Raw genomic sequence first — 144,179 nt, forward strand, 5'->3', positions numbered from 1 at the left:
ACAGTTTAGGGGAAAGGAGATAAGAATTTGAGATGCAGTAGTTTATAAGTGGTATATAAAGTCATGAGACTTCAGATCTCACTAAGGGAGTAAGTGTAGACAGAAAAGAGATGATGTCCAAGGACGAATCCCTGGGATACCCCCAGTTAGAGATCATGGAGACAAAAAGAAACCATCAAAGGAAGCTTAGAAAGGAGAGGCAGAGAGGTGAAAAAAAATGCTAGAAGAATCTGGTGTCTTGAAATCCTGGGGAACAAAAAGTTTCAAGAAGAAAAGGGTGCCAACTGTGTCAAATGCTGCTTATAGGTCAGATTCAGTGAAGACTAAGAATTGACTTGAGTTTAGCACTATGGATGTTGCTGGTGACCTTGAGAAGAAGTTTTAGAGGAGAGCTGGGAACATAAGCTTGACTGAAATGGGCTCCAGGGTGAGTGGATGGAGAGAATATAGAGTCAGTGAACAGAGACCTCTCTTGAGGAGTTGAGATGTAAAGAGAGGAATGAATATAAATGGTGCTCTAGTTGGAGAAGAGATGAGGTCAAGACAGGATTATGTCTCTCTTTCCTTTTTAAGATGGAAGAAGTATCAACTTATTTGTATGCTGATGGGAAGGACCCAGTGGAGAGGGAGAAGGCTGATGATGCAGGAGAAAAAGGGAAGGATTGCTGGAGTCATGTCCTTGAATAGACAAGAGTGGATTGGATATAGTACACAAGTGGAGGGGTTGGCCTTATCTAAAAAGACAGACCATAACATCATATTGACAGGAGAGTAAATAAAGTGTATAAACACAGCAACAGGCAGGTGGGTAGAGGCAGTGGTAAATGTTCTCTTTCAATTGCTTCTATTCACCAGTGAAGTAAGAAGCAAGGCCATTGGCTGATGGGGGAGGGGGAGGAGGTGTTAGAGGTTTAAGAAGAGGTGAGAAGGAACTAAATGGTTACATAGGGGAATGGGAAAATGGATTAGGGAAAGGTAGTATGATTGCTAGGAAGTGTTAAGGATCCACTTGAGATTAGAAATGGTAAATTTTAAGTGAGATTAGTCATCGTGCTTGTGCATTTTCTGTGTTCAACTGTCTGGGTGCAGGCATTGGGCACTGAGTGGGCAGAGAATTGATTCTAACTAGGAAATACAGCACTGTGAGAGAAGGTCAAGGGAGTTGATGACATAAGCAAAAAAGTGATTATTGTGTTTATCCACGGAATTTACACTGAATAAAGAGGGAAGAGTGGGTATGAAGGAGGTGATCAATAAACAGAGAATTCAGTCCTTTAAGTTAAGTTGTCCCATATCCTCAGGGCTAAAATTATTGTCCTCTAAGCAAAGGGGTCTTTGAAGGTATTACCTATCTATTTGTATAATAAGCATTTATTGAACACCTGCCATGAACTGTCCAGAGAGGATATCTGGTTACTTCCCTAGAAACTTTTAAAATATCAAGGATATAAGTTAGATCCAAAGCAGGAGGTGTCTTAGGTGATTAATGAGAACAGAGATTTACTTTATTGTCAATAAAACTTTTAAATAGATTGAAAGATACATACTTAATTGAAAAGTACATACCTGTATCAATCAAAATAGCTTAAGTCGAAAAGAATTTGTTCATGGACGTAATTGAAAAGTTTGCAGCATAATAATGGCTAATGTTTACTGAGGGCTTATCGTTAATGAGGATCTGTTCTAAGTGCACTGCATTTAATCTTATTAGCAGAGCCAGGATTTGAACTCAGGCAGTACGCTTCCAGACACTGCACTCCTAACCACTGTACTTTACTGTCTCTTGAAGAGATAGCTTCAGGCAAAGCTGTATCCAGGGATTCAAACATTATCACCAGGACTCAGTCTTTTCCTCCCACTCTGCTCACTTCTGTGGTGAATTAATTCACATGCCTGCTAGGTTCTCTCCACTCATGGTAGCTGCAGGCTTACACCATCCTTACATCCAGCATTTCCAGAAGAAAGTTATTTTCTCTTTCTGAAAGCACTAGACCTACATGGGTCTATACTTAGTGATATGACATAGATTCACAATATCGTTAAGTTAAAAAAAAAAAACAGCTTACAAAACAGTAGCTATGGGCTGGCCCATAAATAAACAAACAAATGCATTTATAATTGGAAGGATTTAAAAAAAATTAATGACAGTTGTTTCTGAATGTTATGATTTGGGAGACTTTTTGCTTCTCAGTATTTTCATTTGTTTCTCCATTGGAGAATGTATTATCTGTAGAATAAAAATGTTGAAAAGAAACAAAAAACGCAATATAAGCTGACAAATGTATCTCCCTAAATTGTTCTTTGTACCTAGGTAGATCTTCCACTTCTATACTACTAAAATCTATATCACAGGAAATTGATAAATTCAGGGTGACGACACCAGCAGTGACATTCTTATCGGCTTCCTTGTGGTTAAAGAGGGAGTATCAGGAGGTCAGCTCTACCATATTATTGTACAGGTGAACAGGCTTAGTATCTTCCCTGACATTACAAATAATTCACTTTGGAAAAATTCTGAAATGAAATATTAGTTCTTTTTTGGAAGCCCTGATGGGGTGATATTATTTAGTGGTCCATCAAGAAGAAGAAAGGAGATGGAGATATATGTATACGTATAGCTGATTCACTTTGTTGTACAGCAGAAACTAACACAACATTGTAAAGCAATTATACTCCAATAAAGATGTTAAAAAAAAAAGTTAACTTGCGATAGTGAAAAAAGAAAGAAGAAGAAGAAGAAAGGAGATAAAGAAACCAAGCGAGTCCCAAAGTGAATATGCAGCCCAAATTCCAAGTACCAGGCTGAGCTGGAACTAGCTGTTTAATCCCCACCACCAAGGAGTTTACAGTCTTATTACGAAGGCAAGATGGTAAGATAGGGTGGATATAAGACAATGTGGGTTAAATAATGCAGGATGGGAGGTGGGGCCGTGTAACAGCTCTGACCCAAAGGAACATTACGGGTAAAACTGATCGTCAATCACCCCATTCATGCTTTTTTGCACTAGTTTCCCCCTTCTTCACCCTGAAGTATCTGAGTGAGAACATGGACAAATCGACCTACTTGACACTGTTTCCTCATATTTAAAATAGGGATAGTAACAATCTGTGTCATGTTTATTGAGAGGATTAGATTAGTTAATGCATCTAAATGCTTTGCCCAGTGCCTGCTACTGAGTAAATGGCGCAGTAAGGAGTGCCTATTATTGTTATGATTGTTGTTGCCAATGGCAAAAGTAAACCGTCATGGAGAGTGACAAGAGGCCTGGAATCTAACAAAGTACTTATAATCAACCATGGTTCCTGGTCTTCTAGATTTGGTTCCCTTCTATAGGAAGTACCTGGTCCCTTGAACTTTTGCCCTCTGATTTTATCCAGAGAAGGGAGCATGTGTAAAGTCTTCTCTCACCCTCACTCCTAACTTCTTTCTTAAATGTGGAATATTCATTCACATCCTCTCAGCTCAGATGTGAATGTTGCATCTCACACAACCTGCAGACCATGAGACTTCATTTCCCAGCCTTTTGCCTCATAAGAACCACCCTCTTTGGAACATTTTTCTCACATTTTATAAAACTCGGCACTAGGGAAATTTTTGAAAATGACACTGAAATAAAACTGAATAATAAGACTTGATTGGGTCCAAAGACTTAAGGGAAAGAAAATGTCATTTTATAATTTCAAATTCAAGGAGGTCTTACACGCAAAGTATTAGAGTGGGAAGGAAGATTCAAGATACTGCAGATGCAAAAGAGAAAACAAAGACTCAGAAGGAAATGGATGAGAAAGAAATGGGTCTGTGGCTGCTATTCTGTTTACAAGCCCAGTTCTCCATTCTTCTCATTAAATTCAGGTATTACCTGGAAGTTCTTCTTCTGTGTGAATTAGTCCAAATTCTGCTTTTTGCTTATGTTAGCCAGAGTCAGTTTCTGTTGCCCGCAACTCAGTAACCCTTCCTGATTTACAAATAAAGAAAAAAAGGGGAGTTGCCGCAGCTGTTGGCTGAGCCGTGTGGCTGACAGGGTCTTGGTGCTCCAGCCGGGTGTCAGGCCTGTGCCTCTGAGGTGGGAGAGTCAAGTTCAGGACATTGGTCCACCAGAGACCTCCCAGCTCCATGTAATATCAAATGGCAAAAGCTCTCCCAGAGATCTCCATCTCAACGCTAAGACCCAGCTCCACTCAATGACCAACAAGTTACAGTGCTAGACACCCTATGCCAAACAACTAGCAAGACAGGAACACAACCCCACCCATTAGCAGAGAGGCTGCCTAAAATCATAATAAAGGCACAGACACCCCAAAACACACCACCGGACGTGGTCCTGCCCACCAGAAAGACAAGATCCAGCCTCATCCACCAGAACACAGGCACCAGTCTCCTCCACCAGGAAGCCTACATAACCCACTGAACCAACCTTAGCCACTGGGGGCAGACACCAAAAACAAGGGGAACTACGAACCTGCAGCCTGCGAAAAGGAGACCCCAAACACAGTAAGATAAGCAAAATGAGAAGACACAGAAATATGCAGCAGATAAAGGAGCAAGGTAAAAACCCACCAGACCAAACAAATGAAGAGGAAACAGGCAGTCTACCTGAAAAAGAATACAGAGTAATGATAGTAAAGATGATCCAAAATCTTGGAAACAGAATGGACAAAATGCAAGAAATGTTTAACAAGGACTTAGAGGAACTAAAGAGCAAAGAAACAGTGATGAACAACACAATAAATGAAATTAAAAATTCTCTAGAAAGAATCAATAGCAGAATAACTGAGGCAGAAGAACGGATAAGTGACCTGGAAGATAAAATAGTGGAAATAACTACCGCAGAGAAGAATAAAGGAAAAAGAATGAAAAGAATAGAGGACAGTCTCAGAGACCTCTGGGACAACATTAAATGCACCAACATTCAAATTATAGGGGTCCCAGAAGAAGAAGAGAAAAAAAAAAAAGGGACTTAGAAAATATTTGAACAGATTGTAGTTGAAAACTTCCCTAATATGGGAAAGGAAATAGTCAATCAAGTCCAGGAAGCACACAGAGTCCCATACAGGATAAATCCAAGGAGAAACACACCAAGACACATATTAATCAAACTATCAAAAATTAAATACAAGGAAACAATATCAAAAGCAGCAAGGGAAAAACAACAAATAACATACAAGGGAATCCCCATAAGGTTAACAGCTGATCTTTCAGCAGAAACTCTGCAAGCCAGGAGGGAGTGGCAGGACATATTTAAAGTGATGAAGGAGAAAAACCTGCAAGCAAGATTACTCTACCCAGCAAGGACCTCATTCAGATTTGACGGAGAAATTGAATCTTTACAGACAAGCAAAAGCTAAGAAAATACAGCACCACCAAACAAGCTTACAACAAATGCTAAAGGAAATTCTCTACTCAGGAAACACAAGAGAGGGAAAAGACCTACAATAACAAACCCAAATCAGTTAAGAAAATGGTAATAGGAACATACATATCAATGACTACCTTAAATGTAAATGGATTAAATGCTCCAAACAAAAGACATAGACTGGCTGAATGGATACAAAAACAAGACCCATATATATGCTGTCTACAAGAGACCCACTTAAGACCTAGAGACACAACAGACTGAAAGTAAGGGGATGGAAAAAGATATTCCATGCAAATGGAAATCAAAAGAAAGCTGGAGTAGCCAATTCTCATATCAGACAAAATAGACTTTAAAACAAAGACTATTACAAGAGACAAAGAAGGACACTACATAATGATCAAGGGATCAATCCAAGAAGAAGATATAACAATTGTAAATATTTATGTACCCAACATAGGAGCACCTCAATACATAGGCAAATGCTAAGAGCCATAAATGGGGAAATCGACAGTAACACATTCATAGTAGGGGACTTTAACACCCCACTTTCACCAATGGACAGATCATCCAAAATGAAAATAAATAAGGAAACACAAGCTCTAAATGATACATTAAACAAGATGGACTTAATTGATATTTATAGGACATTCCATCCAAAAACAACACAAAACAGTTTCTTCTCAAGTGCTCATGGAACATTCTCCAGGATAGATCATATCTTGGGTCACAAATCAAGCCTTGGTAAATTTAAGAAAATTGAAATCATATCAAGTATCTCTTCTGACCACAACGCTATGAGACTAGATATCAATTACAGGAAAAAAATCTGTAAAAAATAAAAACACATGGAGGCTAAACAATACACTACTTAATAACCAAGAGATCACTGAAGGAATCAAAGAGGAAATCAAAAAATACCTAGAAACAAATGACAATAAAAACACGACAACCCAAAACCTATGGGATGCAGTAAAAGCAGTTCTAAGAGGGAAGTTTATAGCAATACAATCGTACCTCAAGAAACAAGAAACATCTCAAATAAACAACCTAACTTTACACTTAAAGAAATTAGAGAAAGAAGAACAAAAAAACTCCAAAGTTAGCAGAAGGAAAGAAATCATAAAGATCAAATCAGAAATAAATGAAAAAAAATGAAGGAAACAATAGCAAAGATTAATAAAACTAAAAGCTTGTCCTTTGAGAAGATAAACAAAATTGATAAACCATTAGCCAGAGTCATCAAGAAAAAAGAGAGAAGACTCAAATCAATAGAATTAGAAATGAAAAAGGAGAAGTAACAACTGACACTGCAGAAATACAAAGGATCATGAGAGATTACTACAAGCAACTATATGCCAATAAAATGGACAATTTGGAAGAAATGGACAAATTCTTAGAAATGCACAACCTTCCAAGACTGAACCAGGAAGAAATAGAAAATATAAACAGACCAATCACAAGCACTGAAATTGAGACTGTGATTAAAAATCTTACAACAAACAAAAGCCCAGGACCAGATGGCTTCACAGGCGAATTCTATCAAACATTTAGAGAAGAGCTAACACCTATCCTTCTCAAACTCTTCCAAAATATAGCAGAGGGAGGAACACTCCCAAACTCATTCTACAAGGCCACCATCACCTTGATACCAAAACCAGACAAAGATGTCACCAAAAAAGAAAACTACAGACCAATATCACTGATGAACACAGATGCAAAAATCCTCAACAAAATACTAGCAAACAGAATCCAACAGTGCATTAAAAGGATCATACACCATGATCAAGTGGGGTTTATCCCAGGAGTGCAAGGATTCTTCAATATACACAAATCAATCAATGTGATACACCATATTAACAAACTGAAGAAGAAAAACCATATGATCATCTCAATAGATGCAGAAAAAGCCTTTGACAAAATTCAACACCCATTTATGATAAAAACCCTCCAGAAAGTAGGCATAGAGGGAACTTACCTCAACATAATAAAGGCCATATATGACAAACCCACAGCCAACATTGTTCTCAATGGTGAAAAATTGAAACCATTTCCTCTAAGATCAGGAACAAGACAAGGTTGTCCACTCTCACCACTATTATTCAACATAATTTTGGAAATTTTAGCTACAGCCATCAGTCAATAAAAAGAAATAGAAGGAATCCAAATCGGAAAAGAAGAAGTAAAGCTGTCACTGTTTGATACTATACATAGAGAATCCTAAAGATGCTACCAGAAAACTACTAGAGCTAATCAATGAATTTGGTAAAGTAGCAGGATACAAAATGCACAGAAATCTCTTGCATTCCTATACACTATCAATGAAAGATCAGAATGAGAAATTAAGGAAACAATCCCATTCACCATTGCAACAAAAAGAATAAAATACCTAAGAATAAACCTACCTAAGGAGGTAAAAGACCTGTACTCAGAAAACTATAAGACACTGATGAAAGAAATCAAAGGTGACACAAACAGATGGAGAGATATACCATGTTCTTGGATTGGAAGAATCAACATTGTGAAGATGACTCTACTACCCAAAGCAATCTACAGATTCAATGCAATCCCTATCAAACTACCAATGGAACCTAGGGGCAGAACAAGAATAAAGATGCAGACGTAGAGAATGGACTTGAGGACACAGGGAGGGGGAAGGGTAAGCTGGGACGAAGTGAGAGAGGGGCATGGTCTTATATACACTACCAAATGTAAAATAGGTAGCTAGCGAAGCAGCCGCATAGCACAGGGAGATCTGCTCGGTGCTTTGTGACCACATAGCGGGGTGGGATAGGGAGGGTGGGAGGGAGATGCAAGAAGGAGGAGATATGGGGATATATGTAGATCTGATTCACTTTGTTATAAAGCAGAAACTAACACACCATTGTAAAGCAATTATACTCCAATATAGATGTTAAAAAAAAAAAGGCAATTAAGAGTCAGAAGAAAACAAGACACAAAGAGGGCTAGAGAAGATGGAGACAGTAGTTGGATCCTATGACTGCCCAGATTTTGAAGGATTCCAGTCGTAGTCTGTGTATTTCCTTAAAAATAAGCCCCCACCCCACCTTCACCATTTTTTAAAATTAAAATGGTCCCTGTTCCCTGTAATTGAGGTGGCACCTGTTTTTTGTATTAATCAAGACTCTTTCTATTGCAAGTAACAGAAAGGTAACTAATCAGTTGGTGCAAAAAGTCCAGGGACCATGCTTCTGGCACGGCTAGATTCACATACCATCAGGAATCTGATTCTCCATCGTTCAGTCCGCTCTCCTTTGTGTCTGTTTCATTCTCCAGGGTTTCCCCTCTTGATGGCAGAGATGGCCATTGGAAGCTTCAGGCTTATTTTGTACTAGTTTATCATCTCAGAAGAAAAAGTTTCTCTTTCCAGTAGTTTCAACAAAAGTTCTGTGGTTGATGCTCCCTGGAAAGTGCTGAGTAGCTTTCAGTCACTGAAATGTGATTGGAAAATTGTGATTGACTGGGCTTGGTCATATGCCTGCCCTTGAACTAGGTGAACACACACCACATAGGAAAAGAATGAGGGGAAATGCTCTAAGAACGGTAGAGATTATGAATTGCCCTCCATAAGTTTTTGTCAAATTCTTTCTGGGTAACAAAACACCCACATATTAGCCAGGAATATAGCCACCCAGAATCAAGACTACATTTCAAAGGATCTCTTGAAGCTAGAAAGCCAGGTGACAATGTTCAGACCAACTGAATACAAGTGGAAGTGATGCAGGTCACTTCCTGGAAACATCCTCAAAGGAATATGTCATGATTTTCTGTCCTTTCTTCCTTACCTGTGTCCAGAATGTGGACAGGATGGCTGGAGCTGAATAAGTCATCTTGGACTTACATGGTGATTTGGGGCTGGAGGAAACACATGGTAGAGCCTGGGTCCTTAACACTGTGGAGCCACATCAGCACTGAATCATCTTTATCTTCTTTTATGTGATAGAAAAGTAAACATATGTCTTGTTTAACTAGAAAAGTAAACATATGTCTTGTTTAACTGAGTGTTATTTGACAAACCACACAACCCAACGTAATCCTACCAGAACCCCCCAAAGGAAAATCCTGGCATTCCTGGAAAAAATAGGGGGGCAGGGATGATGTGCTGGCATGTCCACTGTCTCACTCCCTGAAAAATTTTGTCTCAGTCACGGTCATTACTCTGCTTGGAAATTTGAAGAGGTAAATCTGCCTGGCTCTGATGTATCTGAATATCCAGAAATTTCAGCGCTTATGAATTCAAAGACAAAACTAATTTTAAAGTTGAGCCAAGCGCAGAATTATGAGAAATAACCATATCCATGTTTTATTTTCCCTAAAGACAAAAGCACTTGTCAGAGTGGATTAATCCACATTTAACCTTGTAACTTTAACAGTGAAATGTAGAAATAGCAGGCTCACAATGTGGAAAACTGTTGAGAATACATATTAGAACTTCTTTCAATAAATTTGTTTTGACATTTTTATTAAGAATTTGAGTGAGGAATTAATTAAATTGTAATCAAACACAGAGATGGGATGATGCCAATAGAACGGTTCATGCCTTGAATAATGGAATCAGAATTATGCAATGTCAGAACCCCAAGAGGTTTAAGTTTGTCATAACTCCCCATTGTACAGATGAGAAAACTGAGGCTCAGAGCTGTCAATCCATTGCCCAAGGTATACCTGGAATCTAGGGTAAAGCTGTTGGCATTCCTTCTTTCTACTTTTTCTTTTTGAATAAATGAAAGCTATGTCATGATTCAAGATTCAAGTAGACATTTTTTTTTAATGGAGTGAGATGATGAGATAAGATACAATTTAATCAGGTCAAATGTGTAAGGACCTACATGTTGGGTCCAAAAAAGCCCACTGTACAAGCACAGTATGGGGTAGATGTGCCTTAATCAGCAGCACTTGTAAGAAACACTTAGAGACATTACTTGGCTGAAGCTTGAGCTGTCAGCAGTGTGATGTAGCTACAAGAAAAAGATGATGGAGTCATGGGAGGCATTACTAGAAACAGAGTTTACGGAAGGGAGGGGAGAGTCCTGTTGAAATTTTCAGTCTGTTGAGCTTTTCAGTCTACAGTGGGGAATTCCTCATTCAGTCCCAGGTGTCAGACTTCAGGAGTGACATAGACAAATTAGTTCAGATCTAGGATGGAATTATGTGAGGAATGGTCAAAGGAACTTAGGAAACTGCAAAGCACTCTAACTAAGAGCTTGAATCTTGGAGTCCGACTGCCTGGGTTTCATCCCAGCTCATCCAATTACTATGTGTTCATTAAGCCTTAATCTCATTGTCTGTAAATTAGGAATTATAATAGTACCTGTCGCTGAAGATAAATGAGGTAGTGAATGCCAAGTGATCTGCATGTTACTGGCACAAAACAAGCACTCAATAAGTGTTAGGATTAAGGAAGCAACGTGATGTGAGGATAATGGTAACGATCCCATAGGTTGTGGTGAATATTAAATGAGCTAACACATGCCCAGCGCTTGAAACAAACTTCCTAGTTGTTATCATCTGTAGGAGAGGGATTGGCCTAAGGTTTCTAGGGATGGGTCTGGTTTGGGGACAGAATATTCCCTTAGCTTGGACTAAAGTCCACAGAGGCTGACCAGATTATTCCCCGAAGAAGGACCCTGAAAAAGGATGTTCAGTTTGGGGAGAGACAGGGGTGCAGTGAGGGTGGTGGTCACTCAGACATTTCATGGGGGTACTCACTTGGTGAACACCTGGACAGGATGACATGGCACTGTGGAGTGACAGCCCAGCTGCATTCTTGGCCATGGTCACTTAGGCACTGTTGAACAGTTCTGATCCGCTAGTGTGGTCACGCAGGGCAGTACTGGGGTTGGTCACTCAAGCCTGTTCTGGGCACGGTCACTGATAATTGTCCTGTGGGCAGTCTCTTAGGAGCCATTCGAGGAGGAACTGCTCCTGGATAAGTCCTCCGCGCCCTCTGTTTCCTCCTCCCAGTGCCACTGCGTGCAGAAGTTCTGGACCTTACGGACGCTGTGGGACCCTGGTCAGCTCCCCGGGGAGCAGCCCACCGCTAGAGGGCGGTGGCTGAGAGGGACCCGCCCTCGGGGAGTCCGCTCCTTTGGGGCTCGCTCTTCCGCCAAGCCCAAGGAGAGGTGGGGTGACAGTGGGTGGAGATGCACGCTTCATGGGTGTGAGAGCGAGCCGCCTGGGTGTGAGTCAGCGCGCGGGGGTCTAAGGAGCTCCACGGATAGTCACGGAATCTCACTCACGCTCGGCTCCTCCGCCCATCCCGTCTAGAGCGTGTGTCCCGGTCCTGCGCCTGCGTGCGCACACCGCACGATGTCCGATTCCGGGCTCTGGGTGTCCTTTGGGTGAAACGGGGGTGGGCGGAAGAGGGAGTGTCCCTGTGGGTGTTTCTGCGCCCAGGTTAGATTTCTCTCTCCCCTCCCCATGTGGGGTCTGGGGGTGTATCCCGCTCAGGTACGCGTGTACCTGTGTTTGTGCGTGCGTGCGTGTGGCAGTGTGGTGGGACCTGTTATCAGTGCAGGGTGCTTGCGTCTGTGCCCGGGTCTCTGTCTGGGTCTGGATGTTGGCGCAATCTCGAACCCCTGGGTGTCGGGAGGCCCTGGTGGCCGGGGTATCCAGCCTCCCGGAGGAGCAAATGCCTCGACACCTTCCCCTCACCACCCCAAGCTGGGAGCTGCCTACGTGGGCAGGGCCCGGGGTGGTGTGTCCCTGGGAGGGATAGAGAGGGGGGGCCAAGGGGCTGGCCGGGTCCCCGGGCGGGGCGCGGGCTCGGGGGACCCGCGCGGCTGACGTCAGGCGACTCCTTAAATAGAGCCGGCAGCGCGCTCGGCCCCGCATTTCTCGAGGAGCCGAAACGCGGCCGGCGGCCAGCGCCACCGTCCGGCCCGCCCGCCCGCACCGCCGCGCCGCCGCCGAGCGTTCGGGGCGCCGCGGCGCGAGGATCCGGGATGGGGCTTCGGGCGCTGGGCGCGCTTCTAACCCGGCGCACGTGAGAGCCGAGGAGCGCCGGGCGCCGCCCCGCTGCCCGGAGCCCCAGAGCCCAGGACGCGGGGATGTCGGAGGCGCCGCCGCCCGTTCCCCGAGGAGACGCCGCCTCCGGGATCCCCGGGCATGGTGCGCGCCCGGGCCGGCAGCTCCCAGAGAAGACGGCTCCCCCTATGCCCGACCCTCGTGGCCCGGGCCGCGCGGCTCGAGCCCTCTAGGCGGCCGCAGGGCCCCAGCCGCTCCGCCGCCGGCGCCCCCTCGGAAACCATGACCCCCGGAGCGGGCCCATGGAGCCATGGCCTATAGGGTCCTGGGCCGTGCGGGGCCACCTCAGCCGCGGAGGGCGCGCAGGCTGCTCTTCGCCTTCACGCTCTCGCTCTCCTGCACTTACCTGTGTTACAGCCTCCTGTGCTGCTGCGACGACCTCGGCCAGAGCCGCCTCCTCGGCGCGCCTCGCTGCCTCCGCGGCCCCAGCGCGGGCGGCCAGAAACTTCTCCAGAAGTCCCGGCCCTGCGATCTGCCGGGCCCGACGCCCAGCGAGCCCAGCGCTCCCAGCGCGCCCGCCGCTGCCGCGCCCGCCCTTCGCCTCTCCGGTTCCAACCACTCCGGCTCGCCAAAGCTGGGTACCAAGCGGCTGCCCCAAGCCCTCATTGTGGGCGTGAAGAAGGGGGGCACCCGCGCCGTGCTGGAGTTTATCCGCGTGCACCCGGATGTGCGGGCCTTGGGCACCGAGCCCCACTTCTTCGACAGGAACTACGGCCGCGGGCTGGACTGGTACAGGTAAGGAGGGGAGCCCCACTCAGCGCGCCCCGGCTCCAATCGGCTCCGTCCTCTGAGCCATCTCCTGCGCTTTCGCTTCCCCTTAACCCGGCTCGCTGAGTGGGCTCCGGCTGACACGTGAGGGGGTGGGGGAACTCTAGCAGAAGGATTTATCCAGAACTTCCCAGTGATTGTGCAGACGGGCCCCGGTTTCTTGAACGGCGAAGGACAGTTGGCTCTGGAATCGCCGGAAGGGAAGGGAGATCTCTGGCCTGACCTCGGGGCGAGTTGGAGGGCTGGCTCCGTGTCCAGCGTCTGGGGTAAAGCCGAGTGCCCAGGGAAGGGTCAGCCGGGACAGGTGCTGCCTGAACACAGCCCTGTCCTGAGTCTCGCCAGATCTTTCCTGGCATTTGACGGACCCAGAGAAGGGAAAGTCCGAGGAGGGCCCCCTCGCGGCAGGGCTCTGCGCTTGGGCGAGGTCCCCGGAGTTCAGGCCGAAGGACAGGGCATCCCCTGAGGTGTGGGCATGACAAAGGTCCCTTCCGCAGTCTCAGTCTGAGCTCCAGGTATTTGCTGCTGTATCTGGCCTGAGACTCCCAGTCACTCTGACCCTGAATTAGTGTTTTTGAATAGTGGAAAGGACCCTGGATGTGAGTCTTGGCGCTGCGCTTGGCTTGAGCAAATTCCTAAAATTCATTGAGCCTTGATTTTCTGGTCCATCACAAGGATCAGGAAAAGTCCCTGCCCTGTGTGCCTCTCAAGGCCTTTCTAAGCGCTCTAAAAGTGTCAAAGAGACACTTCGCACTGGTCAACGCTTCTAAACCAGCAGCCAGGGTGTGGAATTTGGAATATTTGTAGGCGCCTCAGATGAAGGCTGGCTAGGGTCATAGGGGCAACCAGTCATAGGCAGACTCCCACTGCACTGCCAGGGATGACAGTCACCCAAGCTGGTGGTGTCTGGGAATAGCCTGAAACTTCTGGAAGGTAGTAGCCTCCACTGTTCAATGCCCATTTCCCTCCCAAGCCCTGGATGGTGCTGAAGTGTAGGACTGGCCCACGTGTGGGCTGAGCAGGGCATCCCTGGGGGTGGTGTAATGTATGTGGTCCCCATAAAACCCGGGTCACAAATTTCTCACCATTTGCCTGACCCCTTGAAGACTTGCTAGAAATGTCTGCCTAGTAATGGAACTGGGGAGGGGTAACATGGTAGCTGACACAGTAGCTGAGGCTATTCTTTAAAAATTTTATTAAAGTAAACCCTCTAGGGAGTAGAAAGTCATAAGCATATTGGATAAACGACAACTTCATTAGAAGGAGGACCCCGCTGGGCTCATAATAAGGACCCTGGATTTGTAAGGATCGGGGCAACAGGGCCAACGTATCCCCTTTGCCAGGGAGCCCTGGCCTGCAGTGGTCATGGCTTATGGGACCAGGGATGGGACATGCCCCTTCCTCAGGAAGCAGACACACAGTCCATCTCCAGTGGAGTGCAGCAAGGGCACAGCTGGTCTGGGGGTGGCCCCAGCACCTTTATGCTGGCTCTATGGAATAGGGAGGGTGGCACAGAATGGCAGGTCTGGTGCTTTCCAAGCTGTGACCCCCCCCCCAGGCATCCCATCTGGGTGTACGAAGTATTTGAGGACAGCGTCTGAGCCAGACCGTGGGGTGAGAGAGGCGAACACATCTAACAGCAGAGCACGACATGGGTCAGCCCTGGCCATACTCTAATGCACGGCAGGGTTTCCTCGATGGAAAATCTAAAGATCATTATGAACCCCTTTGCCAAAGTGCAGTGCCTTTTAAGTGCCAACTAGCAGAATTGTGAGCATTGGCTTTTATTGCGCCCTCCACTAAACACCTATTCCCCGCACCCAGCCCCTGCACTCCCTCTTCTGTGCTCTGCCACCAAACACCATACCTCAGGCTTCCTTCTCGGAGCCTGTGTCATTCAGGGATGGCTGCTTTTTATTTTTAACCTTGGCATGTGTGATTCTAAGCCAGCTTAGCTGTGAACCTTAGAGATGGGAGCCGTGCCTTTTTTTTTTTTTTTTTTTTTTTTTTTTTTATATAGCACATTTGGATTCTGCTAAAATTCTCAACTGAGTCTTGGTAGGTTTTATTTAACATCAAGCATGCTGACAGCTCCACTTCTCTCTCTACTACCCCCCACTTCCCAGGGTCTGTCTTACCGTCCCTTTTTCCCTTTATATTTCCGAAAGAACATTTGGCCTGCAGGTCTGGTAGTAACAGCCCCATCCCCGTCACTTCCCCAGGAAGGCTAGGAGCCTCTAGCATCAGGAGGGGCTGTGTGATCTGTGCTTATTTGGGTTGCAAATCCACACCCCCGGAGCCCAGGGTTTTGGGTGTGGATGGTCATTTCTGCCTAAGGTAATACTGCCCCATTTGGATGCTGTTTCCATACTTTCCAGAACACTTCTCTGTATGTGTTTTACTCTTTATTATCACTCAAGTAATATGCATTAGTTGCAGAAGTGATGGGGATAGATGGTTTTCTTTAAAACCCATGCTCTCACTTTATTCCTGAATTCCATGACTTAGGACGGCAGGTGGTAAGATGCTTCTCTCTCTGCCTGTTGCCCTTATCATTTCACAGATGTGAAAACTGCAACCCAAAAAGAGAGCATCTGGAATGAGACCCAAAGCAAGCTGATGAAATTTAGGCCCAAAAGTCATTGGCATGCACTGTCCCACCAAGATTTACACATACACGCTGTGTGTGTGTGTGTGTGTGTGTGTGTGTGTGTGTGTGTGTGAGCTCATGCGTGTGTGCATTTCCAGCCAAGTACTCTAACCAGTGTTCTATACAGCTTGCCACCATAAAGCCAGTGTCCACTGGGTAGACATGGCCAAAGAGCCCTTGCACCTATTGTAGGGGACTGTGTTTTCCAAAGGTAGAGTTGCAGAGTTGCAGGCAGTGGATCTCATTATGATCTGCCCACCTTGAAGCCCCTGGGGATAACCTCCCAGGTCTGGAGGCCCCAGTCAGGCAGACAATGGAAGAATCAAAAGGAGAGACTTCTTCCTGTGAGTAAGTGGAGATAAACCAGGAGGTGACAAACGGTGCCTGAAGGCAAAATGAAACATCCAGAGAGGCACCATTGGCCAGAGACCAGGAGACAGAATCTGCACCTTCCTTACCCCCAGCCTGAATCCTCTCTTGGAACTAGCCCAGTTCAGGCCACCCTAGGAAGGCCCATCACTGAAGCTTACCTCACCTCTGTACCTGGCTAGCTTCCCCTCTCCCAACTTGCTCCACATACAGAAGGGTCCTGGCCTTAAGTTCTACTTTCAGCAGCTGGGTGTGCAGGGTGGGGTCGGCTAGCTGCTTGCACAGGGAGGCAGGGTGAGACCATGCTACCAAGGGACCCAGGATAGGACCTGCAGTCAGAAGGCAGGAGATAGTCCCCTATGCTGGGTAATTGGAAACAGAGTCCTGGCTTCCTCGTCATAGGATGGCGCCTGTGGTAACTATCACAGAAGGTTGTTTTGAAGAATGAATGAAACCCTGTATATGAAAGTGCCCTGGAAAATTCCCTGGTGTATAAAGATAAGACAGTAATGTTATCACTGTTACCACTATTACTACTACTACTTCACTAACACTCCTTTTACCACCATCAGTACTATTAGTATTAAAACTATCAGTTTCTTTCCCCACTGCTGTTACTGCATGGGGCTGAGGAATTAATTAATTGCTGGAAAAGTAGTTTCATGAACGCCTGGGAGGGGTCCTGGCCTTAAGTTCTGCTTTCAGCTCTGCTTTAATTGTCCTTTTTCCCCTCCCTTCCTTTCTTCTCTCCTTCCTCCTGCATTGGTAAAAAATCACTTCTCATTTCTGGGTGTCAGTTTGCTCACCTTTAAAATGAGAATGATATCTGACAATGTATGTGAAAATGCTTCTCCCAATCTAAGGTTATATTCGGGATGCAACAAAGGTTGAGTATGAGACAGAGTATTCAGAGCCTTCATCTTTCATAAAGAGACATAAGTTGTGCATTGTCCAGTAGTTTTTAAAGTCTTAGGGGAACCTGAATTTTGTGTAAAGTGTCCTCCGTTTTGCTAGTTTTCAGCGACTGAGGTTGGGGGGTGCCAGTGTGAAGACGAAGTGAATCTTCTCTAAATGCATTGAAATGCCAACAAGAGCAAGTTAATATGTGATAATTGACTCTGTGCTCTGGTGTCAAAATTGTGATAGATGAGCCTGTTCTGTAAATTTTAGACTCCACAAGTCTGCTTATTTATTTGTTCAGTGGCAGTGGTGTTCTGCGGATGGCGTAAGGCAAAGAAGACATAGCATTTGCCCTAGAGGCAATAGTCTAAGTGAGAAAGAGAATTAAAAGCACAGAATAAGGTCTATCACCCTATCCAGCTCATTTCAATCAAGAAATCAAATTTCAAGAACAAAGCCAAACTCTAGAAAGGCAAACTTTAAGAAGAAATAAAACCAAAGGCAGGAGGCAGGGGAAGTAATGAATGTGGAAGGCTTTACCACCTTTAACAAACTGATGGACACATGGCACAGATGGACCCGTGCTTGCCGTGTGCACAGATGTGTGTGCACGCACAGCTCACACGTGGGCACCCGCACACACAATTCCAGTGTCTGTGCAGACACGTCTTCATAAGGAGTTTTCCTGCTTCTGTCCAGGAGGATGTCACACAGGCTGATTAAATGGATCCGCTGAGTCCATAAATCCTCTGTCCGCCTTGTAGGTCTCTGTCAGCCTCGCAGCAGCTGGAGATATAGTAGTTAGATCCAGCACATGTACAGTTCTTGTCAGGCACCGAGGAACATTCAGGATGGGCAAGAAGGACTGTCATCGCTCAAGGAGGCTTTTTGAAGCCTGGCTTTGCTTCCCCCTAGAGCTGGGTGGGACAGTGGAAGAGCGTGGAATGAAGACTGGGCTTTCCCCAAGGCCTTTGGTATGTGGTTATTTAGGGGGGAAAGACCCGGACCAGCCCCAGTGCTATTCAACCGGCACACATTGTTACATCTGTTTTGGATGTTAAACTATTACATAGATTCTAAGAAGCACATTTTCTCTTTCACCTTTTAATATCTCTGAAATTAGGATGTGTCTAATGATTGATGGTGTCTTAAGTCCTTGAGATACGATGTTTCCATATTGGATGGAAACTCTCTCCCCCAGAGATGCCCTCTGCTCTGGAAACTCACTGGACCTTACAAACGGCCAGCAACTAGGTGGCAGATGCCCGGCCCAGCAGGGAGCCCGTAAGACCCTGCTTGTCTCTGCAGCCAGCAGGGGTCTCTTCTGATTGGTGAAGGAGCTGTACCCATTTTAGATTTTTGATTGTTACCCATGCCATTTCCTATCCTGAAATGAGGGGAAGTGTGGGTTGACAGCCACCACGAGACAACAAGGTGCTCTGGAGGTCATGTTCTTCACGGGCTGCTGTTCTGCCCAGATATTTGGAGTCATATCCCAAGAGTCCCTAACAGGTTCAGGGCATGCTTGATGCCCAACAGGTGCTGTTACCCGCAGGGCTTGCTTCTGTTCCATGCATCTGGCGTGCAGGACTGTAGAATAGTTTTCTTATCGTTGGTTAGACCTCCACGCATCATTCCTGAATGATTGAGAGACCGAGTGGGCGGGGCGAGGGCGGAAGCACACAGCTTCGAATTCAGATCGCCTGAAATGAGTGCCCTTGGAGGGCACGCCCTCGGCCGCGGGTCTGGGGCGGGTAGGTAAGCTCGCTGGCTGTGAGTCAGGCTGGAGGGCGTTTGCAAGGTCACGCAGTCTACCTAAACCTGTGGGACTCTCTCTCCCCTCCAGAACTAACCCCAGGGCGGGTTAGTCCATTTATTTGTCAAACGCCTACCATTTGCCGGAATCAGTGCCGGGCTGCTGTAGACCGGCTCTGCTGCCACTGTGTTCTCCTAGTGGGCTGCGCGGATGGGCTGTAGTCCATGGGCAGCTGGATGAGGTGGGTGAAAGCCACAGTGATGGAAATAACTTAGCATTTCAGAGGTAATTGCTGCCTGTCGAGCTCCACAGCTGGGCTGTTGGTCCGATGCTTCTCTCACGGGGCTTCCTCAGAGGATAACGGCATAGAGAGAGAGGGGGGCAAGGGGTTACTACTGAGCGTGTGCTTCCAAGGAACTTGGGCCAGATGGACTGGTTGGGTTACCTGGGGCTTGAGCATCACATGATTTCCCAGACACAAGTCCACTGGGCGTGGCTTCCCAAGCTCAGAAATCAGCGGCGTTCGTTGTGATTCCATCTCAGTGCTTGTGGCCGCCGGCTCCCATGAGTGAGAAACCCAGGGTGTCTGCTCTGGGTGGAGGCCCAAGGACCTCTCCCTGCTGTTCTCAGAGAGGCAGCATCACGCCCACATCTTCGGAGGGTAGCATTTTCCAGGCTTCAGTCATTTTTGTACCGCCTCATATTTGCCAAAACCTGGCATGACCTCTACTATTATTTTCTTAATAATTTGTATGTTTATGTTAACATTTTAAAATTATATTTTTTATAAAGAACTGGGTTGATTTTTCTGCAGTGTGTACATTTTAGAATAGATAGTATGTTCCCATAGTGCAGACTTCAAAAGTGACAAAGGATATTCAATGAAAACCATTCTGCTCCTTCCCACTCTGTCTCCACCACGCAGTTCCTCTTCCCAGCAGTCACGGGATCCGTTTTTGTGTATCCTTCTAGAGATGTGCTGTGCATTTGTAAACCTAACACCCATTATGCAAATGTAGTCAAAATACATATTTTTAGGGCTTCCCTGGTGGCGCAGTGGTTGAGAGTCCGCCTGTCGATTCAGGGGACATGGGTTCGTGCCCCGGTCCGGGAAGATCCCACATGCCGTGGAGCGGCTAGGCCCGTGAGCCATGGCCGCTGAGCCTGTGCGTCCGGAGCCTGTGCTCCGCAGCGGGAGAGGCCGCAGCAGTGAGAGGCCTGTGTACCGCAAAAAAAAACAAAAACAAAAACATATTTTTAGAAAACAACTTTATTTGAAAACCACCTTAAATGGAAAACCAGCATCACTTGCCATAATTAGAAAGTAATTGTAAAAATAAGTAGATTGAAAACAAACAGTGCTATTGAATTTTTGCTACTGAAAGTGGCTAGAATGTTCCAAGCTTATAACCTGCTCTATCTTTGTTTAAAAGAGGACGTCAGGGGATACTAAGAAGAGCAGTTAAAGAAATACTAATATCAATGTGAAACATTTCTCCTTAATGTAATCAGAAGGAATGAAAGTGAAGTGGAAAAGATAATAAATTTTCTCACCAGTAGGTCTAATGTAGTATCTAAAATTACTGAGATGAGCTATGCGACAACATCATAGGAAACACTACTAGTCTGCAGAAAATCCAGTGTAAGTAAATCCAGTGATGTGTCTAGCGTTCAGATTCCTTTGATGTGTTAATGATTGGAAGAGACAAGCCAAAGGAAAACTCAGCACAAGTATGAGCATTCAGAAAGTATTGGTGCTTGCAATATTTACAAAGTAGTCTAGCCTTCAGAAGAACAGGATTGCCTGAATAAAGGGTATAGCAGGTATTTAAAAGAAAAAAAAAATCCCACAAGTTTACTGTTGGTTTCATCACCGCTTTTGCTGGTGGAAAATCAGCGGTCTCCCCCATGGATATCGTATCTCCATAGGTCGTTACATACCTGCAGGCATCAGTGTTACAAAAGTCAAAAGTAAAGTTGTTTCCACTAGGGACTTGGCAACTTCTGTGAAAGGGGCTCAGAGCTTTTTTCTGTTTTTTGTTTTTAAAATTTTGAGGCTCATGTGAGAGAGGATGTCTTTTTGAAACCTCAGGATGCAAAGTCCTTTTTTTTTCCCCACTGAGATGCATGATGTGAAGCTTAAACATAACGGCAGGGCAGGGTGTCACTCTTGCTTTCTTACACAGTTTGATCTCACTGTATAAAGAGGGGAAGACAATGTCATATCTTTGTAAATAGTTTTTAGTTGCATAAAAGGAGCTCCGATGGGAAAAATTGTCCTTGGGACTTACCAAATGTTGTCAACAGAACCCATTTGGAGGGTGTCTGTGATAGCAGGGCTCCCCAAGCTTGCCTTCAGATGGGTAAGTAGTCATCAACCCTGATGAGGTGGTGGCTTCCTGCTCACTCAGGGCCCCGGGTCTTGGTGCTCACTGCAGGTAATGGAATCCCAGACCCACCCTAGGCCTGGTGGAAAAAAGAGCTGGCATTCAAGCAGTGCCTCAGGGAACACCGGAAAGAGGGAAGGAGGGCAGCCCTGAGTTCATGGATGAGATGAACTCAAAATAGAGATCAGAAGACCGTTTCAGCACAGTGATTAAAAGCTCGGGCTCTTGAATCAGAATGAACGAGTTGGAATCTTGTCAGTCCACCAACAAGTACCCCAGTTCTATCTGCACATGGGGACCAACCCTCTTGCCTACAGGTAGGACTGAACGAGTGATATCATGTAAAAGTGCTCAGAAAATTTCTAGCATGTGGAAGGTGTCCAACAAGTGTTGGCTGTCATTATCGGTCGTTGATTTTCTCGTCATTCCTTTATTGAGCTAAGTGCTAAGAACCTGAAGGTGAATAAGACACAGGTCCTGCTCCTGGGTTCCTCCCAGTTTGATGGGTTATGAAATGTTCATGGGAAGTTTTTACGCAAGTCAGAGCTGATGATAGGAACCATAACAGAGATGCAAGCAGAGCTATTGTAGCATGGCGGGGAGACAAAATCCGATTGGGGGAATTTGGGAAGGCTTTCTGGAAGAGATAGTATGTTATTTGGGTCTCAATGGGCAGAGGGGATTTTTGCAGGAGGCGGGTGAAAGGGGTGGCCCTAGAGGGATGTTGTTTCTAAATACATTCATTGCACAATTTCACTTCTGATTACAGTCAAATCAAAAAATAAAGTTTTTTCAAATCACTTTAGTTCTGCATGCATTTATTGACTACCTACTGTATGCCAGGCACTGTGTTAAGTCCTAGAAAAATTAAGATACAAAAGGACTCTCCTTTAAAGAATTGAAGGGGCAGACAAATCCAATAACAAGATATGCTGAGAGAGAAAATACTCCTGGCATATGGGGTCACAGGAGGGGCCCCCACTCAGGGTGGGTCAGAGAGACTTTCCAGGGAGCTGATGCCTAAGCTTTAGGACATGTGCAGTGGCTGTTTCCTCCGCCTGAATCACTCTTCCCCCAGAGCATCCCTAGATCTGGCTGCTTCTCATCGTGCAGGTTCCAGCTCACATGTCACCTTGAAGACGCCTTCCTTAGCTACCCAGTCTAAGCTGACTCACCTTCCTCATTACCCTCTATCTCTTGTCTCCCCCTTGGTTTATTTACTTTTTACTTCTTATTGCAATTTGAAATGTTCTTGTTCATTTTTCTTTTTACTCACCGTCTCCCCCACCAGACCGAAAACTCCGGGACAGGAGGGATCTTGTCTGTCTTGTGCATGGTTGTGTCCCCTGAGCTCAGAGTGGTGCCTGGCACACAGTAGGTGCTCAATAAATAGTCGTTGAGTGACTATGCTTAGGTGTACAGGATGACTAGGAATTGGTGAGTCTGTCCCAAGGCTACAGGCCGGCCCCAGCCTTTCATTAGGCTTTTCACACGTGGGTCTCGGGAGGCTGGGCGAGAGAGTGCAGGGTGCGGTGCTGGTGACTCAGCCACCACTTCAACAGATATTTAGTGAGCATCTGCTCCATGCCAGGTACTGTTATAGTCCCCGGGGAGAGAGCAGTTAAAAAAAAAAGCAGACAAAAATCCCTGCTCCTGTGGTGCTTACTTTCTATGGGGTGGGAAGGAGATGGTCAATAAAGAAGTAAGTAAATTATATCTATGTCCGATGGTGACAGGTGCTGTGGGAAAGCATAGGGAAGGAGGATGGAGAGAGCTCGGTGGGCAGGGAGGGGGGCACCGCGATTCTAGACGGGGTGTTTTCGGGAAGGCCTTACAGAGAAGGTGATGTTGGAGTAAAGACCTGAAGGAGGTGAAGGAGCAAAGCATGTGTGATCTGAGCGAAGAGCACTGTAGGCAGAGGGAAAAGAAATGCAGAGGCTCTGAGGACAGCAGGGTCTCTGGTGTGACTGAGGGAAATCTAGGGGCAAAATGGCTGGAGTGGCCACAGCAAGGAGGTGAGTTATGGGAAGTCAATTCAGAGAGGTGGCCAGGCCCCCATTCAGATCCATGAAGGGCATTGCAAGAATTTTTTTTTATGATTTATTACTTTTTTAAAAAGTCTATGCTGTGTCATGTACCAGTGAAAACTGAGAGATCCAAAATGTTCCCCTCTCACTTTTAGAGTTGAAGAAACTGGTCTTCCCAGAGACTCAAAGATTTGAACAAAGCCACCTGGCTGGGAAGCAGCAGAACTGGGACTTTTGTTTGTTTCAAACAAAATTAAGACCCGTAGTATAGATACATACAGAACGATTTTCAATCCTGCATTCTCTGCCTAATATTCCATCGTTAAGATGGTCCCACACCATTAAATATTTCCAAACCTTGATTTCAGTGTCTGGGTCTCATTCTATCATGTGGTCCCGTGGAGCGCTTACCCATTCCTCTCTTCTTGGACATTTAGTTGCTGATCCCCAATTTTTTTTTTTTTATTTAAGTAACTCTCCATTGCCTAGATCTCTAATTCTTTCTTTAGCATAGAGTCCTAGAAGTGAAATTACTAGGTCACAGTGAAGAACTTTTTTAAAGGCTCGAGATACATACTGCCAAAATGGTCTCCAAAACACTGCAAGCATTTTGGCTTCTCCTCTGAGCGAGTGGGGAGATATATTGGATGGTTTGGAGCTAAGCAGTCATACGATCTGACTTATATTTTGAAAGGATCTCTTGGGCTGCTTGACAGAAGCAGGGAAACTGATTAGGAGGCTTTTGCGGTGGTAACGGTGGAGGTGTGAGAGGTGGGCAGGTGCTGGGTACCTTCTGAAGGTACAGTTGCAGGTTTTGCGGATAGATTCATAGGGACCAGGTACGAGAGGGGAGTCAGGGAAGATGCTGGTGTGATGATGACATCTCTTAAGGGCTTGCTGTCTTTCAGACCCTTCCAAGTGACAGCAGGCTGGGGTCTGAACCTAACATTCTTCCCAATACAGCCCCTGGCTTGACGGGCCAAGCCTCTACCCGTAGGTCTCCTTGAACTAGCCAAAGAAAGGAATGTCACGTTCTACTGTAGCTTGGAGGCAGCAGGGCCCCCCCCACAAATTGGTGAGAGATGGCAGAGTCCCTCTTTCTGGAGGTCTTTGAGGCCCTTTTTATAAATGCAGTGTTCTTAGGTAACCTCTTGAGATTTTTGAAGATTGAATTAGCTTTGCTCCAACCCAGAAAAGGCACGTGTCACTCAGTGTGTGTATCACCCAGCTTCTCATTCTTGTCCCAGCCTCATAAATATGCCTGGCAAGGGAGCTGCCTTGATGGCATGCTAGATTTAGGGGGCTGACGTGTGGTTTCTTTCAAACAGAATCGAACACCATGATGCCTTCCCCCAAGGTAATCGGGATCTGAATCTCCCCACCTTCGCCAGAGCTGCTGGAGCATGAGGAAATGTCCTCTGCCTCGACAGCCTCTTTGCAGTGCATTTCTGCTTTGATGGTTTTAATGAAGGTATGAAATCATCCGACAGCTTTCATTTTGCTCAAGTGAGATGGCTTAAAGTGGAGGTAGCATTTCCCAGGATCGAGCCCCATTTTTAGAAGTGGCTGGTTAAACTCTCTACAGTTTATGGCCACTTCTGGCTGAAACAGTGTGGGATCTGAATTATTAATTCTGTGAGAAATGAGTTAAGTCACTGCAAAGCTCTGTGGTGGCAAAATCCCTACTACTTTGACGCCTCTTTCTCCTATTTTCTCTAGCACGAACATCCCCGTTAACCAGAAATTCTTGGGCAACTTGGCCAAATCTCTGTCTGACCGTCATTTTGTCAGGAGGGAAAGGATTTGACTTAATTCGATTGTTCTTTCCTACCAAGGATGACAAGGAGGAAATAGGCACAAAGACTCTGAGAGGTACTTATTTCAAAGCTATTTTTTATAGGTACTCAAACTTGGACATGATTCAAATGTCAACTGTGCAAGCAAGGTCATCTCTAAAACATGAACCTCTGAGCACCTCTACCCAGTCCAGGTGGCTGGTGCCCAGGGAAGTGTGTAGAAGGATGGAGAGCTCTGAGCTGCTCTGATTATGGCACTGGGAGCTGGGGGTGGTGACCCAGCTGCAGAGAGCTCCCATCCCCTGGAGAAGCAGTTTGGAGCAGTGATGGCATCGCAGACTCAACATCCTATAGGGACTCTGTGAGCATGTATGTGAAGAAATGAAATTGGCTGTGGGGCATTAAGGGGTGGGGGGACACTTGTCCCAGTAGTCAGTCCCTAACAGACTTTTCTTGCCATCCTATATTGCCAGAGCTTCTAGGTATTTTGTTTTTTTTTTTAGAAGAAAGCTTGAAATATGGCATTTTTAAAAAATGTGAACTCTCGATTTATAATTGTGTTTTACTGATTCACACCTTTTATAGAACCCTTGTGGACCGAACAGAACATGTTTGTGGGCTGGATGCTACCCATAAGCTGTCCTCTCATCACCCTGAGAGGGTGGGCCTTAGATGCAGGCTGTACGGCTTTCTAATCCTGCCTCTGCCACATAATAGTTGTGGGGTTAGCTGCTACCTTCTTAAGCTTTGGTTTCTCCTCTATAAGATGAGGATATCAAGCATCCCTACCTGCTAGGTTGTTGTAGTGATTCAATGTCATAAGTACGTGTTAGATCTTATTACTGTTGAGGGTCCCCCTTCCTGGATTGTGCTTGGAGGAGATATGACCATCACTAAGCTGATGGGAATGCCTGGAAGACAAAAGGCATAATGTGGATCTTTGTCAAGGTGAGGAAAGCTGGGACCTTATCTGTTGGGCCGATGGGGAGGAGAAGAATCTGGAGCCAGGATGACCCGAGGTTGGAGAAACCCATTTGGTTGTAGAACCAACCCCCAGGGAGGGAGCCAGCAATCCCCACTGCTTCTTATTGTCATTCTTGTACATGCTCACAGAGTCCCTGAGGATTTTGAGTTTGTGATGCCACCACTGCTCTAAACTGCTTCTCCAGGGGATAGAAATCCTCTGCAGCTTGGTCACTGTCCGCAGCCCATGGTACCACATTCAGAGCAGCTCAGAGCTCTCCATTCTTCTACACATTTCCTTTGGCTTGTGTGGAGATGCTCAGAGATTCATGTTTTAGAGATGACCTAGCTTGCACAGGATGTGAGAGCCTCTCTGATTGGGTGGTTTGGTGCAGATAGAAGTCCAACCTGGAGAGTGAGGTCTTGGTTGCAAGGAGAGGCTAAGGGATGGGCAGGGGTGGACCATAAAGATCATTCTGGAAAGACTTCTCTCCAGCCTGGTGGGCACCTGCAGAACGACAGGAGAACATTGGGATGGTGGTGCAGAGGAGACTGGAGGGAGAAGGGTATGATGGAGAAGAGAAGGCAGCCACCCCTCAGGAGGATGAACTGTGTCATTTCTGACACAATTCCCTTTAAAGCCAAGCAGAGCTTTGATGTGGAGAGAGCTCCACTGGGTTGGTTGAATGATGAGTATTGAGAGTCTGTGTGTGTGAACCATTGGTGGAAGAGCTAGGCAATCATCCAGGTTTGTCTTGCCTCTGGGGTAATCTGTCAACAAGCTTCTCCGATCACACAGTCAGCAAAGTTCTGTCTAAAATCTGACACATTGTTTCCCAATCTTCAGTCTTTCAGATGCCATCTACAAATACTTTTATAACCTTTACGTGGTGTTAAAGTCCACTCATAATTTTTGCTTTAACCTATTTACTTAAGCATGAAACTTTATATCACTATCTTAAATGAGAATCATCACTTGCCAGAAACAGGTCATAGAAACCAAGGCAGTAAAAACCAAATAATGCAATTAGACTCCAGCCGGATACTGTTGCCTGTGCCACATTCTGCCTGAGGCAGCCTCTTTTTTCTGTTAGAGAGAGAGATCAAACTGTGTTAGGGAGGGGCTTCCCTGGTGGTGCAGTTGTTGAGAGTCCGCCTGCCCCTGCAGGGGACGCAGGTTCGTGCCCCGGTCCGGGAAGATCCCACGTGCCGCGGAGCAGCTAGGCCCGTGAGCCATGGCCGCTGAGCCTGCGCGTCCGGAGGCTGTGCTACGCAATGGGAGAGGCCACAACAGTGAGAGGCCTGCATACCGCAAAAAAAAAAAATCTGTTAGGGAGGTGTTAACATCATAGCACCTAAGACTTTCTCCATGATGTAATCAGAAGATTTGAATAGAATGAAAAAGGAAAGATGATTATTTTGTAATGATGTGATTAGGTGGCATTTAAAGGCATGTCTACGTGCCCCCCAAATATTTTTTTAACCAGTAGTGGTACATATCTCACACTTTGGGAAATGCTGACCTACCCACCTGGATCCCTCTCGCTTTGATGTCACTGTATTATTTTATCATACTTGGTTGTCATGGTCCATCAGCAGCTTGGGAGGGACTGGCTGACATTACAAAGTCTGGGTGGTTAAAAAAACTGTGATTTCAATTTAAATTGCAAATTGATGGGGCATCATGGGAAAAGCAAATACAGACGTGAAGAACTGAAGGAAAAGATCCAGCTATATAGTATTTTTAGATCTTTTTCTCTGGACCGATTTTGTATAATTTTTTTCTGGACTCTGGGTTTGATAAGACCAATTACCTGAGGGCTACCCAAAGTTTCTTGACAATTCCAACCTAAATGGCCTATGTAAAATCTTTATTTACTGTTCCTTAAAGCAAACAAACAAACAACAAAAACTGTGACTTGGATGAAGCTCTAAGGCATTATGCCGAGTGAGAGAAAGGTTACGTACTGTATGGTTCCGTTTACATGACACTCTCAAACAGGCAAAACTAAAATGGTGGAGAAGAAATCAGTGCTTGCCAGGGTTTAAGGCAGGGGGAGGGTGTGAATATAAAGAGGCAGACGAGGGAATGTGCGGCAGGTGCGAGGTGGGGAGTGAAACCCTTCTGTGTCGTGATTGTCGTGGTGATCACATGAGTCTGTACATGTGTTAAAATTCATAGTGCTTAGCACTAATAAAAGTCTATTTTCCTGTGTAATACTTTTAAAGATAAAATTAAAAAGTAAAGCTTTATTTTTAAAATATCCATGATTGTAGAACTCGGCTACTGAAGGGCCATCTTATATCCCTAATTCTCTTTTTTTTTTTTTTGCGGTATGCGGGCCTCTCACTGTTGTGGCCTCTCCGGTTGCGGAGCACAGGCTCCGGACGTGCAGGCTCAGCGACCATGGCTCACGGGCCCAGCTGCTCCGTGGCATGTGGGATCCTCCCGGATCAGGGCACGAACCCACGTCCCCTGCATCGGCAGGCGGACTCTCAACCACTGCGCCACCAGGGAAGCCCCCTAATTCTTAATTATCAAAGCGAACCAGCTCCCATGTTTTTGGAGTTCACAAGCCTACCTTCCATCTTTGTTATGAGTCAGAATCAAGAATGTGGGTAGCCTTTAAATCTTCCCCACCCCACACCCACATTTCCGAACGATGCTGGGGTCTGATGCAAAGGTTGGGTTTCCATTGTGGTCTGGGGCCTTGGTGGCCAGTGCAGATGTCCAGCCAGGCCTCCACCTAAAGGTCTGAGGTCAGGACATGGAGGAGGCAGCAGTGCCAAATGCATCTCATAATCAGAGTGCCTGTTGCTGGATAAGAAGATTTGGCTGAGGTCCTGGGGAGAGTTGGCGGGGCATGTGCGATGGGGAAAACCACAGAGGAAGAGGTATCCAAGGATTTCCCCCTCAGAACAAACCCATTCACACTCTACCAACAGCAGGTCTGACCACCTGAGCACCAGAAGCCTAAGGACGGAGACAGAAGCCTCCCCTGCTCCCCACTCCCTCCGTCCCGAGCCAACTCAGCAGGGACAAAAAGCTTCCCTAGGCACCTTCTCCTGCCAGAGCACCCCCAGAGCTGGACTGGAGATGCCCACAGCTCCCTCCTCTCAGTACTTGGTGAAGAACCCATGCTTCCCAGAGCCCCACAAGACTTCACTCCTCAGCCACCACTATAGAAGGGCCAGCAATCGTGTTCTTTCTTTCCGTGCCATCTTAAATTAGACACAGAGACTGTGTGTACAATAGAGAGAGGCCATTAAAGTCTGACTGTACTGCCTGCACTTTATGTCCACAAGGCACCCACCCCAGCATCCTTTCACAGACCCCAGTTTTCCCTTGGGTTAGTTTGAACGGATTTCTTTTCATTAGGTGATGAAGACACAACTTGGGTGGTTACGCTGAAGTCACCTGGGTTGGAGGCAAAAATGTGAGTGTTGCCAGCCTGTGGGTTTTAATTGAATTCACGGAAGGAGCTGCAATAACTCAGGCTCCTGTACCGCTGGAGAGGGAGGTCACAAGGTGTGGCGTGACCAGGAAGTAAATGGACACAGTGATGGGGAGGGATAGAGACGGGCGGTCCGCACATAAACCACAGTGAAGCAAGGGGTAGGTGCACCAGATGTGTCTGAGGTGTCCATCCCTCCGACATCTCTTACTCTGTGCTGGCCCCTGCGGAAAAGATGGTTTGTATTTCCTAGCATTACCTTTTTCCCATGATTATTGGTCTATTTGGACTTTTCCATGGTCAGCTCTAGTTGTTCCTACTAACTTTTCCATGGTCAGCTCTCGTTGTTCCTACTAACCGATGATGGTCGGGCTTCCCTGGTGGCGCAGTGGTTGAGAGTCCGCCTGCCGATGCAGGGAACACAGGTTCGCGCCCCAGTCCGGGAAGATCCCACCTGCCGCGGAGCGGCTGGGCCCGTGAGCCATGGCCGCTGGGCCTGCACGTCCGGAGCCTGTGCTCCGCGACGGGAGAGGCCACAGTGGTGAGAGGCCCGCGTACCGCAAAAACAAACAAGCAAAAAAAACTGCACCTCTTAATTACTCAGGTAAGTGAAGAATTTCAAGATTGTAATTGTGCAATATGTGGAAAATAATGATAATGTGTACAATACTTAGAAACTAGTCAGATGTAGTCAAAGCTCTACTCCACAGCAGACAAGCTTCTTTATTAAATGAAGAAGATGAATTGACTAAGGACTCTACCCCCAAAGTTGGAAGAATGATAAAACAAATGTAAGGAAACAAGGAAGAAATCATTGGGAAAGATAAAAACAGGAAATGAATCTAGGAAAACAGTAATATTGGTTTAAACAAAAAACCCAAGAACTGATTCTCTGAAAAAAATCAATAAAATAGACAAACAGCTGTGGTATTTAATCAAGAACAAAAAAGAGCACAAACAGGCAAAATTAGGAGGAATGAGAAAAAGAGTAGAGCCAGAAGGTTTAAAAAAAATCTGCGGAGCGCTCAAGCATCTTTATAATGCTGATAAAGAACTAGATAAAATCGAATTCGTATTTAATCCTCATAAAACACTTAGTGCATCTTAAAGATACTTTTTCTCATGATTTTAAAAATAATTTTTAACATGACATCCTGAACTCACCTGGGTATCATTTCCCCCAAACTCTATCTGCTGATGAATCACAGAAGTGCTAGGTAAAGCGTAGATAATTGATAAAAGAGTTCAAGTGTAACAGCTAAAAACAAAAAGCTTACCTGCGAACTGTAGAAAGAGACATTGCCAGGGGCCAAGGAGGGTGAGAATGGAATGGTAAGTGACAGCTGCTGTTGCTGAGGGCTTTGTTTCTAAGTAATTATTATTAAATCATCTCATATAATGTATCTCAGTTCAAATATTACATTTGCTATTGTCCGTAAGCTTCATTACTGTATTCACAGCATAAGTCTGTGTTTACTGGTGCCGGTATTCACCTTCCTTCCTCCATTAATTTATACCTTTCTTTAGTTGTTTGTTTTTATTTATCTCTCAACCAGTTGGAGAACTTTTATCAATAACTTTTTTTTTAAGTTACTGTTTTAATTTGAGCCCTTTGGTAGGTTTAAGCATATCTTTCTGTTTTTCTCACACATGAACAATAATTTGGCTGAATTAAAATTTTTAGGGCAAAACCTTGAAAAAAGAAAACAAAAACCCTTCTGAAAACAGCGTTCTACTGTCCTGTGGCGTGTGTGTGTGCACGCGCGTGTGTGTGTGTGTGTGTGTGACAGAAGAGAAGTTTGATGTCAGCTGGATTCATCTTTTTCCTCTGCAGACAAACTGTTTCATTTTGTGTCATTGTTTTTTTCCCTGCCTGGATGCTTTGTGATTTTTCTCTACTGTTTAAGTTAAAACATTGAATCAGGTTATGTTTAGATGTGGTTCATGAATTTACCTCGCTACTTACTAGCACTTCTACTCTGATCAATAGCATTCATCTGGATTGTCCATTGAATTCTTAATAAACTTTACAGATTTGTCCTCTAAAAATCTTTTCTCTTCTATCACTTTTCTTTTGCCTCGGAATTCTATAAGTGTCTCCTGAGTTGTTTTATTCACTGATATGTAGTTTGAAATGTGGAGTCCCATCTCCATTTGTGGGTTTTACGTTATCAATCAGTTCTTCTTTTCCATGCAACCCTTACTGACTTCAGATTATTCCCTCTCTACAGTTGAATGGATGTAGTGTTTTCTGAGTCTTGTTGAGAATGCAGCTGTTTCTAATATTACTTTTGTTCCTTGTAGCGACTATCGTGCTTGAACGTTTACTCTTATTTCTCGCACTGATTTATGAGCTACAGTACTTTATTCTTCCATACATCTGGTGATCTTTTCTCTTTTCTCTACAGGAGTAGACAGTTGACCTATTTTGTAGATGATTCCCGGAAGTAGGAAGGATAGTGGATAGAGGGACAAGGGGAAGGGGGGAAAGTCAATTATGAATAGCTGGTTGGCACGGTGGTGACTTGGACTCAATTGTGCTGGGGAATCCAAGGAATTCTAAGGAATCATCTAGAAAGTGCCTCAGAATTGTCTCTCCAGATGAGAGCCATTGACTCTCATAGGAGAGCCAATAGAGACATAGGAGTTTCTCCAAGGGGTGTTTCCCTCCCTGTGCTTCTTTCTGGACTGTCCTGGGGGAGGGGAAAGTGAGCAGGGGTGCTGGCAGCGTTCACAGGAACTGTCCATCATAGCTGCCGCTGAAGTCCAAGGTGGGCTAAGGGGAGTGAAACAGGGCACAGAATGTATCTGTCACATAACATATCGTGCACTCTTTCTTGCCCATGAGCTCAAAAAGAAGTCAAGGTTAGGTTAGGGTTACTAACCAGCTGCTTACTCTTCCAAACTACTTTCTCTGGAAGCAGACACAGAGATCTCCCAAGGACCAGGAATCTACTTTGCTGCTCAGTAGTGATAGCTCAGCCGTGACTTTCAAGTCCTCCAGTTTTTTAGATTGAGCTTGGTCTAGACAGAGGGTCCCATCTTAGTCTCTCAGTCCCATCTTAGTCTCTTGCTAAAAGGTGCCTATCAGGCCTTTGTTTGCTTGGAATCCTTCAGACCAGGCCATCTCCTCCAGGAGGGTCCCTGAGGTGCAGCGCCAGGGCAGCCAGCCATTCCCAGGGCTCTGTGCTCCACTGTGTCCAGTCAGTGCTAACCTCGGGTGGCTGGGAGATAGCTGAGCCTTCCTAGACTAATGTCTCCAGCATGGGTCTCCCAGGGGAAGTATGTGATGCTCAGAGGTCCTGAGTCTTGAAGGAAGGAAAGCTTAGTCTAACAGTGGTGTCAGAAGAGCTCTGGTCTTGGGTTAGGAAACTCATGTTCCAGTTCCCACAAGTTCATCAACTTGCCTTTGCTCTTGGGTGGATGACTTGTGTACCCTTAGTGTCAGTGTTTTCATTTGTAGAATCAGGGAGTTAGACTAGGTTTGTGTAACCTGAGTGGAGAATGTGTCATAACTAGGTGGTTTGGGGTGATCCTTGAGGTGATTTGGGATGATGTATACTCATGTTACACACATCAAAGTTCATGGTGAAAACATGCCCTTTTCAATACCCATTCCTCATTCCAGTTGAGTCAAGGAGAAGATCTGCTTGGTGTTCATAGCTAACACTGCAATGCTACCTAGTTAGAGTTTAATCTTTTTTTCCTCTCTGTACTTATTTTTACGGTTACCTACCATTTGTGGCAAGAGATATGGTTTTCCGTTTATGGTTCTAACAAAGTTTTTTTAAAACTAAAAAAAATATGTTTATGTAAGCAAAAAAAAGTGAGTGGATTTTAAGGAGAAATAGAAAGTAAACAATAGCGCAAGAATATGGCCAGGATTGTGTGGGCTGTATCTGATTGACTGAATTTGGAGAAAATGGACTTAAAGCTCCTTTGTCTCACTCTAGAATCTCTTTGAGCAAAAATCCATCATGCAGTTGGGACTCAGGATGAAACATTCCATGGCCTGGGATTTTGAACGGTCCATGTTGGATTCCTTTGGAAGGTGTTTCCCAGCAGACCCACCAAGCACCACCCTTCAGATTCAATATCCTCTGCAACGTTGGATCAAAGAGGCTTTTTTGACAGTTGGTGGAGGCTCCTAACTCTTACAGCAGCTGCAGAATGAGTCCTTAAAAAGCATAAATAACAAATTGCCTCTTTGGTTGCTTTGACATCTTTGTTTAGGTCAATCCAGGTGTGTCGTAGCTGAATAGTTTGGGCCAGAGTCCTTGCTGGGGAGAAAATTGTTATGAAAAGCTATCGATTAGGTGTCCACAGCTGCTGAAACCCAGCAGTGGAGGCTCCTGGAGCTGCATTTATGAAAGGGCAGGGGTCATTGAGAAGTGCAAGAATGGGATTGAGAGAAGAGACAATTTGTTGAAAGGACCACAGCGTATGCAGGCAGGCGACCACTGCAAATCCAGTTCTTCCTCGCTCCAGGTGGCAGGGTGGGTGGTACAGGGTCTGCTAGGGCAGCGGTCCCCTACCTTTTTGGCACCAGGGACCAGTTTCATGGAAGACAATTTTTCCACAGACTGGGGGGCTGGGGATGGTAACGCGAGCGATGGGGAGCGGCAGATGAAGCTTCGCTCGCCTGCCTGACACTCACCTCCTGCTGTGTGGCACGGTTCCTAACAGGCTGCAGACCAGTACTGGTCCGCAGCCCGGGGGTTTGGGGACCCCTGTGCTAGGGTGTGTGCCCTACTGCCATTTGCAGCCTCGGAAAGATCCTGCCTTGCTCTCATTACCCTGGGACCCAGGTATAGTAATGCTGATCTACTGTTTTTACCACAGGGTCCCAGCGCTGCCCAGCCCCACCCGATGCTGCCCTTTACTGCCCAACTATGAACACCCAGCCCACACTTCCCTGCGCAACGCCAGCTGGCACTGTCACCCCATCTGTGAACTGCACTAAACTGTGATGATCACAGTGCATCCCTACATTGCCCTTAGCAACCCTGTGTAACACACTCCCTCACTACACTGAATGTCCTCAAACATCTGTGCATTACTGCAAAATGAAGCCCAACCTTGTCCCTGGCCATCTCCTCTGTGCCTGGCACCTAATAACATTGATACCTGTTTGTTGAATGAATCAACGAGGGTTTGTAGCACCTGAGCAGGGCAGGACTCAGCCTCACTCACAGGCACCCACTGAAACCACATTGCACTGCTGACTCCCAAGAGAATGAAAAGCTTCTCAGGAAATCTGGAAGGAGCTCTTGAAAACAACAAAATTGTAAGTAGCGAAGGAGGAGAGGTACAATGTTCCTTTCTGCCTATAGCTTTAGAATAGTTGTAATTGTGAATGGCCTGTCAATCACATTTGATAAGTTAAATCATACTTTAGAGCAGTGTTTTCTCAATGTTGTTTACTTCTTGACACAAAAGCTTTTGCATCGGTAACTTCTATAAGTTATGTGAAATCTTCTTTCCAGGGTAGAAGCCACTCCACTCTTTTTTTTCCAACTCAAGGTAGCATATTATATGCTTTTTTTGTTTTTAGATGACACACAGTTTTGTCCCCTTTCACCCAAAGATTCCAATATGCCCCATACCTATCCCTCCTGCTAGTTAGAATTAATGTCTTAGGTGCTTCTAACTTCATTTTGCTCATAAATGTCTCCAAGAACATGATGAAAACTATATTCCCATTCCCCTCAAATTTATAAATATGTACCTGCAACATTTTGCAGAATTCATCTTATTGCAATGGAAATTGGCTGCCTTCAAGTCCATGCACTATGAATGTGATGCTTGCAAAAAGCATCTTTTTACCTCAGCTTTTTAATGTAAAATAAATGGTCATTTTCTAGAAAAAAAATGCTCAAAGTTGTGCAGAATAAGACAAAAAGTAGCCTTTAACTTTACTCAAAAGGAAGTTTCAATGATGCTGCCACCAGCGTTTAGCTGGTACAAGAAGCTGAGATTGTGGTGCAGTGTGCATGTCATCTTTGACATCAAATCAATTATGACTTTTGGTTTTCATGGCGATGGGCACCTGACTTACAAAGGTAAATAGAAGCAAGTGAAATCAGAGATTCAGTGGGTTGCTTTGCCCAGTGAGAGTGGCCTGGTGTCAAGGAGCACATTTCCCCAAGACTCCTTAAGTTGCATTCATACCACATCATTTCCTTTGTACTCATGTCGGGGAGGTCATCTCTCTCTCAGTCTGCATATTCTTTGCTTGGCAAAGAAACTTTATGCTTTCAGAGATGTCGCCTGCTTTTGCAATTACCCAAAGGAGCTCACAAAATAGGAATTCTCTGATGGTGTCAGAGTGCATATAAGAGGTGAAAACGAGCTTCTGGCTGCCCTGGGAGGGAGCAGCGATTTTGTCCACCTGCAAGTCCAGAGAGAATGGCGCAGTTATCATTCCCCTCATGACCTGCCTCATGCTATTAGGAGAGACATCGGTGGTTCTGGAGTGGGTGACAATGTCCTACCGAGGCACGTCTTACATTTCTTCCACTGCCCCACACCATAAGCCACACTGACTCCTCTCCTTCAACTATTTTGGACGTTATCTGTAATACTCAGATGCTTTCAGGGGCTATCCTTATAATTTTAACTTCATAGTCTACAACCTGTCAATACTTTACCTTCTTCCCCCAAAATACAAGAACCTCAGCATACAAATCCCTATCACCAGCCCCCATCTACCGTGTTTTTGTCTAGGATTTTAGTTACACCTTGTTTTTACCAGCCCACATCCTATTATCATTATTACCTCCTTTTCTAAAAACAGGAAACTTCTCTGTAGATCTATCCAGAGGTTTCCTAATTCCTTTGGTCACCATTGCATCTTTCATCCACTTCCTCCTTCTACGTTCACTTGCTCTCTACTCAAGTATGCCCTTCGCTAGTTTTTACTAAATTCTGTCAATATCTTCTTTGTCTGAAAATGTCTCTATTTGCCTTCACTCTTGATTAATAGTTAACTCAGTACAGAATTCTAGGTTGGCAGTTATTCTCCCTCAGATCCTGCAAGATATAATTCCAGCATCTTCTGAACTTTTGTATCATTGTTGATGAATCTGCTCTGAATCAAATTGTGATTCCTTTATAGGCAAATATGTCTTTTATCTCTGGTTGCTTTTCACTATCTCTTTGATGTTCTGTAATTTCACTACAATGTATCTAAAGTATGGATTTGTTTTATTTTGATCCGAACATACTTTGTTTCCTAAATCTGAAGATTAATGCTTTCTATCAATTCTGGGAAATTCTCAGCCATCATCTCTGAGTATTTTCTTTCCCATTGTCTATTCTCCCTTCTTCCTCCTAGGTCCTCCTGTTAGACACATGTTGTACCTTCTAATGCATTTCTCTCATCTCTTAATATTCTCCCCTGTTTGCCTTCTTTAATCTCTCAGTGTCAAACTATAGAAAATTTCCTTTGTATTTTTTCATTTGTTGGAGAGTATTTGTTTTTAACAAGAGAAAGGCTCACTTTGGAAAGGTTAGAACTTTTACCAAAACTAGGATTTGCCTGGTTTTTCCCCCCTAATGGGCTATTCTTTTATTCATGTTTCTGGGGTTTTTTTAAATCTCTTTAATTATGTTCAACATATTTATTTCATAGTTTCTTTTAAATGGCTTTATTATCTCAAGTTCTTGGGAACACCCATTCCCTTTTTGTCATATCATCTTATTCTCCATTATGATGGATTATTTCCTGGAGTGTTTTCAATTTTTAAGTTTCAAGTTCATCCTAGTGGGGATTGTTTCTGCCATGTGAGTTCTAGGTGTCCTGGGTTGGAAGTGTTTCCACTGAGTGGCTTTGCATTTGCTTCTGCTGCACTGGGACAGCTTTTGTGTTAGTTTCTTGCTTTGGGACTCCTGCACCATGCTCAACACAAGCTCAAGGTTTCAGTTTTACAAGACTTAGTTTTTCCTCCCAGAACCCTGAATAAAGACAAAGTTCCTTACAGTTCCCCTGGGCCAGTGGGACAAATTTCTCTAGTCTTCCTTCCCAAAGATGACAACCCTTGCAAGTTTCACAGCTCTATACAGGGGTCTTGATTCCAGGTAACCACCTCCCGTGAGCTTAGGGTCACACCTTCAGTCCTTCTGAGGGCATAACAATTCCATCGACTCAGGCCTATATATGGTCTGTTATCTCTATGGCCACTGTGCCATCATTCTAACTATCAAAGTTCTCTTCATGTCTGCCATTCAGGGATTTCCCTTTCTTTTTTGTGAACTCAACTATGTATTTTTACTGTAATATTTTATCTAGAATTTCTATTGATAGGAGAGTCCATGTTAACTCAGGCTACTTTGCTACAGGGCCATATGATGTCTCTTTAATTATGGCTGTATTTGCTTAGCAATACGATCAGCAACTTAGTAGGATGTTGAAGTTAAGGATTTTGTTTGTTTATTTGTTTGTTTTTGTGGTACGCGGGCCTCTCACTGTTGTGGCCTCTCCCTTTGCGGAGCACAGGCTCCGGATGCGCAGGCTCAGCGGTCATGGCTCACAGGCCCAGCCGCTCCGCAGCATGTGGGATCCTCCCAGACCGGGGCACGAACCCGTGTCCCCTGCATCGGCAGGCGGACTCTCAACTACTGCGCCACCAGGGAAGCCCCCTAAGGCTTTTTGATAAAGCAAATTCAACTTTTGGTAAAGTTCCAGTCTTTTTTTTTTTTTTTTTTTTTTTTTTGATGTGGACCATTTTTAAAGCCTGTATTGAATTTGTTACAATATTGCTTCTGTTTTATGTTTTGGGTTTTTGGCCCCGAGGCATGTGGGATCTTAGCTCTCTGACTAGGGATCAAACCTGCACCCCCTGAACTAGAAGGCGAAGTCTTAACCACTGGACCGCCAGGGAAGCCCCCTCCAGTCTTCTCAAATTGAGTTTTCTTTTCTTTAACAAAAGATTTTTATTGTCTGATTTCATTCAGGGTGGTCAGGTGTAAACTGGTCCTTCAGCTTGGTTGCTGCGTTGAGCCAGGAGGTCCAGTCAGCCCTTGTTAACGTATTATTGGCGTTGGACAGTGATGCTCCCAATCTCATTGCAAACCCTTTTGTCTTCCCACCTTTAATGCCTCCCTTGTTATATGCTTGGTCTTACTCTGTACCCTCATGTAATCTTAGTAAGATCTTGGACCAAGTCACCTACTTGTTCCATCTCACCCACAGTGCCAAGCACATAGTAGGCAGTTTAAAAAAAACCTGTATGCTTTATATGAACTCATTTGTAATTGGAGATATTAAGATTAAAACAATCTGAGATATCATTTCACACCTATTAAACTAGCAAAAATTAGAAAAATGCTATGTGTCAGAGTAGATAAGAGGGTATGAGAGCTCTCGGGCACTGCTGGTGGGAAGGCAGACTGGTGTAATTCTGTACAGAGATCTGACCTGACTGTCAAATTAAACATATCAGAAACTCCAGAGTTCCACTCCTGGGCAGATAACCCAAAGACAGCCTCACAAATTTCCGTAAAAAGACACGTACAGGGAAAGATACTGCAGTGTAGTTATAGAGGTGGGGAGCTGGACCCAGTCTCCATCCCCAGGAAAGTCGGTGGACAGGGGTGGGGATGCACAGGTGGAGCCTCCTGCAGCCCTCAGCATCAGCAGATAGATGAACACGAAGCAACACAGATAGACCTTAAAGGTAGAGTGCCGGGCTTCCCTGGTGGCGCAGTGGTTGAGAGTCCGCCTGCCGATGCAGGGGACGCGGGTTCGTGCCCCGGTCTGGGAAGATCCCACATGCCACGGAGCGGCTGGGCCCGTGAGCCACGGCCGCTGAGCCTGTGCGTCCGGAGCCTGTGCTCCGCAACGGGAGAGGCCACAACAGTGAGAGGCCCACATACAGCAAAAAAAAAAAAAAAAAAAACGTAGAGCGTGGAGTGAACAATGCAGGAAAAGGAATGAGATATTCAGCGTAATACCATTTACGTAAATTTTTTTAAACCTACATGCCAAACAATATACATTTTATAAGAACATACTCAAGCAAAAAGATATCCAATAAATATATGAGAATGGATTGCCTGTGGGAGAGGGGAATGAAGAGAAAAGTGTGTACATTAATTAATAAATACGTAAGAAAGGGGCTGTCACAGACCAATGATGATGACAAGCCAGAGAGCAAGGAGTATGATTAACTCTCAACACATGGTGTTCAGAAGAATAAATAAGAAAGAAACATTTGTTCAGTTGGGAGTCTCATTTTCTCCTTGAATTCTTGCCTGATCAGGCCAGCCTTGTGTGTTTTCTAGAACCCTGTAATTATTATTTTAATGTGTGTCCTTTCCTTCCAGCTCACTGATAAGCTCTTTAATTGCAAGAGTTATGTCTTATTTGTTGTTACATGGCTGCAGCAAGATGTAGTTGAAAGAGGATGGATTTGCGGGCCAGATGAGCCTCTTCCACTGACTGTGTGACCTTGGGCAAGGTCATGTTATCTTTCTGGGCCTCAGTTTCCTCATTTGGAAAACAGGGGCGCAAAGAACTTTGAGGATTTTTACCAAGACGAAATGAGGAAATATGAACCATTGTCCCCAGTACAGTACCTGTAGTAGATATTCAGTAAATCCTAGCCTCCTCTCCTTGATTATATTTTCTATAGTCTCCAACATATCCTAGGTGTTCCAGCAAGATTTTTTGAACAGAAATGGACTGATGTTTACATAGACTGGAGCAGAAGATGGTGGCTTTAGGTGTAGCTAAAACAGAGCTTCTGCACAGCATTGTTTTAAAGCATCCAGATTGCTTCTGAGTGTGGTTGTGAAATATTCTCCTTGGAGCACCTTTAGAAAGGAAGTCTCTGCTTTCACACATGCCTCTGCCGTCCCACTTCCCGGCCCTGTTTCAGGCTCGAGGACTCTGTGACTTCTCACTCACCTTCCTCCCCACTGGTCCTGGGGAGAAGGACTCTTGTGTGTTCAAGCTGATTTCTCTCTCCCTTTTGTTCTCCGCTGTCTGTTAGAGAGACCATAACTTAACGCGAAGCTAGATGATTATCCCCACGCCTGCCACAGAGTCGAGAAACCCTGACACTCTACCGCGGACTGTGATGATTTTCCGAGGGCTTTAGATTGATTGCATTCATCTTAGCAGCAGGTTATACACGCTATAAAATTAGCCAGCTGCTTTCTAAAATCTTGTATTCAACCTGAAAGTCTTTAAAAGCGTTCCCATTTTGAACATTTTAAATCCAGCAGGTTTGGGACATTGCAGCTGACTCACTGTGATTTGTGTGGGTTTTTCTTACCCCTCTAGGCCTTGTTTTTCTCATCTAGGAAACGGGAATGATCTTCAGCAGGGTGTATTTAAACACCCAGAGTGTCGTGAAGCAAGCAACGAGCCCTAAATAGCAGGTTTAACAGAGACACTCTCACTTGCTGGTAGTTATCACTCCCCCACTCATGTTATTTCACCACTGCCAGCCAGCAGGAGCTCACAGACATATGCATTTACCTCTTTGAAATAATTGGGTCCTCTGTCTCTTTAAGATAAGCCAGCCCACTCAGATACTAAGACCATAAATTAAGAGGCGGAAAAAACCTTTTACTGAAATGTTTGCTGTATGGACATGTTACAGCTCAACTTCAGTATGTGGGAATAGCATCCATTTTATTGTCTAGCTCTCATTCTAACTCGATTTAGACAGAGTGAATAGGCTAGGTCATGCTGCATAACAAACAACCCCAACACATCATTAAGATTAGCAGAGCAAAGGTTTGTTTCTTGCTTATGCTACATGTCCTTCAAGTGTCAGCAGGGGACCTCTTCTTGTGGTCACTGAGGGACCCAGCTCATGGAGACCTCATCTCAACATGGGCTTCCAAGTAGTGGAAAGGGAATGTGGCAAATAATATGCACTGGCTCTTAACATTTCTGCCTGGAAGTAGCTTCAGGAAAGGCTTGATCCAGGGCACCAACAAGGCCGTTATGCTCTATCCTTTGGACCTGCTTCTTCTGGGTTATTTCTATCCTCAGGTTCTGGCAGTTCTAGGCTTCCCATCATCACAGCACCCATTTCAGCAAAAAAGACAGGGTTCCCTCAAATAGTTCCCACACAAACCCCGAAGTCCCTCTCTCTTCGTCCTGGATTGAGTAATATCGCCATCCTGAAGTGATAACCAAGGCTAGGGCAATACAATGCGTTATCAGCTTAGTGTAGTCATCTCCACTTTTAGGGCTGGGTATGGGAGTAATGTTGTTCCCATAAAATAAAATACAGGATACCCAGTTAAATTTAGATTTCAGGTAAACACAGAATTTTTTTTTAGTATAAGTAAATCCCAACTATTTCAGGAGACATACTTACACTAAAAAATTATTCATTGTTTATCTGAAATTCAAATTTAACTGGATATCCTGTTATGTTATTTGCTAAAACTGGCAACACCATATGGGAACCCCCTTCCCAAGCCAGTGGCTCCTTCAAAGCAAAGAGTGGATGCTGTATTGTCAGAATAAGAGACGACTTAGTGTCATCAACCACAAGTTGTTCACCATAATAACTGTGCTAGGGCTGAATGGTCGTGGTGCTTCTCTTAGATGTATATGTGTGATATATATGATAGAATATGTATGATATAGCTCTGAAATAATACCTTACAATGGCATGTGTAACAAACAACCCCACAACTTAGTCACTTAAACCAATAATTTGTTACTGTCTCTCATGGTTCCATGCAACGACTGGGCTCGTTGGAGCAGCTCTTACACAGCATCTCTCATGCGGTTGCGGTCAAACGTCAGCTGGGCCTGTTACCATCTGAAGGTTCTACTGGAATGAATGTCCCAGGTGGCTCACTTACATGGCTGGTAGTTGATGCTGGCTGTTGGCTGTGAGCTCAGCTGGTGTTGTCAACCAGAGTGATGATGTGTGGCCTCTCCACCTGGCTTGGGCTTCTAGAAGCATGGCAGCTGGGTTCTGAGAAGAAGCATCTCAAGGACAAGTGTTCCAAGAGGTCCAGGCAGAAGCTGCGGGACTTCTTATGACTTAGCTTCAGGAGTTCCAGAATTTCACTTTTGCTGGCTTCTGTTAGTCAAGCAAGTCCCTGAAGCTGGTCTAGATTCAAGGGCAGAAAGGAATTAGACCCCATCACTTGTGAGAGGAGACGCCATGTGTGTAAAGGGAGGGAAGGGATTGATGGAGTCATCTTGGAGACTGTCAACCACATGCATTTCATGTATGTTATGTAATTTAAGCCTTACATCGACCCTGCTGGGTAGAAACTGTTGTAGCCCCATCTTATAGACGAGGAAACCAAAGTCTCGGTGGAGTCAAAAGACTTGCCCCAAATCAAACAGCTACTAAGTGGCAAAACAAGGACTAGAACTCAGGTCTTCCAATTCCAAGTCAAAGTTATTTTTTTTCTCCATTGCAGCCCAGCTGTCTATTCTTTGGAGTGGGACCATTATTATACATGTATTTTAGAATAAAGATGAAAACCCATCCTCCTGAAGGAGGGTATAATCCATATTCCCCTGATTCATGGGAATTTTCCACTCCCCACTTGTTGTATTTCATTCCTGGGTCTCTCCTAGGATAACTTAAGATAAAAGGTAAAGAACTTATTAGACTAATATAATTTTCAGCCAATGGTGGTGTTGATGGCTGGGATAGTTTGGGTTATTATTCCATAAATAATCACTCTTGTCTCCCCTCCAGCAGTGTTGGGCTTGGCCATGTGACATGCTTTGCTCAAAGGGATGTTAGCTGATGTAACATGACCAAAGGTTTGAATGTGCTTGTGTCATTGGGCTTGCCCCCTTGTGCTTCTGTAACCACCACCTGGTCCTAGAAGGATGGAAGACACGTGGAACAGGCCTGGCCTCAACCAGAAGCTTAGGCCCAAGCCCAGGTGAGCCCAGCCCAAGCTCAGCCTGGACCAGTGGTTCTCAGCGGAAAGTGATTTTGCCCACCAGGTAACATGTGGCAATGCCTGGACACATTTTTGGTTGTCATGACTAAGGGGAAGGCGTGATGGGCATCTAGTGGGTAGAAGCCAGGGATACTGCTACACATCCTACAAATGTACAGGACAGCCCCCATGACAAAGAATTATCTGACCCAAAATGTTAGCAGTGCTGAGGTTGAGAAACCTTGGACTCCAGCCTACCTGTAGACACATGAACAGAAATAAGTGATTGTTCTTTGAAACCTCTGAGTTTGGAGGGAGGTTTTTAATGCAGAATTAGAGGTAATAAATGGCAGATAGGATGGCAAATAAGAGAAGCATGTTTTATGGGGCAAGCCCATGATTGGTTCCTCCCAGCTAAGCTTTGTAATCTCCCTGCTGGCTCTGTCCTCCAGGCATTTCCTCTGGCAAAGGGCAGCCCAGCACATCAGCTTGGATTCTTACTTCCTGGGGAAGGGGGACACCACCTTAAGCCCCAAAGATTCCTCCCTCAAGCTTCATATCGTCCTCTTTCTTGCCTCCTGAAGCCCTTAATGTCTCTCTGCCTCACAAGGTCTGCCCCTTCCCCTGTCTGTCACATTCAATTTGTCTGAAGAATTTTCTCCAGCTGGTTATTAATGCTTGTTTTCTCCTGCAGAAAAGCTCGCCTTTCCTCTCATCATTCCAGGCTAGACTCTCCAGTCCCGACGGCTACGTGCATTCAATGGTGACTCGTATCCCCAAGGATCTTAATTCATTCTGCACTTTTTCAGAAAAGATGAAAAGTGTTCCTTTTGGTCCTTTATAAAATCTCCACCTCCCTGAGGATGTTTTAATGTAGTCTTGGTTCTCAAACTGAGAAAAGAATCAGGTTCTGACTAATCTGCATAAAAGAAATGTGTATTATAACTGAATCACTTTGCTGTACGCCTGAAACTAACACAGCATTGTTAACCAATTATACTCCAGTGTAAAATTAAAAGTTAAAAAAATTATAGAAACATTTTTACCTACTGAATATGCAGTCCCGTTTCATACCAGCTCACCTTTCCTCATCCACTTGGAAGGATTTTTTTTTTGATTGCTGTAAAATTTACATACAGTGAAATGCACAAATCTGAAGGGTACAGCTTGATCAAATTTTACATCTGTATACACCCATGTAACCACTACCCAGATCAAGATCTAGAACATTCCATCACCTCAGAAAGTCCCCTTGTGCCCCTTTCCAGGCAATCACTACCCCCACAAAGGTCATCCACTATTCTGTCTTCTATCATCAAACGTTAATTTTGCCTGTTCTTGAACTTCATAGAGGTGAAATTATACAGTGTGTCATGCAGTATTTATTCATGTGTGTCTGGCTTCTTTCCATCCACGTAATGTTTTGAAACTCATCCATGTGGTTGAGTGTATTATTTAGAGGATGCTAAATGGCTTCTTCCACAGGGAAGAGGAAAGATTTGGTAACATTTCTACCACTGCTATTCCAGGAGTCCATGAATGGGTAAAAGAGAGGATCAGAGACTTTTTTTTTTAACATCTTTATTGGAGTATAATTGCTTTACAATGGTGTGTTAGTTTCTGCTTTATAACAAAGTGAATCAGTTATACATATACATATGTTCCCATATCTCTTCCCTCTTGCGTCTCCCTCCCTCCCACCCTCCCTATCCAACCCCTCTAGGTGGTCACAAAGCACCGAGCTGATCTCCCTGTGCTATGCGGCTGCTTCCCACTAGCTATCTATTTTACGTTTGGTAGTGTATATATGTCCACGCCACTCTCTCACTTTGTCCCAGCTTACCCTTCCTGCTCCCCATATCCTCAAGTCCATTCTCTAGCAGGTCTGTGTCTTTATTCCCATCTTGCCCCTAGGTTCTTCATGACCTCTTTTTTTTTTCTTAGATTCCATATATATGTGTTAGCGTACGGTATTTGTTTTTCTCTTTCTGACTTACTTCACTCTGTATGACAGACTCTAGGTCCATCCACCTCACTACAAATAACTCAATTTCGTTTCTTTTTATTGCTGAGTAATATTCCATTGTATGTATGTGCCACATCTTCTTTATCCATTCATCTGTTGATGGACACAGGTTGTTTCCATGTCCTGGCTATTGTAAATAGAGCAGCAATAAACATTTTGGTACGTGACTCTTTTTGAATTATGGTTTTCTCAGGGTATGTGCCCAGTAGTGGGACTGCTGGGTCATATGGTAGTTCTATTTTTAGTTTTTTAAGGAACCTCCATACTGTTCTCCATAGTGGCTGTATCAATTTACATTCCCACCAACAGTGCAAGAGTGTTCTCTTTTCTCCACACCCTCTCCAGCATTTATTGTTTGTAGATTTTTTGATGATGGCCATTCTGACCGGTGAGCGATGAGATCTCATTGTAGTTTTGATTTGTATTTCAGGATTAGAGACTTCTGAAGAGGATGGGCATCTAAGTCTTCCTCCCCTTCCCCCTCATGCCCATGACAAGGATCAACACAATAGGAGGAAAATCTGCATTTGTTTTATCTTTTTATAATTTTTATTTTTTATTGAAGTATAGTTGATTTACAGTGTTTCAGGTGTACAGCAACATGATTCAGTTATACATATACATATCTATTCTTTTTCAAATCTTTTCCATTATAGGTTATTACAAGATATTGAATATAGTTCCCTGTGCTCTACAGTAGGTCCTTTTTGTTTATCTGTTTTATATATACTAGTCTGTATCTGTTAATCCCAATGCATTAGTTTTAGATATTAAGAATAGCTTCACCTGTTTGGTAGAAACTTCAAGGATTTTCTACTAGATCGGTTACAGATAAGTCTGGTCTGAAGGTGCCTTGGAAGGCAGCCTCACTTTTCCCATCCTGAGAGGAAGGAAGAGGGCCTCGGGCGGGTGGAGATCCCTAAAGCAGAAGCCCATGTGCTGGCTGGGTTCCCTCCATACTGGAAGGCTGCCGTGCGCCGCAAAGCTCTATGGAAGGCATCTCTCTGGGGCTAGCATCTCCCTGGGGCTAGCGTTCTCCAAGGCTACCTGTCTGGTCGAACAAGAAGCCTAGCACCTTTATTGGTCTAAGCAGCTTGACTCTTCTTGAGTCAATTTTGGTAATTTATCTTTTCCTAGAAAATCATCCATTTCATCCAACTTTTCAGTTTATAAACGCAGACGCGCATGGTCTCACAATTGTATTTTGAATCAGCCAGTGGTTGGCTGGAATATTATTGCAATAGAATATGGCCATTGAACCTCTGAGCCTTCAACAGCTGAGAATAGCTTCCTTTTTGTGGCACATGAGGACAGCAGCTTGGCTGTGTGTTTAGAGACCTGGGGTTGCAGGCTTCCAGAACCCCCCAGACTCGACATTGTCTTCTGTTTGACGCTGCAGAGGTGAAGTCTGTGGCAAGGCTGACTCATCCTTTACAGGTTAGCTTTTCCCCTGAATACTTGTAGCTCTTTTCCTTGAAGTCAGAACTTTACCAGAATACACATCTAGGTTTTGGTGTCTTTTATGAATTTCTTTTCCTGATGTGATTTTTGCATTCTTTTGAAACACAGATTTGGTTTTTCTTCCATTCAAGAAACTTTTTTTCTCATATCGCACATTGCTTCTGTTACATTTGTTTTGGCGTCTTGGTCACAGATACAAGTTTTCCTGGTGCTGCCCCACACTGCCTGTCTTTAATATCTCCCATCTTCCACAATTTTCACCTCTGTTCTCTTCCTCTGAATCCTGGGGAACTTTTTCACACTTGCCATGTTGTCACTAAGTCGCTTTTCTGCATTGTTCATTTAGCTGTTACTGTATCAAATGCATTTAAAAACTTTTTAAATTTTATATTGGAGTATAGTTGATTCACAATGTGGCGTTAGTTTCAGGTGTATAGCAAAGTGATTTAGGTATACCTATTCATATACCTATTCTTTTTCAGATTCTTTTCCCATATAGGTTATTAAAGAGTATTGAGTATAGTTCCCTGTCTATACAGTAGGTCCTTGTTGATTATCTATTTTACATATAGTAGTGTGCACATGCCAATCTCAACCTCCCAGTTCATCCCTCCCCAGCCCCACCTTCCCCCTTTGGCAACCACCTGCCCACCCTCTAAGTCTGTGAGTTTGTTTCTGTTCTGTAAACAAGTTCACCTTCATCATTTTTTTAGTTTCCACATATAAGTGATATCATATGATATTTGTCTTTCTCTGTCTGACTTACTTCACTTAGTATGATAACCTGTAGGTCCATCCATGTTGCTGCAAATGGCATTATTTCATTCTTTTTTATGGCTGAGTAATATTCCATTGTATATATGTACCACATCTTCTTTATCCATTCATCTGTCGATAGACATTCATCAAATGCATTTTTAAATGGTTTAATTTCTTTCTGCCTCTAAACCAGAATCATTTTCATCTCTTTTTCTTTTCATCTCATCTATGTTTTTGTTTCATGGTGTCTGCATTTTCTTTAATTTTATTGAAAGCCCGAAGCAAATGCTATTGGAATTTACTTCTATTTCCTTCAGTAAACCATTTTCAAAAGTATAATTGTGCTCTGTCCATTTTATGATGCAGTTTTGAGGCCCCATACTTTTCCTTTTTATCATTTTTAATCGATGAGAGTTGCATCCAGCTCTGGCATTTCCTCCCAAGTAGAGGGCAGTGGATTCTCCTAATAATTTTCCCTCACATGGATCCTGAGCTGGAAGATTTTGCAAGTTCCTGGATTGAGCATCCTGGGAGGCAGAGAAGGAAGGTGAGGCCACAGACAGTCCCAGCCCTGGGCTATGCCTTCTCCACAACTGACCAGGCCAACATCACAGGTTTTGAACATTCCAGATGTCCAGACTTCTCAAAATCAGTAGGGGTCATGAGGCTCAGGACTCTTTTGTGTGCAGGTGACATTAAAACAAACGTAGGCTGCCTTGAGCAAAAGAGAACTTTTTATCTGATATAACTGAAAAGTTCAGGGGTCATTAGGTCCGGCTGGGTACAGGGGTATCAGAAGCAACACATCAAGTCTCTCTCTTTTCTCTGTTCTGTGTGTTGACTTCATTCTCAGGCTCCCTACAGTGGCATGATGCCCACCACAGCTTCAGCCCTCATATCCTCACAACTCCAAATACACCAGAAAGAATATTTTCTTCTTTCCCAGCATTCCCAGGAAAAGTCTGGTTGTAGACTCGTTGGCTCCAGTTGGATCACATGCCCATCTTTGAACCACTCATCACATCTAGGAGATGGGATATTCTGCCCAGTTTTGGCATGGGTCATAGTCCTACTTCTCAAGCAGGGTTTGGAATCTACCCCATCCAAATCCTAAAAGAGAAATGTTAGGGTACTATTACTATAAAAAGGATGAATGGATGGTAGTGACACAAACAATAGATGTCCACTGTAGAAACCTTCTCCACTTAATTCTGTGAAACCACTCTCCTTCCTCAGAGTGGTAAGTAGTGAATTGGCCCAGCAGGGATGCAATGTACAGTTGGGCAGGTCGTGCACTACACAGCCATGCCACATTTAAAGGGGCCCAAGTCACATCATAGACATTATAGATTTGTGTAAACTTTACAGTTTCCCAACAGATGGAAGTATCAGATGGGGCATATTTTACTAATTGCATAAAGGTGGCTTATAGGCTGATATCAAATGGCAGGCTTCTCGAGGTGTATTTTACTCAGTGGTTCCTTCTGCAATCTGTAATTGCTTTCCCTAAACTGCTAGTCCTGATGCAGTTTCTTCAACTTATTTTTGCATGTTTAAGTATGTAAATCCTCAATCCTGTGTCATTCCCCAGAAATAGAAATCCTATTGCTAATGTAGGATTATTCTTCTTTCCTGCCTCCATGGCTATAGCCCCAAAACATATACCTTCACTAAGAAACCAAAGCTTTCCCCATCTCTTACCTCTTAGGTTTTGAGCACTTCTGGTGGTAAAGAGTGGTAGGAAGTCCACTCTGGGGCAGGTGGAGTAGGCTCTGGAAGAGAAGGAGAGCTCCATGTCTGCTTCCATTTGGTAACTGATGTGTCATCCGTTGGTAGTGACCTGAAAGTGTCCCAGGAAGCAGCAATCCTGATTTTTCTCTGCCTTGGGCATGTCATGTCTCTCCTCTGGGCCTTTACATGAGGGAGCAGTGCTGGGTCATTTCTGAAGGTTTTTCCAGCTCTCAGCTGATGCCTAGAGGTGTCATTCAAATGTAAGAATAGAAACATTTCAACTGATGCTATGTAGTCTCAATAACAACACTTTATTCAACGCTAATATGTATGAGGCCCTGACCTAGGCGTTTTATACACACTGCATCATTTAACCCTTTCAACAACTCCACAGGTATATATTACTATCACCCCCATTTTATAAGTGAGGAAAGAAAGTGAGGCTCAGGGAGGCTGAATGACACCTGTTTGTATAATAAAAATTCAGTTAGCTCTCATACGCATGACTTTATGTGAGATTTCCTGAATATAGTGACAAAAATAACATTAATTTTAATGACTCAGATCTGTACAACAAAGGTGGATGGCCTGTGACATGGGTCAGACAGGGCTGCGTTCAGATTTGACCTTTGTTCTTCAATACCTCTTTGACCTCGAGCACGTATTTTCTCTTCTGTAAAGTGGAGATGATAACATTTGCCTCATGGTCAGGAGGATGAAATGAGTCGATATGACCACTTGGCAATGATATAAGCACTCAGGAAATGCTCCTCCTTGATTATTTACATTTATTTACTTGTTAACTTGGGTTTCCACAGTTGTAATTTTTCACGTGAGCCAACATGTACTCTTTCACAAGACATTTCTTGCGTCTTTCCTCACGTGTGTTATCCAACGATCATTTTCTTTCTTCAAGCCTTTGCGTGATTTCCCTTTAAGAAAGCCTTCTTGTTATTTCCACTGGAGCCTCTTGATGAGTATTTGAGATGATTTTAAAGCATAAACAGTGGAAAATGCATTAATATCATTTCCTTTCCAGCCCCACTTCAAAACGAAAGGAAAGTGTGTTTGGGGAAAAATTCACTTACAACTTTGGCCAGAAGCCCAAACTCTCAAAAGAGCTTGACAAACAGAGAAAAGTTTAACTCCCTCTAAATAAAATCCCCATGTCTCTGACTGCGCTGGGGAAAGCTCTTACAGTGACCCATTTGCTAATGAGAGCCTGGAAATCAATAATGGAATGTGAAAGACAATCTTCTAATCAATTTTTTTTTTCTGCTGGTTTAGATTAAAGCACAGAAAATGCCCAAATGTTCCATCTGCTTCCTCTAAGATTTCTGGTGGGCTGGAGCTCAATTATGGCTGCCTTATCCATTTTTAATAATCTACTTATGATTATGCAAACACAGGGTGTGCTTATACCCACATCAGCTTCTGTTTCAGAGCTTCCATTTCCATCCATAATTAATAAGCCACTCAGTGCATCGGAGGGGAGCTGAAGGAGAGATGTGAGGGGTTCTTAAGTAGGATAGCTTTTTCCGTTGTTGTTCATTCATTCATTTTACAAACCTTTCCTGACATCTCCAGCGTGCCGGGTGCAGTGCTAGACACAAAAGGTAAAAGAAGAACATGTGCTGAGGCCCTCTTGAGCAGCACATGGGCTGTCCAGGAGGATGTGTAAGCACATGCATTTGTGGTGTGGATGGTACTTGTTTTTAAACCAGAAAACTCACCCGCTGAGACAACAGAATTCTCTATGTTCTCAAATTATGAAGTATAGCATAAGTAGATTACTATATTATTACAAATATAATTCTAGGAAGACCTATTTTAGAATCAATTTCTTCTGATTGAGGGGGAGTGAGTTATTCTGGGGAGGTAGTCAATTTAGTAAGGAGGCTAGAGTAGTAAGAGCTTTAAAGATCCAGTCAGACAGCCTGGGTTCAAGTCCCTGCTTTGTACTGTATGACCTTAGACAAGTCCCTTCCCCTCTTTGAACCTGTTTCTGCATTGCAAAATGAGGGAAATGCCTCCCTTGCTGGGTGTCTCTGTGATGATGTACATGAATTCATTGGATATATTGCAAAGTGCTATATAATATAATATATACATATTATATATATAATAAAGAAAACACCAAATCTTGCTGACCAGAAATATGATAAAACCGCTCTGTCCTTGTTTTTTGATCTTGCCTCCCCACCCAATGATCCCAGTCAAATGTTACCCACACTCAGGAAAGACCCACGCCTCCACACTCGAGAACAGCACGAAGTATTTTGCCACACTCACGGTACACATTCTTGTTCGTGTTTGCAAACAATGCAAACGGCCTCTAATAATTCTTGGCACAAAGGGGATATTTGGGGAAAGATAGTGGGAACTCACAATTTGAAGAAGGCTGGATAACTGAATTTAGTACCTATTCTGTGATTCTTTGCTGAAAATGTAATTGAGTCAGTAATTTGCTACTCAGTCTCATGGTCGGTATTCCAACTGTCAGGTCTCCTGAGAGCCTTTCTGAGCTGTGCCTACCCTCCTGTCTCAAAGACTTCCTTGTTGGGCCAGAGTGGTCCTCTCCTGTCAGAGTTGGCGGAAGGTGGTTCTTATTTCAGAGGGGCCTGGACATGGGGTTGTGCTCTGGAATGTCACAGGGGAGCTGGAGGAGATGAGATCCTCAGACCAGCCTTGTCCTCTTTCTTAGGCAGGCACCTGTACCATTATCTGAATACGAATTAATTTTTAGTCCAGAGCTGTGGAGGGGGGCCTCCTTCCAGGAGTCATGGGTCAATGGAACTTAAAATAATAAAATACAAACCTCCTACCACGGCCTCCAAGATCTTGGCTATTGCCGACCTCTGTGGCCCCTGGCTCACCGCCCTCACTAGAGTCACAGGGGTCCTCTCCGTTTCCTGAACCCACTGAGCTACTTTCCTGCCTCAGGGCCTTTGCACTTGATTCCTAGAGAGAGCACTCTGCTCCCCAGTCCTGGCTGCCTCCCATCCTTCAAACGTGAGCCCAGTATATCCACTGTAGAGACCTTTCTTAGCTAAAGTAGCGTCTCCCATCCTGTGTATTTTCTTCATGACGTATTTCACTTGTTTAATGTCCACTGCTTGTCTCTCCACCCCACCTTGGGAATGTGAGCTCTGTGGGATGGTGGGGATCGGGGGAGTTCATTTACCAATGCCTAGCACAGCATCCTGCACTTAATAAATACTCAATAAACATTTGTCGAATGAATACGTGAGTGAATGCACCAAAAGGCCTACTAGGCATTCTTGTTTTAGGATCTAAAGGCAACTGGTGTGGCTGCGTGTCTCATTTGTGAGGCAGGATTCTCCTCAGTTTCTTTGAAGAGAGTCAGCAGCACCAGTTGCAAACTGGTGGAAGGTGGAGCGAGATGCAGCCTGTGGATTTGCTGAAGTGGTTTCATTGGCCTCCCACAGTGTTTTAAAGGCAAACTAACCAGGCACCTGTTATTCTTGCAGTCCCAGCTGTTTAGCATCACTTGTCTTACACCCTTCCCATCTCACACGTCTCTGTTCCCTGCCTGGCTCTGGCAGCATGTGAGCTTACCTACCCTAGACCGTTGGATCTTTCGGACTCAGATTGTTCAGACACCTTCTGTGGTTTCTACTGGCTGCCGGCGTGGATCAGAGTCCGTTCTCAGGAAGCTGGCTGGGGAACCAGTCATCTCACGTGTCTCTGATGTTCCCAGGCTCGGGGTGGGTAGCAAGCTATGCCTGCTGGCTTTCATCTTTCCAAAGGAGCTGAGCAAGGTTGACAGCCGAGAGGAAAAGAGTAAAGGTTTGGAACATCCCCTACGGGGATGAAGGAGGCAGCCCATGTGAGCAGGAAACAGGTTTGTTTTGTTCAATGTTAATGTCCTCTGCACCCGCACAGCTTGGAAAATAGTGGATGCTGAGGAAATACTTGAGTACAATTTTTTAAATGGCCCTGGCTAAGATGACCGTGCTTGCTTTTGAACTTACAGCATCCCCATTTATAGGTTTTATTACTTTCCCCATCAGCCTGGTAGGAAGAGCAGAGAAAGCAGATAGTGGTGATTTTGGTGTCCTGGGATGCCTTTAAAGATGCAGTGGGGCAAAAGTAATAGCGTGTGTGGGTAGCCCAATAAAAAATGCAACATGCCTGCCAAGGCCAGCATATCCTGAGAATTCCCTGGCACAAGCTTCCCACTGCCATCAACTTGAACTTGACGGGTAACAACTCACTTGGAGCAGAAGGCCCTTTGGTCCTCAAGATGAAGGTGTGTTGTCAAGCCTTCTGCAATGTATTAACCACCCATGCCCACCACTGGAATCCCAAGATCTCTGCACTGCCATTCAGCTTTGTCAACCACAGGTGCACTGTTTGCATCTCTGCCCCTACGTCCACTTCCAAGTCTCACACCTCCTTGAATGCCCAGCCCCCTTGGCTGTGGTGATTGGTTCATGGTACGAGCTGAACCATAGTGTCTGCGGCAGGACTTTCCTGCCAGAGTCATCAGGGCAACTTCCTTTTTCTACTGAAGTTACCGGGCTGATAGGATGCCTGCCCCTGGCATGTGGATAAAGCAGTGAGGGCGTTGGGACTGGGAGAGGCAGAGAGAGGCTGAGCTCTGGGGACACCCTCTGAACCCCCGGATCCGGTGGGGTCTGCATGCTTCCATTTTGTGGCAAAAATTCTCTCTCCATTCAAACCCTTTTTGTTTTGGTTTCTGTTTGCAACCCAAAGACTCCTTCCAACCTCTTAACAGTCATGGGTCCACCAGCTCCTGCAAATGGTTTTTTCTGCCCTGAGATCTTGCCAGCTTGACACCGGAGCTCTGCTTGGCACTCATGAGTGGCTCTCTGCCTCCTGACCTAGAACATTCTTGTGAATGTCCTCTCTCGTGGACATTCTGTGAATAGACACACTGGCCATGGATGCTCTCAGGGAAGCCACAAGTACAGTGTATTAGTTTCTTAAGGCTGCCGTAACAAATTACCACAAAGTCCTTGACTTAAAACAATGAGAGTTTATTCTCTCACATAGTGGAGGCCAGGGTCCAAAAATCAGGGCCAAAATCAAGGTGTTGGCAGGACCGTGCTCCTTCTAGAAGCTCTTGGGGAGGATCTGGTCCTGGCCTCTTCCAGCTTCTGGTGGCTGCCAGCATTCCTTGGCTAGTGGCCACATCACTCCAATCTTTAAATCTCTCTCTGATCTGTCTTCACACCACTTGCTTCTCTATGCGTGTCAGATCTTCCTCTGCTTCCCTCTTACAAAGAATACCTGTGATTTAATTTAGGGCCCACCCTGATAATTCACAAAAATCTCCCCAACTTAAGGTCCTTAACTTTATCGCATTTGCAAAGACTGCTTTTCTAAATGAGGTCACATTTACAGGTGCCAGGGGTTAGGCCCTTGTATCTCTGGGGCCATTATTCCACCAACTACACAAAGTCTTCCTAGTTGTGCTGTGCTGCAAGTGAAGCACTACAAGTTGCCCAGGACCTTACATAAGTTCTCCTGGGATTCCTGGTAACCCCACTAGTGCCCCCAGATGAGCAGATTCACGGTATGTGTTTGAGAATGATGTGCCTCCTGAATCCTGCCTTCTGGGATGTTACATCAGTAGATGTGATTGCTAGTTTGTCTCCACCTTAGGGCCATAAAGTTGTTCTTATTCTCATGGTGCTTATGAAAACAGCCATCTCACTCACTGGTGTCATTCCACACACAGGTCCCCTGACTCAATGGCCCTCTTCCTCTGAGAAGCACTCAAAATGTTCCGACCTTCCAGGCCAGGGCCCTTCTGAAGGACCCACGTCCTTAAGACCATCAACTCCTGCTACAACACCTCTGATCCAGCAAGTGTCCTTTACTCACAAGGCTTACACACAGGGGAGTGCCGAAAGTCCCATCCGTGAGGCAAAGATTCTGGCTGTTTTAGTACAATCCATAGTTCTCCAGGCCATCCAAGATGCTCAGTGGCAAATACCCACCACCCTTTCCTCTCATCCTCTGTAGCTCCCAGCACCCATGACAGCACTCCACCGTTCCTTCCTCTGTTGAGTTTGGCAGGGTTCCTCACTCCATCTGAAAGTCCCTAATCATGGCGCTCATGTGACCAGGTTTTAAGACTTTGTTAAATTAACATTTGCTAAGTGGAACAACAGGGTGTTGGATGGTGAGGAGGTTTAACAAAAGAGCACAAGAGAAACTGAAGTAGAGAGTTAATTACTCACCTGTCCTGGAGGAAGTACATGGCATATCTCGCAAGTACATGGCATATCTCGCAAGTACATGGCATATCTCGCAGGGCCACACAGGGAAGTCAAGGCAGGGGGCAGGCCGAAAGAGAGATAGAACCTGGGAAATAGGCCTTTATTAGGGTCTGTGTGTGGAGTGCTTTGGGGTTCCCGGGCTAAGGCCAGATTGGTCAATTTGAACCAGAAAGAGCAGGGTTTTGGAAAGCTCCATGGGGGTCTTATCTAAGGGGCACACAAGGGGAAGACCTTGGGAGGAGTGTGGGGCTTCTGGAAAAGTCATATCAGGAAGTTACATTTGCTTGTGACTCTGGGGGCTGTTACCTAGGGCATGTGCTTACATGCGGGGGCTAGTGTCAGCTTAATGCCTCCACAGCCCACTTGACCAAACAGAATGGATGCCAAGGCAGCAGTGCCAGGGAGTAGCTTAGATAAACTCTCACCACCACAGTAACTGCAAATGTATTGGACAAACATTCCTTTGGTAAGTTGGGTAGAAATTGAAGTCTCAAGGTAACATATAAACTTAAAAAGTAAGAATATAGAGGGACTGAAAGTCATCTGATCCACACTGTCCCTTCAGTCAAGGCCACACCAACATGACCAACATGCAGTTTCTCTGTTTCTGGAGGAGGTGTTGTGATGGATGTCTGACCCTCAGCGACCGTCTGAATCAAGTATCATCTGGTTGAAAATAGCAGAAACTTATTCAAATTAGGGAAAGCAGAAAAGGGGGGTTTATTATAAAGTTACAGGGATATTTCATGGAGCCAAGTATAGGAAATATGGCAGGACCTCATGAAGAACTGTAGCCAGGAGCCAAGGCAGTAATTACCTATTTGAGCAAATGGCAAATATTAACTAGTGTATCTGATTCTCAGTTCCAAGTTCACAAGATTGCTTGACTGCTGTAGCTTGAGCCAAGTGTCTACAGCTGCTCTGGTCCAGATTAGGAGGTCAGGCTACTCAGTACAAACAGAATGCAGGGGCCACTCCTGCGAGTGAAGGGGTCGCTTGCAGAAAGGGAGATGTAGACTGAGCAGACAGCCCTGGATACATATGACTGAATACCCACAAATCACACATTTACAACTTCTGCTAGGAGCATGGCCCTCAAGACACTTTAATTGATAAATAAACCCAAGTGCTGCTTTTTTGAAAATGCAAACTAGATCTCTGGATAGGTAAATCAAGGAGGGGGGGGGGCGGGAAGAAAACTTGAATGCACAATATTAGAAAGACAAAACAGCAGATTTAAAAATATATGTATTTCACTTATTAAAAGGGAAAACCTCATTTAAGCAGATGGTTTTCTACGGGAAAAAAAATGACTCAAGAAGATGTAGAAAAACTGAAAACATAGTAACAACCATGAACGTATTTGAAAATAATGTTCCCCCAAAAGCTGCTAGACCATGTATGCTAGTCCATGTATGAATTCAATCAAATCTTCAAGGAGCTTGATAATTTATGCTATTCCAGACATTAAAAAAACATACTTCCCTGTTTATTTTACTAGCAAGCAACTGTATTTCCCTGATACCAAATTCTGAACACTAATGCAGAAAACCTAATGATAAAGGAGCAAATAATATTCAGTTAAATTAACACAAAGAAATATATATTTAGAGAATTGGTGAGGGGGTATTTACTGTAGCCAAGTAGAATTTCTTCTAAGAATGCTAGGAATGGCTTGTTATTAGGGTGCTTAATAATATGAGTAAAGCATATAGTGGGTAAAAGGAAGGAAAAATTCACAATCAGTTGGATGGCTTTTAAATTAGGCATTGCTAGAAGTCAGCAGTCATTTCTGAAAACAAAATACTAAATTAGGACTAGTGGATAGTCTTTTTATTTATCTGACTAGCTTCCTACATTATGTTTAAGTGGCATTTAAAGCCCAGAACAACACCATTATGACTGCAGTTATTTAGTATTGTTCTGGAAGGTAGAGCCAATGCAACAAGACAAGAAAAAGGTGAAACTAGACACAGATTCTGAAAAGAAGTCACCCTTTTTCTTGATTAGCAGATGATGATATTGTCTGCCCACAAAACCAGATAATCAACTGACAGTTTAGGAACTAATAAAAGAGTTTAGCAGAGCTTGGCAGAGGGAATAATACCTACACACATACACACACACACACACACACACACAATAATCAGTTAAGAATATTGTGTATTGTTACAATATACAGGGAGGAGGGCTGTTTATGACAGAAATAAAATGCTAAATACTTAAATAAATGCCTAGAAAGAATGTGTATGAACTATAAAACTTTACTAGATAATGTAAACAAAGACCTGAATGAGTGGAGGGCATGGCATGTACCTGGATGTCAACTCTCCTCAAATTAATCTATTCCTTTCATTCACTTAAATGGAAACACCAATGAAAAGAAAGATCTTGACTTTTAAGGTTCATCTGGAGATCAGCGAGAACACTGGAGACGATTTTGAATTTGGAGAATATGATTATATTAAAACATAATGTAAGTTTATACTAATTAAAAGTATAGTACTTCTATAAGAAAGTTCAGTGGAGTAGAATAGAAAATTCATAAAATATTTGAGTTTGTTATATGATAATGTGGCACTTGAATCAGTGGGAAAGACTTATTTAAGAAATGGTATTGGGACAACTGGGTAGCCATTTGGAAAATAATTCTTCCCTCACATATATCAAAATGTCTCAACATGCTTGTTAAAAATAAAACCACTTTATAGCTATGGAGTGGTCAAAATTTTCTAAGCATGACACCAAGACAGAAAACATGTAGGAAAAGACTAAGAAATCGGACTACATAAAATTGTGAAAGCATTTTTACACCAAAAAAATTATAAAGGTGAAGCAGAAGTTCAAAATGGATAATGGTATATGCAACACAGACAGTCAAGCATTAACTGTTGTTAACTTGTAAAGATTTATAACATATAAATAAGAAGGAGACAGACACCCTAATAACGAACGGGGCAATGAGCGTGAAAAAGCAAATGTGGGAAGCAGAAATTCAAACGGACAATCCACAAAGGAAAGAAAAGCGCTCAACTCAGTAGTCATGAAAAAAATGAGGTAAAATAATGGCAGCATTTTTTCACTTATGAAATTGGAAAATGTGAAAATACCCTCTTGTAGTGCTATTATGAATGTCAATTGGTATAACTGTTCTGGAAGGAAATTTGACTGTTTGTTGGAAAGCCTTAGACTCAGTCACATTCAGACACTCTGCTTTTTAGAAAACAAGTTCAAGAAAATAAAGAGCAGATGTATATTTAGCTTCAAGGATGTTTAATATAGTTTCGTTTGAATATTTTAAAATGCAAACAAACAAATATCCAATATAAGAGATTGGTATGGAATACTATACAACTGTTTAAAGCAATGAAGTCCATAGTGTAAACTATTAACATGGAATATTATCCATTGTATATTAACAAGTTTTAGAAAGTTACAGAACATCACGTTCATTTAGTGTGATTCTGTTTAGCTTTTGAAAATACACGCACAAAATCATATAAATAGAAACATAAAAAGTCTGAAGAATATACAACACACTGTTAATAATGTATATTTGTATATGGTGGGATTACGCAGGATCTTTGTTTTTTCCTTTTTACTTATCTGATATGTTATTTCCATGTAAATCAGCCAGAGAATGCAAAGTCAGGAAATATTTGAAAGTCAGCAGCAGTTAAGTTTCAGATCCATTTCTGAGGGTGGGCCGTCCCCAGGACAGTTGTTAATCTAAAGATGAATTCATCCACAACTGTGCTCCATTTTATAATCCCGGCATTGATTTGTTTCTCTTTGAAGTTAATTTTGCTGCTGCAGCATCCTGAGGTCTCCTGAGCTGGGGGTGCCTGTTTAGCTAGCAGTCCTTTGTGTCCCTTGCTAGATTTATTCAGCAGTTTATCTGGTGCTTTTCCTAATTGAATAAAACCCATCATTTCATTTTTAAAATACATGAGTCCATTAGTGTCAGTAATTAGACATTAACAAATATGAAGATGGCCCATTAATGAAGCAGCAGTTTTAGGAGGCTCCACTGGTACAGTCTACAGGGGGAATCGCTTATAAATGCTGTCCCCTGAGGACTTCTGATGGACCTGTTTGTGATCATCTGAACAGCGGTGGGACCTACAATGAAATTAGCATTTCCCTGACAGGTATTCAACAGCGAGACCTGCCACTGTGATGTATGTTGTTGGAAGAGCAGAGGGAAGCCCAGTGAAGCTGGCGAAGGGGTTCTCTGTAAAACTAGCCCTCCGAGGCAGGGCTGATTCTGACTTTGCCTTCTGTTAGAGACCTCCCTCGTCAGCCTTGCTGGACAAATCTTTGAGGAGAAAGTCTTCCATCACATTCGGGAAGCAGCATGGTATTGTAAAGACATGGGTTAGCATCAGACAGCTGGGGGTTCCGCCCTGCCATTTTCTAGCTCTGCAGTCTACTCAGCCTAACCAAGACTCGGTTTCCTGATTCAAGATTACAGAGCAGGCCTAAGCTAAAACCTCAAGATCTTCAACCTTTTTAAAATTTAAGTCAGGGGAACAAAAGAAGCCCTTTTATACCAGATGTGGTCCAGCTCAGGGTGAAGGCAAAGCCTTAGAGTCTCAACCTTATTTGGGTTACTGACACTTTGAAAAAATGGGATAAAAATAGCTAACGTATATTGAATATTTACTATGAAGTGTTTTACAAATGTAGTCTTCAATTCTTAAAACACATAAGGTAGGCACAGTTATTAATATCCTTGAGTTTACAGGTGAGTATACTAAGGTTTAAAAGCTTGTGTAGGGTTACAGAGAGAGTAAGGTGCTCACGTGGAATTTGAGCTCAGGCCATTTGACTGCACAGGGCAGTTTATAATCCCTGGGATGTACTGTCATGTACTGACCCTCCCATATATATACAATACACAAAACAGCATTTTGCAGACAATTTCAGGGGACCCATGGGCCCCAGCGAAGCCCACCAGCAATGCCCAATAAGCTTATGGTGGCAGTAATAATCAAGAATTCGGGGATTTGACCAGTCTGCCCACTTCTTACCCTCTCTCGCCAAGCCAGCATCATCTCTTTTGTGAATGACTGTCAATAGCCTCCTAACTGATTCTTGCTTCTGCCCTTGCTTTCTTCTGTCCGCCTCCAGCACTGCAGCCTGTGGGATCTGCTAAAACATAGATGGATTAGATTACTCCTCTGCTTCTCATTTCATTCAGAATAAACATCGAAGTCCTTCTATGACCTCCCATGTCCCACACCCCAGCCTTTTCTGCTTTGTCCCTCTGACCTCCTCTCCTGCTATTCCGTTCTAGCAGCACGGCTTCCTCACTGTCCCTAGCATACACCAGGCACAGTGTCACCTCAGGGATCGTGCACCTGTGTTTGTACCACCTGGAATGCTTTCTCCTCCAAGAGCCTCGTGCCCCCTCCCTTACTTGCTATAAAATTCTGCCCAAACACCTCTTCTGAGTAAAGCCTTCCCCAGACACTCTTCGTAAAACTTTAATCCCCTTACTTTTCATCATCCCCGTCCCTGCTCTGTTTTCTTCTCCTTAGCACTTATGTTCTCTAATATGCTATCTATTTTGCTTATTCATCTTGTTTATTGTCCATCTCCCACAACACAATCTCCATGAAGGCAGGGGTTTTTGTCTCTTTCGTTCAGTCTACCTTTGGACTCTGGAACAGTGCCTCACACAGAGTAGATGCTCAATAAACATTTGATGAATGAATGAACCTGGTCCAATATCCTTCCACCCACAGGGGCCTGGGATTTAGAGGCAAAGTCTCCCAAGGAAGCCAGCAAGTCTCCTACATTGAGAGCAGCCGCTGTCAGCAACACCTCATGGGCTAGACACCTGTGTGGCTCAGACTCCGATGTTGGTAGGGAAAAGGATTCATTTTCAGAGCCAGGGTAGGCTCACCTGGGAGGTACAAACGATCCTGGAATAGGCCTGTGGGAACTGACCAGGCATATAAACATTTTGCTGGGTGCCAGTAGAACGATTACAGATGGTGCCTATTCTTCTCCAGACTGTGTGTTTATCGTTGATGGAAATAAGATCTGTATGCTGTTGTAGATACCCAAAGAGCCAGTAGCACAGCAGACTCTCTGAGATGAAGATTTCAGAATTTGGCTTGTAAATCCGCTCTCTACACAGAAATGGGACAGTCTTGGGATTTGTCAGCTGAGTATTAGGATGTCAAATGGCAGCCCTGGAGGTAAACCCAAGTGAAAGACTATTTAATAATCCACCCTTCACTTCTCTTATCGACCCTAAAGATGATTATTCCAGACTTATTTTCTAGGAGATAAATTCCCCCTTAAATTCATTCTGATTTTTATTGTCATTTACCCCGAGTTTGATCTCCTCTGCCAAATAGAGCAAATGCTGCTCTTGGGCAATATTTGGCTTAAAGAAGTTTTGTTTGGCTCACGTGGTATTTTGAGAAAAAAAAAATTTATTGGATGCCAACTTAAAAATAAAAACACATGAAAAAATTAAATTTCTGGCTTGCCTTGAAAAATGGGAAAATTGGGCAACAGTGCACCCATATTCCTGCCTGCTAACAATCATCTGGAAAGAAATAATTTCCTCTTTCGATGAAGTGTGTAGCCAAGGATTCCGCACCAGCCCCACCCAGCCCGTTGCATTCACCAGTTACCAGCCTGATCCACGGAAGTGCCTAAACTGGCAACTCTAGCACCGTCCACTAGGTGGTGGGCTGCTCCGTTGAGGACAGAGAAGGGGGCAGCTCTGGACCCCAGAATATAAGATTCTCCCAAACTTCATCCCAGAGAATCCAAAACATGGGCTTGTCAGGCAATCTGCTTCCCTGCCTGGGGCCCTAGTATTGGTTTCTAAACAGCAAAATGAGAAGGAGGTGGTTGTATAATGACTTCCAGGCTTTCAGCCACGAATATGGAACAATCTGGCTAAAATAAGCCCGTGAGGCAGAAGGCCTGGTGTCAAATCGACCACTCATCAGATGTGTGACCATGCACACGTTTCTTAAGCTGTCCATGCCTCAGTTTCCTCATCTGTTCCGTGATGGTAACAACAGTTCCTACCCCATTGGTTTAGAGTTGAGGATTAAATTCTTTATGGAAAGCACTCAGAAAAGGACCTGGCACATAAGCAGCGGTCAACAGGAGTTCGCTGGAATAGGAATCCTGTGGTAACATGAAAATACCTGAAGTTTGAATTAGCAGAGCAGATTTCAAACCCTGGCTCCTCCACTCCCGGGGAAAACAACGCCTCTTTTCTGAGCCTGGGCTTCAGAACCTGCGGAAGCAGAATCTATCTCGTAGGTTAAGCGGGGGCGAATGAAACCGAGAATGTTTAAAACACCAAGTTCAAAGCCTGGCACATGGTAGGCATTTAAATGTCCATTAAGTCTTATCTTACTTTAACGGCAAGTTTCTTGGACCATTTTCCCTTATGTCAACTTACATCCGCCTAAAACTTTTGGGGGACAGATAAACTAGACTGGGAAGGGAGGAAGCACTGGGAGATGGCTTTTTCTTTCTGATACAGGTCACTTTGAATTCATAATCACTCCCTTTTTCTTTAAATCTCTATAAATTGCCACCCTGGGATGTTCTAAACAGGTATGTCAGAGTCTAGCTGGATTAAGCTGTGTCTACTCTGGCGATCTCTGACAACACAAAATCCATGTGTTTCCGTTTGCTTTTGTTGCGTAACAAAGTACTCCAAAACGTCGTGACTTAACAGCCATTTATTAAGCTCAACAACTCTGCAGTTTGGCAATTTGGCCTGGGCTCACCTGAACAGTTCTTCTGGTCTGGGCCAGGCTCACCTGAACTTGACTGGACTCCCTCGTGCATCTGTGGCCAGCTAGTGGCCAGGCTGCCTGGTAGACAGTGTCTTGGTCCAGGATGCCTGAGATGATGGGAGCCCCACCTCCACACAGTCTCCCATCCCCCAGCAGGGGAGCCTGGGAGCTCTCCGTGGTGGCCACGGGGTTCCAGGAGCAGCAGGAGGGCAAGCCTCGATGCAACAGCGATTTTCACGTTTCTGCATGTTTCACATTTGCTGCTATCCTATTGGCCAAAGGAAGTCACGTGGCCAAGTTTAAAGTCATTGTGGGAGGGCTCTACCGAAGGGGGTTCGTACAGGAAGGGGAGTTGTTACCATTTTTGCAAACCATGACTGTGAGCCTACTTGGAAAACTACTCCCTTGACTTCTAACAAGTGGAAAATCTAGAAAGGGAGTATTCCTCCCTTACTTCCAGTTTCCACATTCTTGGACTTGCGGGGAATTTGTTCCTTGGCGGACGCACCAGCCAGCCTTCCAGCGGGGCCGGTACTCTGCTCCCCTCAAGCCTGGTTCACGGTGATACTCATTCAAGTCCCCCAACCCCTGCTGCCCTGCGTGGCCTGACTTGGCCAGAGTAGCTTGGGCGGCGGGCCCATGCGACCGTGAGTTTGTGCCTTTTGAATACCAAACTCTACCAAAGCCATATGCTGTCTGGGAAAAGGCATTATTCACTGTGAACGTCACTGCTGAGAACTGGCAGAGGCAGCTGCTGGGGCTGGAACCTGTCACAGTCGGAAAGAGCACTGAGACCTGCTGTACCCACAGGCCCCAGGAAGCTGAAGCAGCTGGACTAATGAAAGCTCTCCTGGTTCTCCTGAGATCCCTGGGTCCTACATCCTTAGGCCACTAGAACTAAAGGGGACTAGTGTTCTGAGCCCCTCAGGCACTCAGAAGATACTCAGCAGGGTTTACACCCCAGAACTTTGCCTGTATCTGGACAATCTGGGACCTGCCTGATCCTTGTACCCTGTGGGGAGGCAACATGGGCTACATCCCCCTGTGTGGCTCCCCGAGGGCTGGATGGATGCAGTGGGCAGGACTCTTACCTGTGGCTAAAGTAGGAAGGTCAATACCAGACACGAACAAGAAAGGGTGTCGGGAGCCAAGGCTGCAGAAACAGGCCCTAGTGGGACCATCATAACGGCAGCCAACACTGACAGAGCATTTGCTGTGTGCCAGGTACCATACTGAGCATGTACCCTGCAGGTGCTATTATTGTTATCACTATTTAAATAAGGGCAAACTGAGACCCCAGGAAATGCCATCACTGTACTGGCCCAGCCAGTGGTAAGTGGAAAGGATGATGATCAAGCCCTAGCCTGTCTGTCTGACCCTGGGGCCCATGCCCTTAACTGGCTACACCTGGATGCCAAAGACGGGGAGGAGTGGTTGGAATTGTGGGCTCAGAGGATGAAAGCAGAAAAGGGGGATGAGTGAACCCAGAAGGGTGGGACTTGGACCCTGGGGCCTTGGCATGAGTGTAGGTGTATGTTGGGGGTAAAATACAGCCTCTGTGGGGCAGTCTTCCAAGAGCACCCCCAGTTGGGTCTTGACTATAGATTCCCTGACAACTCAAGCCCAGGTCCTCTGCCTGAACCTGTGACTTCTAGCTTCTATAGACTTCCAAGACTTTATACCCTGTTGAAAGTTGGGGTGGAGAGGAGGGCAACACGTGAGATTGCATTCCTCTCTTCCCTTCCCAAGTTCAGGACCAGTTGTCAAGAGTCAGACAAATGGCGATCAAATGGTCAGCTCTGGGCTTCCCTGGTGGCACAGTGGTTGGGAGTCTGCCTGCCGATGCAGGGGATGCGGGTTCATAACCCAGTCCGGGAGGATCCCACATGCCGTGGAGCGGCTGGGCCCGTGAGCCATGGCCGCTGAGCCTGCGCGTCTGGAGCCTGTGCTCCGCAACAGGAGAGGCCACAACAGTGAGAGGCCCGCATACTGCAAAAAAAAAAAAAAAAAAAGGTCAGCTCTGTCACTGATGAAGATGGCTGAGAATGTGGTCCAAAGAGCCTGCCGATGGCCCTGCTGAGTTAGACTCACACCTGGTCACAGCAGAGCTGGGACTTTGGGCATCCCCCAGCGCTGTCCCTCAGCGTCGATGGACCAGAGGAGTGGGCACTGCCTTTTGGGGGGATAGCTGCTTCTGGCAGGGCTCTGGGAGGGTTGCTGACCACAGCATGGTTTGTTACTTCTTCCAAACTCACCAGCTAATCAGGGCAATGTGAGGAGTGACTGCAGGGTAGCGAGAGAGACCAGGAGTGTTATTCTAGCTGAAGACTTTCCACATGGTTCTAAGTGGGCAGGGAAATGGAGGTCCTTCTGACATACCCAGTTGGCCAGGTGACTCGGTGTACAGGGGAGGATGCATGTGCTTTTGTGCTGGGCTGGGAGAGTCTCACTCGGATAGAGGAGAGGAATCTGAGGGAACCCCAAGGTCCTGACTTACCCTGAGGACGGTGCAGGCCAGGTTGTTTCGATTTCATTCTAGACTCATCCCTGACCCCAAAGTGCCAGGCAATCAGATTGTCCTGCAGTGTCCATGAGATACAGTGTTTCACTCAACAGTTATTGAGCATCTGATGTGTGCGAGCCACTCCACACAGTAGATACAAGAGGCATAGGGCAGTCTCTGCTCTCAAGGAACCGTTGTCTAAACAAGTGCCGTGTAATTCGTGCAACAATACAGGTATAAACACGGTAGACAGGCAGCAGAGAGAAGCAAAGGATGAATTCTGTCTTGCATAGAGAGATTGCAAGGGGCTTCTCAGAGGTGGTGATGGTGACGCTGACTTCTGAGTAGGGTTTCACCCAGAAGGTAATGCTGGGATGCCCATTCTGGGCACAGATGTGTGAAACTGCAAAAAATGCCAGGGGAATCGTAAATCCTCCTGTATTTCCAGAGTCAAGGTGCATGAGGAGAGTATCTAAGAGACTGCACCATGTGCCAGGTCGTGAAAGGCTGAGTGCACCGTTGAAGTATATTTTGAATCTGTTGTATACATAACGATTTCTTAAACTTGTGTCATTTGTGTAGCCCCTTCATGATTTTCTTCATATCAGGTACTTGGGCTTTCTACTTAAATTATTTAGAAAGTAAACTTTTTATCACTGGTAAATGAAAAACTGGTATCTTTTGTCAAAGAAGTAAATACAACAAACACAAAATGATATTCTTCAATTCTGATTAGACACTGTCGCCTGCTGAAAGCTCAGAGCGTGAGAACTGATCTCTCTTTGTTAAAAATGGAGAATAACATGTTAGAGACACGCTAACACCGACTGAGACTTTGTCCTTGACTAAGCAGGAGAGAGTGGAAAGGTTAAACTTTTTGGTCTATGATTCAATGTTAATAAATGCTGAGCCCCAGGACCAACCAAATCACCCACCCTTATGGGAGACCCGTAAGACATGGAGAACCGCTGAAAGATATTAAGCAGGGGCATAACATGATCCAAACAACAGAAATAAGTAGATTATAGAGTATATTAGGAAGTGGTAAGTGAGGCAGAGAAAAATAAATCAAGACATGAGGGCAAGGAGTGCTGGGGGAGGGGTGTTGCAACTTTAAGTAGGGTGGTCAGGGATGTCTTCCTCCAGAAGGCGCATTGAGTACAGACTTGAAAAAGGTGAGGGAGGCGTAGAGCTCCAAGGGAAGAGCTTTCCATGCAGAGAACAGCACATGCAAAGGCCCTGAGGTGGGAGTGTGGCTGGCGTGTTCAACTGCAAAATGGCCAGTGAAGCTGGACTGGAGTGAGGAGGGGGGAAGTGGTGGGTGATGGACTCACAGAAGGAAGGGGGAGGTTGCAGAAGGTCTCCTGGCGTTTACCCAAAGCCCTATCTATATATTCCTGCCACAGTCTTTGGGGGGAATATGTGAAAAATTCGGTCAGCCATTGTGTGCTCTGTTCTCACGAGCTGAGCACCAGCCTTCATCAGCCAGTGCCAGGACCACCTATGCAGGGTACCTGGGCTCTGGCTACACACTCAGATTCTGCTTTCTGAGCAAATAACCAGTTTGACTGATTATTTCATTGGATTCCAACAGAATCCACCAAGAGGTTCAGCGTCTCATAGACTTAGGAGCCTTCCTCTGCTTAATCCCCTGCAGGGTGGGACTGTGACTTGGAGGGTTCTATCCTCGGAACTGTTACTGAGCTCCCCACGGGCAGGTAATTGAGCTCCTCGCGCGGAGGATGTTCTTGCCAGGCGTCCTACGCGTCCCGCACCATGTCCTTGGAAGGATGAAAGCAGATGATGGATGGAGGTGGGGGGTAGGGGCGGTTGGAGCACCCTCTGCAGTGTTGGTAGCCCAGCCGGGTATCCACCCCAGGGATCTGCCATTGAGTGCACATGGCCCTAGGAGCTGGCCCCATTTTACATGAGATTAGCTGTGTCCAAGGTGTGGCGAGGACCTTGGAGCTAATGATCTGAGCTTGTGGCAGCATTAATGTGGTTGCACACCCAGCAGGCATCACCATCCATCAGTCTGTCAGCCTCTCTGGGGGCCACTGGAGTGTAAATTAATCTGGAGGTAGCAACTCCACCGCCAAATCCTTTCTGCAAATATGTTTGAGTCTGAAATCTTTCCCTGGGCTCCCAGAGTGGGTAAGGCAGCCACTTTCTTCTTCTGCCACAAACGCCTGGGGATCTCCCATGGCCAAGGTTCCCAGGCAGGAGTCAGGGGCCGTTGGTCCGGGAGAGAGCCCCTGATTGCCAGCCGCGGACTGGGTGGGTCAGGGTGAGAGAGAACAAAGAACACCCTAGCCCCACAAAGCTCCAGACGGCATAGAGCTCCAAATTATTTAAGGACATTCTGCCAACCTAGATATGAAAGAGTAATCAAATGAATGCAGAAAGGCTCAAATTTACTGTCCCCTATCCTATCTCGATCTGTCTTCTTTCCAATAAAGGTGTGGGAAAAGTTTTGATATCAGAAAGTGTAGACAACGTCTATTGGTTTTGCTCCCCCAGCGTCCATTCCCCTCTTTGGCTGGTACTAGACCTTAATTTCACCTTGGGGAACCTCCTTTGTGCCATGTGGTCCTGGATGAGGAGTCTATAGACTACACCCTGTTCACGGAGGTGGGCACATGACCTAGGCTGGCCAGTCAGGGAACTCTATCCCTTGGCCATTGTGATTTGTTCAGGGATGGCATGTGACTCAAACTGAGCCAGTCAGAACTTCCCTAAGATATGATATATGGACTCCGGTAGAAATAAGTGTCTCTTTCTCTGGGACCTCAAGCTGTGCCAATGGACATCTTTGCCAGTCACATGGAAGGACCGGTCTGCAACATGAAGCCAGCATACCAAGGACAGCAGAGCCAAGTGATGGAGACAGAGAGCCCCAGTGACACATTTGAGCCCCTAGATCTGGATGCCCCTGAGGCTAGATGAATCACTGGGGTTCCAAAGTGTGTGTGGCAATAAATTCTCTTATTGTCTGAGCTGAGTTTCTGGCACTTGCAACCAAGGGATAGACCTCTGTTCAAATCCTAGCTCTGCCATCTACTAACTCTGTGATCTTGGGAAAGAATTTACCTCATCTACATTCACTTTACTTATCTGCAAGGTAGGAATAATAAAGCATGTCCCTGGGGGACATGTTGGGAGGGGCAACGTGAGTTTCCCTTAGGGCTGTTGGGAGGGGCAAACGTGAGCGCTCCTGCTTATTTCGTGGCATCAACAGGTGCTCAGTGCAGTTCTGGTTCCCTTCCTTCCCTGATGCTCTACCTCTTGGTGGGCAGTACAGACATCAGTGCTGTCAGGAGGGGATATACGGCGGGATCCACATGAACTCTGCAGGCTCTAAGGGCTGCTCTCAGGCACTGCTCTTGCACTATCTCTACCCCTTTCCTCTGTGTCCCTCAGTTACCAGCCCCCTCCATGTTCTAAAGAGGGTACCAGAATGCATGTCCAGCCATGTCAGAATGGAAAGTATCAAATCAAACCAAGCTGAAAGAAAGCAGAGCTTGCAGGAAGCCCACAGGAGTAGAAACAAAGGTTTACATAGGGGCAGCTGACTTCCATGGCAGAATCCTCACTGCTCACCAAAATGAGGACAGGAAGGTTCCAGTGACCTTGGGAAGCTGGAGAAGACACGTCATAGCATCTCAGAAAGTGACGCCTTAGGTTCTTGCCTTAATTTACTTATTTGCAAGACCTGCAATAGCAAGAACTGTGGGTCCTTTGCTTGCTTCTCTTCTCACCACATCATCTCAAATTCTTGGCATTTACTTGGTCCTTAATAAACATCTGGTAAAAGCAAGAACATGCCAGTGGCCTAAGGCACAGCTTGCAAACTGGCAGCCAGTAGGCTGTAGTGTCACGGAACGTATTTGATTTGGACCTAATCATGTTTTTAGTGGCTGTTGATGTTGTTTAAAAACACACGCCAAAATTTTATAATTGAGAACTTTCATATGAAAATCTTTATTTCTCATTTCACTTAAAAAATAGCATATGTGGGATTTCCAAGAAGAGTCTTGGGGATCAGTAAGGGAGGTGAACTCAGCTCCGTTAAGATTCCCAGACCGTAGCAACAATCCCGCCAACCATATGCTCCATTTGGGGCAAATTCAGGTCACTTTATAGCACTTGCAGAACATTATAAACTGCAAACAGACGCCAGTTTCCAAATATGTTGACCGTTTGTGCTTCCTTCTCTGAGAGTCACGGGATGAGAGAAAGTGACAGAAGAAGCCCAGGGAATGCTCTCCAGGCTCCCTGTGTCAGGCAAGTGTTGCCCAGATCTCAGCCCAGCAATGCAGAGGGGTTTTCATACCCTTTAAGAGGAAGCCAGATACATCGGAGAGGCCAGAGGAAACCAAAAAACCTGGTCCGATGGGCAAGAGTTGAAGGAAAAGGAGCACTTTTGCCAGGACCAGAGAGTTCTAAGATAGAAGTGTTTGCAAACTGCTCCACAGAAGAGCCGTTGATGGAAGGCCTGCCTGTGCTGTGGATAATGGAGGGGAAGTTCAAGGTATCATCATTAGCACAATCAAAAAAAAAAAATGAAGTGAGCTATCTTGAGAACTCACTAGAATGGCTGGAATAACCACTTAACTGGGTTTTTCCTCTTTTTGGCTTAAGGATAAAATATTAGATGGTAGTTGAACTGTATACTTCCCTTCTGTTGAGGTTTGAGGTTAGCAATTAATCACACCCCTCTTCACTTCCTGATTCTAAACGAAATTTAAGAAATAGTTGTAGGTGGAAATGAAGCTAGATTGGAGAATGCATCTTGAACACAAGACCAAAAGTAGGCATTCCACAAGTTCCCACCACCCCCTGAACCTGACTTTGGGCCAGCCTGCAGGAAAAGTTGGGGCACCCCACCAGCCAGCCACAGAGAGGTTCTGGGTCTGCCTCACCCTCTTTTGAGAAAAGCCAGAGGGTGGTTTCCAGACCTGTCTCCTGAAACCAGAACAGGTAGGACCTGCCCCAGGTGGGATAAGGGCTCCATTTCTAGGCAAGTCACAGAAACAGAGGAAGAGGGAGAAACACAGGGTCAGGAAAGAAGCTGAGCCTTGCTTGGCCCAAATATCACCATGTAATTAATTAATTCTGACATCTAACACCTACAAAGTGCTTTTTACATGTCAGGGACCATTCTAAGGGCTTCACGTGATCTATCTCGTATTATCTCATTTAATCCTTGCAACAACAATCCTCTGAAGTATTACTATTATTGTCTCCATTCTATAGATAACAAACCTGAGGAACAGAGGCGTTTCCTTGCCTGAGAACATACTAGTAAAAGGTTGAGCTGAGCTTCAAATCCAGGTTAATCTGACTCCTGCCAAGATAGAAGGAAATGAAGAAGCTTCATTCATGATGCTTCTCGGAGAGGATACAAGTGTTGGCAGGAGTCTCCCTGGCCCATTGGCCCAGGACTCTGTAATAGAAGGGACTTCATATCTTGTATCTCCTCCCTGGATGCCAGGTCCTGCAGTTTCACCCTCCAGGGCAGGCGATGGGTCAGACAGAGCTGAGTTCAAACCTCCACCACTTTCTAGCTGGATGACCTTGGGTAACTTCCCTAACCTCAGTTTTTCCATCTGTAAAATGGAGGGGGGAAAAATATCTACTGTCAGCTTTATCCCCTGTGAAAAATTAGGCAGGATCTGATTCCATCTAGACATCTACGTTGATTGTTATTCCTTTTTGCCAGATACATCTTCAGACCTAGACCATGGTGTTCTTCACTCTTATATGAAAACACACAACCACAGTACCAACCCCCTTCCCCCAGTTTTGCCTCTTTAACTTAAGGATCTGTGAGAGGTAGCTTGGAGGAAGAAAGCCTTCCCACCCTTGTTTTCCTAAACCTCAAATACAGGAGAATCCAGAGGCCAACCCAGTCCACAGTCTCTGAAGAGGGAATTGAGAGAAGCCAAGAAAACCCCAGAAAGAACAGAACATTTGAACTTGGGGCTCTTGCCCTCAAATGTCACTTCCTACCAGAGTGGCCTCATTGTATGTCCCTGTAGATTCCATTTTGTTCTAGATTTTTACCGGAGATGCTCCTCTACTGGGGATACAGTGGGGACCCTTCCCTAGAAGAACAGCACTGACCTAACCATGGTGTATCTGGAAGAGATGAGGTCTTGGGTACAACACCAAGTGGAAGGTCTGGTCCACAGTCTTGGGGTCAATACCGTCTGGTTGCCAAAAGCAGGGGACTCAGAGATTTCAATAGACCACCTCTGGCCCAGCCTGGCTCTCTCCCAGGGTCGGGTCATCAGAAATCAGCTGTTCTCTCATGTGGGGCTCCAGGCTCCCTCACACCCAAGACCGAGAGCTACATTTGCATCAATTACAGGGGTGCAGTTAACATACGATTATATTCTCAGGAAAGTAACCCTGGAGGTTCACTTGCTTCTCTGTCGAAAATCTTTCCAGACCACCACAGATCCCAGTTTATAGCTTGAGTTATTTACACAATTAAACCCAAAGCAGCCCAGTTTATGAATATGAGATGCCAAGTTTCCCTGCAAAACATAGCAAAGTAACAGATGTTTTAGAGCAATAAACAAACTGAAATATAGCTCTTCTCTCTCCCTCTCTCTGATACTGATGGGAAAACCTTTCCGGGAAAATACAACTTGGGGAGGGGAGCTGTAAGTTAAGGGTAGGTTCACATCACTCCCTCGGACATGGGGCCTGGATGGCCTGCCTTTGAGAAGCCACATTTGCCCCAAACCTTGGTAAAGAGGGCTCCTTGTATGAAGCCCAGGGTCACCACCAGCCTCCTGAAAAGTAGACAAAGTCATCACTACCAGTAAACCAGATGCATGGGAGAAACTTAGTAAACCTGATGGCGACTGGATTCTACCCCATTTCTCCCTCGGCTGGAACACCTTGCGGCAGGAGACAATTTGTACAACTTTAGGTCGTGGGCCTGATGCAGGTACTTTTATGCTGCCCAGAAAGTGACCTCTGCTTCATAGTTTTTTGTGGGGTTTTTTTTGCGGTACACGGGCCTCTCACTGTTGTGGCCTCTCCCGTTGCGGAGCACAGGCTCCGGACGCGCAGGCCCAGCGGCCATGGCTCACGGGCCCAGCCGCTCCGCGGCATGTGGGATCTTCCCGGACCGGGGCACGAACCCGCGTCCCCTGCATCGGCAGGCAGACTCGCAACGACTGCGCCACCAGGGAAGCCCCATAGATTTTTTTTAAAAAAGCAAAATCAAAAAAACAAATTCAAGAAGCCAAGGAGACATTTGCTCCACTCTCCTTCCCTGGATTACACCTCACATTTGAAAGATGTTACTATGGCCTTGATGCTACTGTTGAATTATGGATCCTACACTTCAGAGCCCCGAGCACTTCTGAGTGATTTGTGTGTGAGCCTTGAGGCCCCCTCTCTCCATCCTTCAGTGGCCACCTCAGACCTTTCCTTCTGTGTTCAGTCTTCTGCTCGCTCTTCCCAGCCCTGCAGCCGGTGACCTTGCTCCCTCAAATCCTTCCACGGATCACGTGCGGGGAACTGTGCTACCACATTATATACGCTTTCTTTAGCCCTCACAGGAACTCTGTGAGAGACTGTATCAGCCAGGGTTCTCCAGAGAAACAGAACCAATAAGACATATATAGATTATATATAAAAGGAGATTTATTATAGGAATTGTCTCACGTGGTTACAGAGTCTGAGAAGTCCCACCATCTGCTGTCTGCAAGCCGGAGGACAGAAGAGGTGGTGGAATTCAATCCAAGTCTGAAGGCCTAAGAACCAGGGGGGCCGCTGGTGTAAATCCCAGCCTGAGACCGAAGGTCTGAGAACCAGAAGCCCCGAAGTCCAAAGTCAGGAAAAGATGGGCATCCAGCTCCGGAAGAGACTGAATTCGCCCTTCCTCGCCTTTTTGTTCCAGCCGGGCCCTCAGTGGATGGGATGATGCCCTCGTACGCTGGGAGTAAAGAGAGGGCCACTCTCTCAGCTGAGTCTATTGATTCAAACGCTAATCTCCTCCAGAAACAAGCTCCCAGACGCATCAAGAAATCATGTTTTACGAGCTCTCTGGGCATCTCTTAGCCCAGTCAAGTTGACCCTTAACATTAGTGTTATAGTTGAAATTCTCCATTGTAGAAATGTATCACTTTCTCCCTTTCATATGTGTAGAAACTGACTCAGAGTTGAAGTGACTTGTTCAGTGTAAGTGGTGGAGACTGGATCAGAACTCAGGCCAGAGCTTTCACTGCACTGAAATCATTTCCTTGTGGAGTCATGTTTGACACATTCAGCAGGTTTTCACCACAACTAGGAGGTGGGATAAGACCTGAGATTTGGGGTATTACCCATAATATTGTTCTGGGATATAATGGACTTTTGACAAAAATATTTCTTTAAAAATAAAACAGACTAAAGAACTGCCTTTGGAGCAATGGCTATTATTTTTATTTTAACATCTTTATTGGCGTATAATTGCTTTACAATGGTGTGTTGGTTTCTGCTTTATAACAAAGTGAATCAGTTATACATATACATATGTTCCCATATCTCTTTCCTCTTGCGTCTCCCTCCCTCCCACCCTCCCTATCCCACCCCTCTAGGTGGTCACAAAGCACCGAGCTGATCTCCCTGTGCTATGCGGCTGCTTCCCACTAGCTATCTATTTTACATTTGGTAGTGTATATATGTCCATGCCACTCTCTCACTTTGTCCCAGCTTACCCTTCCCCATCCCCATATCCTCAAGTCCATTCTCTAGTAGGTCTGTGTCTTTATTCCTGTCCTGCCCCTAGGTTCTTCATGACCTCTTTTTTTTTTTTTTTAGATTCCATATATATGTGTTAGCATACGGTATTTGTTTTTCTCTTTCTGACTTACTTCACTCTGTATGACAGACTCTAGGTCCATCCACCTCACTACAAATAACTCAATTTCATTTCTTTTTATGGCTGAGTAATATTCCATTGTATATATGTGCCACATCTTCTGTATCCATTCATCTGTCGATGGACACTTAGGTTGCTTCTATGTCCTGGCTATTGTACATAGAGCTGCAATGGACATCTTGGTACATGACTCTTTGAATTATGGTTTTCTCAGGGTATATGCCCAGTAGTGGCATTGCTGGGTCGTATGTTAGTTCTAATTTTAGATTTTTAAGGAACCTCCACACTGTTCTCCATAATGGCTGTATCAATTTACATTCCCACCAACAGTGCAAGAGGGTTCCCTTTTTTCCACACCCTCTCCAGCATTTATTGTTTGTAGATATTTTGATGATGGCCATTCTGACAGGTGTGAGATGATATGTCATTGTAGCTTTGATATGCATTTCTCTAATGATTAATGCTGTTAAGCATTCTTTCATGTGTTTCTTGGCAATCTGTGTATCTTCTTTGGAGAAATGTCTATTTAGGTCTTCTGCCCATTTTTGGATTGAGTTGTTTGTTTTTTGATATTGAGCTGCATGAGCTGCTTGTAAATTTTGGAGATTGATCCTCTGTCAGTTGCTTCATTTGCAAATATTTTCTCCCATTCTGAGGGTTCTCTTTTAGTCTTGTTTATGGTTTCCTTTGGTGTGCAAAAGCTTTTAAGTTTCATTAGGTCCCATTTGTTTATTTTTGTTTTTTTTTCCATTTCTCTAGGAGGTGGGTTAAAAAGGATCTTGCTGAGATTTCTGTCATAGAGTGTTCTGCCTATGTTTTCCTCTAAGAGTTTGATGGTGTCTGGCCTTACATTTAGGTCTTTAATCCATTTTGAGTTTACTTTTGTGTATGGTGTTAGGGAGTGTTCTAATTTCATTCTTTTACATGTAGCTGTCCAGTTTTCCCAGCACCACTTACTGAAGAGGCTGTCTTTTCTCCATTGTATATTCTTGCCTCCTTTATCAAAGATAAGGTGACCATTTGTGTGTGGGTTTATCTCTGGGCTTTTTATCCTGTTCCAGTGATCTATATTTCTGTTTTCATGCCAGTACCATACGGTTTTATTACTGTAGCTTTGTAGTATAGTCTGATGTCAGGGAGCCTGATTCCTCCAGCTCCATTTTTCTTTCTCAAGATTGCTTTGGATATTCAGGGTCTTTTGCATTTCCATACAAATTGTGAAATTTTTTGTTCTAGTTCTGTGAAAAATGCCAGTGGTAGTTTGATAGGGATTGCATTGAATCTGTCGATTGCTTTGAGTAGTAGAGTCATTTTCACAATGTTGATTCTTCCAATCCAAGAACATGGTATATCTCTCCATCTGTTTGTATCATCTTTAATTTTTTTCATCAGTGTCTTATAGTTTTCTGCATACAGGTCTTTTGTTTCCTTAGGCAGGTTTATTCCTAGATATTTTATTCTTTTTGTTGCAATGGTAAATGCGAGTGTTTTCTTAATTTCACTTTCAGATTTTTCATCATTAGTGTATAGGAATGCAAGAGATTTCTGTGCATTACTTTTGTATCCTGATACTTTACCAAATTCATTGATTAGCTCTAGTAGTTTTCTGGTAGCATCCTTAGGATTCTCTATGTATAGTATCATGTCATCTGCAAACAGTGGCAGCTTTACTACTTCTTTTCTGATTTGGATTCCATTTATTTCTTTTTCTTCTCTGATGGCTGTGGCTAAAACTTCCAAAACTGTGCTGAATAATAGTGGTGAGAGTGGGCAACCTTGTCTTGTTCCTGATCTTAGAGGAAATGGTTTCAGTTTTTCACCATTGAGAACGATGTTGGCTGTGCGTTTGTCCTATATGGCCTTTATTACATTGATGAAAGTTCCCTCTATGCCTACTACTTTCTGGAGGGTTTTTATAATAAATGGGTGTTGAATTTTGTCAAAAGATTTCTCTGCATCTATTGAGATGATCATATGGTTTTTCTCCTTCAATTTGTTAATATGGTATATCACATTGATTGATTTGCGTATATTGAAGAATGCTTTCATTCCTGGGATAAAGCCGACTTGATCATGGTGTATGATCCTTTTAATGTGCTGTTGGATTCTGTTTGCTAGTATTTTGTTGAGGATTTTTGCATCTATGTTCATCAGTGATATTGGCCTGTAGTTTTCTTTCTTTGTGACATCTTTGTCTGGTTTTGGTATCAGGGTGTTGGTGGCCTCATAGAATGAGTTTGGGACTGTTCCTCCCTCTGCTATATTTTGGAAGAGTTTGAGAAGGATTGGTGTTAGCTCTTCTCTAAATGTTTGATAAAATTTGCCTATGAAGCCATCTGGTCCTGGGCTTTTGTTTGTTGTAAGATTTTAAATCACAGTCTCAATTTCAGTGCTTGTGATTGGTCTGTTTATATTTTCTATTTCTTCCTGGTTCAGTCTTGGAAGGTTGTGCTTTTCTAAGAATTTGTCCATTTCTTCCAAATTGTCCATTTTATTGGCATATAGTTGCTTGTAGTAATCTCTCATGATCCTTTGTATTTCTGCAGTGTCAGTTGTTACTTCTCCTTTTTCATTTCTAATTCTATTGATTTGAGTCTTCTCTCTTTTTTCTTGATGACTCTGGCTAATGGCTTATCAATTTTGTTTATCTTCTCAAAGGACAAGCTTTTAGTTTTATTGATCTTTGCTATTGTTTCCTTCATTTTTTTCCATTTATTTCTGATCTGATCTTTATGATTTCTTTCCTTCTGCTAACTTTGGAGTTTTTTTGTTCTTCTTTCTCTAATTTCTTTAGGTGTAAGGTTAGGTTGTTTATTTGAGATGTTTCTTGTTTCTTGAGGTACGATTGTATTGCTATAAACTTCCCTCTTAGAACTGCTTCTGCTGCATCCCATAGGTTTTGGGTCGTCGTGTTTTCATTGTCATTTGTTTCTAGGTATTTTTTGATTTCCGCTTTAATTCCTTCAGTGATCTCTTGGTTATTAAGTAGTGTATTATTTAGCCTCCATGTGTTTTTATTTTTTACAGATTTTTTCCCCTGTAATTGATATCTAGTCTCATAGCGTTGTGGTCAGAAAAGATATTTGATATGATTTCAATTTTCTTAAATTTACCAAGGCTTGATTTGTGACCCAAGATATGATCTATCCTGGAGAATGTTCCATGAGCACTTGAGAAGAAATGGTTTTGTGTTGTTTTTGGATGGAATATCCTATAAATATCAATTAAGTCCATCTTGTTTAATGTATCATTTAAAGCTTGTGTTTCCTTATATATTATCATTTTGGATGATCTGTCCATTGGTGAAAGTGGGGTGTTAATGTCCCCTACTATGATTGTGTTACTGTCGATTTCCCCATTTATGGCTCTTAGCATTTGCCTTATGTATTGAGGTGCTCCTATGTTGGGTGCATAAATATTTACAATTGTTATATCTTCTTCTTGGATTGATCCCTTGATCATTATGTAGTGTCCTTCTTTGTCTCTTGTAATAGTCTTTGTTTTAAAGTCTATTTTGTCTGAAATAAGAATTGCTACTCCAGCTTTCTTTTGATTTCCATTTGCATGGAATATCCTTTTCCATCCCCTTACTTTCAGTCTGTTGTGTCTCTAGGTCTGAAGTGGGTCTCTTGTAGACAGCATACATATGGGTCTTGTTTTTGTATCCATTCAGCCAGTCTATATTTTTTGTTTGGAGCATTTAATCCATTTACATTTAAGGTAGTCATTGATATGCATGCTCCTATTACCATTTTCTTAACTAATTTGGGTTTGTTATTGTAGGTCTTTTCCCTCTCTTGTGTTTCCTGACTAGAGAAGTTCCTTTAGCATTTGTTGTAAAGCTGGTTTGGTGGTGCTGAATTCTCTTAGCTTTTGCTTGTCTGTAAAGGTTTTAATTTCTCCATCAAATCTGAATGAGATCCTTGCTGGGTAGAGTAATCTTGCTTGTAGGTTTTTCTCCTTCATCACTTTAAATATGTCCTGCCACTCCCTCCTGGCTTGCAGAGTTTCTGCTGAAAGATCAGCTGTTAACCTTATGGGGATTCCCTTGTGTGTTATTTGTTGTTCTTCCCTTGCTGCTTTTGTTTTTTTTTTCTTTGTATTTAATTTTTGATAGTTTGATTAATATGTGTCTTGGCGTGTTTCTCCTTGGATTTATCCTGTATGGGACTCTCTGTGCTTCCTGGACTTGATTGACTATTTCCTTTCCCATATTAGGGAAGTTTTCAACTATAATCTCTTCCAATATTTTCTCAGTCCCTTTCTTTTTCTCTTCTTTTTCTGGGACCCCTATAATTCGAATGTTGGTATATTTAATGTTGTCCCCAAGGTCTCTGAGACTGTCCTCAATTCTTTTCATTCTTTTTTCTTTATTCTGCTCTGCGGTAGTTTTTTCCACTATCTTATCTTCCAGGTCACTTATCCGTTCTTCTGCCTCAGTTATTCTGCTATTGATCCCTTCTAGAGAATTTTTAATTTCATTTATTGTGTTGTTCATCACTGTTTGTTTGCCCTTTAGTTCTTCTCAGTCCTTGTTAAACGTTTCTTGTATTTTCTCCATTCTGTTTCCAAGATTTTGGATCATCTTTACTATCATTATTCTGAATTCTTTTTCAGGTAGAGTGTCTATTTCCCCTTCATTTGTTAGGTCTGGTGGGTTTTTATCTTGCTCCTACATCTGCTGTGTGTTTCTCTGTCTTCTCATTTTGCTTAACTTTCTGTGTTTGTGGTCTCCTTTTTGCAGGCTGCATGTTCGTAGTTCCCATTGTTTTTGGTGTTTGTCCCCAGTGGTTAAGGTTGGTTCAGTGGGATGTGTAGGCTTCCTGGTGGAGGGCACTAGTGCCTGTGTTCTGGTGGATGAGGCTGGATCTTGTCTTTCTGATGGCCAGGTCCACGTCTGGTGGTGTGTTTTGGGGTGTCTGTGGCCTGTTTATGATTTTAGGCAGCCTCTCTGTTAATGGGTGGGGTTGTGTTCCTGTCTTACTAGTTGTTTGGCATAGGGTGTCCAGCACTGTAGCTTGCTGGTCGTTGAATGGAGCTGGGTCTTGGCGTTGAGATGGAGATCTCTGGGAGATTTTCGCCATTTGATATTACGTGGAGCGGGGAGGTTTCTTGTGGACCAGTGTCCTGAACTTGGCTCTCCCACCTCAGAGGCACAACCCTGATGCCTGGCTGGAGCACCAAGAGCCTGTCATCCACACGGCTGTCCCATGGTCCCCAGGACTGTTGCAGCTTCAGCTGCTGAGGCCCATCCAGAGCCGGCAGCCTCAGTGAGGCCGCCCTCCCCTTGGGCTCCGGGGCAGTTCAGTGACAGTGGAGGGAAGAGACCCTGAGCCAGGAGTTCCAGCTCTGTGGAAACGCAGGCTCCATTCTGGGCGCAGGGGGTGGGACCGCCACAATGGCTATTCTTAGGTTTGATTCAGGATATAGCATTTAAATGGTGACTACCTTCTTCCATGTCAAGGTTCTTGATATAATAAGGACAAATCCACGTCTCCTCCACAACAATCTTGTACAATCAGAAAGAGAAAAAAAAATTCTGACATCTCTCCTTTGACCGCCTTGCTAATCAGAAAAGTACTTTTCACATAAGTGGTTGGAATTAAATAATAATTAGTTACATTTACATGACATCCCACCCCTTGAAAAATGTTGACATATGGGAGATACAATTAGATAATCACAGTAATAACCAGACTTTGGGTTTTTCTAAAAGGATTTTCTTCTTAAAGGAGCATTGCTTTTTTTTTTTTTTTCTTTGAAAACCAATGAAATGTTTTTGACCATGATGCAATCATACTTTTAAACTGTTTTCCTCGCATTTTCCTTTTTAGGATATTTGATAAGCAAATTATTTATAAACTTAACACAGAGGACAATGTGCATGTTCTCTGTGACTGCTTTTTCTGGTCATTCCAGGGCTCCTTAAAGAGAGCTCAGCTACATACATCTTTCTGCAGTAGGTGACTTCCCCATTGCCTGCATGAGGACATGATCCTTCCCTGGAATCTTCTAATGCAAAAGCACATATATCTTTGTTTTGTTATCATTTTTTGAGGCCTTGCTTAGCACCAGACATTGTGCAAAATACCTTTAATGCTCATCCATCTTCACCCTTAATTATTACAAGAATCCTATGAGGTAGGCACCATAATTGGCCCCATTTAACAGATGGAAAAACCTGAGGTTTACAGAGGTTAAATAACTTACCCATGATTTGTCAGTTAAGAGGTGATCAAGCAGAATTAAAAGCCATGTCAGACCAACTCCAGGGACTGTAGGTTTAACCACTAAGATATTGTGCCTTCCTAATGTTGAGGAGCTATCAAACTGACCTACTGCATGAGAAATGCCTTACAGTGGGTTAAATGAAGGTTAGACTTTGCAGTTCAACTCCCCCTGCAGTCAGCATCTTGCTGGAACCACTGGTGGGGAGAAGAAATTGCCTGTGTTTAACAGAAAAGGGCCAGGGTTTGCTGACATGTTTAGTTAATCCACATGGAGATGGCTGATGAGGATTCTGGTTAATTAGTTGTGGAATTTTAAAAAACGAGCAGATGTACCATGGTGAAATGCATTTTACTTCTTGAACCCTGGGGGAAAGCACTGGGTATGTTCTGTGGCTGTGTGTACTTACGTATCTTGATTGAACATTCAACAGCATGTTTTGCAAGGTTCAGGTATCCTGGCTTTGTTCCAACATGGATAATTACATTCTGCTTCAGCTCTGCCTACAGTCTCAAGCAGGTACAAGATTAATCATAATAGCCACAGCTAACAAGCGCCTACTATGCACCAGCCAACACATGGGGAGATTTCCATGCATCACCTCCAATCCTTTCCACAATCCTGCAGAGTAAGGTTTATTTTCTACCCTTTATTGGGGATACTGAGGCTCAGAGAGAGGACAGTTACTTGCCCAAGGCTGTACACAAATAAGTGGCAAAACAGAGACTCAAACTTAGACATGTCTGGCTCCAATGCCTGTATTTTTTCCCCTTCTGCATTCTTCATTTGAAGAAAAAATGCACTTGACAAAAAAGCCAAAGGATACACAAAGGATGTGTAATGAAAATGGAGTTTCCTCCCAGCCATTAGTCTCCTGGTTTCCCTTCCCAGAGGCCCACTCTACCATGCTCTTACGTAGCATCCAATATAACTATGCATGTACACTTCATTCTTTTCTTTGAAGTTGTGGTTATAAGTTGTTTGGCTGAAATGGACCATATCTCTGTACTGAAGTTTCCTATTTAGAATTTATAAATGCTTTGGGAGCAAAACTGGGAAGGATTTTGTATAAATATCAAATGAAGAACAGTCTGTTCTATCTACACATCTTTCAGGAAAAGTCATCAAGAACAGCAGGTCGTATATTTTTATACATAGTTGGGAGAAGTAGAGGAGACCAGAATATCCAGGGGTAACTGTGTCCTTGCTTTTGATATCCAAACACACACACACACACACACACACACACACACACACACACACACACACACAGAAGACCAGTTATCATGCGTAATATGGTATTTTCTAACTTCTTTTTTTCAAACTACCAGTTTAATACCAGCATTTTCCCGTATCTTAAACATTTTCTGAAAAGTTATTTATAATCACAGCTTAGCATTTCTCAAAATGCATATACATACCATCATTTAATCATTATAGTATTGTGTGTATTTAGGTTGTTTCTGTTAGTTCACCACTTTAAATAAAGAATACTGTGTTGAGCACCCTTATAACACATCTTTATACAAATATCTTAACATTTCAACAGGCTAAATTCTAACAAGAACCTTCCTTTAAATTGTTTTTTGAAGTGTAGTTTATTTACAATGTTGTGTTAATTTCTGCTGTACAGCAAAGTGACTCAGTTATACACATATATACATTCTTTTTTATATTCTTTTCCATTATGGTTTATCCCAGGATATTGAATACAGCTCCCTGTGCTATACAGTAGGACCTTGTTGGTTATCCATTCTATATGTAATAGTTTGCATCTACTACTTTCAACTTATTTGCAAACCTAGCATTGTATGAGAGTGCATATTTCTATGCACCAGGGATAACACTAAATAATAACTTTGTGATAGGTCAAAATGCTATCTTATTTGGATTGAATTTGTATTTCTTTGATATCTAATGAATTTTAATATTTTGCCAGTTTTATATCTTCTTTCAGGAATCGTTTATGTCTTTTCCTCAGTTTTCTGTTGGGGTGTCTTTCTTATTGATTTATAAAAACTCTAGTAAAGATACTAAATATTTGTCTATCATATCTGGAACACCATTTACTTTTTTGCATTGTATTTTCCCTTATGGTTACTTTTTTTGTCTTCCAAAACTTTAACTTTTTTTTTTTGGCCTCACCTCACGGCTTGTGGGATATTAGTTCCCCAACCAGGGATCGAACCCGGGGTCCCAGCAGTGAGATCCCTGAGTCCTAACCACTGGACCACCAAGGAATTCCCCAAAACTTTAGCTTTTAACTTCTTTCTTTCTTTCTTCTTTGATATCATGGTTATAAAGCCTTCCCAATTCTCAAGAATATATACATATTTACTGATATTTTAATCTCTTACCCCATTGTTTTCTTTTTAACATTGAAATGTTTCATTCAATTTGAATTAATATTGGTATAGATGTAAATGAGGAAATCTGACTACATTTTTCCCAGCTTAATCACCTAACTGTCCCAACAAAGTCCCAATAATGTGTAATTTCCCAACTGACTTGAAATACTACCTTTATCATGTGTTTTTTATGTAGCTGTGCTTATTTCTGATTTTGTATTCTGTTCTATAAATCCATTTGCCTGTTTCTGAGCCAGAACCACACTGTTTTAATTACTACAGCTTTATAATATATATTGTGTGACACTGTAGCTTCCTTCCCATGATTCTTCCTTCTAACACAATGCATTGGCTCTTATTTTTAATTTATTCATCCAAAAGAAACTTTATAAATGTAATGTCAAATTCAATTTTTAAAATCCTCTTGGGATTTGGATTGGTATTATATTTGATTTATAGATTAATTTGAGAAGTATAGATGTCTTTCTAATATTATGATTTCCCATCTCTCCATTTATTAAAGTTTTAATTGAACTGTCTATACAATATGGAACAATCTTAAATATCAATTGTGTTAGCAGGCATCTTTGTCTTGCCTGACTTTAATGAGACTCATAGCCTGGAGGTTACAGCACATACAACTAGAATCAAAACCCTTGGGTTTACATCCTGGCTTCACCAATTAGTACATTGGGTCTTTGGCAGATTATTCCTCTGCACCAAATTTCCTTATGTGAATACAAATACCTACCTAGTGATATTGTGGTGAGATTTAAATGAGATAATAGATATGAAAATACTTAGAACCATGCCTGCCACGCGGCTCTCAATAAAAGTAAGCTATTGAAGAGAACAGACTTGTGGTTGCCAAGGGGGAAGAGGATGGGGGAGGGAAGGATTGGGAGTTTGGGATTAGCAGATGCAAACTATTATATATAGGATGGATAAGCAGCAAGGTCCTATTGTATAGCACAGGGAGCTATATTCAATATCCTGTGATAAGCCATAATGGAAAAGAATATGAAAAAGAATACATATATGTATGTGTGTATAACTGAGTCACTTTGCAGAAATTAACACAACATTGTAAATCAACTATACTTCAATAAGAACTTTTTTTTTAAGTTAGCTACTGGCACTATTTCATCCTTCAATATACAAGTCCCTGTGGGTTTGAGATGGATATTCTTTTTCATGTTAAAGATGCAGCCTTCCTGGTTTCTTAAGGTAATTTTTTTCTTTATTAGTGATGGATGTTGAATTTACTAAGTGCCTTTTCAGAATCAGTTGAGAGGATCATTTTTCCTTTTGACCTATTTCTGCACTGAGTTATGATTCTGTATTACATGCAATGATATGGATCTCAATGGGATGTGGCAGCTTTTCTCTTAATAAATTGTGCTTTGGTAGATATTACTTGAAATCTTGACTGGTCAGTTTCTCTCAAGAGGGATCTTTCACTTGTCAGCTTGAGGTAGATAAGCTGCCTGCCAGCATTCTGGCAGGTGTCTCGCCCCCCTCTTCACCTTGGCCAGTGTCTGGGGGCTGCCTGTTTTAATAGCGCCACAAGACAATCTCCCCATCACTGCCCTACTAGGAAAAGTGGCTCCAGCCCGGCTGTAGGGCTGGGGGAAGCTCTGTAGGTCCAGCTGCTCGTGCTAGAGACCTGTAACACTGACTGTGCTTCTGCCCTCTCACCCCACCAGGGTCCCTGGTGCCTCCGATTCCAGAGCTATTGGAAGATTCCACTTTCTTCTCAATAGTGACACCCCCTCCTCTCTGCAGCCACTTAAGTTTCAGCTTTCTTTTCCAAGACCAATACCCCTCATAAGTCAGCCTCCCTTCTTCCAAAAGTAAGTCTCTCTTCCTTGTCTGCCACCAATTCTTCACCCATTCTCTTGATATTTTGACTTTATACCTTTTATCCATTCATTATCAACTTAGTGGTGACCAGAGAAGGAAGAGAGATGAACACCGTGATTCCCCCACGTTCTATGAACGCACTACCATGAATTGGGCCCTTTATCAATATTAACTGATGCCCTTTGTCTCATTTAATGTCTTTTGCATTGGATTCTACTTTTTCTGGTGTTAAGAACGTGACTCTAGCTTTCTTTAGACTGGCATTTTCCTGCTGCATCTGAACCCCTCCATTTTCATACAAAATGTTTCCACCCCTGTGTTCTGGGTGGTCTTATAAACACAAATATGACTGACTAGGTTTTATGTGAGAATGAGAAACTTTTATTGTTGTCATTTTTTTAAATTATGGGGTTTAGCCTATTTCCAGCGATTTTGAATATTAACACAGTCAATCCTACTTCTGCACTTCTGTCATCTTGCTCTACAATTTTGGCTCTTTTTTCGTTGCTTTCCTTTCCTGTCTCTTTTGTTATAGGAGCTGCATTTACTTTGCTTTTCTATTTTCCAGTGTTTTGAAGGATGCATGTCCTGTTTTTAATTCTTCATTGTATTTTTCTCTAATAGAGCAAATGAGTAGGAGGGACCTTCTGGTAAAGGATCTCCTGTGCTTTCCCTCTGCCCCTTCCCTCCCCCTCGTCCTCTATTGCCAATTTCTCAGTCTGTGTTAATTTACCCTGGGATCTTGAATTTGATTGATGAAATTATTAATGTTTTCACCTGTATTGGGGTATAAATTATTACTTTTTACATCTAATTTTTAAAGAAAACTATTGATATTAAGAGCTAAATGTATTAATTCTTTAGACTCTGTGCTGAGTTCAATCCCAGTCACTATCTTTTTATATTCAACTTCCCTTTCCCCAGTTCCTTCACACCATCACTCAGGTCACTGCTTTTATCTTCAGAAAACTTTTCGAAGAATGAGGTGGAATGCTTTTCAAGCTTATCTTACAGTGCTTTTCTTTTGGCTTCACAGGCAAATTGTCTAACTACTAAGTATTGGAAGTAACAATTCTTTTTTCTGCAAAACTCTATGAATGATGATTTGTGTTTTCTAGCATTTACTGCTGCTACAAAGTCCTTGTCTGGCTTGAATTTGTAGAAAAACTGTTTTGTTTGCTTTATCCATCCTGGGTATATATAATACTTACAAAATGTTTGCATTTTACGTATAAGGTTAAATGTTTGACCTGACGCATGTTTGTATAGATAGATGATGGATGGATGGATGGGTTCACTGATGTAAGTTTTATTTTGTTTGGACTACTCTGGCCTTTTGATCTGCCCACATTGCCATCTTTTATCTCTGGAAGTGTCTATTTAATGAAATCTTTGCCAATAGCTCTGTCCAATTTGTTTCAGGTTTCCTCTTCAGCAACATCGTAAACTATTCATTGCCTACGACTACTCTGTCTTCCATATCATCTTTTCTCCCAACAGTTCAATCTTGTGGCTTTTTACTTGAGAAGCCCAAGATCAGGCCCAAGTTTGCTCTGATTTTTATTTTCTACGTTGCTAGTTCCACTCTCGATTTCTGTCAGCGTAGTTTGCTAGTGCATTTTTAGATTCTCTACAGTACCGTCTTACCTCATCCATACCTGTTTTGTCTTACCCTATTGTTTTTCTCATTTCACCGTATGGTCTTTTCATCCAAGCGGGTACTCATCTCCTGAACTTCTGCTCAAATGTCCACTCTGGGGTTTCTTCGACCCCTCAATTCCCTCGTTACACTTGCTCTTCTTTTCTTCCACCCCAAATTGTAATTATATATTTGCTTATTTTTTGTTCATTACGTCCTCCACCAGACCAGAAGCTCCATGAGGGCAAGTGCTACATCTGTTTTACTTAGAGCCATGGCCTCGGCACCAGCAATGGCTGGTAAACAGTAGGTACTCAATAATTATCTGTTGAATGAGTCTATGTCTACATTACTCTGGCTTGGATTTCCTTTGGCCAAACTAACATTGTTTTGAGCCAGAGGTTCCCAAGCTTGAGTCATTATAAGGATCACCTTTTTTCCATATTCACGTACCATTTGTACTATTTACTTAGTATTTGTCTTTAGATCAAGTCACATTTTCTATGCTCACTGCATATTTAAGCCTCATCCTAAGCAGTAAAATCTGTTAAATATAGATGATCTTCTAGTTCTAATTTTCTAAAACGCATTAAAATAAACACAAAACTGTTTTAAAAAAAATGTAACTTTCATCCATGAATCACTTGCACACCAGAGATTATATGTGACTGCACTTTGGGAAACCCTTTCTAAAGAGCTCAGGCTGCTGCATTTTCTCAAGGCGCCCAGGTCTTCTTGCCTTTAGGCTTTGATTCTTCCCCTGTTATTCATTTGACCAGCATGAGTCATATGCTTTTTTGACTGCCTGTGGTGGTGTGGCCCAGTGACAAGGACTGAGACTCCACACTCAGCAAGGAAGACAGCATCCCTTCCTGATGGGGTTTGCAGACTAACTGGGGGAAAGGCAATAGATAAACAAACAGATATGCAAGAGATTTACAGGTTGTGCTCAGTGCGAGGAGGGAAATAAACCATGGGGTTTAGAGAGTGACATTTGAGAGTGGTGACATTTGAACAGAGACCTGAGGATGAGAAGGATTGAGCCATGGAAGAGTCAGGGGAGAGTGTTCTAGGCAGAAAGAGCAGAAAAGCCCCGGAGGCAGAAAAGGGTAGGACTGAAGGACCTGAGAGTGTCTGCTATCTCATCTTGCAAGGTGTCCTGAATGCCTTCCAGAACTGAAACGCAGAGCTGGACCATTCTACACCACAGCCTGGACAAGAATCCAGGTTTGCACAGTTTGGGTGAGACTTGGACCCTGTAGAAGTGCTGTTGACTCAGTAACCATACATGCAGCTTTGGCCTGGATGATATCTGAGCAGCTGACTCCCCAGTGTTTTGCTCAACAGCACTGCTCTCCTTACTCCCTGCATGATCAGAAAGCCAAGCCCTGCTCACCTTTGCAACCACTGGGCTTCGTGTATTCGGATACACCTGCCTCTTCGGGAGACAAAATGGAAAGAACTCCTGATGGTGGCTAACGTCTCCCAGGGAAGCGACGGAATTGTGGAGGACCAGGCAGGAGGTGTTGCCGCCACCAGCTGCAGTTGGATCACCTCCCACTAGGGGGCACCGTTATGCTGCAGGAAGCGGGGGCAGGCTTGTGGAGCTCAACCCTGCAAAATTTAGTAGCCATAGGGACTCTGGAGTGTGACATTGTAAAGCTTGGTATTAAAAAATAAGATGAACGCACTGATTCATCCAGTCTTTGGCTGGGGTACTTGCAGATACCTGGGATGCATTCAGATTTGGTGGGGCTGACAGGTCCTTAGCATGGATCCAGGCACAGGTGGAAGGTGGGCCTCCGTGGACACTGCAGGCAGGGAACACTGGGAGGTGAAGGGAGGTGGAGACGCACAGGCCTGGGGGACTAGCATCCGAAGGCCACCGGGTTGACCATCTCCGTCCTCGGCTGGTCAGTGTGGAAAAATTTATGTGTTTGGCAGCAGGATCATGAAGATGTTTCATGCTAACAGTTTCTCTATTCTCCACGGTGCGAGCTCATCTGCTGAGAGGGACAGAAAAGGGCTGGCTTTGATCATTTGCAGAGAATGGAAAAGGTCTGAGATAGTCATTGCGCAGAATGGGAGAGTGAGTTGGCCGGAGGAACGTGGTGGAATTTGCTGGCTGTGCTGAGGCCCCCTTTGTGTCAAGAATAAGGTATTTGTAATGCAGCCATCCTGCCAGTTTCAGACGTTCTCCAGCAGCACTTTCGCTTCTTCCCCTCCATCTGTTTTCACTTAGATTGATTTCAGGAGACTGCAAGGAGGATGAAGGTCCCCTAAGCCACCCCTTGGTACCACCCCTGGTAGCCTTGGGGCCACTTGGTGGAGCAAGCTGGCTCCGAATGGATGCTGGCAAGCAGAGTCTACCTAGAGAAAGATGCTGAGCTGCTCCTTGAGCTCCGACCATGAACGAGGATGCTGTGATGGGTCCTAAGCTGGCAGGGACCAATGTCAGAAGAGACTGGGTGAGAGGTTACCAGTTGGATTTGGTTATAGATTCGATGTGAGTGTTGCTGGGGCAACTGGTGGATGGTGGGGCCATTAAGTGAGACATAAAGAGATAAGTGGTAAGTGCGGGAAAAATAACTGAAATACGTATGGAGGAGGACTGGTAAGAGGGGCAAAAAGGAAACCAAGACCTTGTGTTCTTAAAGCCAAGAAAGAGCATATTCCTCAAGAAGCAGGGAGTGGGCTAATGCCTCAGATGCCACAGAAAGTTAAAACAAGGCCAGGACAGAATGGCACCGGCATTTATGGATGTGCTCAGAGAGAGCTGCTTTAAGGGGGTGAGGAGGAAGGAGGCAGATGTGACAAGTTGAGGATGAATGTGAGGTGAGAAAGTAGAACCATTGAACTTTTTTTTTTTTTTTTTTTTGCGGTACGCGGGCCTCTCACTGCCGTGACCTCTCCCATTGCGGAGCACAGGCTCCGGACGCGCAGGCTCAGGGGCCACGGCTCACGGGCCCAGCCGCTCCGCGGCATGTGGGATCTTCCCGGACCGGTGCACGAACCCGTGGCCCCTGCATCGGCAGGCAGACTCTCAACCACTGCGCCACCAGGGAAGCCCAGAACCATTGAGCTTTATTTCATGAACTTTGGGAAGAGATGGAGCTTAGATAGGGCTGTAGCAGGAGAGCATGAAGGGACAGATGATTGGCTTTTTGAAAATGAGAAAAACAAGCACTATGGCACAGTAACTATAGTTAATAATACTCTATAGCATATGCGGAAGCTGCTAAGAGAGTAGCTCTAACAAGTTCTTATCGCGAGGAAAAAAGGTAACTCTGTGTGTAAGTCTGTGTGGTGATGATGTCCAGTAGACTTATAATGGTGATGATTTCACAATATATATGTATGTTGAATCATTACATTGTACACCTGAAACTAATATAATGTTATATGTCTTTTAGATCTCAATTTTTAAAAATAACAATAAATGAAAGAACAAAAAAAAAAGAAAAGACTTAAACGAAAGTGGGAAAATTAAGTAGAGAAAGAGGAATCCATTCATGGCTGGGTACAGTGCTTTATGGCTTACATAGGCCCCTCATGTGTTCATACAGCTTAGACCTCACAGCAGCCAGGGGAAGCCCACCTTCTCATCATCCACCTGTTGCGCTGAGGAAACTACTGTGAAAGTCACAAGGCCAGGAAATGGAAAAGCTGGGCCTCCAATCTGGGTTTTCTGAATTCACATCATCTGCAGTTCGTCATCCAATATCCATTAGCCAATTCCATTTAGTGCATAAACATTCACTGACTATGCAATTCATGCCAGGCTGGCCAGGACCTGGCTACTCAACCTGTGGGCCATGGACCAGCCTGTCAGCCTCACTGCAGAGCCTGTTAGAAATGCAGAATCTCGGCCCCCTCCCTAGACGTATAGATTCAGAATCTGCCTTTCCACAAGTCCCCCAGGTGATACAAATGTGCCTCCAAGTGTGAGAAGGGCTGACTTAAGGGACCCACTCCCGGGGAAAAGGGAGGGTAGGCTTGGTGTGGGGAAGGAGCTAAGCCCAGACAGTGAGAGAAGGTGAGAGACCCAGAGTTACCCACACAAGGTGCCCTGCTAGTGTGACCATGGTCAGGCCAGACTAGCCTGATGGCACCTGAGAAACTGAGGTCCAGTTGCCCGGAAACTTATCAGAACTCTACGTGCAGCAGCAAAATCCATTCATTCAACGCCCACGGTCGCCCTTCCTCCTTTCCGAGCCAAGATTCTGGAGAGCAGAGCTGTGAATTCCCGGCCTTCCATATCTTTGCTTCTCACCCACACCCCAGCTCCTCCAGACACATTTCCTCCCCCTCACTCCTCAAAACTGTTTCCATGCAGGCTATCTTCTCCCTAAACAATATCAATGGAGATTTTTTAACATAGCTTTTTATTAGCTAGTTTTTTTTAACTACAAACAATGCATGCTCATGGCAAAGGAAAAGAAATCCAATGAGTGCAGAAAGATAAAGGTGGAAAAAAAGCCCATCCTATACCACGGGCCATCCAGGTCCCCCAAGGTGATCACTGCTAACAATTTACTGTGTATCTTTCTAGAGATGGTATATGCATATCCACACTGGCATCTGTGCGTATATTTTGTATGTAAATAGGTGCATATTGAACTCGCTGTTCTGCATCTTGCTTTTTTTTTCACTTAAGAATACATCTTGGACTCCTTTTTGTGTCAATATCTATAGAACCAGCTTATTTTTTTAACAGCCACAAAATAAGCTATTGTCTGTCTTTATTTAACCAGCTTCTTACCAAAAGACATGTAGGTTGTTCTGGTCTCTTTCCGCTACAGTGTTTCAGTCATTAGGTCAATGCCAGCTGCTGTAACAAACGCCAAGAGAAAAGTGTATGTCTTGCTCATGGTAGTCCAAGGGGGTTGTTTTCCCAGTTATAAGGGGTCTTCATGCCCCTTCTACATTTTGGACCTTCTAGTGCCTCAGAGTTCTCTGCATTTAGCTAGTAGATGGAAAAGAAAATGAAAAGGACACACCTACTTTGTAAGCACCTGGGTCTGGAGGTAACACACAGAACCAGTCACAGGGCCCCACCTGGATGCAGGGGATGCTGGGAAATGTAGTCCCTGGCTGGGCCACCGCCCTCTAGAGACAGAGCTACACTATGGAGTGAGGGGCAGGGATCTTTGGTGGATACCTCCCCATCTCTGCCACAAATACTGCAACAAACATTCTTGCACACAGGTCTTTACACACTTGCACAATTAAATTTCCAGAAGTGGAATTGCTGGGTTAAAGGTTATGTGTATTTTGCATTTGGGTAGATAATATCTAATTGTCTTCCTAAAGATGCATTGATTTACACTCCCTCCAACATTGGCAAGTACTCTTGCCAGCAATAACGGTTATAATTTTTTAAAGTATATTTTCCAGTCTTAGAGGTGAACAATATGATCTCATCTTAGTTTTAATTTGCATTTCTTTAATTTTAAGAGAGATGGAGTGTCTCTTCATGTATTTATTTCCCATAGGTAGCTCTTTTGCTATTAACTTTTCACAGCCTGTGTTCCTTTATTCTACCAGCTGGCTCTTTTTCTTATTAATTTGCAAGAACTTTGAAAAAATATATAAAACATATAAACACATATATAGATATTAAAAATATATGAAATCATCCTTTGTTTCCCTATCTTATATCTGCAAATATTTTTCCAGTGAGTCATTTTCCCTTTATTTTATTTATGGTATTTTTCCATCACAAAGACTTCCATTTTTTATGTATCTAACTTTTCAGTCTTTTCCTCCATGAGTTTTGTCTCATGCTTAGAAAGGCTGTCCTTGTGCCAAGATTAATTTTATATTCTCATGTTTTCTTCTAGTGTTAGAGTCACACTTGCTTGAATCCAGATTTTGCAACTTGCTGCATCGCTTTGGTGACTGACTTTAGTTCCCTGTGTCCCAGATTCCTCAGCCCATAAACAGGAATAGTGAGAGTGCCGGAAGTTAATGTGAAGGCTGAGGGCGGTGGTTCATACACAGAGCTGAGAACCGCATCTGGCCCTCGGTCACATCGAAGGCATCAATGACCCCGGCTCGATCAGCTCCGGCTGCTATAACAAAAATGCCATAGACCACGGAGCTTAAATGACAGAAAGCTATTTCTCACAGCCTGGGGGTTGGAAGTCCAAGATCAAGGTGCCAGACGATTTGGTTCCCAGTGAGGACTCACTTCCTGGTTTATGGACGGATGCCTTCTTACTGTGTCCTCACGTGGCAGAGAGGGAGAGATCATCTCTCCCATGTCTCTTCTTATAAGGGCACTAAGGCCTCCACGCTCAGGTCCTAATTACTCCCACAGGCCCCACCTCCAAATACCATCACACTGGGAGTTAGGGCATCAGCGTATGAATTTGGGCTGGGGATGGGGGGAACACAAACCTTCAGTCTGTAGCAGACTATGTGATGGCTGATGTATGCTGTGTGTATGCACCATAATAATTTAATATACGTTTACATTGTGAAATGATTTTCACAGTCAGGTTAATTAACGTATCTATCACCTCACATAGTTACCATTTTTGTATGTGTGTGGTGAGAACACTTTAGACCCACCCTTGTAACAGATTTCAAGTATACAACACAGTATTGTTACCTGTAGTCACCAGGCTATGCATTAGATCCCCAGAACTTATTCATCTTATAACTGAAAGTTTGTACCCTTTTTCCAACGTCTCCCCATTTCCCCACCCCACACCCCAGCCCCTGGCAACCACCATTCTACTCTCTGGTTCTATGAGTTCGACATACAGATTCCACCTCTAAGTGAAATCATGTAGTATTGGTATCTGTCTTTCTGTGCTTGGCTTATTTCACTCAGACATAAAAAAGGAAGGAACGCCTGCCATTTGTGACAACGTGGATGAACCCACAGGACATCATGCGAAGTGAAATAAGCCATGTGCCCATTTCTTCTGATTAGCAAGTGGCAGAACTCTAACTCAGGTCTCTTTGATTCCAAATCCTATACTCACAACCAGCTGCTAAAGTAGCCCACTGCCCTCCGAACATCTCTAGGATATATCAGGCAAGGAGGATCCATTTCTTTCTTTTTTTTTTTTTTTTTTTTTTTGGCGGTACGCGGGCCTCTCACTGTTGTGGCCTCTCCCGTTGCGGAGCACAGGCTCTGGACGCGCAGGCTCAGTGGCCATGGCTCACGGGCCCAACCGCTCCGCGGCATGTGGGATCCTCCCGGACCGGGGCATGAACCTGTGTCCCCTGCATCGGCAGGCGGACTCTCAACCACTGCGCCACCAGGGAAGCCCAGGAGGATCCCTTTCTTGTCTCCATCGGTCACATGGCAGGACTCAAGACAAATTCCATAATGCACAAAGTATAGGTGAAAGAATAGGTGTCAGTGGGGGGACTTCCCTGGTGGTCCAGTGATAAAGAACCCGCCTTACAATACAGGGGACGCGGGTTCGACCCCTGGTCAGGGAACTACGATCCCATATGTTGTAGGGCAACTAAGCCCACGCACCACAACTACTGAACTCGCACCCTTCAACTACAGAGCCTGCGTGCCACAAACTACAGAGCCTGCATGCCACAACTAGAGAGAAACTCGAGCCATGCAACGAAGAGCCCGCGTGCCACAACAAAAGATCCTGCATGCCGCAACTAAGACCCGACACAGCCAACAATAAAATAAATAAATAAATAATAAATCTCAAAAAAAAAAAAAATGAATAAGCATCACTGGGGAAACTTGCACTAGAAGAGGCAGGCAAGGGGTTACTCTGTCTTCTCACCATCACCCTGAGGGACATACCAGAGCCTGGACCAGCTGTGGGTTTATGCTCCAGCGAAGGGACTCTGCCCCGACACCTACATGAACTTCCCTTCTTATAGGGCAGGGGTGAGAACAGCCTTGTCAGCTGGGGGGACAATCAAACTACTAGGACACCAGGCAGGCTGGGCTGAGGGGCCAGCTGTGTACAGAAGTTATCTGGGAAAGCCAGCTGTCCAGCCCCTGGGGGCCTTGATGACTGTCAGAGACTGGGTTCAGGCATGGCCCCTCCTGGCAGAGGAGGAAGCCACCAGCCCTAGTGGGAAGCCAAGTTCAGTGCAGCCCCTTACACTGAGAAAAGGGAACCCCCTTACCCCTGGGGTTTACAAGACTGTTAACTCCTTGAGGACAGAGACTACACCATGCCTGTCTTTGTATCCTGGCATACAGCAGGTGCTCGATAAATCCTTGTCCAATGAATACATGAATGCATACCAAGCACAGGACAGGCCCTGTTGATAGAGATGTGACAGTGGTGGTCCCTGCCTTCCGTGACCTAACACTCTAGGGTGATGACAGATGCAGATAATGTGTAAAAAACGGGATGTGTCTGTAGTGACTACCATGGAATCACAAGGGTAACAAATTGCCTAACTCCTGGGAAGGGGGAAATAATAAGGGCACAATCAGGGAAGGCTCCCTGGTGGAGGTGATGATGAGCTAAGAGCTGAGAGATGAAGAAATTCTGCCTGATAGGCTACAGAGCCTTCCCCCAGAGGGCAAAACATGTCAGAGGTCCCTTAGCATGAAAAATGCAGTTTCGGGGGAGAACCCTGAATAGTCCAGTCTGGCCAGAGCCCAGGGTGGCTGTGGGCCAGATCAAGATGAGCCACATGAATCCTGTTTAAGCCTTTATCCTGTGAGCAGTGAAGAATTATTGATGGGTTTCAGGCTGGGACTCAGCAGTTTCCTCCTGTGTCACATCAACATAAGGATGTGGGGCTGTGGACTTGGAAGGAGGAGTTGCCGCGATGCTAGAGGGGCCTCATTTCTACGCTCACAGTGGCTGTGAGCTACGCTACACAGGCTGTGCCTGCGCTCAGCCAGCATGTAGCGGGTGAGCAGGTTTAGTTTAGTTTAGTTTTGTTTTGTTTTAACATCTTTATTGGAGTGTAATTGCTTTACAATGGTGTGTTAGTTTCTGCTGTATAACAAAGTGAATCAGCTATAAGTATACATATATCCCCATATCTCCTACCTCTTGCATCTCCCTCCCACCCTCCCTGTCCCACCCCTCTAGGTTTAGTGTTAAGAACGAGTTTCTTGCAAGAAAGCCTTTCCCCTCCTCTTTCCCTCCTAATTATCCCTCTGGAGACTGCAATTATTTTTTTTCAAGGAGCCTGGTTGCCCAGCTAGGAGCTAATACATCACTGAAGTCCCCCAGGCAGCCAGGCCTTTCAGAACACATACACAGAGGGTACAGATTGAGCAGGAAATGAAATCTTCCAGAGAACCCTATCAGTGATAATCAGGGGTGTACCGGCCCTGCTCAGAGGCCCCGCACAGCACGTCCCTCTGTGGACAGTGGAGACACAGAAGCTGTCTCTGTCCCACTGGGTGGGTCAGAAAATGCCATTTCCAGAGAGCCTCAAGCTGACAAGTGAGTGTTTGGATTTTGTGTGTGTGTGTCTTTTTCGGTAAGGGCCGCAGAAGTCTGTGATTTTTCCATTAGGGAGAAGATAAAATATGGACTTTTGTGCACACATCTCCACCGGCATACACAAATATGCTTCTTCCTCGTTGTTCCCAGACTTGGGAACCAAAACCTTGCCTTTCTATTTTTTCTCTTCAGCAAATATTGACTGTGCCCCTACTAAGTGCCAGCCATCTCCTAGGTGCTGAGAGCACAGCCATGAACAAGACACACACCAACACTCTTCTTCTGGAACTTCCAGTCTATGGCTCGGGGCAGGGGTGGGCAGAGACATCCGTCAGATAAATATATAACATCTCAGGTAGTAATGAGCGCCATCGTGTTACCTATGAGGGTGCCTTTTATTAAGGCTGTGCTTCCCAAGCTTCTCTGATCGTGAGTCCTGGGGCAGGGGGCTTGTTAAAAATGTAGGCTCCTGGGCTGTACCCCAAACCCACTGAAGCTGAATGTCCTGGGACTCTTTAAGGCGCACCCCCAGGGGATACTCCTGGGCTACCATATTGAAGGCTATGCGGCTAAAGGAACGTGCAGCCCCCAGCCATGGTTCTTAGCCCTGGGGGGCCCACTGGGATCATCTGAGGAGCTTTAAAGCTGCAGGTACCAAGGCCTCCGTGCCCACCCAGAGATTCTTATTTAATTAGTCTGGTGTGGGGTTATTTACATATTTCCAAAGCCCTCCAGGTGGTCCCAGAGTCCAGCTTGACTTCCCCGACTCCTCCTCTCCCAGCCACACTACAGATGACCACAGCCCTGTCCTCTTTCAACATTAGAGGGGGCCTTGGGCAAAGGACAGAGTGCAGATGGAAAAACAGAAATGGCACAAGATGTGTTCCTTTCAATCTCATTTTACCTTCATATATTGGGAGGTGGTTTTTTTTGTTTTTTTTTCTTAGCGGTACGCGGGCCTCTCACTGCTGTGGCCTCTCCCGTTGCGGAGCACAGGCTCCGGACGCGCAGGCTCAGCGGCCACGGCTCACGGGCCCAGCCGCTCCGCGGCAGGTGGGACCCTCCCGGACCGGGGCACGAACCCGCGTCCCCTAGCATTGGCAGGCGGACTTTCAACCGCTGCGCCACCAGGGAAGCCCTATTGGGAGGTTTTGATTGAAGCAGAGCTTGGATTCCCCTCAGCCTGTGAGCCTGAGCACATGTGGCCATGATGAAGTTTTTAAAATGGCACAGCGATCCCCTCGCCCCAGGACTATCTGCTGGAACTTTCCTCTGCCCAAGGCCAGAATGCCAAGAAAAGGCCAAGCTTCATAAGGTAAACACCGGTAACTTCCGAGGACTCGAGGTAACCTCTGAATAGGCACCTACCTTTGATACTGGATCTTTGATCAATTTATTGAGCACCTATGCCATGCCAGGTATTGTGCTAGGAAGGCAAAAACGAACGAGAAACACACCCAAGATGCTGATGACCTGTGGAAATAAATGGATGGATACCTAGTAAGTTCTACACAATGGGGTGAGGTCTTAGTAGTTGGATGCAGGAAGTGCCAAGAAATTACAAGAAAGGGTTCACAGAGGATATGACTTTCCTTTGGACTTGGAAAGATGAGTAGACATTTACCAGGGTGAAAGAGACAAGAGAGATGATCAAGAGTCTAAAAAAAAAAAAAACCCAGCAAGTGCAAAACATATGAAAGAGCAGGATGTGTTTGGGGAGTGGATTTTGTGTCCAGCATAGTATGAGCATCAGATTGCCAGGAGGTGGCAAGAGATAAATTCTGGAAAGGTAGGCAGCAGCCTTGAGTACCAGGTCAAGGAATGTGGGCTTTCTTCAAAAGAATAACTGATGGTTGACAAGATTGGATTTGCTTGAGAAGGAGTTCCCTGGTGGACACAGACTGCAGAATAAATTGAAAGGGAGACGAGAGCAGAAGCATGGAGGTCAGAGAAAAATCTGTGGTGTGTGAGTGCTGGGGGAGGGGGAGGGGGAAACTTGAGAACTTACAAGAACGACAGACATTAGATGTGAGAAGGGTCAAAAATGACTCTGACGTGTTTCTGCCTTGTGAGTGGATTCACAGTGATATCACCTACACAAACAGGCAAAAGAGAGAAGTAAGCTTGGAAGGAGAATGGGGAGTTCAGTTGTTGAGATGAGGTGTCCACTCCACAGACAGTTGGACGTTCCAGTCCCTAGTGTGGGAAAGTTGGAGCTGCAGTTACAGGCTTGTGAGGAGTCGACAGCTCCTGGGCAGTGCTAATGGCTGGGGAAGGCATGAGGTCATCCAGGAAGATGATGTAGAGTAAGAGAAGTGGGAGATAGACTCCTGGGAAGGTTCCCGGTGGTTTGGAGAGAGTTGAGAATGTGAAAAGGGATGAGGGCTTCATTGCATAACTGGATTAGGTTGTTGGCTTCGTGTAACCTCAGACATATTGCTGGAGACTTTACTTGTGCCATGGCTGTGGGAGACTTTGCAGATGTAGATGCAAAGAAGGTGCACCTGCCCTGCCTCATGGAGTTTATAATCAAGTAGGGGTGAGCGTAGCTTCCACAGAGAGGAAGCCAAGTTGTGTATGACACGTTGGAGTTCTTGGGTTGCAAACTACAGAAACGGACTCTAACTTAAAGTAGTCCAGAAACAAACAAATTAGAAGGATGTGCAGTAACTCACAGAATACAGAGGAGAGTGGGAAAAGCAGGTCTCAGGAAGGGCAAGAACCCAGAGAGCTGAAGGGATTTGGTAAAAGAAACCGATAGGGAGGCTCTTCCCTGCTCCTGTGTCTGGTTGGAAGATTCAGTCCACTTTCAGTCTTTATGATACATTTTTGTCTTTATGACACAATTGGCACTAATTAGCCTAACTTCAGTCCTGCACCCTCCCCTTGGCTAAGATTTTATCTAAAGCAGGAGTGGTGGTTCCTTAAAAAAATCTGGGAGCTGCTACCAGATGTGGTGGAAATTGTTGCTTAGCAGGTTAAAATAACAGATGGGAGGTAAGTCCAAATGATGAGTGTTAGACCATTCTTTCAGTAATTTTTGCAGAGCTACACAGAAAAGGACGCTGAAGCTTAAAAGGGTTACAGGGTGAGAGAAAAGTTCAGCTGTTTGTTAGCAGCTGGAAACAAATCAGCAAAATTTGAACAATGACATGAGGAGGAAAAATGAGCCTTACGGAAAAGCCTAATGGCCCCTTCCCACCACAGAGCAGGGAGGTGTGTGTCCAGATGGTCTCCTTGTACATTATCATCCCACAGGCCTCCTGTGCTCTATTCCAGTGACCGAATGAGAAATAAATATATAGGGGTGTCCTTTGGTGGGATAGATTGGAGTACACGTTTGACTCACGATGTGATGACCTTGGTGTCATGTTATTTACAGTCTGGTGTTTGTATCTTCCTTAGTATCTGTAATTTGGTTTTGTAGCTGATATGCCAATTAGGAATTAGAAGGGTGGAACTTCACTTCAGTGCACAGCTCGGGGAATGAAGGTCACTGGAATTGGTCAGAATTTCCCAAACTGGTAACAAAAAGGTGTGTCAATTGGTGCTCCTGGCAAAAGTTCACAGCTCCTTGGTCACATAAGCTTTGGAAATGCTGCACCTTCAATTCCTCTCTTGGATGTTCTTTAGTGTATTAAAGGATGTTGCAAAGAGGGACTTCCTTAATGGTCCAGTGGTAAAGCATCTGCCTTACAATTCAGGGCACTTGGGTTCGACCCCTGGTCAGGGAACTAAGATCCCACATGCCATGGGGCAACTAAGCCTGTGTGCCACAACTACAGAGCCCATGCGCCCTGTGCACCACAACTAGAGAGAAGCCCGCGTGCCACAACTAGAGAGAAGCCTGCGCACCGCAACAAAAGATCCCGCATGCCTCAGTGAAGATCCCGCGTGCTGCAACTAAGACCTGACGCGGCCAAAAATAAATAAAATAAATAATTAAATAATCAATAAATCTTTTTTAGAAAAGGATATTGTGAAGAAATCTGTTTCATGGCTTATCAGGTCAACTTTTTGTGTGCTGATATCAATAACCCCCATGAAGTTGGGAAAGTCCTTAAGTTTAAATGCACTGTCACATATATGTAATTTCATCTACTCTTGTCATAAAGGCCAAAACCTCATTACAATGTATGCCAAGGTCATAAAATATTACAGGCAGATGTCTAAGAAAATCCAGCCAAAGAATTCTATTCAAGTACACCTGTGATTATTTGCCAAGAATGATATCCAACTTAGAAAATGGCCTTCTCAGTATTAATAAATACTTTCAAAGTTTCAAGCCATGAGGGTGCATTATAGACTCTGGGCCTAGAAGCCAATTATCAGTCATATCAGTTTATCAGCTGCAAAGAGAATTTGAAGATTCAAGGGGATAATGGGTAGATTTGCAGGGAAGGCAAAGGTGAGCTCTTGCCTACCTTGTCTTCTGAGATTAGTGGGAGGGGTTCAGGATGGATAATAGTCACTTTCAAGGTGAAGGAGAGGAAGACTGAAGGAGTGGAGGGGTGGCAGCTTATCCTTTTCTAGAGTAGTGGGAGACTAGTTGTGTGTTAGGGTGGTTGAGTATGGTTGAGAGTTTATGGTGAGAATTTGGAACACTTACTAGGAGGAATGATGGGGGCACTGTAAAGACAAACATAAAAGATTATTGAGCAGTGTTGAGGGCTCAATTTAAGCTAGAATTAATAAATATATAAAGGAGAAGCAATCCTCTGTCAGGATCAGCAATTTTCTCTACTGCTGTTTGACGACACAAAGACGGAATTAGAAAGGATGAAAAGCTGGCAAGACGCATTATTAGAGATTGGAAGAGCAAGCATTACAAAGAAATTAATGTTGATGATGATGGCGATGGTGGTTAGGGTTAGGGTTAGGGTTAGATGTGAAGATGATGCTATTGAAATGATTGTTCACTGGGTCCAGAGAAGGTTTAGAAGAAAGTGAAATCAAGAATATCACAGATGAATCTGAAGATCGGGTATCAATACAATGAATCCAAAACCGTGGTAAAGGTAGAAAGAAAGAAGGTTGTAGTCTGTGTGTGTATCCTGTGGCCGCCATAACAAATGACCACAAAATGGATGTCTTAAAACAACGGAGATTTATTCTTTCACAGTTTTAGAGGCCAGAATTCTGAAACCAAACTGTCAGCAGGGTTGGTTTCTCCTGGAGGCTCTGAGGAAGAATCTGCTCCATGCTCCTCTCCTGGCTTCTGGTGGCTGCCAACTGTGCTTGTCATGTCTTCGCTTGTAGACATATCACTACATGCTCTGTCTTCATCATCACATTGCCTCCTTCTCTGTGTATCTCTTCTCTCCTTCTCTTCTTTTCTAAGGATATTCCTTACAAGGAACCCTAATCCAGGATGACCTCATCTTGAGATCCTTAACTTACTTCCATCTGCAAAGACTCTTTTTCCAAATAAGGTCACATTCATAGGTTCTGGGTGGAGGTATCTTCTGGAGGATCACCATTCAACCCACAACATCGTCCTAGAGTGGAATTTCAGTGTGAATCCTTTCAGAATTAGGGCAATTCCGAGGACAAGACCTATGGTATGGCCATGAGAAAGAGTTGCTAAAAGGAAGAGAAAAAGGAGATATTTGGTCAAAGAACTGTAAGACCAGATTACTGAAGAGAGATGACGATAGGGGCTGGGATGAAGAAGACCAGGTACCAGGCGCCTCTATTCCAGAGGACTGTGAAAATGCATTCTGTGGGCGTTGGGAAGCTGTAGTGTTAAGAGTGGGGGAAGGATGCTGTGTTGGTGGTTCTCACCCGTACCTTCACATTAGAATCATCTGAGGAGCTTCAGAAAGGAACCCACCCCCAAATATTTTTAATCAGTTGGTCTAGGATGCGGCTCGACATTTGTGGGGTTTTTTTTTTAACTTTCTTGGGTGATCTAATGAACAGCCAGGATTAAGAAAAACTGGTTAAGGGTAAAACACAACCTTCAGAAAGAAGTAGCAGACTTCCCTGGTGGCGCAGTGGTTAAGAATCCACCTGCCAATGCAGGGGACGCGGGTTTGATCCCTGGTTCGGGAAGATCCCACATGTCGCAGAGCAACTAAGCCCGCGCACCACAACTACTGAGCCTGTGCTCTAAGCCTGTGCTCTAGAGCCTGCGAGCCACAACTACTGAAGTCCGTGCACCTAGAGCCCGTGCTCTGCAACAAGAGAAGCCACCGCAATCAGAAGCCTGCGCACTGCAACTAGACAAAGCCCGCGCCCAGCAACGAAGACCCAACGCAGCCAAAAATAAAAACAAAATTTTTATTTTATTTAAGAAAACTGTAGCAACTGGGAGCCAGAGGTGTTCTCCTTCACAAGGGCCTGAAAGAGACACACCTGAGAAGGAGACATCAGCGTGTCCCACCATCCTCCCTTAAACCTTAAGCAAACCAGGAAATTAAAAAGTAAGGGAGCAAGAGGTTGCATTAGGGCTTCCGACTGAGGTCCCAACCAGCCTGCAGTTCTGTGCTTCTTCAGTCTTATACCAAGGAGCGAAAGACATCAGAACTCATTTCTAAAACACATGTTATTCCTACAAAGCATGCCTTTCCTCCCCCCAAAAGATTTTCTTAATATATTTAGAGAAGTATCTTTTGCCAGAACAATATTCGGTGGCTTCCTTTGTATTTTTTTAATATGTAATAAACACAATAAAAATTTCGAGCAGCGTAAAAGATTACACAATAAAAACTAATTCTCATTTATCCCCGACCTCCTGGCTCTGCTCCCATTCAAGTCCCCGCCCCAGAAGCAATTACTTTGATTGGTTTCTTGGTATCTTTCCTGAGATAAACAAGTTGTATCTTGCTTTTTTTCATTTAAGCACTAAATCTTGGAAATCATTCCATAAGAGTACACGCAGATCTACCGAACTCTATTAATCGGCTATTCCATCAATTTATTTATTTCACACTGATGGACATTTAGGTTGGTTCTTGTCTTAAAGCAAACTGTTAAAGACCTAAAAAACAAAGTCAACAAGAGTTAAAGTGGGTTCTTCATCAGATGAGAGCAGGTGAGCCTCAAAGGTCCCGTTGGTGAGGGGGCGGGTGCTTCACTAGCGAGCTGGGCGGAAGGAAGTGATCTCCAGGTCCCCAACAGAGCCCCGGCTGATCATGTGCGTTTCTGCCCCGCAGGAGCCTGATGCCCCGGACCCTCGAGAGCCAGATCACGCTGGAGAAGACCCCCAGCTATTTCGTCACTCAAGAGGCCCCTCGCCGGATATTCAACATGTCCCGAGACACCAAGCTGATAGTGGTCGTGCGGAACCCCGTGACCCGCGCCATCTCCGATTACACGCAGACGCTCTCCAAGAAGCCGGACATCCCCACCTTCGAGGGCCTCTCCTTCCGCAACCGCACCCTGGGCCTGGTGGATGTGTCCTGGAACGCCATCCGCATAGGCATGTACGCGCTGCACCTGGAGAGCTGGCTGCGCTACTTCCCGCTGGCCCAGATCCACTTCGTCAGCGGCGAGCGGCTCATCACTGACCCAGCCGGCGAGATGGGGCGGGTCCAGGACTTCCTGGGCATTAAGAGGCTCATCACGGACAAGCACTTCTACTTCAACAAGACCAAAGGATTCCCTTGCTTGAAAAAAACAGAATCGAGCCTCCTGCCTCGATGCCTGGGCAAATCGAAAGGCAGAACTCATGTACAGATCGATCCGGAAGTGATAGACCAGCTCCGGGAATTTTATAGACCTTATAATATTAAATTTTATGAAACTGTTGGGCAGGACTTCAGGTGGGAGTGAGCCATCGAGATGCCAGGGCTCTTCCACTTGTCTCTTCCGCGAGGTTTGCCCTGAGAGCCCTTGACCCTCTTCCCCCAGGGAACCCAGGCTCCAACCCCTGTTCCCATCTCGGATTTCATCATCCTGGAACCCAGGAGCCCAGCTAAGGCCAAGAGACCAGGGGGGTCCCTGACACTAGCCCTCCCAGTCTGTCCATGCAAAGCTGATCTGCTTCTGACGTGTCCGGTCAATTCTGAATGGTTTTCCTTCAGCCCTTAAGAGGCCTTGGGAAATTGCTTTAGGAAGAGTGGGAGTGTGTCTTCCAATTATGATACATATTATAAGGGATGATGGTCTGTTGCTATGAACACAGCAGTCTGTCCCTGTCACCGTCCACCCCGGAGTGGGTTTGTTAATTTCGAGCGGCATGTACCTCCCCTCTCAGCTTAAGTCTCCGAGCCACCCTGGGTGATGGATGGGGGACCAGCCTTGTCCTCCTGACCTTAGCAGCTCGTGGCGAGATTACAGAGCTGGAAGTGTCCCCCTGGCCACTCCTAGGAGACAGACCCTTTGCTGATGAAATAAACCAGTGAGTTCAAAGCCTGTGGTCTCAACTCTGCTTGAACTGTCTTTGAAAACCGCTCTGTGACTCTCCCTGCTCCCTGTGGGCAAAGGCACATAATTCTGCTGTTACGGGTACTTTCCTCACGCGAGCTTTCATGTTCAGCATGCGACAGAATCACGCTTGTCCATGTGAAATAAATACGGCTCTCTCGTGTCCTCGTGGCTGGGCTTTCTCTGTCAGGCCTGGAGCACGGCGCATTCACCCAGCTCCTCCAAGCAAGATGGGGCCGCGCTGGGGATGGTCTGGGAGGGCAGCGAGGAAAGAAGCAAGGGGGTGGAGGAGGGAGAAGAAGAGGTTCTTGCTGGCAAAGCCTGGGGAGGTCAGTGGGGACATCCTCTTTCTGAGACATAGTCTGACGGTGTCAGCTCTCTGTTTAAGATTTACATCTGAAGTGAAGCCAAACCAGAGGCTGATAGGACATCAGACAAGTTTCTGCTTGGCCAGCATGATGTTTTGAAATAATTTCCAACATTTGAAACTTGGGAGTGTTCATATAAAAATATGGATTTCCAGCTTCTATTTTTAAAATTGTTATTAGAGTATAGTTGATTTACATTGTTGTGTGAGTTTCTGCTGTACAGTAAAGTGAATCAGTTATACGTATACATATAGCCACTCTGTTTACATTCTTTTCCCGTATAGGTCATTACAGAGTATTGAGTAGAGTTCCCTGGGCTATACAGTAGGTCCTTATTAGTTAATTTATTTTATACATAGTAGTGTGTATATGTCAATCCCAATCTCCCAATTTATCCCTCCTCCCCTCCCCCCTGCTCACCATAAGTTTGTTTTCTACATCTGTGACTCTATTCCTGTTTTGTGAAAACGTTCATTTGTGCTAGTTTTTTAGATCCCACATATAAGCAATATCATGCGATATCTGTCTTTGTCTGTCTGACTTACTTCAGTCAGTAGGACATAGAGACTTGGCCACACTGAGCCTGTGCCCCAGCATGGCGACAATGGCTGTCACCTTCGGATGGGACCTGCCCTCCTCGGTTTTTCAGTTCCCACCTGGCCCCCCTCCTCATCTGCCTGACCCCGTAGGCATTTGCGTTCACAGCCCTGCTTTGAGTGTGTACCGTGGCCTCAGAATGAAGTCCGAATCCTCCAGCGTGGTGCCCAAAACAACCCCAATGTCGGTTTGGGGATTAGCCACGTCTCCTCCCTCACCCAGCCTTACAGAACTACGTGTCTTTTCTTGATCCTTTTCTGTCTCCATGCCTTGCTTGGAATGCTTTCCCCCGTGTGTCTCCAGCTAATGGAAACCCCTGCTCCTGTAAGACTTCACTCAGCTGTCGCTGCCTTGATATTTGTGAAACCTTCCCCAACCAAGCTGAGTTATCTGCTCGCTCTTCTGCACTTGGTAGTTTGTATGCATCTCAGTTCCAGCTTTTATCACACTAGAGTATCATTTGTGTAAATGCCTGTCTTGACCATAGACCGTGAACTCCCTAAGAGTCAAGTCTGTATCCTGCTGGCATGTCGTAGGCACACAGCAAGTGTTTGATGGATGGATGTGTGAGTGTGTGGATGGATGTTGGAGGTCTGGTGGCATGGACAGGAATGCCCCATGGAACTGCACTTCTGGGACACTTCCCAGGTAGCTCCACAGGACACACAGGTAGCTGGGAAGGATTGCTGAACCTCCAGGGGCCACTTTGCCTTTGTCTGCTCTGTCAGGCATCATGGAAGCTTCCTGAAAATAAGAGTCTGAATTACAAGACTTACACACATAAGATATTAGCTCTGGGTCTTAGCCCATCTTTCCACCCCAAGCATCTTAGGAGATCCAATGACTGAGAACATGATACCAAGAATCCAGTTCTGGGAGCCTGCCCCCTCTGGGCATCCCCCATGGGCATGGAGAAGGGACACAGAGGCCAATGGGAGCTGCTACCACCCAGAAGCTGAGCCCTGAATCTCTGGTGATCAGAAGAAGGATGAGTTGTATGTGGACATGAATGAATTGCCCTTATAACTTCCCCATCCAAAAGTATTTGGTGTCCTGTGATCCTGGGCCACAGGGTGGCCAAGGCTGTATCCGGAGGGTGATAGAATTACATTGGGACACAAAGGAAACACCCAAGAAAGAGGCAGTGAAATTCGGTTGTTTATCCTGATGAGGGAGAAGCCGGTTAGAATTAATGCAAATTCTGAATTTCGTGTGCACAAATGCAGCTTTATTCCTTTCCATTATTAGTATTCACAGACCTCCCAGACTAAGTAGCCTCCAAGTATTAATAAATAGGTCAGAGTCTATTGTAATTAGCATATCAATCATCGTATGCAAATGAAGACGCTAAAGTACCTTAAAAATCCTAAACGAGTGAAATCAGGTGTATACGTGAGTCTGCTCAGCAACCTCTGATTTTTAATCCAGTGCAAAAGTACCCTTTCTCCCAGGCTGCCCAAGGGCAAACTTGCACAAGTTCCAAATTAGTGTGGTTTAAATAGATGCGGTCTGACTATTCAATCTGAGACAAAAAAGCCTCCTCCGGGCCTGAGTGTGTGTGTGTGTGTGTGTGTGTGTGTGTGTGTGAATCGTCTTCCTCTCTCACTCACAGTCCAGGGTGCACGGTGATTCCAAACTACCGGAGAATCAGGTTCCTTCCATCCTGGAGCTCACAGTTCACGATGGCTCATTCCACGCTCACCAGCAGGGAGTGTAGAAATCAGTGGAGATCGCCCGAAAGAGAACACGCAGAGCCTCCTGACCCTTCAGGTGTGCCCTGAAGGTGGTTATTGGCTCCGCGAAGCTGGAGGAGGGCTAACTAGAAGCGGGCATCCTATGTGAGTGTTTTATGGGCATACTTGACTTTCTCTGGTGGGTCCTCAGTTAGAAGCAGGGACATTAAAGTAGGACAGCTGGCAGTCATCGAGCAGGTCCTGACCGTTCCAGGCCAGTTGCTCCAGGGGTATGGGTCAGAGCTCTGTTGTCATATATGGTCTGGCCGCTTTCCTTTCAAATATTCAGTCTCCTGGGACCAAAAGGGAGAATGGGCAGAACAAACCTCTGCCAGTCAAGGCTGCAACATCCTTTTTACTCACATATTCCTCGCATTGTGAACAGCGCCCCCTAAGCTTGTGCGAGGATAGTGGTACTATTTTCGCTCTCATCACCTTGGGTAGAACTCTTAGATGCGAGGGGAGTAGGGAAATATAATCTGTCATTTTGGTGGCACAGGGCCCGGCTAAAACTGGGGTCTTCTATAGAAGCAGGGGAGAGCAGATATTGGGGGACACCTAGCTGTACGGGGCACAGAACCCTATCCACGCATCAAAGCTTCCAGCTGCGTCTGGATCTCTTGCGTCTGAGTGTCGCTCTGTAAGTGTGTTTCTCTGAGCCTATCCGAATGTGCCTACACCTGTGTCAGCCTTGCTTTCCCTGCCTCTGTCTAAAGACAATATATCATGGGGAGCCCAGTAGGTCTGAGTTTGAATCCTACCTCTGCTCTTTCCTACCTATATGATCTTGGTCAGACTGTCAACTTCTTAGAGCTAGTTTTATCCTTAGTAAACTGGGACAGAAATTGTACCTACGATAAGGGGTGAGTCTTAGGTGAGAAGGTACGTGCCTGACACACAGTAGGTGCTCACGTGTATTCCCTTTATTTTCACTTATTTGGTTCCTGGCAGTGGAATCTACCTCTCCTGTCAGCTTAGATCCACCACAGCTCTAACAGAACCAAGCTCGTAGCAGTTCCCTCCATCCTATCTCTTCCAATGTGCCTAGGAATTAAGTTACTCTCACAACCCAGGAGCAAGTGGCTGAGTCTAAACTGATGAGCTGCAAAGATTTCGGCCCAATAAACTCAATACCCATTACACCCAGGGTAACGTGATCATTCACCCTGGTTTTCCCAGGACAGATCCAGTGTATAGCTGATGTCCTGGAGAAATTATTGACACTGCCCCTTCCACACTCAGCAGGGCCCCAGTTTGGGTGGTGAATTCCCTGGTGTCCTTATTGCCCCCAGGCCAAAATTGTCCCAGTGTTCTGCTCCTGCTGGCCTAGACCCTGGGTCCAGTCTTCTTCTAGGTTTTCTTTGGTTCTGACCGTTTGCCATACCTACTACTCTGATCTTACCCTGAACTCCAAAAGCAGTTTATTCTTCCTAAAGAGCTGATCCTCGAGATAGCATGGCTGGCTCCTTCTCATCGTCCAGTTCTCAGCTCAAATATCTACCTAGGGTTGTCCTCCCTTCCCCCTGTCATTCTCAGTCTTGTGATCCTGTTTTCCTTCCGTTATGGACTTACTGCTATCTGGCATTATATGTGAGTTTACTGGTTGATACCTTTCTCCCCCCTGGGTCTGGAAGCTCCAGGAAAGAAGAGACCATGTCCATCTTCCTCAGCACAGTGCCCAGGGTACAGTAGGTACTTAATTATTATTTGAGTAAATGAATGAACTACTGGGGCTCTGTACCCTGAACGCATAACCCCACTGCTTAACCCCAAGAAAGGATGCTGTCCATAGCTCTACCTTCTGCCTGGGATCTCTTAGGTCTCTTGGGGTCTTTACTGCCATTATTAGCCTATACAGCACCATTGTGAGGGTTAGGAAAAGGCACTCCCTCTTGGCGGATAAATAGAAAGGGTGCCCCTTTGGTACGCACACAGCCTTTGGGGGACACACTATAGCAAACAGAGTGCAGGTTGGACATCAGCCTCCACGCCCCCTGCCACTCCCAGCTGACATCTTTGTGTAGGGCACAGACGGCACCATCACGCGTGGCAGTCCTGACGGCCATTCCTCCCATTCACTGAGATTCCCTGGCCCTGAATGCACCTGAAAGCAGCACTGAGACATCCAGGATGCTTTCTGTCCTCCCAGCTTCCTGCCCTGTCTTTGAGGCGCTCCTCCATCCCTACAGGTGTCGTGATGCGTAGTGGCTCCCCACACTCCACATTCAGTCCCTCTGGTCTGTGCACACGTGTCTGAGGATGCATGCTTACGTGTGGGTTTGTGTCTTCTCATATGTGTGTGTCTGTCTCTTTCCTATATCCTCATACACACTTATTAACACTCAAAACTAGTCAACGTTTACTGAGTGTTTGCAAAAGGAGAGTATGGAGGTCACAACAGACCACCTTTGTTGAATGCTTTTCCTGTGTCGGCTGCTGGGCTTTCCATATCTTATCAACCCTACAAAGCAAGTCCTGTTTCAAAGTCCAGTGAACACAGGGCAGACAGGTGTGGGGGTTACAAACGTGGGCTGCCTGAGTTCTGACTCTGGGATTTTGGGCCAGTTATTTTATGCTCTCTGTGCCTCAGTTTCCTCATCTGTAAAACAGGGGTGCTAGTAACAGTGCCAACATCGTAGTGGCTTTATGAGGATTAGACAAGTTAATCCATGTGAAGGGTTGAGAATCACATTCAAAAGTGGTCACTGATATTACCCCTAGTTTTGAGGTGAAGAAACTGAGGCTGAAAAAAAGTGGAGAAATCAAGTTCACACAAGTAGTAGAGCCAGGATCCAGACCAGGCGTTCCTCTCAAGGTCACACCCCCTCCCCCTTTTTTTTAACCTCTTTATTGGAGTATAATTGCTTTACAATGGTGTGTTAGTTTCTGCTGTATAACAAGGTGAATCAACTATACGTATACATATATCCCCATATCCCCTCTCTCTTGCGTCTCCCTCCCACCCTCCCTATCCCACCCCTCTAGGTGGTCACAAAACACCGAGTTGATCTCCCCATGCGATGCAGCTGCTTCCCACTAGCTATCTATTTTACATCTGGTAGTGTATATATGTCCATGCCACTCTCTCAATTAGTCCCAGCTTTCCCTTCCCCCTCCCTATGTCCTCAAGTCCATTCTCTACGTCTGCGTCTTTATTCCTGCTCTGCCCCTAGGTTCATCAGTACCATTTTTTTAGATTCTAGGTATATGTGTTAGCATACAGTATTTGTTTTTCTCTTTCTAACTTACTTCACTCTGCATGACAGACTCTAGGTCCATCCACCTCACTACAAATAACTCAATTTTATTTCTTTTGCTGGCTAATATTCCATTGTATATATGTGTCAAGGCCACACCCTTAATTGCTGCAGTATGGACACTGTCCTGGAGTAACTCACACAAGAGAGATGTGAGCAAGTAAGTCCAGGGCAATAATTGGAGCAAATGCAGGGGGGAGGGTGGTGTAAAGGAGGAAACATAACACAGTCAGTGAGGACTTCATGAAAAAGGACGGGGAGTTCCTTCCCCTTATAACAAATCTCACCACCTATTGCATAAAGCTCAGCTTGTTTATCAGACACTGCAGGTGCAATGACATTACATCTCCCAGGAATGAGAAGGAAGTTAGGAGGTCTGGTCCTCAAATTTGGTGAAGAAACTACTAGATGAAATACAAAAAAATATAGGAATCAATGGAATTTCATTCGTTCTGCATATATTTCCTGAACAATTTAGGCTGACTAGCCGGACACGGAGGATACACAATTGTGTGAACCTTTGTTCCTGTCCCCCTCACAGAGCTCTCAGACTAATGAGAATGAGAGTCACATAAACAAACAATTACTCTATAATGTAATAAACTGAAACTTGGTGATGAGGGCTACAGGGAAGAGAACGGGAACTTTCCTGGCAGAAGTGACAGTGGGGCCGTGTCCTAAAGGATGAGGAGGAATTCATCCTTTGGAGAAGAGTGTTACATGCCAGCCCGAAATGCCCAGGAATGTGTTTTTCTAGGTTGGGGCAACTGGGAACAAGGATTAAGGGCACTGGGCTAAATTCTGTTCACTGGATTGGATCCTGGGCCCATCTACACCACATCCCAGTTCCAGGGCTACTCTCAGTCTTTCCACAAATTCAGGGTGTACCCCACACCTGCCTACCCAATACTAAGGGCAGAAATGGATGTCCGCTCTTTTTCCAGGATAAGATGGGCCACTAGTCAGCTTGGATGCCTTCTATGGGAGACATACGTAATCTCTTCATCTCCCCCACCTCCCATTGCCCAGCACTGGAGAGCTGAAGAATGAATTCAGGTGGATAAACAGATGCCCCAAGGGGCCCCTCGCACTTCAACAATGAACTTGGCTCTTGATAAAATTGGCTTCCTGATAAATAAATAAGGAGAACATGTTGCTTTTATCATTTTGGAGAAAAAGAAAAGAAAAGAAAAGAAAGAAAGAAAGAAAGAAAGAAAGAAAGAAAGAAAGAAAGAAAGAAAGAAAGAAAGAAAGAAAGAAAGGAAGGAAGGAAGGGAGGGAGGAAGAAGAAAGAAAGAAAAAGAAAGAAAGAAAGAAAGGAAGGAAGAAAGGAAGAAACGAAAGAAAGAAAGAAGGAAGGAAAGAAGGAAAGAAAGAAGGAAAGAAAGAAAGAAGGAAAGAAAGAAAGAAAGAGGGAGGGAGGGAGGGAGGAAGGAAGAAAAAGAAAGAAAGAAAGAAAGGGAGAGAGAGAGAGAGGGAGGGGGGGAGGGAGGAAGGGAGGGAGGAAGAAAGAAAGAAACATATATACCTCAGCCTCCAAAACAACTTAGAACAAAATTTATTCCATTTTTCTAGTATGAAATGGAAATATGACTGTGCCTTTTAGGAACTATATTCCTAACTGCTTTTTATTGACAACAGTAGCTTAAACAAATTAGGAATTTATTCTCTCAAATGAAAGAAGTCTGGACTTGGACAGTCCAGGGCTGGTACAGCAGCTCCACTATGTTAACAGGGACTCAGGCACCTTCTGTCTTTCTACTACATCATCCTTAGTCCATTGGCTTTCATCCTCATGGTCCAAGATGGATGCTGGTGCTCTGGCCACCACATCTCTGTTTCAGTTAGAAGAAAGAAAAAAAGAAAGTCAGAAAGACACTACTCCTAACCAAGCCTAAACGAGTCAGATTGCATTTTATCCGATAATGAGAGGGAGTCATGTCAGACAAGCATTTAATTCACCTAAATTCAATTATATTCTGTCAGAGAGGTGATTCAAGCAGCGTGAGCAGTTCTATCTGCCATTTTGCTTCATGACAGTGACCATGAGAAGACGCTGGGGTCTTCTGTCCCCTCCATCCTTGCATGCCCATCACCATGTGAGCATTTTGCCTCGCTGATTGTGAGGTTAATGTAGATTTTTACTTATTCTTCACCCTCCATAGCCCCTAAATGCAAGCCAGTTACTTTCTTAAATGCCCAACTGGATAAATAAACACCTCCGTAGCAGTGATGGGAGATGGAAGCGGCAGTGTCAGATTGGGGGAATTTCTCCAGGCGGTTTGGCTTCTGTGTCTCTGTCATGTGGCCTGTTGGCTTTAGAACCCACTCTCTGAGTAAGAGGCAACTCCCTTTGCTTGCCTCCCACCCCTTGGCATCCCCCCTCTGTGCGCGCGCGCGCACACACACACACACAGTCTGCAGGGGAAGGGACCAGACCATGAATGAAAGGGGGCGAGAGAAAAGCAGGGGAGGATGGGAGAGTTTTCTACATCCACATTCTCCTGCTGGAACCACGTGGTTGGTGTCCATTCCTCACTCAGAGTTTGGCAGAAGTGCACCCAGTGACCATGTGTGTGACTGACGTTTATTTTACTCCCATGCGCCTTGAAGGATTGGAGATGAGTCTGTGTAACTGACACGTGTCAGGCTGATCCACGTCTAACCAGAACATGATTGATGACACATGGCTAATTGGATCACGGCTGGCTGACACATGCTTTGTGGGCATAGCCTGCCCAGCACACCTCAGCCAGGAGCTTGTCTGAGGAATACCAGGTTGACTCATGCTCAGCCCTGCAGTAGAGCTGGCATCTCGCCTGCAGTCCTGCCCTCAGGCTTCTGGGAAGGGGCTCTGTGCCCCGCTAAGCCTGGAGCAAAGGATGCATTTGTAGCTTGGCTGCCGCAGCTCCTCAGCCCCTGACCTGGCCGTCCTTCCACGCTGGGCATCTAGCTCTATCAGAGCCCAGTATGAGCCCTACAGTTCACACTACCCAGATGAACCTGGTCCTAATGGGGTTTGTTCTGGGCTCCTCAAAGTGGCTCTTCAAGGCACCTCATGCCACTTTCAGAGTCCTGAACCCTCTCTCCAGAGGCTGCAGCCACTCAGAGCCCTTGGGCAGAGGTACAGCCAGGAAACTCTGGGTAATACGGAGACACAAAGATAAAATGGCAGAGGCAAAATACCCAGGGAAACAAAGATGTTTATATGGGACTTCAATCTCTCCTGCTTTTGAGTAATATTAACTTGACCATAAACTTGTTAATATCCAGGGAAACAAAGATGTTTATACGGGACTTCAATCTCTCCTGCTTCTGAGTAATATTAACTTGACCGTAAACTTGTTTAAGGGCATAAAGTCCTTTCATATACTTTACATAATTTTCTCTTTATAATAACTAAGATCTGTATTCCCACTTTGCAGAGGGAAGAAACTGAGACCCAAAGATTTTTTTTTTTTAAGCTACTTGTCTAGGGTCACACAGCCAGGACTCAAATCTGTAACTTCTCACTCCAGATTCCTTCTTTATGAGAAAGAGACTTGGGCTGCAGCACAAAAATTTAAATTGTCTTTTAGGAAGAACTTGACATCAACAAATGTTGTTAGACCTGGGAATGAAGAAACGACATGTGTTGTCTTTTAGCTAGCATTCCTTAAGTGCAGGAAAATAATATTTGAGAAGTGAAGAAAATAAGAAATTGGGCACAAGTCTGGGTGTTTTGTCTGTGGCAACAAAGGCAAGCAGAGACAGGTGGGGATTTGACCCAAGCCTTCCCTTGGAAATTAAACTAACTTTGGAGAGAAGAGTTGCTGCAGGGATCAAGATAAAATTCCAGATCAAAAGTTAAATTATCAAGAGGAAGATAGAATCAGATCAAGAAATGTATGTGATATATATTCGTTCTTTTTCAGATTCTTTTCCCATATAGGTTATTACAGAATACTGAGTAGAGTTCCCTTTGCTATACGGTAGATTCTTGCTGGTTATCTATTTTATATATAGCAGTGTGCGTATGTTAATCCCAAACTCCTAATTTATCCCTCCCCCCGGGAATTTTATTACTTTATTATTTTTGCATAGCACTATATTAATGTGCCCCGTTGTGGTAATAATTTTTGATAATATCTTCTTATATATCTAAGAGTTTTAACTTCGAATGCTATGTTGTTTGATTTACAATATTTGTAACTTTATGTGGACTATGCCTTTTATCAATATAAATATTCATATTATCTCATTTAAAAAAAAAGAAATATATGTGATAAATGTTCCACATTGAATGAACTCAAGCGTGGCTCTGAGCTTCCAAAGAGTCAAGGCAAAGAGGACAACTGATGGGTGATGTGCTTCCTACGACCTAATGTAAGCTCAAAGGAGAAAGAATCAATGTCCTGAGGGCGATCTTCACATGAGAGCTGGAGGTCAACATAATGTATCCTTGATAATTCCTTTTACAGGAACTCCTGGAATATCCACATATTTGTCTTTCTTACATAAAGTGATGATAAACACGAAATAGTAAGAATGATGAGTCTATTAAGGGGATTCTATGGGAGATCAAGGTGATATTGTGCAGAATTGCAAATGATGGCTGGTCCCAATGGACAGAGGGATAAATAAAGGCTAGAGAATTCTGAGAAGGAATAATTGTGACCTTATCCTTCCTAGAGCATCAGCCACCTGATTTTGGCATTAGTTGTAGGCAAATGATTCGCCACTGATGTCACTAGTCAGCACATGAAATAAGTATTCCATGACTTCATGTGAAGGTAGACCTTCTAATAAAGAAATTGGGCAAATAGTGAACAAAAATGATAGTTTATAATGAAAACAACTAAAATCTTGATTATTCTAAAAAGAGGAGGGTTATTGGAGTAACTACTGACGAAGCCAACAGTTTGTCTCCCCAAATGGTCCTCCGTTAATTAAAAATTCAATAAATCTACTAAATATCATGACCCTAACTTTGAAGATTCCGCAGTTAGAAAATTCCGATGTTCCACTTTCACCTTGAAGTGTACACACCTGCATATAAGGTGACCCCACAGCTAGGGTGACCCATCATTTTCCCAATAATATCTTTTTGTGTGTATTGCCAACTTGAGTTTATGAAGTTGAACCATATGAAATTGCCAACATTCAGCTGTTTTAACCTGAAAAAATCACAATCTCATATGGTCCGACCTAATATAAACTTTTAGAAATTTAAAGGGAATAGTTATCTACTTGTAGTGTCTCATTTATTGTAGATCCTCAGATGAATTTAAAATCACATTATCTGGACAATTATAAGGACTTAAAATACTGCTTTGTTCCCCTTCTTGCATCTTCATGAAATGATATTATTTAAATTCTTCTCATTAATCTTTGGCATCAGGACCTTGTCTGAGTTAATCTAACAGTCCTCTACCATGGCAGTCTTCCAGTTCCATGTATCCATTCCCAGGAGACATGAAGTCATGATCCCGTCAACATAATCACTGAACATCTCATTTAAGATGACCTTCCAATGGCTTGTTTATGTCCAGACTTGCACTGTGAGTTCACATCTCAAGGAATAACGACTGAATTAGTGTTAAATTTTTTTGCCTTTTCTGTTACCAAGTCCATCCAGTGATCTATATGAATATCCTAAGTTAGCATTTAGGATAAGTGAATCAGCTCACTTCAGGTGTCCTCATGGTTCAAAATAAAGTTATTTAGAGAATGCCCTTTAAATTAGATACCTCTTAAGGACTCAGATATAAGACTCCATTTTCTCTAAGGGACTTTTTTAGTGGGGAGAGCTGTCACCCCTCATATAAACATATTTGGAAACTGCTTTCAATTTTGCGTGTACAAGTGTACAGCAATTAACCTTTTGGGAAAATTTGGCAGCAAAATGGTGCCCAGGTAACCAAGTGAAGGATAATTTAATGTTTCCCATTTGGATGTCAAGGATAGGATAGGATAGGATAATTTAATGTTTCCCATTTGGATGTCAAGATTTTTTTTGCCAAATGCAGGTTTTTCTTTTTGGCATAATTCACATTTAGCTCATTCTACTTGGCACCATTTAGCCAACAGGTTTGGCTGTTTTCTATTGTCTCCTGGAACCAGTGAATGTAACCTTGACATCCAGGGCATGAAAGTATACTGGTCTCCTTGTTTCCTGTGGCAGTAGGACATGCTTCTAGTTCACCTAGAAGCTGCATCAAATTATTGAAGGACACAGTCTTATTTTATGCCATCAAAGAAAAAGAATTTGCTATTCTACCTACTCCTATTCTCACAGTGAATTTAGAAAAAATTAGAGAGAGAGGGGGAGGGAGAGGGGAGAGGGAATTAAAAGCCTGGGATCAATACTATTAAGATCGTATGACTTGACCCAAAAATGATGCATATATATGAAATCAAAGCTGATAATATATCAAGGGTCTTGGTTTATTCGTTCTAACCACTCTCTATTGAATGAAACAATCACACCATTATCAATGGTCAAATAACTGAGCTAAAGCTGCCTTAGGAGAACATTAGGATGAGAGACCGACCCTGATCTGCAGTTTGTGAATATGAAATGTTGCATTGAGATTTCAGGGAATGTTAATTGGACCAGTGTTTCTCCCAAACATTAGATATTTGAGCATCATCTTTACAATTTTTCATATATCCACATGTTATCTGTACTATTATTACTTTAACCTTTTTCTTTTAATCATCTCCTTTTTGTTCACTTAAATTTATTTTAAAAGGAAAGCTTTTGTTTCTATCACACATGGAGAATCAGCTCCACTAACCCTGATTAATTAAAATACAAAAGCACAACTATTGCTATGAGGGGATGTTTTCCCCCCATTTCTCTGGTTTCAGAGAGAAGGGATTTTCACAAAACACACTTAGATTCTCATCTATCCTTTCTCCTCTTCCCAGAGGGGTGAGAATTTACCTGGTTGTTGGGCATAGTCACTGGTCCATATTTCTTGATTGGGTGGGTGTAACTAATTTATCAAAATCCTAGTTTTTGTCTCTTTCTTCTTCCCTCTCCCCACAGATTGGCATCAAGTAGTGATCTGGGTAGGTGGGTCTGTTCCTCCAACTCACTTTCCCTGAAGCGGGATTCCCAGGATGCCAGCAAGGAGGCGAGGGCGTTAGTAAGGTCCCTTGATGCTAATAAAGCCAGGTTTCAGCCTTGCCTTTGTCATAATAAGAATGTCATGGTAATCTCCCATCTGCCTTGTGCTTTTATCCTTTTTCTCAGTTGGTTCAGAATTCAGTGAATGGATGGACCTAGAGATGATCATACTAAGTGAAGTAAGCCAGACAGAGAAAGACAAATATCATATGATATCACTTACATGTGGAATCTAAAAAAAAAAAATGATACAAATGAACTTATTTACAAAACAGAAATAGACCCACCGACATAGAAAACAAAGTTATGCTTACCAAAGGGGAAAGGGGGGGAGGGATAATATACACACTACTATATGTAAAATAGATAACCAACAAGGATCTACTGTATAGCACAGGGAAATATACTCAATACTTTATAATAACCTATAAGGGAAAAGAATCTGAAAAAGAGTATATATATACATACATATATGTGTGTGTATGTGTGTGTATATATACACAAAACTGAATCACTTTGCTGTATGCCTGAGACTAGCACAACATTGTAAACCAACTATACTTGAACTAAAAAAAAAAAAAAAAAAAGAATTCAGGTGGAAAGAATATTTTTAAAGTCTTTAAAAATTATCAATGTGATACGTAAAATTCTCTCACATACCAACAATGAGACATTCATCTCACTTTGGGATATGCTAAAAACGGACAGTGATCTGAGACACAGAAATTTATCTTTGTTTTCTAGCTAGAATAGATTACACTTTGCATTTACCTTGATGGATTCTATTCAAAGAGTTAATGATAATCATTTGTAATAATTGGGGCACTGAAAACTGAGAGCAAAATCTAAGGCATTCTTGTGGTCAAATGTTTTCTTCAGGAACAGGGTGATATTCAAAAGATTTAAACACCCATACAACATTGGCTGTGACCAACGAGAACAGATTCCGGCCATGTATAACCAGGGTGGCCTCCTTCAGCCTGGGGACCACGCCAAGTCCTCGGAGGCTCTGCTACCAAGAGTGAGACCACTCTTGGTAGCAGAGCCTGAGACCAGAATCATCAGCATCCCCTGTGAGCTCGTAGAAATGCAGCCTCTCAGGCCCCACTCCAGACCTGCTGGGTCAGAATCCACATTGAACATGATCCCCAGGTGATTCCTATGTACCTGAACGTGTGAGAAGAACAGTGCATTTCTGCATTTCTAAAAAACTGCCAGTGGAGAAGGGAGAAACAGGGCATTATTGCTCATCAGGTATGAAGTTTCAGTTACACAAGATGAACAAGTTCTGGAGATGTGCTGTACGACGGTGCATGCAGTAAAGACTCTGGTACTGCGCACTTCAAATTTTGTTAAAAGGGTAAATCTCATGGTAAGTGTTTATACCACAATAATATAATAATAAATCACAAAGAGACACAAGGAAACTTTTGAAGGTGATGATGGATATGTTTATTACCTTGATTGTGGAGATGGTATCACGGGTATATATGCATAGGTTCAATCTCATCAAATTGTATAAATTAAACAAGTGCAGGGTTTTTTGGTATACAATTATATCTCAATAAAACTGCTAAGAAAGAGAGAGAGAGAGAGTACTAAGGATTTTTTTCTCCTCCCCAAAACAAAACATAAAAAACAGAAACACCTGCCAAGGGATATTAGTCTGCACACCCCACCTGGAGCGGTCACGCTCTCTGTAAGGCAGAGATGGATGTCACTAGACTCTGGAATTTGGAGAAAGCTTCCAGGCATCAAAGCTGTGTCTGCACCCCCAACTGCCCTCCTGGGGGCTCTGGCAATAGCAGCAGTGCCCCAGAATCTTCTTTGGGTCCCTGCACAGCCAGGTACTGGGCTTCCCATTGACAGTGCTGGCTGCCTGTTCCAACGTCAAGAAAGAAGTTATTTCCAGAAAAACTTTAGAGAGTCCCTGAGTTAACTTTCTCTGATTGTTAAAGTGAAGCCTTTGATTATAAAAGGAATAGATGTAAAAAAAAAAAAGAAAAAAAAAGATCTACAACAAGTAGGACAAATGTTAACATTTGTTAAACTTCTATGGTGGGTGCAAGAATGTCTGTTGTTATTTTTTATATGCTTGGAATTTTGAAATTAAAAGATTAAAAATCAAGTAAAAATAATAGATTCCCAATTGAGATCAGAAAAATCGCAAAGAAAAAAATAAAAATCATCCAAAATTCCACTGCCCAGATATACCTTTGGGTATTTATCCTTTCAGTTCCTTTTCATGTGCAAAAGGAAATTTAAAATTTGCATTTTTATTATAATTAGTTAAGCACATGCTTTTAACGCCTCTCCTTCAGAAATCCCAATGGAAATGATCACAGACAAATAAGTAAAAACAGGTGGGTTGGGGGAGATCAGCCCTGAGAAACAGGAATCTTGCCAATCAACAAGCCTAATGTGGGAGTTCCACAAAGAACCCCAGCTCAGAGCAATGGGGACAGCACAGGACACAGGTCTGGGGAGCTGTTGGCCCTGGCAAGTCCCCCGGCAGTACGCCAAGCCACTCTAGGCATTTCTGCAGTGAGCTCCTCATTTGGGCATTTAGAGGAGAGGGCAGTGCCCTGCTAACTTCTGCTGAGGAAATAAACTCAGAAAGGAAACTGCTTTGCCCATCAGGAAACTTCTCTCCTGCAATGCTGACTCTCCCAGAAATTCACTTCCTACTCATCACAGGCAACCGAAACTGCAATCCAGCAAAAGAAAACTACAAAAACACAAGCTTCCAAATCTCCCCTTGGTCTGAGACAAATAGATGGAAAAAGGACCCGTGGATTCTCTGACGGAACCTATTTTTTTCTAAAGCCAGGAATGGACAAGAAGATCTCCCTCTATAAAGATGCGCAAGGAGAAGAAAATTACAGGGGGCAGAAGAAAAAACTAAGAGAAGATTCAGGGGTTTAAATAAAGATTATGCTTAGATGCAAGCCAAGAAAAGTGAAAGCTTTTTATAATTATTCTTATTTCATATTTTCTTGTGATTTTAAAAGGCATTACATTTTATAAAAAAGACAGTAATTAAGAAATACTATTTTTAGCCAAAAGAAGGCATAAGTTAAAAGGACAGGCTTTGGATTCAGATGACCCAGGTTCAGATTTGGCTCTTCCGTTTACTAGCTACGTGAGCTCGACGTCTCTGTGCCTTAGTTTCTTCATCTGTAAAAAGGGCTGTTAATGGTAATCCTCACCTCATAGAATTCTCGAGAAGATCAATGTGATGATAGGTGTCAAATGTCTGGCAAAACAGTCACTAATATTATTTATTCTTTTTGTTGCTTTAAAAAAAAAACATCAAATGTTTAAAATGCAATGGACAACTTCTGGTTTCCAGAGGGTGAATTTAGCCTACATGTTTATCTCTCTATTCCCTCCCAAAATACCACTGAAGTGGTAAAAAGTAAAAATCGTAGTAACCCTGGAAAAGAGAGGATAGACAAGAAGTTCTAGGGAGTCCCTTGAAGATAGGAAATGGATGCAGACAGACTGACAGAAAACTCCATCAGGGCTGAGCACTCTTCTTCTGCCCTGTGGGCAAGGCCAGGCTGCTCCCCCAGGGCTCCGTGGCTGGCCTGCCCTTCACAGGAAGCAGTGCTGCCTGAGAGCAAGGGAGGCAGAGGGGCAAAGATGCCCAGTCAGGGGCTGATAGAGCATGGAAAAAGCTCTTTCAGAATTTTTAAGTATTTCCTTGGATCCATGGTGTATGTTGGTATTTCCGTCAGAGGAACGTGCTGTTGGCAGGAGTTACACAATGTGTGTATCTGTGTATGGGGGGGGGGCACTGTGGGGATGGGGGGGGTAGGTGTGTACATGCCTGTACATCCCAGGTCCGCAGGCGCAGCCACATAGGCTCCTTTCTACGGAAGGTGACCAGATGGAAATTTGAGGAGCAGTAGAGAGAAAAGCCCTCCCTCCATCAAAGACAAAGGCAGCTGTACTTTGTGCCAGAACATGTCGTTCCAATCGGCAGCTGTCTTCATGCCTCCAGGGTCCATCCATCTTCCCCAGAGCAAGAGAACTCCAAGAGACATTGTTGATTGTTAATAATTTCCAGAGTCCTCAGTATCAGCTACTAAGCCAGCAGCCTACTCCACATAAGCAATAATAATTTATAGTTGCAGTTAACGGGCTGTTTTAGAGGAACCCACAATTATAATTGGATGTCAAGTGTTGTGAATCTCAGCGGATGGAAAGTGACAACCGCTGGGGCCTGGTGTTTAATTTTTTAATGGGATTATTAAAATTTCCCATCTCCTTGCTCTTCTATCTTCTCTCAATATGGCTTCCAGCAGTGGCCCCATCTTTGTCCGTGCTGTCTTCTCCAGCCCAGAATCTTGACCCTTCCTTCTGTTAAACCTGTTTCTGGACCTGTGACTTTTTACTGAGCACGGGTAGAAAGCCTGGATCCTGCAGAAATAGGGCAGCTACCAACTTTTCTGATTGGGAAACCCACCAAAACAAACCCACCCATCCAAGAAAATATCCTAAGTCCCCGGGTTTGCTCATCTTGCTTTGAACAAACGGAACCCCTCAGCATTCAGCCTGGTAGCCCCAGCCCACCCAGAAGGTGACCATGGGAAGTACCCGGCTCCTTCAACCCAGTGGCCACAGGCTCTTGGAACGGACCGCCTTGGCACTTTGCAGTCACAATCTGTCCTTAGAGTTCTCCTGCTACAGACTCTAGGACTCAGATTAACACAGGACTCACCAATAGCAAGTATCAGGGAAGTGGTATAGCTGTTTGGGGAAGTGGCAAATAGATTGAGGGACCATGTAAAGCATGCTTTTATGTGTCTACTCCTGGGTGAGGAGGAAGTATGGCCTTCTTCTAAGTATGGTTGAGCAAGGGAAAGAAAGAACAATCAGAGAGGGGCTGGCCAGGGTGTCACCACCTGGGGGTGGCCCTGAGTCCACCTGCCTTATCCATTTCAGATCCCAGCTGAGCCAAGAACCCCGTGTCTAAAGCCAAGTACAGAGCCTAGTGGGGCACTAACTTAGTCCCAGTCCTAGCCCAAATCAAAGCCAGGTGAGGACCCAACAATTCCCAGGGCAATTCAGACACAAGCGAAAGTCTAACCCAAGTCTAACCCTAGAGCCGTCTCCATAACCCATTTTAGAGCACGGCCAAACCAGAACCCAGTGGAGCAGTAGCCCCGAATTCAGTCCTGCCTAAAATCCATAACCAGGGCCCAAATCCCAAGTCCATGTCAGGATGAGGAATAAGGTGGGGAGTCAAAGACATCACATTATTGGAAACCACCATCCATGAATCATTCCTGAATTCAGAGCCCTCTGACCCAGCAATCCTCTACTGAGAGGGAATCGCCCTCTGAATAGGCTCGTCTCATAGCCCCCAAAGCACCATAATTCTCTGGGGACAGAGGTTGTCTCCCATTCGACTAGGAAATCCCAAGCTTAGCACAGGGCCCAGCGGAATAAATGCTTACCCAGTGACTAGATGGAAAACACGGAGTCAATGAAAAAGAAGGTGGTCTCTGAGCTCATCAGATCTGGATGAGAATCCCTACTCTGCCACTTCTTAGCTGTGAGACCGCAAGCAGGTCCCTTCCCCTCCCTCTGTTGTGAAATGGTGTGAGGAGGAAATGGAACAGTGCATCTAAACCACCTGGCATGGAATGTTGGTTTCCTTTTTCTTTCTCCAAGGGCAATGGCTCTGAGGGTGGTGTTAGATAATATCTTTTTTTTTTTCTATCCGTCACTGAGTGCAGAATCCTCAGAGGGTTTCAGATTCCTAGAGTCCTTGTGACCCACCAAATCTGCTTCGCCATCCTGCTGCCCAACTTTCTATTGTGAGTAGTTCCAGGGTGGAGTCTCCGTGGCTTCCTGTATTAGACATCTATTGCCACGATAGGGCTGGGTAACAAACAACAAACATTTACTGTTGCTCCTGAATCCCTGGGTTGGCTGAGCCGTTCTGCTGATCTGGGCCAACATCTCACGTGTGATCTGATGTGTCTGCAGTCAGCTGGGGTCCTCAACTCTACTCCGTGGGGCTTCTCATCCTCCAGCAGGCTAGCCTGGGCTACTTCACATGGCAATGGGAGGCTTCCAAGAGATGAATGGAAGCCCACAGGAGCCTCTGAGGCCTGGGCTCAGACCTGACACACCATCACTTCTACAGTGAGTAACAAGGCCAGCCCAGTTCCAGAGTGGGGACATAAACTCTGCCTCTTGATAGGAGGAACTTTAGAGTCATCTTGCAAGGGAAAAGGATTCAGAGAAAGGAAGGATTGTGACCATTTTTGGTAATGAATCCACTATACCTTGTTTGTCCTTCCTCAGTCTCTTTTGCTTTTGAGAAGGTGGATAAGAGGCTAGAAGGAATGATATGCTTCGACTAGAGTCAGAAACATTTGGGTTCTACCACTTGTATTAGCCTTTCTGAACCTCAATTTCCTCATCTATACAGCAACATCAATAGTGAGAACCGCTGACCCTTAGTCTATTCCCCTGACTCTTTGGGACATGACTAGCTCCCTGGTACTAAGAACAGGAAGAAAAACCTAAGCAGCGGATTGTCAAAATCACTGTCTGGTGGCTGCCCTGAGCCTACCTGCCCTACAGAGGCAAGGACTGACTCTCTGCTGTCCTTCTCAGATCCCAGGTGAGCCATGGCCCCAGTGTCCAAAGCCAAGTACAGAGCCACGGGTCACCAGGAGGATGGCCTTTCACCATCTCCCAGGAAAATGTTTCTCCAGGCAGCTATGCCAACGGTGGAAAAGAAAGTCAATGTGGACAAGCAACTGCATGATTTACTATCCAGTCGATTTTCACCAAAGCCTGGGGGAGAAACCAGAGGTACGTGCCATGTGTTAGTTCTCTCAAAGTAACTTTCGTACATAACACAAATGGTTCCCTCCTGCCCTCGACTACTGTCTACCTTCCCCCAAGGTGGTCCTAACTGGGCCACACACAGCTCCTTCCCTAATTACTATTTATTTCATTTGCATTTTTCCCATTATAATGCTATTATCCTAACGTGTGACTCCTGTTACCTGGGCAACCAAAAGTGGAGCCTATGTGGATTCAGTCTTGACTGAGACCCAAATTCTACTTCGTTCAAATCACTCTTGGGGTCAAAGAACAAAAAACATCCCACTGTTTCGCATGCCTTGTTTCTTTATCTTGTCTTTGTCCAGACAGGACTTGGCTGACCTCTATGGTTTCTCCCAAATGCACTCACATAATTCATTTTAATTCTACTCACCAGTCACAATATCTTATCTCCTCCTATAAGCAGATTCCCCTCTGATCAATACTGCCTACTCAAGACCTACCTCGTGGCGTTGGGGTTAAACGGATAATGCATATAAGTTCTCAGGACGGTGCTCAGTACACAGCAAACAACTCAATAAAGATTAATGACCACTGTTACTATTACTGTTAATATTAGTGTCAGTACTAGTCTGTCACCATCCTCCTTAGAAGTCACCGGAGTCTTTGCCTCAGTTGTTACTCCCATACCCTATGTCCTCTCTGCAAGACAAACATCTTCCTCCCACCCCAGGTTCTGTAATACTCTCCTCCCAGGTAAACCCAGGTCAAGGAACTCTTACTGTCTAAGTTGGAAAAAAGCTCCAAGGCCAAGTCCAGAGAAGAAGAGAGAAGAGACCTCACCCTGCATTTTCTCTCTCGATTCCTGACCCAAGCAGAGGCCAGTGCCGTGGAGAGTGGGTGGTCCTGGGGAGGTCCCTATGGGTTTCCCTTCAGAACTAAGATGAGGAAACAGCAGCTGGCAGGAAATTAATATGACATGAACGCTCTGCTGGAATAGCTGTAAATAGGGAAAGTCAATGGAGTGGAAAGGAAAGCATTTAACAGCTAAGTGTTCTTTGCCACAGCAGGCTCACACCTCATTCTATCAGACATTATTTACACAAAAGAAGGTGTGATGGTGCTTATGGCATCATTAGGCATGGATTACCTCCTTAACTGTGAATACAGAAGCCCAGGGGAGGCAACCGCTCTAGAACTCCTCCAGGACACCCTGGAAAGCAAGCACAGACTCAGCTGCCCCGAGTCAACCGGAAATGCCAGCATCATTTCCTCCGTCACTTACTCAGTTCTCTACCCACCAATAATAAATATAGAGGGGACATGAATCAAAAGTCAGCGTGAATCAAAAGTCAGGGGTAGGGCTTCCCTGGTGGCGCAGTGGTTGAGAGTCCGCCTGCCGATGCAGGGGACACGGGTTCGTGCCCCGGTCCGGGAAGATCCCACATGCCAGGGAGCGGCTGGGCCTGTGAGCCATGGCCGCTGAGCCTGCGCATCCAGAGCCTGTGTTCTGCAACGGGAGAGGCCACAACAGTGAGAGGCCCGTGTACCACAAAAAAAAAAAAAAAAAAAGTCAGGGGTATAAGAATGGTCACATCTCTCTGTCCTCAGTAACCAGCCTCGTTCCCTGTTCTGAGCTCATGGTGCGAGAAGGGACCTCCACCTCTGTTCTCCAGCCCTCCTTCAGCTCAACCCAGGCTGTGCTGTCAAGGATCTGGGGTCGGATGTAGTGCCAAGGCCGGGGGCACAGGATCTGCAGTCATCAGTCACCCCTGAGAGCTCTATCGCTGCATCTGTGTGGTGCTTTCAGCTCGGAGTTCTCTCTGCTGCTTCCTCTCCAGGCATGGGACACAGGGGTCTCTGGTGAGGCTGGGAGTCCAAATCCCTTTGGTCTTATGTCCTTGACATACCACGTACCCATTTCTCCCTGGGTCATTCTGTCTTCCCACTGCTCCAGGGATCCACTGGCCACTCTCTCATAGTGCAGCCCAGGGGATATCTCTTTTTCTTAGTCTTAGGGAAGCCCCTCTCTCTCTCTTTCCTGAGCCTCCCAAGCCACTCCGCCTCCTCCCACAAACCCATCCCTAACATGTTTAGGTTTTCAGAACAATGACGGAAATCTCCGGGATAATTCTACCTTCAGCTCTGACACATTCCTCCCCCGAGGCAACCAAACACCAAGCCTGCCACCTGCCTGCAGGGGAAGAAGGAAAAGGGAGAAAATGCAAATTATCCACAATATTATCCAAACACTAGCATTTAAGAAACTCTGACTACATGTTCTATCCACCCAGACAGTCTGTCCTTTCAGGAACACACGTGTACTCTCCCAGTGTTGATGGCCTGTTTTAACCAAGCCTTGAAGATATTCACTCGGCCACCAGCTCCCTGCTGGATCAGCTTGTTGGTGCCGGAGGGTGGGAGGTGGTCCAGGGAGAAGGTAGGTGGAAGAGTCTTTGGAAGCTCAGGATAGAGCTGGGCAGGACCCCTCATGGGTTGACCCCATCCTGTAGCCTGTTTCCCACATCATTCTCTCTCAGGTTTCAGAGATGCCTCCAGAGAATAAAGCCACCATGCTGCAGACCAGTGTTATTCCTATCCAATGCCAAGGAGCGATTTCTTATTACCTGGCGTTTGAACTTTCTGGAAAGATGAATGTTCACATTCCCTAGTTGTCTGCTCATGATGAGCTAGAGCTTAAATTTCTAACCAGGTGGTCTCTTGGGATGGGAAGGATTCCACCAAACTGGGTTCTCACTGGGTCTGAGTAAAACTAGTCTCGGGAGTGGAAGTGTTGACAGCTGGATTCCTCATCCAGCATCCCGGTGACACCAGCCTCTGCTCAACTGCCTCCACATGATGGGAAACTTATTACTTCCAGGACAGTCCATTTTGGCTAGAGATCATTTTGACTACAAGCCTTTTTTCCCTAATAAAAGCTATCTTTAAACCAAATATGAGTCCATATATCTCTCCCTTGAACATATTTTCCTTTAATGCAAAAAGAGTTGGAAAATCAGAAAATAAAGGTCTTTACAAGAACTAGAGATTATTCCTTGTACAGTGTCTTCCATTTTCTCTCAGTTTTGCTTTATGTACTAGATGGTCTTTGTAGAAGGGACTCCTTTTTGAGGGAAGATGTGAATGAGCCCCTACATCTGATTTATGACAGAGTGTATTAGTCAGTATAGGCCAGCTGCTGTAACAAACAGTCCCAACAGTCCAGTAGCTTAACGATAAAACTTTATGTCTTTTTTACATCATAGTTGTGGCAGAGTAAATTCTTTGCCACTCCTCCAGTTGAAGGCTGGGGTCTTCTTCTCCTACCTTAAATCTGAACTGGCCCCTATGACTGGCTTGAACAAAGGAATTTGGCAGAAGTGATGCTGTGCCAGTTCAAGGCATAGCCTTTAAGAGGCTGCACAGTCTCTGCTTGTACTCTTGGATGGAAACCTGCTACCATGTAAGAAGTCAGATTACCCTGAAATTGCCATGCTATGAGGAAGCCCAAGCTCTCATGAAGAGAAGTCACATGAAAAGAAAGAAACAGAGAGTCAGAGAGAAGGGGGTGCTGGCCAGCATTTCAGTCATCCCAGCACCAAAGTGTGAATGAAGACAACATCATGAACATTCCAGTCCCCTGCCTTATATACTATGCCTGTCTCCCTCACTTTAGCTCAAGCTTCGAGTGGTCCCCACAACACCATCCTTCTTGACCATCACCTAAATGAGATGACCCCAGCCTCTGTGAGGAGGAATGCAGACAACAGAGGTCTCATGGAAACAGCACAGTCCTCCTTAGTTTTCAAAAGATGACACCTCCAGGTGTGTGTGTATGGTTGGTGTTACATGTGCACATCCTTGCCCACTCACGTGTCACCTAGACCTTTAGGCGGGAGGCCCTAACAGGAACTATTTCTGATTTAGGTTACAGGATCCCAGAGCCAGGATGTCCAGAGGTCAGAGATGACCCCAATCAAGGGCCAGCAAGACCTCAGAAAAACGTTATACACAAACTCATTGTATTCTTTTCAAAAACTCTCAATTTTATTTTGTATTTTGCCTGACCTTATTCAAAATTTCTTCTCATAGACATTTTGGTTGATTTCCAAACAAATTTTTTTAATAAGCCATGGATAATTCACTTCCCAGCTGATCTGCTGCTTATATTAATAACTCCTGCTGTTCAGTTACTGAATTCTCCCGGGTGCCTTGTAGTGACAGGCTACAGAGTATACTGTTAAGACCCAAACTCTAAGGGCCAAATTGCCTAGGTTTGAATTCAGGCTCTGCTACTTATTAGCTGTGGGACCTTGTGCCAGTCCCTTGATCTCTCTGGTTCTCTGCTTCTTCATCTGGAAACGCGAATAAGAGTATCTATCTCACAAAGTTACTGTGAGTATTGAGTTAATATATATCAAGCAGCTGACGTAGTGTCTGGCACAAGTGTTAGCTACTATTGATGAGAGCGTGCCCAGCAGGGACAAGGGTGCTGTTGAGTTCTTGCTCACATCCTTGCTGTGAACTGGCTTGGAATCTGACTGGTCCTGATATCAGCCAGTCATGGTGGTTGTCCTAGATTGGGTGTCCCAGAAGCACGCCTCAGAGCAAGGATTCACGTGAAAGTCATTTATTAGAGGTGCTCTCAGGAGAAGCCTGCGGGAGTGGGAAGGTGGGCCTGGGAAGGGAAGGGAAGGGGCTGAGTGTGGGCATGGCATCAGGCAGAGCAGTTTCTGTTTGTGTAGCAGAACCTAATCATAGGTAAACAATGTGCGTTCATACCCCACGTGCTGCAGTCACTGATATCTTAGCATTAGCGAGTGCTAACTTTTATGGAACAAATGCCATTGTTCTAGGTACTGTGCCAAGTACTTTACATACATTATCCCTTCTGATTCTCAAGACCTATTACAGCATCATAATAGGTCCTAACAGGCAAATGAAACGCCAAAGTTTCTGTTTGTTTTAAGTAAATATCTGATGATGTTTAGTTCATTAGAGTCTACACATGAAATGTCTCCAGATACATTATCTTCCTCTAAATAATGGCTGAGAAGATATGCACATTTATTTATAACTTATTGGCTGATGCAAACTTCTCTAGTGCAATGAAAGTTGGAACGTGCTTATGTTCAATAATTGCAGGGTTATTCATTCTTAAGTGAAGCAAAGAGCTATAATTGTGATGGAGCTTGTAGTCCTTGGTCGGGCAAGGCCCAAGGCCAGTGATGGTCTGTAGGTTTCATCCTGAGCACCAACCTTAATGGATTAGGCAGCACTTGGAGCAACAGTTGTGGCTATCTAGGCTTAGCAGGGGAGACTGCTATGATTGGTTATGCCTGCATGGCTGTAGGACTGTCTTAGTCCCTTTAGCTGCTGTAACAAAAATACCATAAACAATAGAAATGTATTCCTCACAGTTCTGGAGGCTGGGAAGCTTAAGATCAAGGCACCCAGCAGATTTGGTGTCTGCTGGGGCCCAGCTTCCTGTTTCATAGACAACCCTCTTCTTGCTGTGACCTCACACTGCAGAAGGGGTGAGAGAGCTCTCTGGGGTCTCTTTTATAAAGGCACTAATCCCATTCATGAGGGTTCCACCCTTATGACCTAATCACCTCCCCAAAGTTCACCTCCTAATACCATCACTTTGGGAATTATAAGTTTCAACATATGATTCGGGGGCGGGGGGCATGGGGGGTGCAGGGGACACAGCATGCAGATCATAGCAGACTGGGAGTGAACTGTGTATGTCAAACCTGTAAGAGCACATCAACTTGAGGAAGCTACTTTAATAATTCCATTTTGCAGATGAGCAAACTGAGACCCAAATATGCAATTTACCCAAAGTCGTAGTGAGAGGCAAAGGTTGAATCACACACCTAAGCTTTCTGAGTCCAGAGTGGATGCTGGCAACCACCAGGGTATTATGACAGGCTCCTAACTTGACACCAGCCCCTGCCTGGCCCTCAAGCCAAAGGGGATAATGGGGGCTGCTTCTGGTTCTGGCTACAGCCACCCTTAGATCCAAGATCCATGTTCCATCTCTGCCAACCCTACCCCAGCACACTCCCAGCAACCCCAGGATTCCTGGAATACAGGGCGCCCAGCCTCCTGTAGGACAAGGAGGCCTTGAGGTGGCCTGGCTTCAGCCCTGCCTGCCCAGTCCAGCAGTCCAGAGCACGTCTTGGCCTCGGCCCACTCCCCAGAATCCCCAACCCACCGCAGGGCCAGCAATCAGGCCGGAGCTGCGTGGCCCAGTGCGCGGGCGCTAGCTTCCCCAGACCCAGGGCTCAGCTACTATTGATGCTGGCGCTCCCAGCAGCCGCTTCTGCCAAGAAAGGCAATTTACCACCAGCTAGAAGGCCATGGGAGGGGCCCAGCCACCCGCGGCTCTTTTATGCCTCTATAAAAACCATTTAAAGGGCCACTTTGTGAGCCACAAGGCGGAGGAGGAGGGAAGCAGCAGAAGCCACGGACCCACAAGCCCTGGAGCCTCCTTTCGAGCCCCCTGTCTGGCTGGAAAGCCCCAGAACCTCTGCTGCCCGCTCCCTGCCTTGGGGAGAGGCTGCAGGAGCTACGAAGCAGGTGCACCAGGCCGGGAGAGCCTCCTCCACGCCGCCCGAGTGGGCAGGACGGGAGCAAGATGCCCACTAGCCCTTTTAAGTCAGGTCACAAAGCCCAACCCTAACCCTCACACTGATCACCGCTAGGTGCCTGCTTCCCGCTCTGTGCCAGGCAGCCCTGTGCGCACTTCCCCTGCCGCCTCTGTAGCATCTCTACGAGGGCGTGGGCACAATTATCATCATGCCCATTTCTCAGAGGGAAAACCGAGGCCCGGGGAAGTTAAGTGACTTGCTCAGGATTTCACAGCCTGGATTTAAACTCGGAGAGCCAACTCTAAAGCCAATGGTCTTTAAATTTAATCATCGAAAGCCGCTGCAGCACCCACGTTCTGACGCAATTACTTCGGCCTCAAAAGCCAGCTGCATAGGGATAACGTGGTTTATCCGCAACTAAGATGAAATAACCTTCGGCCGTACGTAGGGAACCAGTAACACCACGCTACCCCCGACTCCAACCCAGTCCCCACTACATTTCAGGCTACTTCTTGCAGGTCTGTTGGCTCCTAAATGCCCTTCCCACTCTCCTCTGCCTGTTCAGCTAGCGCCACCTACAGGTAGAGTTGTTCAATGTTTCTTTGGGGCCACCGGTGAATTCTCTCATTTCTTTATTCATTCGTTCGGCGCGTTCTTCCACAGATATTTATTGATTTCTGCTCTGTGCCAGGAGCAGGGAACTGGGCTGGAGGCCGCGGGACACAAGTTGCTTACAGTCTAGCGGAGTGACAGACATTTAAATAGGCAATTACACAGCATAGAAGGACAGTGAAAGGGGAGGGAAGCTGGGGAGGGAAGCTAGGGAGGGCTGCCAGAGGAGATCTGCCCTTACTTAGCCAACATTTCCCCAAATGCCTTTAGCTGCCACATCAGTGTCCTCCCATCAGAGAGGTCCAGGGGCCCTTCGGCTGAGAGCCCTCAACTTCTGCCTGGCCCTCAGGATCCTTGGGTATCTTCATGATTTCATTCTAAGCTTCATTGCTGCCTCAGAAGAAGTAGCTCCGCCGCTTGGGTTGAATCTAACTTGTCTGCCTATAACCTGGATTCCACACCAGCCTGGGTTTTCCAAGACTTAGCTGCACAGATGGTCCCATCTCTCTTGGGTCATCAATATTTTTTCACTCTCCCTCTGCCAGTAAGCATACTTAAATATCCCGAGCTAAACAAATGACCCTTGACCCTGCCACCAGCTTACACTTTTTTCCAAAAAGTCACCTCTGTTCATGACCCCTGTAACCTCACTCTAGGACAATTTGTCTAATGCCAACAAGGCTACCTCTTCTTAAGCATTTGCTGTCAGCCAGCTCCGTGTCATCCTGTTTACATGAGCTCAGCCATTTCTCATACAATCATGTGAGTTATGATCACCCTCATCATACAGATGGGGAAACTGAGGCTCTAGAAAGACAGGATTAAGTAAATTGCTCAGTCATACCACTGGCCCTAAATCCCACCTCTAACCATCTAGTCTTAATGAGCCCTCCATGGGGGCAGCCACTCATCATTCCCTGCTGTACCTCCCTGGTAGGTTTGAGGCACTTGATAAGTATCTGTTAAATGAATAGATGTTCAAACACTTTGATGACTTTTTGCCAGTTTTTCTAGAGACGTGTTCTGCAAAGTTTCATAATGTAGTAATACATTTGTAGTAATGTTATGTGTATCACGTGTCTCATCATTCCAGAATTCCTTTATGAATTAAGTATCTTGAAAAATAGAGTGGAATTCAATATAATTTTCAACCCATCTATCTCGTGGCTTCATCCTTGCTGTCAAAATGCCAGTGCCTTCTTAAACAGGAGTGAATGCTGGCTACACATCAATTTGGTTTAGCTCCTGAAGTACACTCAGGCATGCATAGCACAGAAAAAAAAAAATCAAGAATGAGACAAAAATAATCAAAAGGGATGAATCTGGTAAGTCCTGTACAAAATGCTGCAGGTCTGAAAATATTTATTGGGAGAAACATACACATAAAGAGAGGTTATTCAGCAGACAGAGGAAAAAAGAAGACATTCACGAGAATAAAATAGTACACGTTTAGGGAATGTTTCAAAGAAATTCAAAATTAACTCAAAAATTTCCTTAAGCAAATTGAAGAAAACATCCTGATATTTATGTGTACAGGCAGCTAGGTGAATTAGTGTTAGATAAATTAGCTGCTACAAATCAGAGTGGGTTAGGTTCTGCCACAGTAGCAACCCTCAGATCTCAGTGGCTTACCAAAGCAAAGGGTGTTTCTTGCTCACTGCACGTTTCCAACCTGGGTTGAATGAAGCTCTGCTCCATGTTATCTTTATTCCAGGATACAGGCTAATACTACAGTTTCTACTTGGTATATTACTGAGATGTGGTAAATCATGTACTAGCATTGAGAGGAGGAACACATGCCACTTTTGCTCTCATTTGACTGACAAAAGCAAATCTTACTGCTTGGTCTGAGCTCAAGGAACAGGGATGTATAACTCTCCTACAGGGAAGACAGCCCATAGCAACCCTCCACTTCAGGCAAATTGGATTTAGGTAAATGGCTAACACTCTATTTCCTTCCTCCCCTCCCTATACATTCCCTCCTTTAGGTTACAAACTTTAATGTGCATAAAACCACTGGGAAACAAGTTACAGTGCAAATTTCTGGGATCCACCTCCAAAGAGGCTGATTTAGGAGATCTGGACTGGTCCCCTGGGATCTGCATGGTCACTACAGGTAATCTTGATGTCTAGTGGTATAAGGAGCATTTGAGAAACACTGATTTAATCTCAGATGAAACTTGCTATGTGGATCCTTCTCACATCAAATGACCTTCACCTCACTGCTCGCTCAAGATGCTCACTCCTTGCTCCTGGCAATCCAGTGGTTAGGACTCGGTGCTTTCACTGGTGGAGCCCAGGTTCGATCTCTGGTTGGGGAACTAAGATCCTGCAAGTCTTGTAGCACGGCAAAAAAAAAAAAAGAAAAAGAAAAAGAAAACGATGCATACAACCAAAAACCCTCAAAATGTCAGTAACTTAGTAATTAAAGAGACACAACAACTAAATGCAATGTGGGATCCTGGAACAGAAAAAGGACACGAGGGGAAACACTGAGTAACATTAGGGGAAATCTGAGTAGGGCTATAGTTTACTTAACGGAACTGTACTAATGTTAATTTTCTGGTTTTGAAACTCGCACTATGGTTATGTAAGATGTTAACATTAGGGGAAGCTGGATGAAGGATACAGAGGAATTTTCTATACTATTTTCTCAGCTTTTCTGTGAATCTAAAGTTATTTCCAAGTGAAAAGTTAAAAATCAAGTTATTATAGAGCTTCCCTGGTGGTGCAGTGGTTGAGAATCTGCCTGCCAATGCAGAGGACACGGGTTCGAGCCCTGGTCTGGGAAGGTCCCACATGCCGCGGAGCAACTAGGCCCGTGAGCCACACTACTGAGCCTGCACGTCTGGAGCTTGTGCTCTGCAACAAGAGAGGCCGCGACAGTGAGAGGCCCGTGCACCGCGATGAAGAGTGGCCCTGGCTCTCCGCGGCTAGAGAAAGCCCTCGCACAGAAACGAAGACCCAACACAGCCAAAAATAAATTTAAAAAAATTTTTTAAAAATTTTTTTAAAATTAAGTTATTATAAAGATAGTCATCTCATGGGATCATGGTGATGTTAAAAGAGATTATATGCATAAAGAACATGGTACTATATTGTGCTGTCTGCCTACTGCTCCCCACAGGGCCTACGCAGTGGCCTGCCTTCTGCAGGTGCTTTCTCTAGAAGTGCTCGACATATTGAATTAGCTTGAGAAAAAGGAAGGCACACTAACTTTATATAAGTCAAACCATTTCATTCTTACGATAACTCTATGAGGAAGGTATTATTATCCTCGTTTTACAGATGAGGACTTTGAAGTACCAAAGCTTTTACATCTTACGCACTTGAACGCAACTTGTTTCTGCCGAAGCTGCAGTGAAACCACTCTCGCCCACAGTACTTCCAGCCCAGGGGAGCACCTGTCTGCTCTCCCCAGCACCATCCTTTCCAGCTTCCTGGTTTGTGCTTTCATAAAATAGGGCTGCTTCTGCCAGTTTGCTGCTCCAGCATTTGGATTTCATTAGCAAGCACAGTTCTAATTGAACTTTTATTCACTAGCCACAACTTGGCAATTAATCAAGCTTCTCCCAAGCTCGGAGCCTATGTTCACTTCCTTTCATCGAGAAAGAAAAAAAAGAAAGCAAACCTTAATCCTCATTCCTAAGGCAATGTACCCTGCTCCTGCGCTGGTTTCTGCATCTCCCTGTGTTCCCAGGACACTGTGCACTTAGTAATTTCTAAAGAAGACTGTTAGATTCAGATGGTAATCACAGTCCCCTTCTGGTACATTCCCTGGACTCCTGGCCTCATTAGAAATTCTCTCATTGCTTGCTTCCAGCCGTTCACTTGCAAGTAAATGCTGGTCTCTGCTCTCTTTCCTGCCAGAATCTCAAGGCACCTTGTTTACTTTTTCTTAAAGTAACATTTATTGTTGTTTCCCCCCATTCTCTGATTAAAGAAGGAATAATGTTCATTGCAGAAAAATTGGAAAATGTGAAAAATCACAAAGAGAATAGAACTCAGTCATAAGGCCACCAGCCAAAAATAAGCATGGCTAATATATGGAGATGCAAGTGATCCTTGACTTTCTTAAATACGGCTTTTGTGCAAATTGCCCATTATATGTCAAAAATCTCTAATTCAGAGAACCAAAATGCAAGTAAGAACAGAGGCAGGGCCACCACATTGCACAATTCTAGCAGGTACCATTCATATCAGTCTATGGGACTGATACCCTCTGAAACTGTGCAGTGCACAGTCTGTGCAGCTGTACTTGGCAGCTGTGTAGAAGATCTGAGCCTGGAAGCTGTAGGTAAACTAAAGGACCAGGGCAGCTCCTGACAATTGCTGTAATATAGGGATATGAGGCCTAGTGTCAGAATCCTGTGATTACTTTTTTCAAAGGGAGTTAGAAATCTGTATTTTTAGATAAAATCACCCAGTTTTTAAATGCTGGTGACTAATTCAATTTTTAAAACCCACTATGCTAAACAAACAGGCCTAATCTGGACTGTGGGGTGTCTAGTGACTGAAAATGATTTCTAGTCATCCCAGGGCCTTCCCCTCTCCTGGCCCAGCCTCTCCTTCCCTTCCTACTCCTACAAATATTGTGTCAAATTTTCACGTACTATATATGAGTGCTCATTTCCCCACCCCCTGGCCCACAGTAGATTCAGAGCTAGATTGTGGGATAAGACACCTAAACACTCAGCTGAAGCATCAATCAGAGCATAACTGGAGGACTCAAGTGCTACTGAACATTGTATTCACCAAAAGTCCTCTCAAGGAGAGGGTCCTATATGGCTGGAAGGAATATGCTGATGAGCCATTTGTAGAGGATGAGTGAAGCCCTTCAAGAGGCTTATTTAAGGACCAAATAGATCATCATTAAACTACTGTCTGAGGAAGGTGGCTCCAAATAACTGCAAGGATGTTATTTGCTCAATGGGCATGCAAGTTCAGGGTCAGAGCTGAATTGTTGGGGCATAGACAGAGAGGCTGAAAGCTACTGTGAATTGTCCTCCTTTTCTACTCTTCTCCACATAGCACTCAGCCACTCCACTTTATAATAACTGAACATTAGTTTTAATCATGTATTTTGCATTAATTGGAAGAATATACATGATAAACAGATAACTGAAAAAAAAAGCAAGCTGAAGAGCAATAATTTTGTATTCCCCACTTTTTAAAGAAAACCTGTGTAAGTACTCATATGTTTCCAGATGTTTATGTAAGCAAAGGAAAATATGGGAGATATACAATATTTAAAAATTTTTATTTTATTGAAATATAGTTGATTTACAATGTTAATTTCTGCTGTACAGCAAAGTGATTCAGTTATACACACACACACACACACACACACATATATATATATATGTATACATTCTTTTTCATATTCTTTTCCACTATGGTTTATCATAGGATATTGAATATAGTTCCCTGTGCTATACAGTAGGACCTGTTGTTTATCCATTCTATATATAATAGTTTGCATCTGCTAATCTCAAACTCCCAATCCATCCCTCCCTCACCCCCCAATTTTTAATAGTGACTATTAGGGATATTAGTTTGTAAAGGGGAAGAAAAAGTTATTGATTTTACTTTAGATGCTTGAATTGTATCAGTTGTTTCAACAAGCACATACAACCTTCATAATTCAAATGTTAAACTTTTAAAATTAGATTTGAAGAGACACCAAATTGTAGCATACCCAGAAGAGGCCCCATGTCTCAGAACATGCCTGACTGGATATTATTTTTGAAAATCATTGCTGAAAAACTGGCAGCGTTAAATATTGATGACATGGAAATCATAATAGGGATCTCTTTTTGCCCTTGACAATATGGGATTATTTCTAGTATTTTGCTTTTAAGTTAATGAAATGTTGTTTTAAGGTAGAAATTGTTCATCTTATTAAGGAACTGCACCTTCATTCCAATTTTATCTAGCGTCGTTAAGAAAAGTGAATATTAAAGATTATCAAATGTTTTTTACAAAATCTACAGAGTTGATCATTTGGTTTCCCTCTTTGTACTTATTGATATAATGAGATGTGTTAATAATTTTCCTAACATTAAACCATCCTTGCATTACAAGACTAAGTTTCATTGGATCATGCTTTAATGTACTTTTAGTACAGTGTTAGAATCAACTTGATTAGAATTGATTTGATGATATTTTATTTAGGATTTTTGCATTAAGGAACTTTGGTAGTATTCTTTTTTGTGATGTTTTTATCATATTTTGCTATCAGTTATGCTAGCTTCATAAAACAATTTGAGAAACATTTTTAATTTGCTCTACCTATCCAAGTAGTCTGGAAATGACTTGTTCTTTGTATGTTTAAAAGAACTCATCCATAAAATCGTCTGAACATGGAATCTTTTGGGGAATGGGGTTTTGTTTGTTTACAACTTTTACTATTTCTTTCAAGGCTACTAGTCTATTTACATTTTCCACTAATTTCTTTAGTCAATTTTATTCATTTGTATTTTCCTTGAAAAGACTCCATTTCATCCAGATTTTCAAATTCATTTGCACTGTATTATAATATATCCTTTGATAATTCTTTTAAAACATCCTCTAATTTCACACTTCTGTTTCCTTTTCCACTCTGAATTTTGCTTATATTTTTAGATTTGCCAGAGGCTTGTCTGTTTCATTGGTCTTTCAAAAGAGCCAGATTTTGGATGTAGCTATCAATGTTTATTGGCCTTAGAATTTCTAGTTCAATTCATGATCGTTCTTTCTGTTAAGTCCTCTCTCCTGCTTTCCTTGTGTTTATCTTGTTGACCTTCCTCATTCTTGAGGTCAATGCTTATTTCATTTGTTTTCACTTTTTACTTGTTTAATGACTAAAGAATTTAAAGCAATTATTTTTCCTGAATTCAGCTTTAGTTTATCCTCTAAAATCAAAGATGTTGCATTTCCTTTCCACTTTCTTTGAAATGGTTTATATTCTGAGTTTTAAGGACAGAGTTTTTATGGTTGTTTTTTAAACTGTTTCCCAGAGATTATTTTAAATTAAAAATAAATCGATTATACAAAACAAAAATAAGGGGAAAATCACCCAGTCAGACAGTTATATACATCTCTCCAATCACTGGTGCCTACGGATGCTTCTCTCCTTTCCTTTTAAAAAATCATATTATCTATTTTGTCTTAAAAGCCGCTTGCTTTCCCAGATGTTGTGTGTGTAGTTATTAGGAACTCTTGCTACTATTGAGGAGTTGTGGACTTTGGGGTCCTACAGTAACATATGAACATGGAGATTGTTTGACAGGCAGATTTTAGGAGATTTTAGGAGATCCCTCCTTTTGAGAGACAAAAGAGGAACTGTAACAAAGATTTCATAAACAAAAATATTGCTTTGCCTCCATCTCCTTTAAATAATGATCCCTTATCAAGCTGGAAGATAAACGGCATACAATGGAATATTACTCAGCCATAAAAAGAAACGAAATTGAGTTATTTGTAGTGAGGTGGATGGACCTAGAGTCTGTCATACAGAGTGAAGTAAGTCAAAGAGAAAAACAAATACCGTATGCTAACAAATATATATGGAAACTTAAAAAAAAATGGTTCTGAAGAACCTAGGGGCAGGACAGGAATAAAGACACAGACATAGAGAATGGACTTGAGGACACGGGGAGGGGGAAGGGTAAGCTGGGACGAAGCAAGAGCATGGCATAGACATATATACACTACCAAATGTAAAATAGATAGCTAGTGGGAAGCAGCCACATAGCACAGGGAGATCAGCTCGGTGCTTTGTGACCACCTAGAGGGGTGGGATAGGGAGAGTGGGAGGGAGACGCAAGAGGGAGGAGATATGGGGATATATGTATACATATAGCTGATTCACTTTGTTATAAAGCAGAAACTAACACACCCTTGTAAAGCAATTATACCCCAATAGAGATGTTAAAAAAAAAAAAAAGAACTGGTTTTGCTGCATTCAAAAAAAAAGACAAAGGGCACAAGAAACGTTCCTCAGGTCCAGGACGCCTGCCTCCTCCCCAGCATCCCCAGATTTACAACCAGACCCATCCTTTACCAACCAGGCAAATCACATCACTTCTTGGGAGCCTCACTTTCTGCATTTGTAAAATGGGAACAATCATAGTTCCTCACTCATAAAATAGTGGTGAGTTTTAAACAAAGTAATGCATAGAAAGCATTTAACACAGGGCCTGGGCCCTGTGTTAAATTATGTGCCAGGGCCTGGCACGTAATAAATACTCACTGAATGATAGCTATTGTTGTTGTGACCGAGCCCCCTACTTTGCAAACCAGCAAAATGAATAAAAATCTCACTTCCCAGCTGAGACTGGGGGAGACCTCAATGCCGGCTACTCATCTGCAGTTTTACCAAAGCAATTAAAGCTCGCCTGTGATCGTGAGTCTCTTGATTGTCCTTGAAGCCCGAGTTACCCTATTGAGAGAGGAAGGCGGTGCCCTTGCACCCGTTCCCGTGCTGTTTATTATGCCAGAGAGGCAGCTCAGACTCATTACCGCTGCGGAATACAGGCCCCGAGGGGCTGAAGTGGAGCCGGATAATTACCAACAGATCCCTACTAGGGATGGACTCAATGGAAACAAGTCAATCAGGAGCGAGGCATTTATGTCTAAACTATTCCAATCCACGCTTGGGGGCACCGGAGACTGCTAATGAGGGCCGTGCTCCGAAGGCCGAGGGCCTGACCACCAGTTCCAGCCTTGAGAGCCCTGTGCCTAAGAGGCTCCTAACACGGTTCCTCCTGATCTACCCAACAGCTCACCTTCAGGAGAACTACGAGGCAAGCCGGTTTGGTTTGATACCAGAAGCTTCTCTGCCTTGATGGCCTGGCCCTGCTCTCTCCAGTAAAACAGCTGGTTCTCTCAGAAATTCCACCTTTGGGGCTTCCCTGGTGGCGCAGTGGTTGAGAGTTCGCCTGCAGATGCAGGGGACACGGGTTCGTGCCCCGGTCCGGGAAGATCCCACATGCCGCGGAGCGGCTGGGCCCGTGAGCCATGGCCGCTGAGCCTGCGCGTCCGGAGCCTGTGCTCCACGACGGGAGAGGCCACAACAGTGAGAGGCCCGCGTACCGCAAAAAAAAGAAAGAAATCCCACCTTTAAGAGAAATCTCTCCACGTAAGCCTCCCTCTCTGCTCTTCTTTCCTTCAACTCCTGCTACCTGTCTCCTCCTCCATTCTCACCGCAGGTAGCATCCTTGTGAAACTCTGCAGTGACTTCCAGAAGCCACCTCACCTCTGCTCACCAGTTCTTTCAGAGCCGCAGCGTTGCCTTGAGGTAGCATGGTTTTATTTCTTTTTTCCCCTTTTAATACTTTTTTAATTGAAGTATAGTTGATTTACAATGCTGTGTTAATTTCTGCTGTACAGCAAAGTGATTCAGTTATACATATATATACACTCTTTTTTTATATTCTTTTCCATTATGGTTTATCATAGGATATGGAATATAGTTCCCTGTGCTCTACAGCAGGACCTTGTTGTTTATCCATCCTGTACATAAGCTTACATCTGCTACCCCCCAACCTCCCACTCCATCCCTCCCCCAACCCCCTCCCCACTTGGCAACCAAAAGTCTGTTCTCTATGTCCGTGAGTCTGTTTCTGTTTCTGTTTCATAGATAGGTTCATTTGTGCACATTTTAGATTCCACATATAAGTGATATCATATGGTATTTGTCTTTCTCTTTCTGACTTACTTCACTTAGTATGATAATCTCTAGTTGCATCCATGTTGCTGTAAATGGCATTATTTCATTCTTTTTATGGCTAATATTCCATTGTATATACGTACCACATCTTCTTTATCCAGTCATCTGTTGATGGACATTAAGGTTGTTTCCATGTCTTGGCTATTGTGAATAGTGCTGCTATGAACATAGGGGTACATGTATCTTTTTGAATTATAGTTTTGTCAGGACACATGTAATGTGGTTTTATTTCTAACATTTGCTATCAGTACAGCATGTACACGTGCAATTCAATCTAAAACATGACAGATTGCAGTTCTTGCCAAACTGCCCCCCGGAAGTAAGAATTTCAGGCCACGAAATAGGGGTGCCAGGAATTGAGCTTTCTGGATGGTTCTAGAGCTGATCTTTATTGGTATCCCAAGCCCCATTACTTTTGGGTGGTGGAAACACAATCTCAGCAATTCAAGAAGCCCCCCTCACTTGTTCTCTGGATGGGTGGGGCACCTATATTCTGGGGGCAGAAGGGCCAAGTGCCAGAGGGTGAATCTGGCCCTTGGTCACTGTCCGCCATGCATGCTGGCATCCTCCAAGCCACGCTTCTCCTCTCCCGCCTTGGTCATTGTCTATCATCCACGCAGAGTCCCTGCTGAGTGAGACCTGTGCATTCCCATGGCAGACTCACGCTGGTCAGTCATTCAGCTATTTCCAAGCCCTTCTCCCCAAATGGCACACACTCACCAGCTTTTCTGCTGTACCATCCCTCCTCTGAGCACTAAAAGCCACTAACTCCACGGACCAGGAAGGACAGAGAATCCTTAGTTAATATCTAAAGTAAGTATTTTCCCACAAGGGTTACAAAGGGAAAATGGTCAGTGGTCAAAGGTCCAAAAGGACCCTTACCCCTTGGGAAGCATCTGTTACACGAGTACAGTTTTGGACACAGCTGTTGCTCCTAGAAGGAGTGAGATAAGGAGGATCATTAAAGGAGAAGGTAGCCGTGGAAGTTACCTCCGGGAGGGAGCTTCCTCTGGGTTCAGAGGCCATCGGTGGCTTTCTTCATTCCAAAATTCCATAGAAACATAAAAGCGTAGCCATGAGGAGGGATAAATAATTGCACAGAGGGAAAGAAGCAGCAAGGCTTTTTTCTCCCCTAAGGCTGTGGGAACGTGTGTGATTATGTGTCATCCAAGTAACAGCTGGGTCCACCATGGTGGCTTCCCTACTCCCTCTCAGTTGCTTCTGGAACAAATTGTTTGTCAAGACCCCCAAACTGGGGCCTTCCCTGGTGGTGCAGTGGTTAAGAATCCTCCTGCCAATGCAGGGGACATGGGTTCGAGCCCTGGTCCGGGAAGATCCCACATGCCACAGAACAACTAAGCCCGTGCGCCACAACTACTGAGCCTGCGCTCTAGAGCCCGTGAGCCACAACTACTGAGCCCGTGTGCCACAACTACTGAGCCCGTGTGCCACAACTACTGAAGCCCGCACCCCTAGAGCCCATGCTTCACAACAAGAGAAGCCACTGCAGTGAGAAGCCTGTGCACCGCAACAAAGAGAGTAGCCCCCACTTGCCGCAACTAGAGAAAGCCCACGCGCAGCAACGAAGACCCAACGAAGCCAAAAATAAATAAATAGAATAAATAAATTTATTTTAAAAAAAAGACCCACAAACTATGGGAGACCTTGAGCAAAAGTCAGAAGCAGTCAAAGCCTCTTGGGCTCCTGCAAAAGCATTAGCCTGATCCAGAAGTTTGAAGGCAGGTCATGCCACCAGACAGCCCTACCATTCTTGGACACCAAACAGAATACAAACAGCTTGCATCATCTGTCCTTTAGATCTTTCCCATCCCCACATTATTCTGAGCTTCTTCCCCACCAACTCTTCCAGCCCCAAGCAGAAAAGAAGCCATGCCATCGGACCACCTCTAGTCTCATCCCTGACATCCTGGACACTCCCCGACAGCTTGGGTAACTTCAGTGTCCGTGAGACGGCCTATCCAAAAACAAGCCCCCATTCTTGAGCTCCACAACTTTGATGTCTCCCCGCACCAACTTGAGCGGTACCTGGAACTTCTCGGCATCTCCTAGAAGTGCCCCGTGTCATAAATGCTAAATTCTCCACCTGTAATCTCTTACCCTCTCCACTGCTCCAATAACACTGAGACCTCCAGGGTCTTGTCTTTTTTACCTCGCCTGTGAGCTTCTTCTTAGCTTTACATCCTTCCCTAACCAGCCCAGACCCCACAGTCCCTCCTTCCAGCTAATTGCTTGCCGCCCACACTCTCAATTCCCTGCTCCTCTGCCACCCCCTCCCTAACCCAGAATTCATTCAGGCGGCTGAGGACCACCACAGAAATGCACACAAATGTCACGATGAATGCCTGCTCTCCACCATCGGCTTCACTCTCCAGCCTGTCAAGGAATCAGCTGAAGAATGAAGTCAAGTATAAATATGTTTGGTTTAATTGTCAAACTGAATCAAGTATTTTAGCTTCATTGTGATGTCAGTGCTTGTACCTAGGAGAACCTTTAACGGAAGTAAAACCAACCATTGCCTCTAACACAAGGAGCCACAAGGTTCTATTTTAACAGATTCTGTGGACTGTGAAACTGTTGCCATTGTTCCATTTAAGAGACCACCATGCTTGCCCTGGGGACAGTTTCTGAGGCTTCTGGAATCAATTCCTCACCACCTCTAAGTGGAGCCTGGTGGGTCACAGACCCTCATGGGTCACTGTGTCCTGGCACAAGGACCTAAGCAAGG

At 44.4% G+C, this 144,179-nt stretch overlaps 1 protein-coding gene across 1 annotated transcript; it reads left to right on the plus strand.

The window, feature by feature from the left end:
• Positions 1-12,205: 12,205 nt before the first annotated feature.
• Positions 12,206-104,798, plus strand: HS3ST2 (heparan sulfate-glucosamine 3-sulfotransferase 2). The gene is made up of 2 exons (XM_004268570.2): positions 12,206-13,136; positions 103,419-104,798. The coding sequence occupies exons 1-2, from the start codon at positions 12,652-12,654 to the stop codon at positions 104,035-104,037; spliced, it is 1,104 nt and encodes a 367-aa protein (XP_004268618.1). The 5' UTR covers positions 12,206-12,651; the 3' UTR covers positions 104,038-104,798.
• The last annotated feature ends 39,381 nt before the right edge of the window (positions 104,799-144,179 follow it).

Source organism: Orcinus orca, chromosome 16 (genome assembly GCF_937001465.1).
Source record: "Orcinus orca chromosome 16, mOrcOrc1.1, whole genome shotgun sequence".
Taxonomy (NCBI): Eukaryota; Metazoa; Chordata; class Mammalia; order Artiodactyla; family Delphinidae; genus Orcinus; species Orcinus orca.

Excerpts from the sequence above, each read along its gene's own strand:
- HS3ST2 (XM_004268570.2), top strand. The coding sequence starts at position 12,652 with ATGGCCTATAGGGTCCTGGGCCGTGCGGGGCCACCTCAGCCGCGGAGG. Across the intron at positions 13,137-103,418 it reads CGCGGGCTGGACTGGTACAG|GAGCCTGATGCCCCGGACCC; the intron begins GTAAGGAGGGGA and ends TCTGCCCCGCAG.